Genomic DNA, 144,179 nt, shown 5'->3' with positions numbered 1-144,179 from the left:
TGAAAGAAGGCAGATCACAAAAGGCACCATGAAATGCAGGTGATAAAAAGATGTTCACATGTGATGTTTCAAGAGCCTACTTAAAACCTGACCATCCCTCTTGGAATTTTTAGATTATATAGTACATTATTTGTCAGGAAAGTATCACACTTTGCACTGGTATCATCCACTTTTTACTGGAGTAAAATGTGCTGCAAAGTATACTGCAAATTTTAATTGAATAATAATAATAATTAGCACTTGTAATTTACAGAGGTTTCAAAGCTGAGCCCTTTCTATGCAGTGCTGTTGCTGCACTGAAAACTTCTGGGTCGAACGTGTGGTGGGGAGGAATTTTAAAGTACAGGTTGTGTTTCCTGTGCTTTCAACAGAAATGCAAAATCCTGCAGCATTTTTCAAGTTGTAACATTTCTGAGCACAGGAAATTATAAAAAAAGCCTGGGATTAACATGATTTTGTTATATTTGTTTCAGACATTTTACTGGGCCTATGTGTTAGGAATGCTCTGAGTTTTTAACCTACTGCATAACTTGCTGCAGATAGCTGTGAGAGTAGTTAGAATATTGTTTGTATTTTGTTTCTTCACTACCAAAATCAGGTTTAGTGTGTAGTTTTAATAATTTAACATTATATTCTAAGGGAATTTTTTTGTAACTTCATTATTTTCCTGTCCAGATTTAGCAGGTTGATTGTTGACGTTCATATGACTAATTCAGTCACAAATGAGAGACAGTCTAGGCTATTTTCATCTGGTATTTGACACACCAGAACTGAAATTGGCTTTATTCTGCCTCAACACTGAGTGTTGCCTTAGAGCTGTTTTTTTTTGTCTAAACTTAGCATTAAGCTTGCTATTCCTAATTTGCTCTCTCCCTATTAAGAATGGCACCCGGAGAAGAACACCTGGGGGTGTTTATTTAAACCTGCTGAAGAACACACCGAGCATCAAAGAAGAAAAAATCAAGGTAAAAATGTCAGGAGTTCAAATGTACATTCTCATTTGGTTTTTTTCTTCCTACTAGAAATGTCATGACTGAGGCTCTCTAACTTCTAACAAATGTAACTGTGTATTCCATTGAAACCAGGCTTTCACATTCGAAAGACAGGCAAAAGATAAAAATCTACTCAAAAATTATTAAATTGCCATTAACTAAGCAGGGAGAACTCATTTTTGCGTGTTGTCAGTCTCAAAAGCCTGTTGAGGAAGATGAGGTTGTGGAGTCTGGCAGAGGTAAATATTAGATTTTCCTGGTTTGTAGATTTCTTTTCTTTACAGCAAAGCTGTCTACATTGTGTTTCTCCCCTTGGAGCTTTGTGTCATTGTGCATGGATTGAGTGCAGGTCTCCCAGCAGAATATTTTTGTCCTGTATACTGCCAACTGTGGCACCAGGCAGAATTTCTCATTAAACCAGTTGATGGTCTGAACCTAATCTGATTTGCTCACTGGGCTCATCTGTGGTGCTCTTTAAATCAGTTCTGTAAGCTTGTAAATACTATTTCTCTGAGATCTTTTAACTTAGCGTAGAAAATACCAACTTTTTTTTTTGTGGCGTATGCTACTTTATTAAAGGAGTTTTTGTTAGAGTTTTTATTTTGCTTATAGGTGGGTACAGGTAATTCTGTAAACCTTTCCAGAGTCTGGTACTGGAAATTGAGAAAAAAGTCAGCTTTGTGTCAACATTGAAATTGTTTGAAGAAAATAAAACTCCAGCATCCTTCCATAGCTTGCAGTGGTCAGAAAAAATTTTTAAAAGTTGCAAGGCTGATCACTTTACACTATTAGAAAGTAAATACTCTGTTTTACCCCTTTTCCTTAAATGCAGTTTTTTCTCACGCTTCTGCTCTCAATAACAAGTGGCTTAGTTAAATATCGACCAGTATCTTAAATATTTTCTTTTTATTACTTCACCTTTTTTTTTTTAGGAAATACCAGTAAAACGAATATGCAAATATATTTTGCTGTTTACTTCTTTTCTTTCAAGGAAATATTCTATCTGGAAAACCAGAAGGAGTATGAAAACAAGAAGGCTGCCAAGAAGAGGAGGATACAAGTTCTGGGGAAGAAGATGAAGAAGGCCATCAAGGGGCTTAACCTGCAGGAATATGATGATGCATCTCGTGAGACTTTTGCCAGTGACACAAACGAGGCTCTGGCTTCCCTGGAGGACCTGCAGGAAGGGCACCACGAGGCAAAGATGGAACCTGAGGATACTATTGAAATTGATAATGCCCACGATTTGGAGATCTTTTAGTTACTAGTAATATTCTTGATAGCAGTCTCTGTAAAAACATGTTAAATGAGGCTTTCTTGTAATCCCGTGGCTTCTTGTTTTCAGAGCATGGGGAATACTTGATGCTGAAGAGCAGGAGGTAATTCTTAGCTAAATTTAACAGCATGAAAGACTTTTAATTGTCCTGTTACTTGTTTGCTGAGTCCTCAGAAACTGTTAAGATTTTTCTAGATAAAAGCCTTGCGTCATACAAAGTGTTTTTAGTCACATGTTAGGTTTAGTAGGAGTTAAGGCTGTGTGTTTTAACCAAATACTTCTCATTTAATTTGCTGGAGTACACAAAGTCATCAGGTGAGTAATGCTCTTTACTACACATGAACAGAAAAAACGGAATAATTTTAGTCTTGATATAAATGATCATATATTCTTAATGTGGCAGTCCATTGACAAAAACAGTATTTATAGGATTAAGACCTGTAAAAACAGATTGGTTTGTGAAATAATTTTAGTGGTCAGTGACCTTTGAATAACAACTTTGTAAATAAGCAGTATTGAGCAATGTATGCTTCAGATTTCTGCAGTATTTTTAATCTTTTTATTCCAATGGTGATTTGAGCTTCCAGTCTGTTCTGTCTAAGCATTTTCCATGATTAGATACACACCTAAGTTCCATGGATCTTTTTGTTTGCAGACAGACACAACTGAAAGCCTTCAGAGTAGTGAGATTTTACTGAGCTGTGTTCCCTTCAAAGGTCTGTAGACTGTACATGGAGATATAAACCCTTTACTTTGCAGTTCTTGTTTCTGTCCTCCTCCTGTGTGCAGTGAGATGATGTTCAGCTTTCAGAAGATCTGGAGTTTTTCTGTGCTGACTCTTGCAGGGGATATTTTTTTTTTTATTATTTACTTGATGCAGGAGGCTGTTGTGTTGTTTGTTAGTTCGGCCGAAAACAATTTTTATGTTGATTGTTGTTTTTAATATAGCTGAAGAACATGTGCAACACTGATACCTATGTCTAAAGTATTGTGTCACTAATAAGTTGTGGCTTTTTTTGTGAGTAGACACTATTCAGCCCAACTTTTGCCCATAAATTTTGTTCACCTTTGAGCCCTTGAGTTTCAGAAGGAAAGTGTGTCACTAAAACACATCATCTGTTTATAAGACTGAACAATTCAGTACTGCCAAGAGCTGGCATTTAAAGTATTGCAGCATTTGAAGGAACATTTCTTACACATAACAGCACATTCCATTACCTGCCTTACTAAATCTGGGTTTTGACTTTTCTGCTTTTTATCTGTTCACATGTCAGAGCTCCTAATTGTTAAAAAGTTAATCAGATGTGCAGCATGCCTTTGCTGGTAGTAGTTGCTCGTGCTGAAATAACAAAAATTCTTATTTTTTCATTAATTTTCCTAACCAGTGATGGTCAGAGTAAAGTGGTAACTCCTGTGTGGGAAACAGAATTTTGTGCTGTTTAATTGCTTTGAGACTGTACCATTTCATCCTGGTTTTGGGAACTGCTTGGGGATATGTCTTATCTCTTTTCTGGATAGAATCATCAAATTGTAATGTTGGTTTAAGCAACTTTTTTATCGCTATGTAATTTGCACTGTGTATTTTTTTAATGTTAATATTTCTAACTTTGATTTCCCAGGCAAGGGGTACTGAAACGGTGTGTAAAGCGTTGTCTTTAACAAAAGGGTGATACGGGCATTAAGCAATTGGAGAGGGCAGTGAGGATGGGGAGGGGTCTGGAGAGGGGGCCTAGGGGCTGAGGGCACTTGGAGCTGCAGGAGACTTGAGGGGAAACTCCTTGGGGTCTTCTGAATCCTCAGGAGGGGAAGATGAGGGGCAGGCACTGATCTTTTCACTCTGCTTGACAGGACCTGAAACCTGAAGGTGGGTCAGGGTTTTCAGGTTTAGTTTGGGTATCAGGAAAAGGTTCTTGCCCCAGAGAGTGGTTGGGCACTAGGACAGGTTCCCCAGGGCAGTGGTGAGAGCACCAAACCTGACAGAGTTCAGGGAGGGTTTGGACAGGGTGGCATTGTTGGGGCAAGGAGCTGGACTGGGTGGTCCCTTCCAACTCGGCAGATTCCATGGTTCAGTTCCTGTTACCACTGCTACATCTGCAGTTTATTTTCATGAGAATGCTATATTTTTGTCAATAAGAGCTACTTTGCAAAAACATCAGGTTACAGGACAAATAGAGAGCAGGAGGTGTTTTCCATGTGCCTCCAAAGAAAAAAAAGACTTTTTTAACAACCTTTATTTAATCTTCTAGTTTTATGCTTATAAAGGTATGTCCAAGAGATATGTCCAAGAGACACATCCAAGATCAGATAAATCTGTACTGCAGGCATTTCTCAGGAGAGAGCCTCCAGCACAGCCATAAATTATATTCCTCAGATCCATGGCACTTTTTCATACCTGATTCCCACTCTTTCGCATGACTGTTAGAATCATTCCACAGTTCAGTTTCCTCACAGTGTCCAAGAGACCTTTTCTTACGTCATGGTTGTTCTCTGTTTTCCCTGTCTTTCAGTGGAGTCCTTCCAAAAGCCAAGCCAGTTCAAGATGATGAGTAGCCGAGTCTTCAGGCTTGGTCCACCAGCAATCTTGTGTTCGGTATCAAACAGGTTGCATTAAGCAGCACCAGTTTCTGTGTGGTGCTGCAGTTGAGATAGAATTTCTTTCTCAGCTCCTGATTTATCACCTTCAGTCTTCCTGGGCTGATCCCTGTACAGGGATCTTGTTTGTTTTTGTTTTTTTTTTCTGGGAGCAGATCTGTGTAGATTTTGGTAGCTGGTGTTCTGCAGACAAAAAATGCAAGCAATACAGGTTGGGGTTTGAGCTCTGCAGGTTTCTCTGATGAGCAGAGGTTGAGGCATTATTTTTTCTGGAAATAAAGACTGTACTGCTGGTACAAACACCACCCTCCATCCCATAAACTATACCAACATAATGAGCCATCTCTGGTATATCCAAAGGAGATGCTGAAAAAATGAGGGAAATGTGCTTTGGTCTGGAAACACAAAGCTTGTTTATAACCAAACACCTTTTGCTACCTTGCATCCAAAATTCCAGTGATTTTTGGTACAACTGGAAAAAGTAGTTAATAATGATTCAGTTTAACTGTGGGTCTTGAAAGCATCATTTGAAGTATAATTGCAATCTTACAGATTCTCCTTCCCCTTCCAAGTAGGTGATCTCATTAAGGTGTTCTTAGGCTCTCTGGGCTTATTAACTGCTGTTCACCAAAATTCTCAACCAAGCATGGAATGATGCAGTTCAGGGTATAAAGGTGATGGGAAAAGGAGATGATTGTATTAAATATGACATTTTGAATTCCTTGTATTTTTTCAGAGTAAAGGTGAAGGCATAGACTGAGTAATAAAGACAATTCCTGAGGGGTTTTTTTATATTCTGAATTTTATCAGTCATACTTTTATCCCCTTCACTCAGACCATCCTATGACTCAGGCAAGTCTGTCAAAGGCAATATTTAAAAAAAAAAAATACACTTATTTCAATGTATAGATGAGAATTCATGGCTCCAGTGCATAGAGGCTTACATGGTGCCCTGCTCCTGCTCCTCTTACTGGTCAGCAGCACCTCAGAGATTCAAGCCTTTTTCTGAGCCACTCTGGGGCTTCAGTGGATCTGGGAATATCCATCCAGTCTTGGAGCTTTGGCATCACAATTTCTTTAAGGGATTCCAGGAATGTGGCAGAGACAATTTCCTGGCACCACCTGCTGGATTCAGCAGGCAGCTGGAAAACAAGTGGCTGTGACCTCTTGGTGATTCTGCACCTCATCCTTCCCACCTTACTCGTGACCTGCCAGACCTAAGAATTCCTTGCAGAATTTCTTTTTTTATTTAAAAATTACATATTTTAAAGTTTCTTGTCCCCCCCATCTGCAATGTGGATAGATGCCACTTTTTCAGAGCTGTGGGAGGAACACTCAGCTTTAATTATTACCTTTAATATTGCCCAGCCAAACGCATTTCTAGAATCACAAACATCTGGACCTAAATACTGACAAAAATGAGGAATGTGTATCTGAAAGGAGACTACACAAAATTTACCTATTCTAGATGCCTTTCAGGCTGTTTGGCTTCTTGTTTCTTATTTTGCTTGACCAGAAAGATTTATTTAGTTATTTAAAGAAACAAAAAAAAAAAACCACTATCTTGAAAACTTTTCCCCAAATATAATTGAAAACTTTATTAATTGAATACATTTAATAAAAGCTTTATTAATTGAAAAATTACTAGTGACTCAGTATATCAGCATTGTTGTTTAAGACCTAATCCCTTTGATAGGTATTCTCATTTTTCTGTGGAAGTTGCACTTTTTTAGTTTTTGAATCTGAATTTTTCATTTGTTCTATTGCTGATTAATGGTGTTTGGGTTTTGGTTTTCTCCCCCAATGGATAGTACAGCTATTTACAGTCATTATTTTACATTTGATGTTTAGTTACCACTGATGAGTTTTGTACTGATATCATTTCAGCCACTAAAATATCTTTATTCAACAAGCAGAACTGGGGGAAATAGATCCTGGAAGACCATTCTGTCTTGGAGCACCAGGAGAGATCTTACCACAGAGATGAAAGAAATACCTCCAAAAAAGAAAAAAGCTTTGAGAAATTTTAATTGATATACTCACACATTCCCATTTCCAGATGTTGGGCAACTGTGATTGCTTTTCCATTTGGAAAACTCATGAGCTGCTTTTTCCTCTTAGAAAACAAACTGGTACAGAATAGTATGTAATATTTAAAAGGCATACAAAACTGCACCAAACTGTTGTGTGGAGTACTTTCTTGCTAAAGAAAAATAATTTTAAAACCCCACCAATTTGTTGTTATGCTGACATGCTTTCCTTGTTAAAGAATATGACAACCTAAAATATTTAGTACTCAGGGTTTTGGTGGAAAATCAGTGTCTTTGTAGATGTACAGGAGTTACGTAGCAGCCCAGTCTTCTTGTTTTTTCCTAAGTAGTGTCAAATCTAAAAAACAAATTGCATTTATATTTACTTAGGAAAATATATAAAATTTATCTTGCACTTGTTGCTGCTCCATTAGGAACTTCTGTCATGGTGGATAAAGATCTGTGGTTGACACAGCCTTCTTTTCTACAGAAGTTACTTCCAATACTATTTCCATGCTTTAAGAACAGGTAACACCTTCTGCTTCTGGCAAACCTTATTTAATATATCAGCATTATTTGGTTTTTATTTTTAATGTCATTCCTCTGAGCTGATTTCTGCAAACTGCCTGATTTCTTACCTTATACTCCCCAGTGAAAGGCACTGAGGATGAGTTTCTGTGCCAGAACATCCCCAGCACCTCTCAAAGGATTGGAGCTTTTTGCAGGCTTGGATGCCCCAGTTAAGCCAAAAGAGCGCAGAGCAGATGCATTCCTGAGCACCACAGCTGCAAAGTGCAATAATCTGCAATTTGAAGAATGATGGAATGAGAAGATCAGGGAGCAAAGCAGGTAAAGAAGGGTCTGGTTTTCAGGATTCTTTACCTTGAAGATTTATTTTCCTGGGTTCTGCCTGCCCTGACTGCCTGCCTGGGCTCTCAGGAAGGCTGTCAGCAGCCAGCTCTGGCAGTGACCTCCAGGAGTTTCCTTGATAGATAGGTCCAAAAGCATTTATGGGACAATGTCCATGCCAAGGGCCCTGGCCCCTCGGGACTCCATTTCCTCCCTTCCTCCCTCCCTTCCTCCCTGCTGCGGGTTAGTTTCCTCTCTTCACAAATTAAAAGAGGGAGTGAGATGTGAACCTGCTGCAATTTTCTCTCTGCAGCAACCCTGCAGAAACTGGAGGGGTGTGTGCATGCGAGACAAGACATAAGCTAGTTCTTGGAGCCATCTCAGCAGTTACATGAGGAGTTCAATAGATGAGATTAAAGCAAACATGAAAGAGGCTGCTATCTACAAAACCAAAGTCCCTGCCCAAGTGATAGCCAAGAGAGAAATCAATAGGTTCCTCCAGCAAGCCCTGAAAAAATGGGGAATTAGAATAGAAACAGAAATAGAAATAATAGAAATAGAAAGAAATAGAAATTAGAAATAGAAATATTTTTGTAAAAATCGTCTAGTTCAACTGCCTAACCATTCCAGAGCTGAGAAAATTTAAACCCTTTTATTCAGGCTGTTGTCCAAATAATTTGTTTTAAGGCAGGGGTCGGGCATGGGGTATCCATCACCTCTATAGGAACTCTGCTCGTGAACCTCCTCTGAAACAGCTTGGAGCCATTCCCACCCATCCTGACCCTGGATCCCAGGGAGTTCTGTAGCTCCCTCTCCACATCCCCTCCTCAGGAAGCTGTGGAAAATCACAAGGTCATCCCTCCAAACAGGACAAACCCAAATTCCTCAGTGTTCTTCATGGGACGTGGAACTCTGGGTGCTTTCCAGTGCCTTAATATGCTGCTTAAACTGTGCCCAACACTACACACAGAACACCCCATAATGCTCCTTTGGACTTCTGGGAGTGTTTAAGAGCTGCCAGTTTTATGTAAGGAAACTTAAGCCTCCCAGCAGTGAAAAGGAATTTATAACAATGCTAAACCACCTCTGAGAAATTACTTGATTTCAGTAATGAAGCAATAAAATAATTAGGATTATTTGATTTTTATGAGGGAATGAGTTTAAGTGGGAAAAGCAAAATTTTCTTCTCTGAGAATGTAATTACTTGCAATTTTCAGACCAGCACACTTTCACTGTAGTTCAGAAACTCCTAAAAAATACATAAAGTAGATACAAGAGCCTTGATACTTCAAGGTGAAGTAGGTAGATGTTAACAGCTCAATTTGTAAAACCTTTAGCCTCTAAATGGAGAACACCACACAGTAGGATTTAATAAGCCTCTTTCAAAAGCCTAAGAATTATCTACAGACTGCAGTCCAGAGTTGGTTGTGCTGCAGGAAACAAGGCTGTGCCACAGCTTTCTTTTTCTGCAGCTTTAATTTCCTTACAGGTCTGATTTGCACAGGGTAGAAAATAGAGGAAAAACATTTCCATTGAAACACAATCCAGTGATTCTTGGTGGGAGAAGTAATCTCACTTGAGATATTTCACTCCTACTCAGGGCACAGGAAGAAGGCTTTAAGAGCAACATGTGAGAAAGTGTCGCCTGTAGTTTCCCTACTCCTTGCATGGGAATTTCTGCATGCCCACAATTCCCTCCAAAATATTCCAATTTAGCTCTGTGATTGTCCATAATTCCTCTTCCCCACACAAGCACCACAGAGCATTTGCCCCATTTGTCTCCAAGGATGGTCAGACTTCACCAGCAGCATGCAGACCCCTGGCCTATCCTAAATGTTTCAAGGCAATCAGAGCAATGGTTTCTACCCTGTTTATTGTGCAGTGTTTTGGAGAAAGAGAGTTAGACCTTCCAGGAGGTAGAACTCAGCCTCACCTGGGGGTGAGCTTCCTTCCCATTAAAGGAAAAAAGGAAAAACTTTAAAGGTCTGTGGGCTGAGAGTATTGGAATTTTTTCAGAGATAGTTCAGGAGATCTGAGAGAAATTGGCTGGTTTTTCTTAAACTGAAAGACAAATAGGAAAGAGTTATGTTCAGTGACTGGTGGCTCAAGCTGAAGATGTGGGAATGGCACCAAACTGAACAGTTGCATCCCTGAAGGAAATCCTGTGCAAGTGCTGGATAATGTCTGTGAATCAGGAATGCAAGGGGAGGAAATCTGCATCTGGTGTGTGCTGGGAGGACAGGCTTCCCCAGAGGAAGAGTAAATGAAGGAAATAGCAATTTGATGTCTGAGAAGTTAAGGAGATGTTATCAGCAGGATCTGGAGCCAAACTCAGCAAGCCCTGTCATCTAAAGTCCTAAAATCACTAAAATCCAAAAGGAGGCACCCACCATATCCCTGCCTCAGCATGGGCAGGAAAAATTATTTTATTTATACGTATTTATTTAGTTACATCAAAAACTAATTTAAAAAAAATTCTGACAGAGTGTGCCCTCTCTGCCTTCCTCTAAGTGTTGCTCCTGCCCAAGCATTCCCTAGAGGAGGACAGGCACAAAAATAGCTTTTTGTCAAAAGGAGCTGGCTGTGGGGTTGTTTGTGCTGCTTGAACGTGCTTATCAGACACCAAAAGTAGTTACTCTCAAGAATAATGAAAATAAAAAAGGTAACACATTACCACTGCTTTCTGTTTCCAAGCAACTTCTTTGAAGTAGTTTTACAATGTTTGTCTGCAGAGCTACAGTTGTCACCTTTATAGCTCAGTCAGGTAATTACAAAGAGTTACCGGGGAGGAGGAAGGAATAATGAATTTTCTATCCTAAAGCATGCAAACACTACTTGCAAGTGAAAAAGTTTATAGTAAATAAATCAGCTGATAAATAAAGGGAGGTTTTTTTTAGATTTTTCAGGTATCTGTGAGCGGGATAGTCCTTTTCTACTTGGACTTAGCAGTTGATTCAGAGTGAGGCATGAAGTTTATCATGCAGGCTGGATAAAAAATAAATTACTTCCTTATTCTTTCTTGGTTGTTTCTATACCCTATATTTCTCCAGCAAAATATCCTTCCATATTGTTACACACGAGAGGAAGCGGTATTTTGCCAGGGGAAATCACAGGCAAGAAAAAATTAGCTACATCCTGAAAGGAAAGGCAGGGGAGAAATAAACAGATTTTGTTGCTTTAATTCTTTATCCCAGAACTTTGGAGATGATATCTTGCAAGTCCACTATTGCCTATCTGCACGCGTATTTTCAGAACTAAGTCATCTCTGCAAGATGTTCAAGCAATCTTCGGCACGAGGCCTGAAATAATTATTCAGATATCTTTAAACTTTTGGAACCAGCAGAGTACTGTTTGAGCCTTCGAGAAGTTTGGGAGATGATGGACAGATTCTCAGAGTTCTAGAAAGCACAGGAGGTTTCTTTTGTAGCCAGCACATCAGAACCTTGGCTATTACCTTGTTTGCATTACACTGCTTTCTTTGTAAGGAGATATAGGAAGTGCATTATCCTTTAAAAAGCTCCGTAGTCAAAAGTTGTTTTTCCCACTCACAGGCTACTACAAGGCAGAGCACCTTTCATTCATGAGATAAGGTTTCTGTCTGCTAATTCCAAAATGGTTTTTTATCAGTAAGAATATTAGCTCAAGCTCTTTTTGGTGCCCTTGGCAGCATTTAACATCGTTTGCCATTTCAACAGTGCCCAAGAGAAGCAGAAAGTACCCACTTTTGCAAATGGGTACAGAATCAAATAAGAGCCTTCTGTGAAATCCTGTCCTCTGCTGAGCAGAGCAGATCACATTAAAGTTGGCATGGATGAGCAGTCATTTATCCCTGGGTGGAATTTGGCCCTTTGTGAGATGCCATTTGGAATTAATACCTAAATCTCTTAAACCATGAGGAACTAAGGTTCAGGATTCCAAAAATTCTTCATGTGCAAGGCAGCCGATTATCAGTGTAAAATAATTTTATGTGTATTATTGTAAAATAGTTTTATAATTATGCAATTTTAAAAATATGGCCCTGTAGAAAATTACCAGAAGATCTGAAACCTACAAGGTGTCACTTAACAATATTGATTCTCTTCTTATCCTCCTTCAAGAAATTTCTAAAGGTAATAAGATTTTAAATGTAGTTTTTTGTAGTTTAAGCAAGAAGCACTGTATGACCAAGAAGCACGTGCCCTCAATGCAAAAATGAAGCTGATTTGGGGAAATTGCTGCAAACAGTGTCCATCTGGTGACAGCTAAGGCAAAAATTCACAGTGAGACACTCATAGATCATGGAAAGTCTTATATTTTGAGCCTCATCTGGCAGAAAAATAAAATGAAATAAAATACAGGACCATGAATTTACAAGTATACATATAGAGCTGAAAATAGTTGCAGGTAAAAAAATAATAAAATAACGAAATTTTCTATTCTTGTTATAGAAAAAATAATCCTATCTTTAGTCCGTGCTTTGTTAATTTAGTAGTTGAGGGGACTGCTGAAGTTTCTCCCTCCCATCTCCACCACAGGAATTGTGGTCCTCAAGCTGAAAGATCAGATTTTGTGCTGTTGGGTCTTGGCTTATCTCAGCTTTATTCCTTAATTCATGCTGGGGCAGCAAGCTGATCTTTCAGAGAACTTGCTAGCTGAATATTAGAGGCAAACACAACACATTACTTTAGCCACTGAAGCCAAGTGGAAATAAACAACTTTTAATTTTCTGTAGCTAATTCCAGGGTGCTCTTGCACCATTTGTAGCAGATGTAGGAGAACTTCAAGAAGTGTTGTTCTATAAGCAAATTTATTCTGTGAAAGGCAGTTATTAATGAAAATTACAGGGTGAGATCAGTTTTGCTGAAGTAGCCAGCATCTGTACAATAAAGCTCTGCACCCTGGTATAGATCTTTTTTTCTGAATAATTAGTCCTGTGCATACCTGTGCACTGAAAAAGGCTTATAATCATGTTAGTGGTAATTTAAAAGCTAAGAACCTGCCAGTAATGTGCATTTCCCTTCAGAAGCGAGAAGCAGCATGGCAAAATTAAATAGAGCCATAGTTAAAAAGTAGTAAAAAATAAAATAATAAAAAATAAAAAATAAAACTCCCTAAACTTTCAGAACTGAAATTCTCCTATACTTGTGGTTACAATGTTGTATTCATAAAGCCCAGAACTAGAAACCTATGACCAATTACACACTGAAACTTCCTTCTCAAGTTTTGGCAAATCTTTACATTTGTTCTCAAATAATTTTTTTTTCTGAAATGACTTCTTGAGTGCTTGTATAGTCTTCTGAGGATCCACAGTCCCACCTAACTTAGGACCACAAACAGCTGGGCTGTGAAAAAACACTGCTATGACAGCTTTGAAATTGCAATATTTTTCCTCTGCCAAAGGAGATTTTGGACAGTTTGACAGACACAGCTAAAGCAACACTTACAATGAAGAGTTTTCAACTATCAACTTCAGCAGCCTGAGCAAGCCTCCTTTATTGTGAATCTCCAGAGAACTCATAAAAAACACATACAGAATTTCCACTGCAGAGATACTGTAAGGCAGTCTTACATATCTAAGAAATGAAGTTTTCTTCTGGGCTTAGGAGGAAGACTCGCCTTAATTGCATTGAAATTGTTATGTGGCTTACAATATTTTCCTTATGTCAGTCCTCTGTATCAGAAATCCCTTGACAGGTTGAAATCATCAAAATTCCTAACTCTGAAACAATATTCACAAGGCTTCTCCACGAATGTGACTTTTAAAGAATAACTCTACAGCCAAGATGCCAAACTTTCAAATCATAATTAGTATGTTGCTAAACCATAAGGCTTTTGTACACCCATGTCCTCAAAGTATGAAAACTGGTATTTCCAAAGCCTGCAACACCCCTAGAACAAACACTGACACTCCTTATCTTTGCAGCCATGTAGAAGAGGCTATTGGAACAAAACTAAACATAAGGGCATGTCTGGACCAGAAGTCTGCTGCATGTTTATTGTATTTTATTAGCACTGCCACCCACAGCAACTCCTGTGGGAGAAGACAGACTGTTCCCATTCTAAGATTTTAGTGTTTTTATGGTCTCACAAAGCAGCCTAGCCTACCCCAACTCATTCCAACACTGCTGAGAGCAGCTCTGCAAGTGGGGTCTCACCTGAGCAGGGCAGAGTGGCAAAATCCCCCCTCCCCTGCTGCCCACAATGGGGTCTCAGCCCAAGGCACGTTTGGCCTTTTGGGGTGCCAAATGAATATTTTGTGTTACCTCTATGAATAGAGTCAGTTTGGCACCCTGAGTCCTGTAAGGCTCAATGACACCTGTGTGATGCTTTAGACATAAATTGCTGACCAGCCCTGGCGATGGGGTCGGACCTTCTCCTCTCTGAGAAGCACTTCAGGAAGCCTGGAGGTTATTTTTGCCACTCATGACATTGCGGGTGTGTCGCCCTGATTTTTTAAGATTTCAGCAAACTTTTTCACACACTTTCTGTAATTAACTTACTGTTTTGCATTCTTTTATGGAGGAGGAGAAATTTGATGGACTGCTGGTTTGTCCAGCGTCATTGGAGAGGTGACGCTTTCACCCTCCAATCCACTGTCTCTTTTAGAAAACTATAAATGTTAGAATCAGCCAATAAACTCCCCTTTTTCTTCACCTTGAGAGCAGCGGTGTGTGCGCTCGTGTTGTTTCATGTCCTGTAGTGACACAGGTGGGTGTCTGATAACGCCAAGGTTGTGGCTTGGATCCCTCTATGCGCCATTCACTTAAAAGCTGGACTCTGGCAATGCTTCTGCATCCCTTCCAGCTCAGAATTCTGTGCATGAGAAACGCCAACCACTTGTTTTTAAAATATTAAAAGTTTTATAGTAATAAAATGGCTATAAAAATAGTAATACAATTAGAGTAATAATAATTTGGACAAATTGAATTCGGACAATATGAGACAATAAAAGCAAAGAGTTAGGGACGTCCGGGTACCTTTTTCTGGGCAGCACGAGCCTGAAAAAGGACCCACGTTAACAGAGGATTAACCCTTAAAAGCAATACCCTATTGCATATTCATTTTGTCCTTCATTACTGCAGACAATACATGGCATGAGGTTTTTTCTGGAGTGAAGCAGCACTAGGGCAATTTGGAGCAGGCTGACAACGATTCTGGTGGTGAGCACCCACATCTGCACCAGAGGGGCTGGGAAACCTCGGTGCAGGCCAGATGTTCAGCCAGCACACGGGGGCTCCCCTCAACATCTGGGCTGCTGTTTCTCTGCCCAAATGAGGTGTGATGTCCAACAAACACACACAAAAGCACTCACCACGTAGTTCCCAGGAGAGGCTGAGGAATAAGGTATCTGTAACATCAACAGAAAAAACAGTGATTTTGGGTCCCTCTGTGCTGGGATGGGCTCCTGCAGCTGCAGGTGAGAGCTGATTCAATTAGAGTGACTAAGGACACAGCTAAAATCACGGGGAAATGCTTCTGCTGTCAAAATAAACACTTTTCAGCAATTTCAAAAAATTGGCTAAAAACCAATGAAGTATCAGAATGTTAAGGTATAAGATTACTAAGGCAATGTAGTTTACAAGGTGCATGGACTCAGGCAGCACATACTTGTATTTCAGTCAGCAGGACTTCCATCAGCCAAGCACAAACTGAATTTCAATGTTCTTGAGAGATACCTAATTTTCAATACAATCCTGACCATGAAAGGAAAAGAAGCTACCACGTCTTTCACCGTAGAAGATACTGGTATTTATTCCCATTTTTTATTTATGTTTCTTGAAGGACAGTGTCCTGGAGAAATCCTGTGAATAATCTTGTTTTCTTCTTTGTTTCTGCCTTTGCTGTTATTCTCCCCAAAGGAACACAGGCCAGTGCTGTTGTGGGAGCAACAAGTGCACTGACAAACACAAATTTCTCTACAGACAACTTGTCAGACAAATTACTGTTACAAATAAATCTATTACTGAACTTGCCAATTGACTTCAGGGACTGAAAAGACTTTAACTATTAGCTAAAAAATATAAATTTTAATTCAGTTTATGCAAAAGAAAATATAAGAATTTCACTAATATAATTAAAAAGCCAAAATTGAGAAAACCAGGAAGAACTGTTTAGCACGGCAAGCCAGAACCACCTTATCCATCTACAAGTGCCAAAAATGGACACTTTTAAACTAATGATATATGATCCCTGAATGAAAATTAAGAATTTCTGCCTTCTGGAGAAATACCAGAAATGTCCTGTTCGTGTAGGATGCCAGAACAACCTTTATGTTACAGCAGGGCTGGGCCTGGCATGAAGATACTTCCCTAAACACAAAAGATGTCAAATATCTTTGTAATATTTACTTACAGAATTGGCATTGGTTGGGTTTGGCCAAGGTCTACCACCCCCAGGGCCCCTGAAACAGAAGAAGAATGATGAGACACAGAACCACCCTCATCCTCTGACCAGCTCTGGGGTAAAACCTCTGAATAATCTGTTTCCAGAGGAAGGAAATGGCTTTTTTTCAAGCTAAAGTGTGTATACAAACTATAACTACACTAAGTTAAAATGCAAGAGCAGAATTTTTGTTGTGGCACTGCTATTCAGTCATTTGGTGAGTTGATTAATTTATTGGACTCGATGATCTTAAAGGTCTCTTCCAACCTAGAATTTCTGTTATTCTGTGATACACTTCATGCATGATGCAGAAATTCTATTTAAATACAGGATTCTGTCTGGTCAGTGTCAACTTCTTCCTCCGAATCCTAACAGCGCCTTTGAAGCGGGAAGAAGTTCGTTTCTCCTGATAAGGAGCAATAAATTCTTTTTCTCTGAAAGATTTAGGTGTCCTGTGGCTGCTATCTCGCTGCGAGTCCTTTCTTTAAAAAAAGTATCCTACATAGCATAGTTTCTATTTCAACATTTTTTTATAACCTAAAACTATATTTAACACACTACTTAAGAGAATTAATACAGCATTACTTTCTAACACAACACATATAATATCCATTTTAATATTTGCGAAAAGCTAATAATATATGCATTTTTCACACTGTGCTTTCTGTGAAACCTTGTCCGAAGCTGTCACCCAGGCTGCTGCTGTCACAGTGGCAGCAGCACAGCACCCAAGGGAGCGTCCTGGTCTGTGCTGCTTCCATGGGCTCCTCAGGATCCGGGCATGGTGGGATCGAGGTGCACCTGCAGGGGCTGGAGGGCTGTGACCCAAACAAACAGAGTCCAGATCAGCCCCCGTGTTCGCAGAGCTGCCCGTGGCCCTCGCTCTGCACTCAGCTGCAGATCGGAGCCGGCTTCTCCTCAGCCCGGCCCCTCGGTTCGGTGCGGCCATCCCGGGGCACGGAGCTCCGTCAGCTCCCGCAGCTGCCCCGGCCCTGCCCGCAGCTCCCCCGGCATTGCTCTCGCCCCTCAGCGGGGCTGGTCCCGCTGAGCCGCAGCAGCAGCAGCAGCAATAGCAGCAATTGCAGCAATTGCAGCAGCAGCAGCAATAGCAGCAGCAGCAATAGCAGCAATTGCAGCAGCGGCGCTGGCCGAGGTGCCCGCCGAGCCCGGCTGTGAGGGCAGGAGGGGCAGGGAGAGCCCGAGGCCCTGCCCGGGGCGTCCCCTGGGCTTGGGGGGACGGAGCCAAGCTGCCCAAGAGGGACTCCCGGAGCCCCTCGCCAGCGGGGGCAGAGGGGCTCCGGACAGTGCAGAGGGGCTCCGGACGGGGCACAGGGGCTCTGGACGGCGCAGAGGGGCTCCGCGGGGGTTGTGCTGTCGAGGGCAGAACCGAGGGCGCGGCTCTGCGGGGCCCGGCCGCAGGGCCGGAGGGAAGGAGCAGCCCCGGCCCAGCCTGGCCCTGGGGTTCATCCCCGCCGATTCCCCGCGGCTGCTGCAGGAGCTCCGTTTCCTTCCACCTGAGGAGCCCGGCAGCACCAAGGAGGGATTCCCTGGAGAGCTGCGGCACAGCTGGGAGACGGCAGCAGGGCCCAGCGAAGGAGAGCTCGGGGCTTTGCTGTGGGGCGATCCCGCCCTTACGGATCCCGGCTGGGCTGTGCTCCCACCCAAGTGTCTGGGGCTCTCTTGGGCACAGGGACTGAGGATCAAAGCCCCGACCTCCCACACCGGTGGGGACAGCGGGAAAGCCTCTGGGGACACCCGTGTGCAGCCTCTGTGGCCGGGGGCTGCTGCCAGGCCCTGCTGGAGCAGGCAGGGCAGGTGCTGGAAATGGCCATGCCAGCTTCTCTGCCCCTGCTCTATCTGCAGGGACCCTTCCCTCAGACTGGGCTGGGCCGGGGGAACGCTGCCAGCAGCCCTTGCCCCAACACCTGGGACCCTCTCCTGATCCCCTTCCCCGTGCCCCCATGCATCCTTCTTACATGTGTGAAAGGCAACTTCCATTCTGTGAGAAGCTCCAACACCAGCACGGCTTCCCAGAGCAGCACCATGTCCTGACTCCAGCTCAGGCCAAGCCAGCTCCCTTGCTCATCATCTCACAGCACTGTGAGGCCCCCAAGCAGCAGGGAGAGCAGACCACTGCTTCGGTGTGTCAGGAGCTTCAAGGCTTTGTACTGCAGAGTAGATGCCTCCTTCTCATGGTAGGAGCTGAGCAGCAGACAGGGCCCCCAGCAGTGAGATCCCGGCAGAGCAAGGCTGCCCGCACTGTGCAGCTCCTGGTTTCCGGCACCAGCTTGGAGGTCACTGAGGCTTTTCCTGCTGACTCACAGCCAAGGAAATGAGGTGTCCTCCTCCTCCTTAGTGCGGAAGAGCCCTTTGTGCCCAAGTTGGATGTGCAGGACCTTCTCCAGAGTCTGAGGTGTCCCATAGTCTGAAACTGTCCCTGCTAGAGAATGTCCTGCACCATTCCTCGGGTCTGGCAGCCAGAGAGCCTCAGGATCCCTCTGCCCAAGGGTGTCACTTTCCATGTTTCTCTTTGCTGATTTATGACCGGAGATAGCTCAGGGATGCCACTTGCTCGGTTTCTCGGCTGTTTAGGCTTGTAAGTTTTCTGTGAGCTGTTTAGGCTGTTTAGGTGTTCTGGAAAGGCCCAGGGATGGCCTTGAAGAGCCCGGCGCTTCAAAGGACGAGGAGAGACTTCTGATCTTGTCTCGGTCTCGGTGTTTATTAATTGTTTATCTAAAAGATTTTCTTTCAGCCCGACAGAGGTCTGCACAGCAAGTCAGCCATGGGCACACTCCGCAAGCCCCCGGGCGGTCACTTATCTTTATACCCGAAGTTACGTGTACAATATTTATCATTTTTCCCCAATACCTTCTACCCTTATTAACCGGTGCACTTCTAGTAATAACCAATCCCAAAGTGCCACCATCACCACAGAAGATGGAGGCCAAGAAGAAGAAGAAGAAGGACAGGACACGCCCCAATTCCTCCATCTTACTTCTTTAGACCCCCCTGTACCAAAATCCTAAACCCTGTGTTTTACACTCTAACTAACTTATCCCTTCACCATTCACCCAGTGAATTCCTCCCAGTCCTCATACAGGTGTCATCTCCTGTGTAGGATCAAAATTCTGCCACCAGACACTTCTGGCAACATTCCAGGACTCCCGAGCCCCCCAAGGGTGGTCTCGGCCACTCTGCACCTCAGTCCTGAGGTGCTGAGATCCCACACAAGGGAACATGATCTTGTGGCTGTTGGGGCTGATAGCTCTTGTTTTCTGCCTCCAAGGTCAACATGCTGGGGCTGATAGCTCTTGTTTTCTGCCTCCAAGGTCAACATGCTGTGGGCCAAATAACTGGCAGGGCAACCAGGCTCTCCCCAGCTGACACTGCGTTGGTGTGCTCCAGGTTTTCTTGGCTGCTGTCCACAATTTTTGGGACCTGGAAGGGCCACAGGTGAGGGTGGTGCAGCCTCTGGAGCACAGCCTTGTCCTCGGCTGCCCTTCCCATCCCTCTCTGCTGCTGAAAGGTGGTTTCAGGTGTACCTGGGCTTGGGAGGCAGGCTGGGCTCATGGGCCCTACAGACACCCAGGGCAGGCTGGTGGGTGTCTGTAGGGCCCATGAGCCCAGCCTGTCTCCCAAGCCCAGGTACTCTCCTGTCTCCCAGGAACTCTCCAGAGACAGCCCTGCCCTGTTTAGATTGTGCTGGGTGGGAGCCCTCCGTGGGGGTGACACAGGTGACACTGCAGCCCCATGTCCAGTGTATGTGAAATTTTAGGGTTCATTAAACCGTCTGTGCTCACCCCACAGCCATCTCCCCTGCACGACCTCCTGGAGAAGGTTGCCTTTCCACCCCTACTACTACTTTTGGGTGTGCAAACATAATAAACATAGTTGTACTTAGTAATTATTTAAGAGTTGATAATGACAATGTTCCAGATGTGGGTGAGTTGAAATGAGATATTTTCACTCCAGAAAGGACTAAATTATTTTCTAGATTATTTTTCTAAATTATAATTTTCTAAATTATTTTTTCTAGCAGCTGTGGAAGTTAAAACCCTCCAGAGCCCCAAACTCTCTAGATCTCTGTAAAAACAGAAGACAGGCTCCCTGGCTGGCAGGAGAGCAGCATATTTGAGAGACAAGCAGGCTGGCAAAATCTGGTTTTCTGAAATTCTGTGTGCTACACTTGCCCAGAGATGTGGAGCACATCAGCTTCACAAGCACTCACCTTAACTCAGAGAATCTGGGAAACTCACCATGCTTGCTGTTACCTGTCACATGCCAGATTAGACTTTGGGCAAGTGTTTAATTTTCTTTAAGATGTTTAATTTTGCACTGACTCACACAACAGGTTTGCTTTTCTCCCCTGCCTCTAAGGGGTCAAGGATCTGTTAACTAAGACTTTGAGTTGTGATTAATATGACAAGTTCACATAACTAGCCTTTGAAAACAAAGCTGACAGTTTCATAAAACTAATTACAAAGTCTCAGAAGATGGCAATAATTGATGTATTCCCTAACCATGCACTTACAATGTGAATTAAAGTTGTCCTGTCACAGGAGCAGCCACAGCAATGCACTCTCATGTACTAATAGGGTTAATACCTCTGTAACTTCATGGCAAAAACCTTTTTTTACCAAAAACTAGTACTTCTCTATAAGCATAAGCCCTCTGTGCTAACAACTGGGCTCATCAGCAAGGAGATTCTGTATTTACACTAGCCTGTTCTGGAGAAATGCAACTTTTCCAGTTTTGCATGGTGTTTTTTAAAGTGAGCCCAACCTGACCTTCATGTGGCACTGGGTAATTGCGAGTTTCTGCTTCTCCTTTACCTTGCACAGCTCCTCCTCCCCTCTCTCCGTTTCTCGGTGTTTTGCAATCACTGTGGGGAGTGATTCCAACCACAACCAACAGCCCTATCACTGCTTCTCCCCTGCGGGCAGCTCTGCAGTGCGGGTGGAAAGCTCCTTGGGCCATTCTCCAAACGCCTTACCCCCGTGTTTATCTTTTCAAACACATCTCCCTGCCTGGCTCAGCGTCTGCCTAGGCAAGGCAGGCTGGAGGGTGCTGGCTTAGGTTATCATTTCGATGATGGAAACCAGAGCAGGGCAGTTTTTGTGATGGTTCTCTCTTGCTTCTGTTTCTCCTGCTCTGCCTCCCCTGCCTCAGCGCTCCTTGATCTTCCAGACGGTCACAGGCAAACGTTGTGTGTCCGTGTCCCAAATGTGTTTATTCATCTTATTTTGGCTTCTCCTGGAGAAAGACACCCTGCAGAACACTGAACAAAGCTTTCTAAGGAAGTTTTCATCGTGAAAGGTTCAGCAGAAATGAAAAACAAGCTCTCCGTTCTACCTGAAACAACAGTTTTAAAAAATGCAGATTTTTTATGTCATTTGTTTGTTTTCCTTTCATATACTCATTTAGCTCAAACAAAATTGATAGCTCTCTCTGAATCCTGGTAAGACACAGTGCTAAATCAATATTTTTAAAGTACTTTTTCTAGGAAAGGCTTCAAGCTCTGCACAAGGGAACCTACAAAGTGCAGTGTAGTCATACTTAAGTTATTGCTATACAGAGCAGTAGCTGGAATTTGCACAGGGACCATGCAGCAGTCACAGTTATCATTTTCACATTGCTGAAGCCAAAAGCCAGGGAGGAGTATTACTATTACCCCATCTGCTCATGTGAGGAGTCTCCAGATTTTGTTCTCTTTCTAAACAGCTGCAGACACCCCTGTGCTCTCTCCTCCTACCGTGGCTGTTACAAAAAAAAACCCCATTTCTATTAATTTTTTGTTGTTTTGCTTGGTTTCTTGAAAGCTCAGACTGAAGCAAATTCTCTTTTTGATTCTTCTTTAGCAGACATTCCCAGGTGAAAACAAACAGTATTTTCTCATAAGTACTCAGGTTAGGTGATATAAATTAAAATATTTTTATCTTTTTCTTCTTTAGGAGAACAGTATCTGAATCATTGAGGTAACCCTCAGACTAAGGACACATATGCAGAATGTATTCACTGTGTCCACTTTAAAAGTAAATCTGGTATAAATACAAATTATTATATATACATAAAAAATCTGTTTAGCAATACAAAGTTGGCAACAGCAAAAATGGCTCATTTACTAGAAATTACAGGATCTATACAAATTTCCGAAAACTTAAATCAGTGCACAGAGAAAACCTTTGCTATTAAATGGTGCATGTTGGAAGGCTTTTGTTTAAAAATGTCTCAGTTATTGAAATGCTTTCCACATTTTGAGGAGATGAGTCCAAGAGGTGCAGTCTGTTGGGTCTGTAAGTTGTGTACAACCCCCTATACACAATTTATGCTGACTGCAAAAAAATTAGTAAATTAAAATGAATAAATTGCAGCTGCAGTGGCATTCTGAACCCGTGTGGAAAGTACTTGTGATGTATTTTAGAGGTGTGTTAGAGGCAGGGCTGAGTCACTCGGGTAAACACCACATTCCTTTTTTTTGTTTGTTTGTTTGTTTGTTTGGAGCTGCCCTGAGTAAAGAGGAACAGTGCTGATATTCAGTTTCATCAGCCCAGGTACAGTTTGAAGACCCATCATTTACTCACTTCTCTTTTCAGACTAATCCAGCAGGAAAAATTCAATCACACAAGCACCAGAAAGAAACCTCAGATATTAAGAAAATTGCAGGGAAATCTGAGAGCAGCAACAATTACTTATTTCTTTAGTCTTGTTGTTGAAACCAACACAAGTTTATTTTCTTTTTCTTTTTTTTTTTGACTAATGAGATATTAATGGATTCAACTATTATAATTTTATGTGCATAGGAAATGCTACATCTTTTTTTTTTTTTTTTATTAGGTGGAAGCAGCAATCTGAAAACACAAACTGGTGAAAAATAAGCATGGAATAGGCAAGATCAACATTTAGTCTTTCCACTGGGTAATTACAAGAAGAAGACTGATCTGGCCAGCTGCTTCCACTACAATATTTGTCTCCATTAATATTTTTTTACCGTATTAGCGAATCTGGTCTGCTAAATAAGCATAATTTAGTTCAATCTCATGTGGTAGACCAGGAAGCTAAAATGCAGTGGTTTCAATAACAAAAAGATGAATCTTGAAGCTTCTGAGGGGGAAAAGAAGGCCTCCTTACAAATAGTGTGGATTTTTTAATACATCCTTTTGATTTGGGAGGTGAAATAGAACACATCACACCCATACCTCTGTCGGGAGAGAAAAGTGCTTTGCTTCAGGCAGACAAATATAGTGAGGTGGGGAAGGGATGATACCACAATTTTTTATAACAAACTGAAAACTCCTTGATTTAAAACCAAGCACCAAACTAAACTCTGGAAGCAGACAGAACCAAAGCCAGCACTAAACACCTGCAAAGGGCTCAGTTTGTCCAACAATAAAACCTCCCAAACTTTGTCTCTTGTACTGCCTGTGAACACAGATCCTTTCACAGCAGTGCCAGCTGCAGTGTAAAATTACCCTGGGTTATAATCCTACTGTGCTGACAACTTTATGTTCCAGCAGGTGCTGTAGAATTTTTTACCAGCTGCTATCACTCTTGTAACCCAGCTTTTTTTTTTTTTTTTTTTTCCAGTGGAAAAGGAGCAAATTCTAGTAAAGGGCAGGGAAGGAAAAACCAGAGATAATGGTTTGTGTCAGCAAAGGCACCATGTGGGAAAAGCAGGAGCTCCCAGCTATGACTTAATTACTTTAGTTATGTACACCCCTGTGATTGGAATATATTCTTTTGGCAGTTTGAAGGGCTGTCACCTAGCAGGGAAAATTTGCAAAAGGATTCCCGTTCTTCCTGAAGAATTAATGTTCGGCCTGAAAGTGAGTGCCTCTCACTGGCAGCAAAACTTCAGGAGCCTCAATGACATCAGCCAAGGAATATGAAAATGTAGACTCCAAAGGTGGGCTGACTCCGCCTGAGGAATTGCACTCTGAGTCCTGAAACTCGCAGAATCGTGGAATCATGTCCCAGTTAGGTGGGAAATGAGCTCTGAGGTCATCAAGTCCGGCCTGTGACTGAACACCATCACATTGTCACCCAGACCATGGCACTGAGTGCCACTTCCAGCCTTTCCTTAAGTACCTCCAGGGACAGTGGCTCCACCACCTCCCTGGACAGCCCCTTCTGCCCTCTCATCCTGTACCCTCTCATCCAGGAGATCCCTGGACACCACATTCCTCCAAAGCAGCCCCACACTGCGTGCTCAGGCAGCAGCAGGAGCCAACGTTGTTTTCTAAAGCACAGCGAGCAGCCTGTGGGTGAGAAAGACGTAAATTCTGGGTAGGAAACGTGGCACAGCAAAATCCCTTATTTATGAGGGGTTTATAGCTGCAGCCGGACATAGCCCAAGGGTGCCCGGGGGCCCAGAGGCCGATGGCCCCGGGGCTGTGCCGGCCTGGGGCGGCAGCGGGAGCGGGGCAGGGCCCGTCCCTGGGCCGGCCCTGCTGAGGCCGCACCTCGAGGGCTGCGGCACCTCCGGGCCCTCACACGGGCAATGGAGGGGCTGCGGCGTGGCCGGGGCGGGGAACGGAGCTGGGAAGGGAATGGAGCCCCAGGAGAGGCTGAGGGAGCCGGGAAGGGGCTCAGCCTGGAGCAAAGGAGGCTCAGGGGGCCCTTGTGGCTCTGCACAGCTCCTGCCAGGAGGGCACAGCTGGGGGGGGCAGCGGGGGGGGACGGGGGCTCCGGGTCCCTTTGTCCGGAGCCATGGGCGGGAACGGGGGGCGGAATGAGGGGCGGGAACGCGCGCGCGCGGGGCGTGGGCGTGGCCCGGCGGGGCGTGGCCTCAGTGGCGCGCCCGCCGGCCGTGGGCGGGTTTTGAATTTAGCCCGCGGCAGAAGGCGGCTCGCGATTGGTTGGATTGCGGTTACGTGGGCGGGAGCGCCGCGAGGGCGGTCCGGCGGGGCGGGCGCGCGGCCATATTGGAGCGGTGCGGAGCCGGCGGAGGAGTTGGAGGCGGCGACGACGACGGTGGTCGGTCCGTCCGCCCGTCCGTCTGTCCGTCGCACCCCTCCTGTTTCCCCGCCCTGCCGGTGTCCTCCCCCCAAGCCCGCGCTCTATGGCCGAGCCCACGACGCCGCGGACCCGCGGCCCAGCCGTCGCCGCGATGCTGCAGAGCCCGACGCGCATCTCCCGCTTACGGGAGAAGGAGGAGCTGCGGCAGCTGAACGACCGGCTGGCCGTGTACATCGACAAGGTGCGGAGCCTGGAGACGGAGAACAGCGCGCTGCAGCGGCAGATGATCCAGCGGGAGGAGGTGCGGGGCCTCGAGGTCACCGAGCTCAAGGCGATCTACGAGAGGGAGCTGGCGGACGCGCGGCGGACGCTGGACGACACGGCGCGGGACCGCGCCAGGCTGCAGATCGAGCTGGGCAAGCTGCGCGCCGACCACGAGCAGCTGCTGGGCAGGTGGGCGACAAAAACGCCGGGAAGCATCGGTGGCACGGCGGGATGGAGATGGGGATGCGGGCGGAGCGGCGCGGGAGGCACCGGCGGAGCGCACCCCGCCCGTCCCGCCGGCGCTCGGCCGGGGCTCCGCGGCCGGCAATGAATGGGGGAATGAATGAGGAGCAATGAATGGGGGAATGAATGAGGAGCAACGGGCAGCGCTGCCGCCGCTCCGCCCCGGCGGGAAGAGCCGGCCCCGAGCGCCGCCCCTGCCGGGTGCGAGCGCCCCGGACCCCGCAGCATCCGCGGGGCGCTCCGGTGCGCACGGAAAAAGGGGAGAGTTTGGTCAGACAGGTTGGGTGTCAGGCAGGAGTTGCTTACTGTGCGCTGGAACAGGTTGTACAGGGAGGTGAAGTGCTCTGATTGCTGCCCGGAGTAAAGGAGTCCTTAGAGCACCTTCCTGTAACTAAGGGAGGCTGCGGAGAGATTTTTAACAAGGGCGCGGGGTGTTAGGATGAGATGGGAGCGGCTTTAAACTGAAGAAGGGCAGGTTTAGATGGGACATCGGGCAGAAATTCTTGGCTGTGAGAGAGGTGATGTCCTGGCACAGGTGGCCCAGGGAGGCTGTGCATGGTCCCATCCCTGGAACTGATCCAGGCCAGGCTTGATGGAGCTCAGGACGGTCTGCTTCAATGTGGGAACTGGGGACTGGACGGGCTTTAGAGTCCATCCCAGTCCCTTAGAATGTGATTCCATGAGTGTTCACCTCGCCCTGCACAGACTGAGGGCTGTCTTGAAGGCTCAGGCTGCTTCGGGACGAAAAATTGAGCCTTTCTCAAACAGATTAACTTCATAATGTGAAAATACTGACTAGGTAATACATGGATCATGCTTGAAACCAAAGGGGGCTGTAATTTCTGTGTGCCCTCCTCGATGTTCAGATGTTACCAAAGGTAGAATTTGTGTCCGCACATCCCCCAGATTGACAGCTTTAGGGTACATTGCCAAGATCCCTGTTTTTGTCGCGAACTGATTTTGAGGCACTAGATTTTGCTTCTTAAACACTCGGCTCGATTAATTTGTTTATTTGGTTCCTTATTTGTGTTTACCTTCAATCTGATTTTTGTGGCTGCTGCAGTTTTAGGCGTTTGCGCTTTAGCCTTGGAATCAGAAGGTGTGACAATATTGGGATGCGGGGTAAAAACCTCCGGAGTTGTTATTCTTCCTCTGCTACTGTGTCTTAAATGCCCTCTCAGCCCTGATGTTTCGTGATGAGGAAGATACTTCGTGTGTAACCCGCACATTGATGTTCTCCCGCGTCTGCAGACACCTCTGATATCTCTTGGACTCTGTTATTTATAAAAACCAAATCCGTGAGCTTTTAATTAGTGAGACCGGTTATTCTGGAGGTTCTCTCTTGGTGCCTCGTGAAAGTCTTAAATCAAAGCAGTCATTGACAGTGATAGGGGAAAGCCTGGTGTAGCTGCTGACAGGCACCAACATTTCTTGACTCCCGGGTCGAGCCACGAATTTCCATCTCTTAGTGATTTTATTGAGGAAGACACACTCTTGTGTCAGCTTCTCACATAGACGCCGTGCGTGGGGCTGGGATCTAAACGCAGTCTGTGGTGGATTCCCTTTTTGTGGCTGGAACCAAGGCTTTAATAACGTGGACACGGGCATCTGCATGTTCTGTCTTGCATTTGCCTGTGATGCTTGGCAAAAAACCTGTTTTGTTGGGGGCGGGTGTTGATTGCCAAGAACTCCTGGAGGGTTTGGTGAAACAAACACTCGGTGCTGTTTGGGGCTCCTGGGCTCCACTTGTTTGTGGCTCTTTGGTGTGGATGGGCATGCAGTTTCTTAGTCGTCTTTGAGTGCTAAGATGGATATCTTGGGGATATCTCAGCTTATCTGTAATTCCATTTGCAAAGCCTTAAAAAGGAGCAGAGGGGTTTTTCACTTGAACTGGAGCACACTCCTTCATGGCTTCTTAAAGCTGTTAAATCACATTGTAACCTGACAAAAAATGCTCTTAAAAGCACTTTGCACAAGGGTGCATAGGAGCACTGTGAGGGTTTGCAAGGTAAGATGAGGATGTGTGCTCTCAGCAGGATTTTCCTTGCCCTCTCTGGAAGCAGAACTGCAGTGAGCTGTATGCACTGGCTGTAGTTAAAATGTGAGTTTGTTGTAGTTTGGATCTAACAGAGCCAGTTGCGGGGGAGGAAAAAGGAAATCCAGAAAAACAACATCTACAGCCTTCCCTGCATCCACTAGCCGGGTTACCTGGTCATAAAAGGTGATCAGGTTAGTCAGACATGATCTACCCCTCCTAAATCCGTGCTGGCTGGGTCTGATACCCTGGCCATCCTGCAAATTTTGCATGATGGCGCGTAATATAAACTGTTCCATTATTTTGCCAGGTATAGAGGTCAGGCTGACTGGTCTATAATTACCAGGATCTTCCTTTGCACACTTTTTGTGAATGGGTATCACATTGGCCAGCTTCCAGTCATCCGGAACCTCACCAGTAAGCCATGACTGTTGGTAAATGATAGAGAGTGGCTTTGCAAGCTCATTTGCCAGCTCTCTCATTACCCTGGGGTGGATCCTGTCTGGTCCCATAGATTTATGAATATCCAAGCATTTCAATAGTTCTATAACAGCCTCCTCTTGGATAATGTGGGGACCATTCTGCTCCCTAAAACCATCAACCAGCCCAGACGGACGGGAGTCTTGAGGGCAAGTCATCTTCCCATTAAAAACCGAGGCAAAATAGGCATTAAACATTTCTGCCTTCTCCTCGTCTGCAAATACTAACTTCCCACCTTTGTCCAGTAAAGAACAAAGGCTGGTCCTACCTTTCTTCCTACCATTAATATATTTATAAAAACATTTTTTATTATCCTTAACAGTAGTCGCCATCCTGAGTTCAAACTGAGCTTTGGCCTCCCTAATTTTTTTCCTGCATACTCTAGCAGCCCTCTTGAATACTTCCTTGGAGACCTGACCCTTCTTCCAACTCTGATACGTCCTCTTTTTATTCTTAAGTTCCTCCAAGATCTCCTTTCCCAGCCAGGCTGGAAGTTTGCCCCGTTGACTGATCTTTCGGGATACAGGAATGGTTTGTTCCTGCGCCCTCAAGATCTCTGCCTTGAAGTAAGCCCACCCTTCCTTGGGCATGTCGTCCTTGGGCATGTCATAATGCCATCATTTAAGCAGCAGGTCCCAACTGCTCCATTGCATCCTACAAGACTGGACAAAGCTTCTGCTTTTGAGGGGAGACGTGTCATGGGTTCATCGTTTGCCACAAGTGCACACCAGGGAGAACTGCTGGGCCGGAAAGGTCTCGTGTGTCACTGGAAGCAATTAACTGAACAAGGGCACACATTGTGAATTTTGGCACAGCTGTGTCACCAGGTCCCGCTGAACAGGGGCCGTTCAGAAAGCCAGGGCTGGCTGGCTGCTGTGTTTGTGTGCCTCTGCTGATGGGTCAGGTTTCAGCATGGTTTTCCACTGGTGGAAGTGGTTTCCAAGATAAAGAAAATTTATTTCGAAGAATGTTTGTGATGGAGACTTAATGGCCAGAAATCCCTGGCTGGACTTGCCCAGTTCTGGTTGGTCGTGTGAGGAAATTGTGTTCTTTAGGAGGTGTGAGCTGGTGTTAACTCCAGTTAATTTAGGAAACCCGTTGTTTGCATTTGTCTTTGGCAGGCTGGGGTTTCACTGTGGCAGTTTGCCAGTGTTGAGGGACATCTGCCTCCTGGAAGAGGAGAGACAATGTGATTAGAGTAACTTTGAAGGAAAATGTGTGTTTTATTGAAGGTGTTGGCAAAGGACTTAATCTTCCTTTATTATCTTCAGGTGTTTTGTTGAGTGCATTAATAGTAAATGTGGCAAGAAACTAAACTTTAATTTTAAGTATCAAAGAGATGGTTTATCTGGCTGGCTGGCTTTGCATCTCCAGCTGGCCTTCCTTCCCATCTTCGCTCTGAAGTACATTTCTGCACTGAGATTAGACAGTAAAATAAATATCAGGAACAGCTTCCCATCGGCCTGTGGCTTGAATTACTGATCAAGGGTGCAGCTGGTGCCCCGAGCAGCGACACAGAACCATGTGGTGTTGGTGCAGGCAAAGATGTGACACCTGTTCCAGGCTTTGCCAGGGTGCACATGTGCTGCGAGGAGCTGGAAAGGAAGCTGGCTTGAGTTGTTTTCAGGCGTATTTTTGTTATTGTAGGTGATCTTGAAAAGTGAGGCAAAGATTGGAACTTCAGAGGTTTAATCTGAAATCTGTCGCCTCTTGGATGTGTACCATAGAGCACCCAGAGGGGGAAGGAGTGGGGTGGCTGACTTGCTGTGAAATCATTCGAGCCACTGAAATGTAAGAATTTATATTCTGAAGTCAGCGTGTCTTCTGTGCAGTGTGGGACATAAATATTTGGGCTCAGATACGTGGAAATGTAATGAAGACAGGGTAGTGGGCAGTGGCTTGATATGTGTTTGTGTGTGTAGTTTCTGCTTAAAATGGGGTTATGGGGTTCACACAGATGACCATGAGCTTCAGGTTGGATTTGACTTCAAGCAGGGTGTGACTAGAGATGATGTATTGTTGTTGGTTGCAAATATTTAAATAAAATGGGTAACATGAGATGAGGTTGAAACAACATTACATATATTTATTTACAGGAAAGCCATACTTGTCCAGTTACTTTTATGTGGGTCTCTAATCAAATACTTGAATGCTCTTAGGTGCTTCTTACGTTATTTAAGTCACTTCCTTGCAAAATACAGCCCTAGCATTTTGTCTGCCATGGGGGGAAAATGTGGGAAACTGACTGCTAGCTAAATAAAACATAGAAAATTAATGACTGTAGTTGGGTTTTTTTAATTATTATTTTCATATTTCTCTACAAGTGGACTAGAAAACCAACCCACTGTGCAGTAAATGTAATTTTATAGGGGTCTAAATATAGGTTGCATTATCAGGAATGGCAACACGTGTGTATCTATGTCACGACTTGGCTGAAAGCCCATGCTTTCCGAGGAGGGTTTGGTTAATGTTGGCAATGCTTAGCTTGGTGATCAGGCACTTCAGTAGCTGCAGAGAAGAGTGGGTGGGGTGCGGGAGGTGAGAAGAATCTGCTGTAGGCTGGTGGCATCCTGCACTTGGTCAGTTCCAAAGGAAATTTTGAATTACACCTCCCAAGGTCTGGCTGCTGACTGCTTGCCTCGCACTAGGTGTGTGGCTTGTCTGGCTCCAGATGGTCAGCTTAGCCAGAAAATTATTTCCTTGGGGTTTTTGTTTAGTGGAGGCTTTTTTGTGTGGCTTTTCTATTAACTTAGTGAGAAGTTTAAGGAGATGATGGGAAATTGTAGGTTGTTGTAAACATTTCCATGGATAAGAAGATCGACGCACTTTGAAGTCAAAAGAGAGAAAACCAAACTGCTTCTTTGGAAAAGATGCGAGTCAGCAATTACTTGTTTGCTTTTATTTTCCTTTCATGAGTCAAACTACTTGAAAAGGAGCACAGTTCTAGGTAATCTCTGAACACTGCAACAGGAAGGTGTTTGAGGTTTTTTCATTTGCTGTATTCACATGTAGCTTTGGCTCTCTGGGGAGGAAGAAGGCATCTATTGTCAAGAGGCTGAAGTTTTTCCTGGTCAAAATTAATGGATGTAAGGGTGAAGTATGTGCTGTATACATTGGTGTTTGTTTTTATAAATCACAGAGGCTTTTCTGATCTTCTCCTCCTTTCCTAAATTCCCTTCAGGGATGGGATGACACTGTTGAGTTGCTGAGATTTCATCTGGCTCCCAGCGTTTGAAGTGTGGAGCTCCAGTTTCTGTTTTCTCTCTAAGAATGTGTTCAGATGAGCTGTCTCACAGTTAGACAGCTCATGTCACTAACAACTAATAGTGCTTAATTTTAATTCTCCACCCACCCACCATCCCCTGCTGTGGCTTTTGTTGCATTAAATTATAGTGTGGCTGCACAGACAGTCTTGTTGCAAACAAACCAGAAAGGGCTGATCTAACTGGTAATACTTTTTGTGGTACAGGTACTACCCTGGGTTTTAATCTTGTTGTTGTTGTTGCTAGTCTATATTATTATAATACCCTTTTTTCTCTGCTGATGCATGGCAAGAACGGTCTTCTCAGCTGCCTCTTAGTCTGTAAATGCATTAAAAAGGTATTTGTATTAAAACAATTTAGGACTCAAGCAGTTTAAGGTATCCACCACCTTGGGTAGTGGCACATTTTGGGGACTCTCTCTGTTTCAGAGTCCAGGATAATTTGGGGAGCAGCGCACTGTTTACAGTTCTGCAATTTTCTCGTTTCAGGATCTGACTTGGTAGCCTTGGTTTCAGCTTAGGAGAAGCAGTTTCTTCACGTTTTGATTAAAGCTTTTTTTTCCAGAAGTGTGATCAAGCAAGAAATGTGTGCTGTGGACCCTCATACTTCCTAATAGGGGATGGAGGGATTGGGTTTTTCTACAGATGTTTTTTGTACAGATGCGTAACACACCTTCCCTTCCTTCTTTTTCCTCTTCTGCTGCACACTTTCCTTGCGTGCTGAAGTTCTAGCAGGGCTGGGTGCAAGAGGAAGTGCAAGAGGGAATAATGCAGAGAGCTGGAAGCAGGAATGCCCCAACCCCAAATCCTGTATTTTTGTCCAAGCCCATGGTCCGGCCGTGGGTCTGAGGAGTGAGATCCCGCTAAGGCAGTGGGGAGTGCTGGGCAGGAGGAAGCAGCTGAGTGCAGGAGAGTGTTTTTGTGTGTCTCAGGGGCTCCCAGCCTGGCCCTTGGATGCCGTGGGGGCAGCAGGTGCTAATCCCAGGGATCGGGATTAAGGAGTGCTAAGTCTGTTGCGTAAGGGCTGCCCTGTGGTGTGGCCGTGTGCTGAAACCTCCAGACAGGCACTCCATCCCTGCATCCCTCCGTGTGCATGCACCTCGCCTGTGAGCGTGACAAGTGCAGGGAATCTTGGGGGGAAAAAAGGATTTTTTAAAGCTGAGGGTGTCTGCTTTTAAAATTGTGTTGGTTTTGCCTTAGGTCTCATTTTGTCAAGATGCATTGCTGTTGAGTCTTATCAACCTTACAGTGACTAAAAAGAGTAGTGGATGTGTTCTGAATCTGTCTAATTTTATTTTGATTTCAATTTATCCAATTTTCTGCATATTATGCTGTTTACTCTGTGTTGGTTCTTTTGTGTTGTTTTGGGGTTTTTTTAACATCTGGAAAGAAAAGCGTAAAAGGTGAAGAAGGACATGCCAGCTCTCATTATTACTGAGCCTAAATCTGTCCATCCCTTTAAAAAGTTCACAGTTCAATTAAAACCATCTAGGACTTGTGCATGCTATTGCCCTTGATAGACAAGGGTGGATATCCCAGGCAGAAAAATAATGAACTCCAAGCTGAAGAACTTGTTACACATTTAATGGCTGCTTGTGCCATCTAAGGACAAGAGACACTTTGATTCATGAATATGGGTTTCCTTTCTTCTGTTTTTGATAGTAGCCTGTTACAGTGTTATTTGTGGATAATAAATTTGCATTTATGTGACATTACTTTTCCCCCCTGTTTGATTTCTCTGTTTGAATATGCTGGTTTAGGAGATAAACACCTAGAACATGCTTGACTGCTTGTCTAGACACAAAAGCTAATTTGAAGGTTATTTGAAAATCTTCTGTGCTTGCCTTCATAAAGAAATCACCTCTGCACCAGTGTAATTTCTATGATGGCAGATAGTGTATAGACAGGATTTGGGTCTGTGGAGCTTTGCCATTTCTGAAGGTTGCTGCCAAAGCCCAGTAAATTTAACTAAAACAAAATGTTTCTGACAGGTGTTTCTCAAGTTCAAGGTTCAGATTGCTTTATTAGCCAGCACTCTATTTTGAGGACATTTCTAGGTTTTCTTGCAACCTTTTCTAGGCATTTCTAGGTTTTCTTGCAATCACTTTCTCTGGTTTGTTCCAGATATGCAAAAAAGGAATCTGACCTTAGTAGAGCCCAGGTGAAACTTCATGAGCTTGATGCAGCCCTGAATTCTAAGGAAGCTTCACTGGCCACAGCCCTTGGTGATAAGAAGAGTCTGGAGGGAAAAATTAAAGAATTGAAAGATGAAATAAAAGAGGTGAGAAGAAATGAATATCTTAACCATCAGGTTCTCTTAGCGAGTGAGGTGGTTTTCTGTATTATGAGCTGCCAATCTGATGAAATATAACTTTGTAAACAAAAAGGATGAAAACCTGTCAAGAGCTCAGACAGCTCTTAAAATCGAAGATACTGAAATTGAGGGATGTTACTTAGGGCGAAGACAGCAGATCAAGACTCAAAGTACACTTGACACTTTTCAGAATTGTTTTGGGGGGCAGATTGGCTTGACAAGAACAGGTAATAAGTGACAAATAACAATTTCTCTCTGCCCCCCTTTTGTTTCTGCCTCCGGTTCTGCATGTTCTGCTGTAACAATGAGGAGGAAAACCTCTTCTCCTAGTTTTGTTAGCCTTTAGATTTGTAATCTTGAGCATCGCCACCTCAAAAAGACAAGTTGTGGAGAGAAGGCAACTGGTGTTTTCCATGTATTAAAAATTGATTTGTAAGGAAAATTATTAGGGAGCAATTTTAATGCCAGTTACTATTGTGAAATATATAAAACTCGCTTGTATAAGCAACTGCAAAAGTGTCCATGTGTGATATGTAATATTACTGGGATAAATACTGGGATTTGATTGTGAAGTTAAACCTTAATATGTAGTAGCTGTAGTTCTGTGAGGCTTGGGCCACTGTGTGAGTTCTACTGCATAATTTGTGTTGATTTTTTTTTTTTTTTTTTTTTAATTTCTTAAAGCTTGAAGCTTCTTTAGCTGCTGCCAAGAACCAGCTTATAAAAGAAACCTTGCAGAAAGTGGAACTTCAGAACCGTTGTCAGAGCCTCTCTGAGGACCTGGAATTTCGTAAAAATATGTATGAGGAGGTAAATTTAGCCTCAAGAATTAACATTTTTAAAGAGAAGGCGGCAACTGGTGTGGGAAATTCTAGAATAGGAAAATAGCTTAGGTTGTTGGGAGGTACCTCTGCAATTTGTCTGAACTCCTACTCAGAGTAGGGTTTACCTCTGTTCTGGCATGAAGAACTTCCTTTTTCTAGGAAAAATGATTTTAATTCTGAATTCTTGTGGTAAAATAACCTCATGTATCATGTTGTTTCATCTTAAATTCTGATCATGGTGTGCAATGCACGTCTTTTTCTGTTAATGAGAAATTAGGTTAATTTCCCACATAACCCCATTATAAGAAATGAAGTGGACAGAGACTCAAACAGGGGCTTTGGACCTGCAATGTTTTTAATTTCAAACCTTTCTAATAGGATGCTCTTGAATAATGGAAACAAAGGTGGAGGAATAGTTGTCTCTTAGAACTTTCTCTTGCCACCCACCCTTTCACCTGTGGCATTTGAGTCTTTCCAGGAGGAACCTTAGGGCAGTAACAAAGGTCTTTTGTTCCATGTGTGCTTTTTCTAGCTAGAAGTATTTTCAGCTTTGTTTCATATTGTTGGAATCCCTTTCTTTCCAGAGAAAGCACAGGCTAGCACACAAGTAAATAGGGAAAGTGAGTTGACTGTTATTTTCACAGCAGTTTGATTTTGTTGAAGCACACAAGGTACCTCAAGAAAGGAGGGATCTATTTCCAAAATCTGATGATTCTGAGGTGTATTTGTTGCAAGAGAACTCTCAGAAAAAAAAAAAAAACAAAAAAAACCTGATGGTATCCTAGCTCTTATTTTAACAACTAGCTTTTGCAAAATAAGGCTGGGGAGGCCATTTCTACCAAACGCTTCGTGCCAGAATAGTCCGACACTAGAACCTGCATTACTCCCCGCTCAGCAGGAAACTTTAGTCCCGTATTTCCCGGGCGTTAGCACGTTTCTGTGGCTCCCACAGGAGATCAAAGAGATGAGAAGGAAGCGTTCGGCGCACCTGGTGGAGGTGGGTTCTGGGTCCCAGCTTGAGTTCGAGCACAGGCTGACCGAGGCCCTCCGCACCATCCGAGAGCAGCACGAGGCACAAGTGAATCTCTACAAGGAACAGCTGGAAGCGACTTACCGTTCCAAGGTGAGAGCAGTGTTTTCACACAGCTGTTTGGTGTTGCTTCGGTTTTGTTTGGCGTAATAGCGCAATTTCTGGCGGCTTGGAGGGGCTTGGAATTAGCATGCGTTTGGGTGTGGGTTTGCACTTTGACATCTCGCTTTGGGAGCAGGTTTAATCCTCATCAGGTGCAGCAACAGAAGGGAAGGAAGCACTGTGTGAAGGTGGTATGGGGGGCAAAAGTGATTAATGCTGGGATTACCGTGAATTCAGGGAAAATTTTTTTAATCGTTAAGCATGGTACTGAGCAGTGATAAATATATATGTATAAAAATTCGTAGTGGGGCTGCTGAGAAGATAGAAAACAGAGTTTTCTGAGCCTGTACAAAACATGGGGAAGTTTTACAATGCCCAGTAACTTCTGTTTTTCACTCATCTAGGCAGAAATCTGAAATCAGTTAGACTTCATAATTTCCTTCCTCTGCTGTTACTCAGCATTTATGTCAGGAGGCACCCTGATGTCTCAACTGAACCTGGTTTCTGTGGCGGTGCTTGTTGCAGTTAGTATTGTTTAAAAGCAGGGTGAGATTTTACATCAGAAAAGTTTATATAAACGTAATTTATTAGCATCAGTTTTGGTCTTTTCAGCCAGCTTATCTCCAGGCCTTCAATCTGTCTTGGAAAAGATTATTTAAAATACAGTCTAGCCAAAAATGCAACCTCTCATTGCTTCCTTGGTCTTTGTCATCAGGTATAATTCTCTGTATTTTTGGAAACTTAGTTAAAAAAATAAATTGGATTGCTTTGCACCATCATCATCAAGTGCAATAAATCTGTGGTGCAGCTCAAGTGTGTGTGGTAGTGTTCAGCAGGAACGATTTAGTTACTCTATGAAAGTAAAACTGTTGAAGTTTGAAGTGATAGAATGAAACAATAGTGGTTTAGGACACTAGTACTGGTGCCAATTTGCTTTTATTGCCTGAAAGGTAACAAGTTTGCCTCATTTTAGAGAATGTAAACTCATTTCAGTTTAGACAATGTAAACTAATTTCACTAAGAGGGAGCTAAAGCGTGTTAAATAAACATTTAAGTGTATTAAACAAACTTTAGCCAGCATGAAAGCGGGGCTCAGTAGCTCAGTTTCAGTAATGTCTACAAGGGAAGGTTTTAATCCTAGAGTAACTATTCAGAGAATTGGAATTCCAGGCAGGGCAATCCAACGCGGTAACCACGTTTTAGCCCTAAAGAAAGAAAGGTTTCAGCGCGTTGGAGCTGCAGAGAGGAACTCGGGTGGCTTAGCGTGGCCTGTGGGTTTCTGGTGATTCATTCCTTCTTCTGGTGAAAGTTACTGTGAAACTGACGTGCTCGCCTGGGTGCCCTGCAGCTGGAGAGTGCCAGGCTGTCCTCGGAGATGAGCAGCTCTGCAGTCGACACCATCCGGGAGCAGCTGAACGAGAGCCGCATGCGCATCGAGAGCCTGTCGTCCCTCATCACCAGCCTCCAGAAAGAGGTACCCAGCTCTGCCTCCTCGCTCCCGCTGCTCACACCTGCTGGGCTTTGGGCTAAAGGGCTTTTCTTCCCATTACATGTGTTGGGTTTTGTATTAAAGGTGTGTTTTTAACACAAGTTTGTTCAGCGTCACAACCGGGGTTTTGTCTTCTCTCCTCCTGCTCTGTGCTGTTTCAAATTCATTTATATCTCCTCTTGACAAGCTTTATTTTATTTTTCTGTGTGTAGTAGTCTGCTATAGAGCCAGTGTTTGAAATGGGGTACTGTTAAACGGCTTTTGTGGAGAAATGAGGCAATTTTAGGCAAATGTGTATTAAATGTTCTTGACACACTGAGCAGTTTAGTACTGACTGGACCAGCCTAGTGTAGAATTCTACAAAGCAACATTCAAAGCCAGAAATGGAATTTGGAGGCTCTTTTCATTCTAGATCCAGTTTGCATCCAGACATCTAAAAAATCTTAAACTGTTGACAAGATCTTGCCCAGATTAGGAATGTGAGACTGAGCAAACAACATCAAAAAACTGTACTCAAGCATCTGTAGGGCAGGACCTCGAGCAGAAATTGGTTATTCCTAGATTACAGAGGGCATAGATCACACCCAGAGAAGTATGACGTAGTGTATGACAAGTGATATGTTCTGTACTGGCCTGTTTGTAACATTGTGTGCACTGCAGTGGGAAATCCACAGTGAAAATCAGAAGAGTCAGGAGTAGGTTCTGCAGTAAGCTTTTGTAACTCACTTGAAAATGCAACAAAACATCTAAACATTTTTATTAATATAAAGTACTAGTACTGTTCGCTCCTTTCTGTGATACACTTCGAATTTTACTCCTCCTGTACAGTAGACTCTAATAGGGCATCAAAATTCTGTGTATTTCCAGTGAGAAATATAAATGTGGGGGATATTATTTCCTAAATTTCCAAATAAATTGGCAAATACTTGTAAGAGTCTTCCTAGTGTTCCTTTTATCTAGGTTAGTCTCTGGAAAAGATCAGGTGGTATAATGAATGTGCATGAGGTTCCACAGAGTTGGATGGAAAATTTTGGCCACTTAGATCTTATTTCTGCCTTTAGATTACCATCATCTTTTGGTGGTTCAGTCAAGAGGTTTGTTAAGTTAATTGCCTCTGTTCTGTGACTCCAGGAGTGATAGCTTTGTTCAGAGGACTTGCTTCTGAACTGGCAGAAGTGTTTGTTGCTAATTTCAGGGCATTCAAGTTCAGAGAAACTCAACTTCTGTCATTTTGGCCATGATTTTTCCACCAAATAAACCATTTTGCTGTGGTTTTGGGGTTGTTTTTTGATGGTAGCATTAGTGAAGTCAGCCAGGACACTTTTGTTTTCCACTTTAGTAGCATTAAGTTAAGCTTTACTTTCTTGGAAATCTCTTATCCCTGGTGCTGGTCTGGTTTGAGTTGCCAGCACTGAGCTCTGTAGTAGACTCCGCTGTGATCTTCCATGTGACACAAAACTCCATTTATTAAATTCCTTATCTGGCTCTTAGCATTGACAACCAGTAATACTGGTCCCTTGTGTCAGACATGGAGACTCCCTCTCCTCTTCTCTGTCTCTGGAATATGTGGTGACTTCCTAAATTTGGATGCATGCGTAACAAACCTTGTGATTATGGGGCATCGGTTCGTCTGTCTGCTCCTTAATTAAAAAAAAAAATAAAATTGAATCTCAAGGGGCTGTGAAACAGAAGAAAGCATGCTTATGGAAACCCTAAAGCTGCCATCATTTTGGGCTTTCTTTGATAGGCATTCCATTCTGGGTGTGCACTTTTAAGATCTGCTGACCTGATGGAATTTTTGAAGCAGGAGACAAATCAGATTTCTTCAAGGAGTGCTTATCACCACACTCTGAGCAGGCCTTGGAGGCTTTGGGGATAGGCAGGCAGGTTTGCACTGACAACAACCCCTATTCCTTGAGGGGAGCTGCCTCCCAGGATTCAGGATTAGCAGCACCAAGCCAAAGCACCAAGCAGACACCTGGAAAACACAGAGCACTGAAACACCTCCAGGGGTGGTAATTCCTCCACCTGCCTCCCTGGGCAGCCCACTCCAATATCTAACCACCCTTTTGGTGAAGAAATCTGTCCTAATGTCCAGACTAAACCTCCCCTCGCGCAGCTCAGGACTGTGTTCCTGTGTCCTGTCTGGAATGTGTTAAACTCTTAAGCTCAGTTTTTCTTTCCTGAGTAAATTCAAGTGCTGTAGCATATTTTCAGATCTCAGAAAAACAGAGCAGAGTCATTGTTTCCCCAAAGATGTTGCAAGTTTCACTGGAATCTTATGTGTTTACATTTGTAGTAGGTGAGTTGGAAAGGAGGGAGTTGAACACACGGGTGAGTTTGAACTCATGGGAGAGTGTAACTTCTGTAATTTGAATTTGGTGTTGCCTGAACAGCAGAGGAGCAGCACGTGGAGGCTTGGCTGAGCGTTCTCTGCACCACCACTGATGTTTTCAATGCTTTTCCTCTAGTCCAGAGAGTGGCAGGACAAAGTACAGGAGCTGGAGACCACCTTGGCTGAGGAGCGGGAGAACAACCACAAAGCACTGGCAGAGAAGGAGAAGGAAATTGCAGAGATAAGAAGTCAGATGCAGGAGAATCTGAGTGGCTACCAGCAGCTCCTGGATATTAAACTGGCATTTGACATGGAGATCCACGCATACCGGAAATTGCTGGAGGGTGAAGAGGAGAGGTAGGGAAGACACGGCAAGGAGGTGGTGTCTCTGTTATCTCTGTGCTTTTCTTGTCTCCTTCTCTGTTAAAAAGCAGTTTTTAGTGGTGCTTGGCTGCTTTCCATGGCACTGTTTTTGCCTCCTCCTGTCTGACAGAGTTCTAAGTCATCAAGAGACCAAGGACACTGATTATCAGACCAGCTCTCAAGGCAGCAAACATCCTTTACTTTACCCTTTTCTTTTTTAATTTTTTTTTTCTCTTTTTCAAATCTTTTTTTATCTATCTTTTTAATATTTTTTAAATATTTCCCCTTTCCTTTTCCCCTTTCCTTTTCCCCTTTCCTTTTCCCCTTTCCTTTTCCCCTTTCCTTTTCCCCTTTCCTAAGGTCCAGCAGAGAAGAAGTAATGAGTTGTCATTTGTATGCCTGCTTGGTGTTGTGCTTAATGTTCTTCTGCAAAATTAGTTGCAGGGTTAATTATTTGTTACCCACATTCCCCCAAGTATAGAATAATTTTAATAAACTCATAGCCATTGTGATTGCCTAGCTCATCAGCCAGCTGCCTTTTCCACATCTGGCCTCAGAGTTCTTCCAGTACTGAGAATTTTCACCTCTGTCACAACTGTCATTTAAAGCAATTTTGGTCTTCACTGTGTTCTGGGCTACTCTCTGCTGATTCCTCTCAACTTTGGGGATGGAACAGACAAAGCTTTTATTCCACTGTGTTTTTGCATTAATTTCACACAGTGGCTTAAGTCTCCCTAGGGTTTTTGTTTCTTTGTAGTCTTCAACAAATGCACAGAAATGCTTTTATGCTCTTAATGTAGTAATCCATCAGTATTCTCTGCTCCATGAGCATTAATCAGCTGTTTGACAACATTTTATTCACCTCTTCAGTACTTCAGCCTTCACTTATTCATGTAACATGCTTTGTTTACTATGCTGCTGTATAAATCTATGGGAAGAAGAGGAGATGGAAGGAAGTTTATTTAAAAAAAAAAAGGTGGAAAAAGTGAAACTAAATCATGGAACCTTTAAGGCTGGGAAAGATGTGAATCCAGCTGTAGACCCAGCACTTCTGTGGTCAGCACTAAACCCAAGTGCCCCAGTGTCCCCAAGTGCCACATACACATGGATGTTTGGATGATGATTCCACCACGTCCCTGGGCAAAGCCTGACTGCCTTTTCAGTGAAGAAATTCCTCCTGACGCCCAGTGTGCACTATCCCTGTCCCACTTCAGCTCTTCCCTCTCGCTCTGTCCCGCATTCCCCGCAAGCGCACCCCGGCCTCCAGCTCTCGTCGCCCTCCTGCCAGCGGGTTGTGGAGGGCAGGGAGGGCCCTCCCTGAGCCCCCTGTTCTCTGATGTGCTCTGTGTGTGTGTGTGTGTGTGTGTTCTCTCCCTTGCCCACGCCAGGCTGAAGCTGTCCCCCGGCCCCTCCTCGCGGGTCACCGTCTCGCACGCCTCGTCCAGCCGCAGTGTGCGCACAGCCGGCGGCAAGAGGAGGAGGATTGACGTGGAGGAGTCCGAGGCCAGCAGCAGCGTGAGCATTTCCCACTCTGCCTCTGCCACGGGGAACGTGTCCATCGAGGAGATAGATGTGGACGGGAAGTTCATTCGCTTGAAGAACATCTCTGAGCAGGTTTGGAAGTGACCGCGCGTGTCCCGAGTAGAGGGAGTCCTCGGTGCCCTTGCCGCTCCCAAGGCTTCACTTTGATCCCAGAGCTTGTGGCATTAAGGAGCTGGTGTGTCCCAAAGAAAGCTTTCACACACTGATCTGGATTGGTGGTGGCTTTCCCCCAAGGATTTTTGGTGCTTTTGTTTTACTGCAAGGTGGCCCGTCCACCAAATCATTACCTCGCACTTCTGCGTTCTGCCTTGCAAGTAATGCACCTGTAAAACGGTACAGGTGACATTGTTCCTGATCAGAAATACTGCAAGCAGACACACCAGGCTGCTTTAGATGCCTTTTCAGCACTTTTTCTGCCTTAAAAAGGCTCAAAACAAATAAATACATATGCAGAATAGAGGTCTAGATGAAATTAACTGCCAATGTCCCTTGTATCTGCATAGAGCTTCCCTAAATTATGGTTTTTCTTCTTCCTTGGCTGCACACACAATTTTACGAGCCCTCAACTCCCATGCCAAAGCCACTGCTACAGTGACCACTGAGATTATATGGTTCTGTGAATAGATTAGAATTTGTGTTGGGAGGGTACACTCATCTACACAAATGAAGAACTCTTTGATAAATAATAACCACTTCCTTATTTTGCTGTTACATACATTTTGCTGTTACATACAGCACATTTCCCTCCTTTATCTTCACTAAAAGGCAGCCTGTTGTGATGAGCTGGCCTGGTTCCAAGTGTCCCAGTCCCCTCTAATCAGTGAGGATATGGACAGGCTCCTCCAGACAGCGATCATGTGGGTTTTAATTACCTGTAATTACCACACCTGGAGAGCAATGGTTTCATTTAGTGAATTCAAGAAACCTTGACATTTCTCTTGGTCTAGACACTTCATTGTGTAGATGACTCAATTCAGCCAGGTCAAAAACTATTTCTGGTGAGTCAGAATCTGCCCCTTTTTTGCTTTTTTGAGGGATTTTTTGAGTTTCCCCCCACACATATGCTTGTTTAACACATAGATTTTTCCCCCCACCTTTTATTTAATTACCCTGCACATCCCTTGTTTCATAAGGAAGGAGAAGCATCAGTTTTGTTCCCAGTAACCATGGGTGGTTCATGTTTTTAGCACTTTTCCAGAGGGTCTAGATATTTGAGCAACTCCCTGTAGTGCAGTGTAATAAACTGTACTTGGGGAATATTCATGAGTGTTTCGACAGTTTATGTAAATAAATAGATTTAAAAATTTTGAAAAACACTCTTCAGTATGGTATGTGTTGGTGCAATGACAAACTGAATGTCAGCATCCATTGAATTATATAAGATTGTTTATTTTAGATAATTTTAACTGACAGTGGGAGCTGTTGAATGATCAGAACCTGTGTTTGTGGGAGAGTTGAAAAAATCCTTGTTTTTAAAAAATTTTAAAAAATACCTACTCTTGTTTTCAAGGAGTCATTCTGTAAAGATGACCTGTATATGATTCGTTAATACTTATCAAGCAGTTGATAGGAAAAAAAATAATATAGGGAGTATGTGGTGGCAAATGCGCATATGTAAAAATATTTCAAGAATACTAACAGCAATATTTTGTTTTCTAGGAAGCCTGCTTGCTATTCTGTGGTTCAAAAAAACAATAAATATTTGTAAGGGGATTTTAATATTTAATACCTATTACTAATATGTATTTCTCTGTCCCAAGTGATAACAAAACTGATGCAAATCATAAACATTAGTTAAGTTAACATCAGAACTCAAAGGCAGAATGTATTAAGCTTTAACTTCAAATAAGAGGTAAGCTAAATTAACCTAAAATTATTCTAATTCCATGCCGAAGATCAAGTGATAATAAACCCATTCACTGAAAGTTTTATGCGTGTCACAGCCTTAAAGATAAAACACACTACATTGCATAGCAGAAAAAATTAATGCTAGTGGAAATACTAAATTTTTTTTTTCTTTTTCCTCTCCCTTTTTTTAGGATCAACCTATGGGAGGCTGGGAGATGATCCGAAAAATAGGAGACACTTCTGCAAGTTACAGATACGCCTCAAGATACGTACTAAAGGCAGGCCAGACTGTTACAGTAAGTGGTCAGGTTTCACTTGGAATGGCCAACTTCTGTGGGTGAAAAAGACAAAAGGGTTTTTAGTTTTGTCCTTCCTCTGTATGTTTTCAGGAAGTTATCACCTGTGTTTGTGCGGGGCATTTGTTGTGTTAATTGCTGGGATAATTAATACAGAGATGTTTTTCAGAATTTTCTGAGTGAAGCGCTAATTTTCTCCATGTGCAGGTGAAAATTTTACATCACATTACATATTCTGAAGTCCCTGCATTAAAAAAAAAAAAAGATGTGTTTTATTGTACAAAACTTTAGGATTTGCTTGGTTTTCCTCACTGGAAGGGATTCACAGCGTCACTTAAATGAAATAACATTAACTGGGTTTGGAAATGTGGTAAGCCTGGCAAAAAATGTTCCTGTGTGATTTATGTTGTCAGATCTGGGCTGCGAATGCCGGAGTAACTGCGAACCCTCCCACTGACCTCATGTGGAAGAACCAGCTTTCCTGGGGCACCGGGGAAGATGTGAAAGTTGTGCTGAAGAATTCTCAGGGAGAGGTAAAGCACCCCAGATCTGTGTGAGATATTTTCTCTCTCTAGGTGGCATCACCTACGAGGATTCAGATCAGGGCATCCATACAGGAATGCACTTGCAGGGGTTTTTTTGGTAAAGTTTTCTCCTTTTGGAGAACCAGCTGCAGTTTAGAAATGCCTCTACTGAAGCCCGTGATTTTTTTTTTACTCTGTATTGAGTCTAAATAGTGAAAAAATTACATATTCAGGCACCTTCCTCATGGCAGGAGCTGGGCAGTGCCTTAGAACACACCTTGAAAAGAAATTTTTGGTAAATTCTTGATCAGTCTTCTAAATCAGTTTTTTTTAAACCTGTGTGCTTATGAGGAATAGGGAATCACACAGAGAAATCCACATGAAACAATGAGGGGTTACTAAAAATTGGGATGGGATAGTTGCTGTGACATGCTGCAAGTGAAAGAAAATATTTAAATATATATGAAAAAATCATATTTTGGAAGGACTTGATGACTGTTGTCAGAAACAGTCCTTTTAATCTTTAAGATATTTAAAACTAAGCTGCTTATGATTAATGCTTGAGAAGTTTACAAATAAAATGAGTACAAGGAGTTCTCCCAGCAGCTGGAGCTTTCATTTCTCAGAAGTCCTGAGCAGGTGAGAAACAGGAGATTTTGTAATTGTTGTTTTTTTGAAGAGTTCAAGTCTTAAAACTGTCTTGCAGGAGGTTGCTCAAAGAATTACTGTGTTCGAAACAACAGCACGTAAAGGGGAAAATGAAGAAGTTGAGGAAGAAGTAGCTGAAGCTCTGGAGGAGGAAGACATTCACCGTCAGCAGGTATTTTCTTTTAGGACTAACAAGGTTATTTATGTTGAAAAATTTGAGATTTAAGTCATGAATTCTTAAAACAAAAAATTAAAAATTGAGTGCAGATGTTCTTTTATTTTTTAAAATCAGTAATTAAGGAAAGCATGGAGCTGTCTTTTTGAAAATATTGCCTAACATATCCTCTTGCAGAGAAGTACATTTTTTAAAAAGTTTAAGATATGGGGAGTTTTTTTTCCTCCCCTTAAACTCTGTTCCTCTTAAGATTCCCCCCCATGCCAATTTATAGTAGAGCTTGGCTTAAGCAGCTAAATTTACTGAAAGTTTTCAGAATTTAAATCTCTCTTCATCTCTCATAGAGAAAGCCATGTTAGTGTCTTATATTCAAATATTTTCTCTGATAAAGAGAGATACATACATATTTTCTCTGATTGAGATAATTTGAGATTTGAAAACTCTTTGAGAGAAAATGTGCCTGGCATGCTGAAAAAAATGAAGTTCTGAAGATCAAAAAAAAAAACAACCAAGGACTGTGTTGGAAATCAGCAATGTTAGATTTATTATATAGAACCTCACAAGGTTCTTCTTTATGCTCCCTGATTCAAATACAGAAATTATTTGTATTTTTCTGATGCCTGTTGTCTTATTACTCCTCCATAGGAAAGGACATGTAACATTGTTTTAATTCCAGGATAAAACAGGTTGTACAGCTTTGCTGTCTCTTGTTTGTACCCTGCCAGGGCAATAATTTCATGTATGTGTGTATATATGTATATGTGTGTATATATATATATATCTGTGTGTATATGTATGTATATACGAATATATACGTATATGTATATATGAATTTAATTACATATTAAATATAATAATATCTAATTTAAATATATAGTTTAAATATAATTAAATGTTTAAAAATTAAATTGACTGTATAAAAATATATAATTAATGTATGTTTGAGAGATAATGAATATATAGTCAATATATAGTCAATATATAGTCAATATATAGTCAATATATGTTATAATTAATATATAATTAATATAAAATTAATATATACTTGTTTAATACTATATATTAAAAAGCACAATAGATTCTTTTGAGTAGAAAAGCAGTTTGAGCATTTTGCTGCTGGGTGGTTTGTTGGTTGTTGGTTTTTTGGGGGGTTTTTCTGGGTGATTTTTTTGTTGTTGTTGGTTTTAAATGTTCTCAACAGGCAGAGCAAAGGGCATCCAACAGAAGCTGTGCGGTCATGTGAAATTCCAGCCACTCCAGGCTCCTCCAGCCGTGGTAATCCCTGCCTGCAGAACTGAGCCTTCTGAGAAGCACAACGTTATTTTCCTGTCTGTGAATTTTTAAATTCTGCGAGTCTGATGGCCTTAAACTTCCTCTGCCACTGGAAAACAAAAACAAAAACAAAAACAAAAAAAAAAAAAAAAAAAAGGAAAAAAAAACCAACAAAAGAATAAAAAAACCAACAAAAGAAAAAGGAAGGTTTGTCACAAGCATCTCGACTTCCTCGCAGAATGTGAGCTGTTGGCTCCTGACAAGGAGCGTTCAGCAGATGCTCCTCTCTCCCTCTCTCAGATTTATACACCAGTCTCTCTTGATTGAAACCTTGCTGGAGTAGGAATATTCCAGTGTGTTTTGGGGATCGAATTTTTTGTAGATTATACCACTCTAGACTAGTTGCTACGACCTCTTTGTAATTTAGGTGCTGCTGGTTTAGAGTTCTTAAATCTGGAGGAGAATTCATGTTACACCTTGTGGTTGTGTTGTTAAGATAGTGTTACCATCTTGAATTTTTATGTGTTTTTTTCTAACAAATCAGAAAGCTGTTTTAATATGGATTCCCTTATTTGTTTACAATTTTTAGTAACAAAACAAAGTCTCTAGAGGTCTAGTCTACATTTGTATGGGAAACAGTTGTAATTTTGCTAATGTTGAAAGTTTTTCTGTCCTTTTCACATTATTCTAATGTCTGAGAAACATTTTAATAAAGTATGTCTGTGCTGCAGAGTAAAGTTTTTGGAATTTGTTTCTTCCTAGAGCTGAGCTCAAAGTTGAATGAGCATTGAATCCTTAACATTTGATGGGCTTTGAAGCTGAAGAAACATCCATTAAATGGAACACTGGCATTTGAGGTGCAAAGATTTCTTCTGAATAATGACTGATACTGCTTCACATTTGGGAAATCAGTTCTTTAGAGCTTTATTCACACTCTGTTGCATTTGTGCTCATCTTGGCTGATGGTTCTGTTCTTCCTGGACTGGCTTTTACTGCATCCTGCAAGTACCAGGCCTAAGCAATGTGAGCGAACACAGTAATATAAAGAGAAATTTAAAAGTGCTGTAAAATAGTTATCTCTGACTTAGCCTGAATGTATTGTTTTAAATGCATAGCCAGAATTATGGAAGTTTATTGGAATTTTTTTTTAATTGACTGGACTGGTTTTTTTCATGGCAAAATTAAGGTTTTTTTAGCATGTCTTTCACCTTGGATGAGCCCTTTTCTGGTGGAATTTCAACCATGTGCCAGCAGAAGGTAGAAAGGGAGGGGTTGATGGACAATTCTTAAGTTATGGTAGGCACCTTCTTGCATGATCAAATTCTTGGTTATAGCTTTTGTAGACCCTGTTCTTTGACGACAATGGGAGAAATGCAGATTTTAGAATAATTCTTCCTTTTTTCATTGCTGTGGCTGGAATTACTGTAAATTGGAAGAAGGGAGTGTTGGGAAACACAACTGTGAAACATGCTGCCACAAGGTGGAGGTCTTGTTTTGCTTGTTCTCTTTTAATACTTGTACAGCAACAGCCCAACACTCCCTGCACTTCCCTGCAATTTCCATAACTTGATTATCCTTGGTTCTGGCATTAGAAAGTTGCATCCTCTACAGGTGAAAACTCCTTGGCAATTTACTGCTTGCAGCTGGATAAACATTTTACCAGAAATGGTTTTGCTCAAATACACTCACTCATGTAAGAAACAGATTAGGAATTTAGGAAACAAGTGGTTTGACCTGTGCAGCAAACCTGTGAACTGCATTCTTTTTTTCCAGTGTTCATTATAAAAACTCCAGTGTAGTCAAAACGGGTCCAAATTAGTTAATGGTGCTGTTGACAGCAGTTTTGTGCTGAAAATTGGCTTTTGCTTTGTTTTTCCTTGTTCATGATTTTGCATCACATTGGTCCAAGCAGACAGCAAAATATGGGCAGAGAAATTAATCAGTAAATTCTGTTCAACAGATGCTAATTATTCATTTCCTTCTATAAATTATGCAATTTTAAATGCTAGTCTTAGTTAAATTTTTTTCCCATGAAAATTTATCTTATCAGTGTATCATTTTGATACTAATTTAGGGGTTTCTGGATTGAAGAGGATGGTTTTTATCTGTGAAACACTGCATTTCATATTCATATTGCGCTGTAAGCTGTATCTGTACTTCAGGTTAAATGCAGCTGCTTTTACGGAAATGGCCATGAGATAACTATGAAGGATTTTTCTCCAGGCAAAGAAATCAAGTAGTTGATGGAGAATAAAAGCTCTTAAAGCCCCTATCCCAAAGAGGACAAGTGGTAATAGCTGGTGGTTTTTAGAAAGGGAGTGGAGGCTGAGTGTGATGGATGTGAATGCTTATTTAGCCTTTCCTGGACATCGAGGAAAGGCTGGGACACTTAATTATTTATAATACTCAACTAGCTCCATCACAGGATTATGGCAGAAGTTTGCTATTTTATCTCAGGTTTTGCTTGGTGTGCATTTATTCCTCAGAGCCTTTTGCTGATCTCCTGGTTTCTTTTTAGGAGGTTTGCGTAAATACAGGATTCCTGTGTGATGAAAACGCTGTGATTAACCCCAAAGAAAAGCTGCGTTTGGGGCATCAGTAAGGCACATTACAGCTTAAGATGATTGACTGATAGAATTTTCCTACAATTAAAAATTAACTCTTGGATGTGTGTTTTTGTAGCGGTTCTGCACTTTTAGAACAAAAAATATTATTTTTGGCAAGCGAGTCTTACTTTCTGCATAATAATAGAAGCTATGGGATTAAACTGTGACATTGATTTCCCCTGCAACTGCAGCATCTTGTTTTTGAGGTTGGTTTGTTTTGTTGTTGCTCCTAAGGGCATTTTGTACATAGGATATCAACATTTGGTCTCTATTTTGACAAGTTTTATTGGGAAAGTATTTGGTACACCTAGAATAAAGAAAATTCCCTTTGGTTTTGTAATCTTTCAACACCAAAGGGAGGACAGAAGTAGCCTTGCCAGAAGTAAGTGTGGAGGAGAGGTTGTCAGCAAAAGATTCAATACCTGAACGAAGGTTAAGGAATGTAACCTGCTTTAAGATGTAACCCTTGATTTTTTTAAAAAAGCTGTCTCATTTGGAAATGCACATGAAACTTAAATTTGAAATGTGGAATAACACAGTGGATCAGTGAGATGTCACCATCAGTGTTGGGACGACCTCTGGTTATTATTTATCTCTATTGATCTGGGGTGTTCCAGATCAATAGAGATAAATAATAAATTTAAATTAAGTAAATTTAATTTTGTAAGTAAATGTGGAGATAACACTAAATTGGATGTGCTGGAGGGCAGGAGAGCTCTGCAGAGGGGTCTGGACAGGCCAGATCCATGGCTGAGGGACAGCCAGGGGCAGTGCTGGGTCCTGCCCTGGGCTCACAACAACCACATGGAGCTCCAAGAAAGGTTTAAACTGGATATTAGGAAAAGTTTCTTCACTGAAGGGGTGGAATGGGATGCCTGGGGAGCTGATGGAAATATCCCCTGTGAGTTTTCCAACCAAACCTATGGGTGTGGCACCTGGGGACATGGTTTGTGGTCAACGTGGCGGTGCTGGACTCGATGCATCATCTTTTCCTACCTTAAAAATTGTGTGATTCTATGAGTTTGCCTTGTAGTTTTAAAGATACTTTTGAATTCCCAATAAATGGCAGTAAAGAGGAAGGGTTCAGTTCTGCTTGCAAGGAAAATGCTTCATTAATTCTTTAATTAACCAGTTCTGTGTTAAGTCGAGTGCCATCTCACAAAAAGTAGCAAATAAAGATGTTTAATTATTAACAGGCTTTTTTTTTTTGTTTTGGTTTTTTTTCTTTTTTTTTTTTATTTCAAAGGGAGAGCTTTTTTGACTCTCTTAGTGCCTGAGTCTGTGCCAGTACCTGTTCTCAAACCTCTTTCCGCTGGTACCCATTGCATCAAAGGCCAGTTGCATTTATTGGCTCCAGGTCCCTTTTTGCAGAGTTGTCACTTTGCTCTGTGTGACTTTGTCCTGGTGCAAAGCTGGTTTAAATAAATGAAATGTAAAGCGCATTTTGAGGTCTCAGCCTGGCAGAACTGTTCAGTTGAGTAACGAAAAAAAAAACCCAAACAACACCAAAAACTGAATTATCTTTAATAACTGCTTCTGTTGTGACTTCCTTCCAGCTGAACAGAAAGCTGGGGTATTTCTCAATCTTCCTGTAATGTGATAGGCAAGTCCTGCAGGGGAAAGACTATATAAAAAAGTAAAACTTCCTCATTGTGCATTATATTCATCACACTGAATCAGAACAGGCTGCTTTTATCATTTGCAACTGAAAATATTGGCTCAAATATTGTTGAATACTGTTCCTTCCATGTAACTTCTTACCTAGAAAAGGAATGTAAATGACAAGGTCAGCTGCATGAGAAGAAAGCATAACGTTGCTGAGAGAGAAGTTGAATGACATTTTTAAAATACAAAAAGGTGGTCACTTACCCTGTCTTTAAATATGTTCTTTAATTAATTTTGTTTTTTAAGGAGAGCATAACAAAAATGTCATTGTACTACCAAGAGCTTTGCTGGCTGCAGCTTCTGCTGTGGCTAATTTTGTCTTTCATTTCTATTCAGACAGAAATGGGTGTTGTTGCTGTTGTAGAAAATATTCTGCAATCATTTTTTTTACTAATCTGCTGTAATCAGTTTTTTATGGAAATTTGGGCTTGGTGTGGCATCTACAGCATCAAATCCTGGAAGAAAAATCAGCTCCCATCTGGGAGATCCTTCTGTCTGTAAATCTTTAGAGCAGGAGTGGGATTAAGAGGTAACATCTCTCACCTCCCAGTTCTTCTATTTTAGGGGAAAAAAGGAAGAATACAAGGATTTTTTTTTTTTTCATGAGTTTAATGCAATGTTAAGTGTCTGACTGGATTTTTCCAGCCACTTTTTTTTCCTCAAGAAAATCCATGGGACACTACTGTGACTTCACCAGACAGTTCTGCTGTGCTGCTGCATCAAGCACAGAAACTGGGTTAGTGATGTGTGTGCTGAACTGGACCATGCATTTTCCTCTCTATCTGCTTCAATATGCCTTCTTCAGGTAAGTAAAGATGTCTTTACACCGAAAAATAACAAACCAACCCAAACAAAAAACCAAAACCAAAAAACTAATTTAAAAAAATTGAAATAACACAGATGATCTGGGCCAAGCCACTGTGCTGATCTCTGTGCACAGACCTTGCAGCTTCACTTGAACAAATGTTTCCCTGAATGTTTTGCCCCTTAATTCCCTATCCACCCTGGTTTGTGGTTTCATGAGGCAAAGCCAACAATAGCACTCATTAAGAATAACAATTCTTTCAAAGAATTTGAGAGCGGTAATAGCGTTCAGAACAAAGCTTACCTAAAGTCTGTGTTGTAGGCATTAAAACACTGACAGCATCCTGACCCAGCTAGATTTGCTTTATTTCTTTACCCCTGGCCAGCAGATATTTATTTAAAATCTGGAATTCTGCATAAGTGAGTGTTCAGTCTTCATTCCAAATAATTATTTACCATTAGGAAGAAGTATTAAAATAAAAATAAAGCATTACAGGTTTTAGGCTATCACAGAGACTCTGATCTTATCTTCAGAGCCTTGTTTAGTTTTCTCAGGAAGAGAAGCATTTATTCACAGCCAAACATGAGCAACTCCAGCCTTGTCAGACTGATGAGTACAGATCTGCAGGTTCATGGCTTTCCTACACACCTTGGCTCGTTGTGTAAGTGCCTTTCTATTGGAATGAGGCTGTTATTGCTTTATATCCCCATGATTCTCCTATCCCCATGACTGACAGTCACAAAGAACATTGTTAAATAACATGCTCACAGCTAGACTGGTCCACAGACAGAATAAAGAAATTTAACAGATTTGGCTTTGTGTACAAAGTTTTTTCACCCCCACAGAGCACACACAAAACATCAGATAATTTCTTGTCTGATGGTAAATACCCATAATACCTTGAACTTTATGAATAACAAATTATTAGCCTTCCTGCTATGTCTTCCTTTTGATTTTCAGTTCCTGCAGTTTTTGGAAAACAAAGCGCATGGTGGTACTGCCATCTATGCACAATTCTAAGAAATTCATCTGCTCAGAAGGGCTCTGTATCAATTTCTAATTCTAGCAGCATTTGGCAATGAGGTTTTGCTAGTTATTTAAAATAAGTATGTCTCTTCTGGGAGTGAAGGATTGCTGAATGAATTAGGCATAAAACCAAGGGGAAGCAGATAAAGTCACCCAGGAATAAGGTCTGATTTTACACTCCAAATTCCATTTGGTCTCCATAGAAGACTGTGTTATTTAATATTTTTAATTTTTTTTTTTTTGTCTCAGTGCTACCATGAGAGGTCAGGGTTTGCACACTCTCCCAAATCCTACCTGTCAAGCTGGAGTTTCTGCTGCTTTAAAATAATGCTGTTCTTCATGCAAGATGTGTCCCTGCTTCCTAAAACTTATCCGATGATCTCATTCATTATGCATGCAGAGCTTTCCCTACACAAAAGTAAGCTGTAGAGTTAAATTCAGCCTGGTATAAATGCAGGATATGTTGGCTAAGTTTGAATTCACACCAGCAGAATGTGCACTTCACTGAAGAATGTGGTGCTTCTTTGTGGAAAAGTAGAATATCTTTTTTTTTTTTTTTCCTGAGTGCTATGTACTATAATACTTTTGACAGGAAGATTATTGCAATTTGTGTAATTTTTCTCTTGCGCATGCTAGAGTCATAACTGAAGAATCTTCCTGTCAGACCTTCCCTGCCAAATAGGAAACGGGTAATACAATTTTCCAATCACTTTGTAGCATTTAAATAATGTGCCAATTTGTAGAGCTCATTGCACACAGATTTTAATAATCAAAACATTGGTATAATGGACCTGCAGATAAAATCAAATGAGGAAATGCCATTGCTGCACTTTAGGAAGCAGAAATAAATATTTGTTACTGTCCAGCTGCCTAAAGAAACAGTACTGTAGGAGCAAGAAATCATGAAAACAAAGTACTTTTTAAACCTGTTTTGCATTGTTAATTACCATAGTTTAATACTTTAAACAATAAAAATGTTTGCATCACTCGATGATGCAACAATTAACATATTTGCAGAATCCATAGGGTCCCTGTTCACTAAACACGTTTGGCAGCTCAGCAAATGCCACAGATGCCTGCATCATCCACGACTTGAATTCTGACTGTGGTTTATCCCTCTGCACTCAGTCTGTAAATCCAAATTGCACATTCCTGGGTGCTGGGTGCCCGACCCCTATGGGTCTGAGGAAAAACAAACCTCCTTTAGTGTGCAGCTGCAGCCCAAATCACACGATTGTCTCCTTGGAGCTCCTTTTGAGGGGCTGCAGGCCCAGCAGGGACTGCTGGGTGGAGGGGCCGTGGGCAGATTTTGGGATGAGGAGCATCACCCGCTGATTGTTCCGACGCCACTCGTGGTACAGCCGGCAGTGGTACCTGAAGGACACCTGGGGACACAAGGGACACGAGCTGCCTTCAGTCACTGACACCCTGCGGGGGCCCTGACGGGGCTCCAGGTGCCTCCCAGTGGGACAGAATGGGTGAGAACTGCTGAAAAGAGAGAGCCACCATGCCCAAGCTACCAAAGCACAGGAGACAAGCAGCCTGTGACTGTTTTACCTCTCATTCCCCTTTTTTACCGCCTGAAAAATCAGACATCCCACCTCTGCCTTTCCCAGGAGCTGTTGGCATTGATGGAACAAGAATTTGGGACATCCTCTCTTGCCTCAGGTTGTTAAATTGACTAAGAATGTAATTGTTTGCAGGCAGATGAACACAGGTGTGTTTTACCTTGTAATACTTTACTGCTGAATGCACCAAAGTTGGGCTTGCACAGAGGCAATGAGCTGACAACGTGTGTGCCTCAATTTAGATTGTCTCTGGAAATTATTTTTTGTTCTGGTTGTTATCAGGTGTTTCAGCCTTTATGCGGAAATATGTGGTTGCTGTGGAGATGCAAGGTAGCTTGGCCTCATGTTTTAAAAAATAGTTTACGACTTGTTTTAGTGGCAGCCAAGCATTGTGAGAGTTGTAGCTGGGTAAGAGGACGTGTATGTGCAGTTAAAAGAAAACAAACAAAAAACCAAAAAAAACCCCCACAAAAATACTAAGAACAAACTGTAAATTTTGAGAGAAATGTGCCAAGTGATGATTGTTTTCTTCTTGAGCTGTGGGCAGGAGTTGACCCATGCACTGTATCCTTTCCATACTGCAAAAAGAACTAAAGAAATGTACCTTTTAACTAAAGAAATGTACCTTTCAATTATGTCCTACAATGGCTAAAAAATACTTATTTTTTTTAATTAGATCTTTTTGCAGTTGTCTGAGGGAAACATATAAATCTTTGGTTTACTGAGCAGTTTTTTGTAAAGACATCTCTTCAGACTGATCCCCACAACTTTCAACCTCCTCTCCTCCCCCTGAAGGAAAGCATCCTGCATCTTTCTCTTTCTGTGGAGCAGTGTGTGTGAAGGAATATGAGAAATCTTTTCTCAAAATACACTGCAGGAGGAGCAGAAATCACTTGGAGTTGTGAGGAGGGTGAAAACACCCCAACACCTGCAAAGGGATGCCCTGTAAAATGCAGTGACAGCTTCAGGAGAGTGAACTGGAGCTCAGGTTGGGTTTTCAAGCAGCACAACATGAGGTTCTTTGAGTAATAGCTGCAGTGTTAAACTAGGTATGTATGTTATACAAGAGAAAGCAAAGTTTAAAAATTTAAATTAAAATTAAATTACTTTTAAAAGTAAAATTTAAATATAAAATCTTAGTCTAAGTAAGAATCCCCTTTTGGTGTCTGGAGTTTTCTTCTTGGGAGGACCAGGTGCCTTTTTCGGTGGGTGTTAAAAATACAGAGTAAAAAGCAACAGTGTTTTATGGATAACTTGTCTGTTTTAGAGGGAGGGATAAAACACCTTCTGGGATGCTAAAAATAACAGCCCTGCTGCTGCTGCTCACTGCTCACTGGGACAAACATGCTGTGTAAATAATCTGTATGCCAGCTTTTGCCTCCACAGAAAGAAGGCTGATTTACTGGAAGTAAAACAAAGTTTTAGTTCTCTTCATTTCCCCAGGACCTAAAGGAATATTGTGTCATCTTGTGTGTAATTTACCCCGCAGCTCTGAACCTATTCCCTGCACAGCCATAGCTGCGTAACAGGATTCTCCCACTCCTGAAAGTGACAGGGCATGTGCTGCTGAAGAATTCGATGAAATTAACACTTCTCTGTGTGTGGGACCATTCCTTCCTGCACACAAGGGGAGCCTGGAGCCCTCCCCGAGGCAAACCCAGGCTGGGGCTTTCCTGCCTCACTGAAAGGAAAGTTATTTTGCCTCCCAGCTCCAATTATTTGGTGATTCACTCCCATAAAGGCCTTCCTTGCCTTGTCCTTCTCAAGTGAATACAGTGCTCCCTTAGCCCATCCATCTCCTACTGCCTCAAATAACAATTTTAAATGGAATTACAGCTGTCCACAAGTGAGTGAGCATCAAAGATACTGAATTTTTATTAAATCAACCAAGGTATGTATTTATATAAGGCTCAGTATCACTAGCATGTTCTCAAAGAGCTAATAGCACATTTTCCTGTGTGCTTTAGAAGGGGTAAAATTTTTAAAGTGAATGTAAGGGATTTTTGCCTCTTAGTCTGCAAATGCAACACCCAGGGATAGGGACCAAAGTTGGGATGCTGCATTAGTCTTAATAAACAAGATTGTGTCATGGCTGAATTAAATCCACCTGAAAAAATGCCTTTTACCACTTCCAACAATTTGGTGATGGTGAATTAAGTGTGCTAGGTAAATTGTTCAGCATTTTGGTTTCCAAGACAGCCACACACAAAGCAAATTTGAACAATATTTGCTTGCATACCAGGCACATCTACACCCAGCACTTCAGGAAAAACAAGTGTGGCCTCACTGCTGGAGTATGTGGCCTGTCTCAGGAGAGTGCTGCTGCCTCACAGAAAAGCAGAAAACAGCAAAAAAGATGAACTGCACGAGGCTGAGACAAAGCTATGAGCTTCCCCTCCTGCCTGCATTCCTCCGTGGGTGAGACAGTGTTCACAAATGTGCAAATGAGATTTCCCTTTCACAGCTTTCTTGGAGATACTCGTGAGGAGGTGTGGGGTTTTTGTGCTCCCCTCACACCCCTTTCTCCTCGGGGATCAGCACAGGGAGCGTTTCTTTCTCCACCAATAGAGTTTTTTTTTTTAAGGTGGCTCCTCCTCAGCAGCTTACACAGGTCCAAATCTGCTGGAAGGGATCTGGGTATTTATGGACGTAGCCAGTGAGGGGCAGAGCTCTGTGCTGGCCCTGCGAGATGTGGCCATGCCACGGTGTCCTGGCTTGACTATATGATGCTTTTATCCCCAGTTGTCATGTTCTGTTTGTGCAGAATAATGAGTTTTGCACCTTTAAGACTTGTTCCAAGAGTAAAGGAGGGGAGAGAAGACGCAGCAGTTTGTTTTCAGACACTGCACTCACTCCTCCACATTCCTGCTCCTGGACTGTGATGTCTGCAGATGGACAGACAGCAGGACAGAGCTCTCCTTTGCTTTTAGTTAGTTTTAGCCAACTGAGGCAAAGAAGTTCTCTGGACCGTGGGGTTTTTTTCCATTTTCTTTGGCCCTGTTCAGACCTGCTCTGGCCTGAACACCAGAAGAGCACCGGCAGCTCGCACCTGAGGCCCACCAGGCCGGGCCTGGGCCGCGGCATTTCCAGCACCCCTGGGACTGACAGCAGACTGAGTGAGCTGAGCCACAGCCCAAGGAGGGGACTTTGTGAGTTTGTCTGTCTTTTGGAGCAGCAAGGGGTTTTATTGATTGCTTAATAAACAGTTTTTTCTACTTTTCTCCAAGGAGGTATTTTCTCCTGGCCCGGTTGGTAGACAGGCCGCTTGAATCTGCTTTCCTAGAGGAACCCCTTTGGGGGTTCTCTCCCAAATTTGCTCTGAATCAGGACACATATATGGGCAGGTTGGGCTTTTCCTCCCCAGCAGCACAGCCTGGCACCATCTGAGTGCATTGCTGCGTGCGCTCCCCGTCTGCACCCACCCTGCTCTTCCCACTGCACAAAAAGAGGTGTGAAATGTCAAACACAGCATTAACCTGGGGTTCTCAGGGAGCTGCTACACCATGACTTGATAAACACCCATTTTGGCAGCTGTCCCCTGTGTTCCCCTCATTTCTGCTGGGCCAGCTGCCTGTCAGTGCACTGGGGCCAGTAAATTATCTCAATTCAACACCTTGACAGAACAAGTGGCTCTCAGGATGGATTGGCATTAGAGTGACTCATGCTGGGGTGCAGGATGCAATTTAACGTGCACTGGAAAAGCAGCTCTGTTTTTACAGACCTGGGCAAGTGTGTGTTCTGACTTCCCCCACATCCAACACTTCTGAATTGTAAAATTGGCAAGATGTTGCATTAGAATTAAATCTGAATTCTCTGTGACAGCCAAGTTGTTCACCTAAATCTATTTTTTGTGTGTGTGTGCTGTGTCTTCATTCTTTGCACATCACTTTTGATGAAACTCCCTCCTGTAGTGTGGATTCTTTGGGGTTTTAATGTTAAGGTTGGCATTAAACATGTGATATGGTATTTTTTGTTTGGACTCAGATGGTTTTTAGTTTTTATCTGTATTACAGTCCCACAAACTGAGAGTTCTATAGTACTTCACTCTAACTAAAAATGGAGCTGTATCTCTCCCTTTACAAGGCTTCTAAGGATAAACTGTCTAATTAAGGAATTACATCTATATTATTTTTACTTTTAACTTAATAACTGACTACTTGTGGCCTGCAATGTGGACTTTTTTATCTAATTACAAAATACTACCTAAACTCATGAAGAAGAAGGTGAAGAAGAAGGACAAGTCTTCACCCTAAAATCTCCATCTGGTTTTATATATATTACTATATTCTAAAACTTTAAGTTCTCTGCTATGAGATATTACACACTTTTATTCATACTATACTTTCATAATCCCAGTTCTATCGTTCCATTTTGGAAGCCTTCTCCATGGCTTCAGGTGAAATGCAGTGTTCTCTGCGGGTCAGTGCCTGTCAGCACAGAAAGTCCAAAATTCTCAGCATCCAGGGCCCCAACACTGCAGCATCTGTCTTGAACTCCCCCGTGCTGCTTCCCTGCCTCCCTCCTTGCTGTCCCCACTGGTATTTGGCATTTGAGAATCCTTACCCCAAAACAAACTGTCTTTCTGGTGTCCCAGGGAGCCTGAATGGTGTGGAAACAAGAGGTTTCTTGCAGGTGCAGTCCGCACTCAGCAGCACAGGGGGCAAACAGAAGCAAAGCTCTACGCCATCGCGCTCTGTGCGCCTCATTTTCCTGTTTTTGCCCTTTTCCCCTGTGATTTACACAAACCCCCTGACACTTACCAGGGTCCAAAAGAGGTAAATAGTGAAGAGTGCCACAGTGAGTGCAATGAGGCCAACAGCTTCCAGCCTACTGCTAAAGTGCAGGTGGTCCACGGCTCCTCGCAGGCACAGCCAGCCGGAGACGGTGGCCAGCGGGGTGATGAACAAGAAGCACACCATGTCCCCAAAGAGAGTCCTCTTCTCGTGCTGGGGGCCCGGGTTCCTCAGCCACTGCACAGGCACAACACAGCCAAGGCACGTGTCAGCACAGGGAGGATTTATTTTACCCCCAGCTCAAGCACAAACCCAACCCTTGCAGGACTGAAGGCAGACGTGGCTTTCGGCGTCCCCCAGGGATGCCTCTCATGGATCTGTAGGTTTCTAATGTATAGCTCTATAGTACTTTTCTATAGTTCCTCCAGAACTCTACAAATATTTACACTAAAAATGTTGAAAGCAAATCTAATTGCATCAAATCTGATCCCTTGCCCTTCTGAAACACCCTTGGAACCCCAAGAAGTAGAGTTCCTGCGTTCTCTGGAATTGGATTTTTATGTTAATTTTAAATACACGGGGAGAAATCAGTCTAGAACTTTTAAAATGTATTTTTTATGTTAACTTTAAATACATGGGAAGAAATCAGTCTAAAACATTTTAAACATTTCTCCCTGTCACCCTGTGTATAAGAATCAAATCTTTTGGTGCAATTACACTTCTGGCAGCCTTTCTAAATCCAGTAATGCAGCTGCCATCAGGAATGTTTTTAGTTTATAAAGATTGAGCCTGAGCCTTTTAGTGGCTGGAGGTTTTTAACTAAAAGATTCTTTTTAGGAAAGGTATGTATGTGATTATTGTATTAATCATGATACCTTTAAATCTGTGCATAGATTAATTAATAAGGCAATTAAAGGAGTGGTCTTGGTTGAAAGGAAAGGGAGAAATGTTGGAATGTTGGGGGGCACAAGAGAGATGATGGACTTTGGACCTGGTTAACCTAAGAGATTTGATAACATCATGCCTTGGCAAAAGCAAACAGAGCTTTGAGGATTGTGAGAAGATTCAATCAGACCAGTTTGCCAGAAAAAGAAAATTACACCATCTCTGCAAGCAAGAGATGTTTAAAATGCATAAGTTTTTTTTATGTGATCTTTAACCCGATCATTATAGTGAAACATTATTAGCCTCCCTAAAATAGTATATAAATGTTTGTATCCCGGAATACATCAGGTTCTGATCACCAAATCAGACTTCCCTGTCTCTCTCCATCACCGACAGTTTCCCTGCCCTCTCTCACATTTCAGAATAAGAAGCCAACCCTTTCTAACAGGTTCTTGGAATTCTCTTTAGCCTCACTCTCAAGAAGAGAACTTTTAACCAGGAAACCTTGTTTGTCACCAGAATTTGAGGGGCATAACAAAATGTAGGGCAAACAACCCCCTGGACCAACTCCAAGGGACAGACCCCAGGGCAACAGGTCTCTTATTGCATTCACCTGCTAAATATACGAATTAATTAACCTTATTATTAGTAATACTAATTAATTTTTAAAATTGTAGAAATCCTGTATCACTCACTTGCATAAGTACACTTTGTGCACCTGAAAGTTTTCATTAAAGAACTGCTTTTTATCTTACTACTCTTAATATTGTTTTCCTTTGTATTTTAGGCAACACTAGAGACCTGAATTTATCCCCCTTGCTTCCTGCTGATGTCCACATTTATCTGTACCCACCATGTCATTTATTCAGCTGTGGTAAAGGCTGCCTTGAGAAATGTTTTATGTAGTGCAGCCCCTAGCATTTGCCCACTGGCTTCTTTGAAAAACTCCCTTCTTAATATGTAAACGTGCAGAAAATATTTTAACATTTCCCATGCTATTTTAGGAATTTTTTTTAACATTCTGCTCATAACATTTGCAAAGCCATTTTCAAGTTGTTTTCAGATACCCCCACATTTGAGCAGAGTTCAATGCACACAAGGTTATTTTTATTAAGAGGGCATTAATCTTGAGAAACAAAGTGCCTGAAAGTCAGCTGCTGAAGCAAAGGTTAGGGTTGAACAGCTATCAAGCCCACACACCCACATTTCTATAAACAGGATTTGAGATAGCAGAGGTGAAAGAAGTTCCTACAACAGTACATTGAGGTCTTCTAATTAAAAAAAAATAAAATAAACCAAGCCAAACCTCATCACACAAGTCAATATTTGAACAGGAAAACTATCCAGCCCTGTACTTTTTGCCAATGTGAGGTGTAGGGTTGGGTCAAACCTGTTCTGCAGCATCCTTTTATGGGTTTTTGGGGCCAGCAGAACCAGATGAGGCTCATGCATCCCTAAACACTTTGGTTCTCTTATTTCTGCAAGTGGGTTACACATTGGCAGCAGAAGTCCTGTCTCATGTACAACTCAGGAATTTACAACACAAAAAATACGTTCATAAATTTTTTTTTCCTTTTTTTCTTTTTATTCAGGATGTAGGCTTTTAATTTGCTTGAACACTTCTGAAGTGCTAAGGAAGCGCAAAGCACTTTAAACCAGCTACGTATTACTGTGAGCAAGAAGTTTTAAGAGAAGATGCCAATTAAAGAGGGAGGCTCAAAACTGGTTTTTCCCTCTCCTTAAGGAGGAAAGATAGTAACCAGCTGTGGTCAGTTGACCCCAAGAAGCAGCTAAGCCCCAGCACAGCCATTTCCTCCATCCCATCAGTATGAGGAGGAGAACAGCGATAGGCTACAAGCAGAGTTTTCTTCAGCAGAGCTGAAAATAAATGGACACACATTTACATTTGAACAGCTTTTTATTTTACTGTTGCTTTAAAGGGAATGCTAAAAAGTGAGTAAAAGTCTCACACTACTTTCCTTGGAGCTTTGTATCCATTTACTTAAAAACAGCACCAAGGGTTTATGCACAACAGCTCCAGGTTATATCTGGTTGCTTCTGAGAAGACTGATTGCAGCCTTCCCCTTGTTTTCCATTTCCAGGAGTCCCTGCAATGTGAAACCACCAAAAAACCAAGAGGAGCTGAAAGCACTTGATAGCAGAGATTGTGCTTTTAAAGGCTTTAAAGACTGCAAAAAAAAAAAAAAAAAAAAAAAAATTTTGTGAAAAGCAATTGTTTGAAAGGTGGCCTGAAAGAGAAATGCTGGGCATTTGTTCACTTCTCCTTGACCTCAACAGGAATTGGAGGTGTTCACCTCTTTCCCAGGACAGACTTCAAAATTTTGGCACCTGTGCCACTGAGGTAGTGCAAGAAATAGTTCCCAGTTCAGAGCAAGGAGGAAGAACATCAGGAATGCAGGGAGGGAGCACAAATGTCAAGGCATGTGCTGCTATCCCCACCCTGTGACTGTCACTACACACAGTGCAGTGCACCTGAATTAAGGCAGCATTTCTCACTGTGCTATCAAACCTGATTGAAAGTTTGAAAGATTAAAATGGTGTGGAGCTGCTTCACAGGCTGAAGGCTGCCTGCTCCTGATGCCCTGTGGCACACGAACAAAGAGTCAAACCCAAGCAATTCAAATATTAGATGAGGCTGTGACAGGCAAGAGCAGTATTAAATAATAAATAAAGCCATCACAATTCTGCATTCCAACCTCAAAAAGCCGGAAGGATTTCATTAGCTAGCTCTGAAGTATGAGTCAAAAGCAAGATTAGGCAATTTCAGTGGTTGTACAGATTTCAGTCACAGCATTTATTTTTCTCCTGAAGCAGTGCACACCTTCTTCTAAATCTGCTTCTTTTTCTAGGTCTCAGTCATTTGTTTTGGGAATGGAATGGGCACTGTCAAGTTACTTTATAGCTAAAAAGCCAAGTCAGCAGATCCTTTTGTGCAACTCATACCCACACAGGGATCCTAACAAAGCCCTGAGCTGATTAATTGCTGTGGCAGTATGGTATGGACTACCCTGCTGGCCAAGAATGAGATGCAAGGCCAGATGAAGCTGTCAGATCTGCACTGTGACACCCTGAAATCTGTCCTATTAAAATGTGTCAATGTGCCCAATTATTTCTGCAATAAATCCAGACTCAGACTGATAATTTCCATTTAGGGGAGCGGGAAAGATATAAAAAGGGTCATGTTTGAATTAAAATGCTGGCCTGCCTGGATTTTTGTGAAGTGAAATCTTAAAGTGATCAGTGTTCCCTGTTCCTGATCCACTGGTAACTGCAGCTGGAGTAGCAAGACATGAAATGACTTCAGCTATGGCAGCAAAAATTATTTCAAGAAATTTAAGCACAGCACGTGATGCAAAACCCAATCTTGGCTCATGACTGAGACAAGCTAAGAAATCCTTTGAGGATCCAGAACTTCAGAGAGATGGGGGTTAACATTTATCTCCACAAAGTCACTCTCTAAATGCATCTTGGAGAAAGCCAGAAGGGAGAACTGAAGTTAAAGTGCTGCTTAAGGTGAGGGACAAGGTTGGCTTAAGAATAGATGGATAACTGCTGTCCCCAAATAAATTTAAGATAATAATCAGAAAAAACATCCTCATCTTTCAGAGGATCCTGCTCTGGAGCAGCCTCCAAAGAGCAGCTTAGGCTAAAACCCTTAAAAGCTGACACAGTTCTGAGAAGGAGGTTGCTCACATACTGAAAGAGATCTTTTATATACTGCATTTGACTTGACAAAACACTGTGAACACACCTGGGGCTCCTCCACCCCACACATAAAGATTTGCTGCAGTCACTTCGCAAAGCAGGGTTGAAATTGGAGGAGGAAATCATTGGAGTAAGCAGCAGCCAAGGACCAGAACACCTGGAGAGGCTCAGGCTCCCTGAATTTATCTATCCTAACCAAAATGAGCTGCCAGCAGAGTGCTGCTGTAAAACACCTCCACCATTCTGAGCTGCCTCACCACTGCCAAAGGCCAAACCCTGGAAGTACTCATCTCTGCAGGTCTAACTTCAATTAGATGACTCACAAATGTAAAAGTAAAGTGTGTGCACAGTGTTTTTCCTGATCAGGTCCTAAGGCTACCATCTGTTTCTGCTGGCGAGCCCCTTTTGGTTCAGTTAATTTTCCTTGGAGAAGTTATTTTAAACATTTCTGGAGTTTCTGGGCATACAGGAAGGAATTATCTCCCCTAAATGCATTGTCCTTTGAGCCAAAAATAGCTCATTGCACATCAAAACTTATCAGTTCATTTTGTCGTTTTCATGCTGATGGCTCAGCAGTGAGTTCTGGTGGAAGCAGGCTGTACACAAGCTGAAATGATGGAAATTACTGTGTTTTCTGGTTTCTGACACCAATGGGAGCATTTTGCCTTGGGCTATAAGCAGAGAAAGGCTGATATTTCCTCTGTTTTCCAAAGAATAGTTCTCTGGAATGAAAAACATTTTTAAAGATCAGGAGGACCATTGCTCCTCCATTTATTGCTCCTCCTCCTCCCATTTACTGCCCATCCCTAAATACTGCATCCGAGCAAATTTTTTTTTGACACAATTTTTACTTGAAATATCCATTTTAAGATTTTTCAGTGAAATGTTTTGATACCTGGCTTAACTACATCTAACTAAAAAATAAAATATTCCAGACTAGAATGGAATATATGCTTGTTTTCAGGGTCATGAAAGATTTTGGGTGACTTGAAAATTTCCCAGGTTAATGTTTTGCCAAGGAAAGCACACATTTGACAATTACATTTTTGGCAGAAAAAAAATATTTATGCTCCAGTTTTTGGGTCTCCTCCTTATATCAAACATTCTGTTACTGACACATTGATATTGTCTTTAGTAGGTGCCTTTAGAAAGGCCATGGTGACAGCTCACAGAGATGTTTCTTTGGTCTCAAAGAGTGGAATCAAAATTATTTGATCTCTGTAATGCTATTGTGCCAATATCGTGGACTCTTTGTAAATGAGTGTGCTCTTATTTAAGTTTGACCCCTATTTTAACTCAAATTGCAGGAAATGTGGATTTTAAATGGATGTCTCAGTGAGGCAAGGCTTCTTTTTGAGCTAGTAAATAATTTTTTTATTATTCTGCCTCTGAAAGGGGGAAAGGGGGAAGATTACATTTTCCATTGTAAGGACGGTGTATGATAAAACTTTGATTTTTGTTTAGTTTTGTTTTCTGGAAAGGGCAAATCACAGCACAGACAGCTACACCTAGGGCTGGTTCCTCAGTGTGAGGAGATCACCACAGGCTGTTGTTGCTGTCACACCACAACTCAATTTTCAATTTAGACCTTGGGTCACTTGCCAGCTGAAAAACAGGAGCAAGAAATTGGGCAGGGAAGGCAAGAGACCAGCATGGGACAGTGGGGACCTGCTGGCCAAAGGAAAGAAGCAAATAAATGCACAGGCAATGAAAGCAAGGACAGGTGACCTGGGAAGAGTCCAAAGGTGAAATTCTCTGAGAGGTTGTGGAGAGTTGGGGTCAGGAGGGCCAAGGTGAAGCTGGAACTGAACCTGGAAAGGGAGAAAGAGCACCAGGACATTCTAGAGCCTCATTAAACACAGCAGGAAGGCCACAGGAGGTGTTTCCCCACTCAAACAGCACTGGCAGACAGGGGACGGGCACGGGGAGAAGCCTGAGGTACCCAAGAGCTTTTTCACCCCAGCCTCCAAAGGGAGCCTCTCCTCCCAGCCCTCCAGTGACGGAGAGCAGGATGGGCCTGGGGAGCAAAGGCTCTGCCCTGGGAGGGAAGATCCTGCTCAGGGCCAGTGAGGAGCCTGGAAATGCTCAGCTCCGAGGGACCTGGTGGGATGGAGTCCAGGGTCCCCAGGGAATTGGCTGGGGGAGCTGCCAAGCCACTGTCCCTGGCACTGGAAATGTCCTGGCAGTCAGGAGAGAGCTGAAAAAAGGGAAATATTGCACCTGCCTTCAAAAAGGGTGGGAGGGAAGAGCCTGGGAACACCCAGCTGAATTCCCCTCTGTGCCTGGGGAGCTGATGGGACAGACCCTCTGGAAGCTCTGCTGAGGGTCCTGGAGCTCAGGGAGGGGATTTGGGGCAGCCAGCACAGGGACAATTCCTGCCTGACCAGCCCAGTGGCCTTGTCTTGATGAGGTGACCACACCAGTGCACAAGGGAAGGGCTACAGATGTCATTTATCTGGATTTCTGCAAAAAGAGTCTCCCAGAACAGCCTTCTGTCCAAACTGGGGAGGATGGATTTGATCATGGACTGCTGGCAGTGCCCAAGGCCAGGTTGGACATTGGGGCTTGGAGCAGCCTGGGACAGTGGGAGGTGACCCTGCCATGGCTTTAAGGTCCCTTCCAGCCCAAACCATTCAGTGATTCTCATACAAAAAGCCCCACCAGGCAGCATTAAATACACTGGTTCATAGATGTGGTTTCATGTTTCTGGGTTACACACACTCAGCTTCTAAAAAAGGATTAGTAATTCTCTGGCAGTGAAAACAAAGAGCACAGCTTGCTAAATGGCACTATAAAAATCTATGAAATGTCTAGCAGGTCAAATTACACAATAGTATAGTTTTTTAACATTAGTGTGGCTCACTGCTGTTCTGTTTTCCTACTAGCCACTTTTAATTTACAGTTCTGGAGATGGTTGTATCAGTTAAAAGATTTCAGGATGTATCAAGAAAAAAAAGATTTTGTGGAACTATGGGAAAAGCTATGTGTCTTTCTATCTGTATTTGCAGTGCTCTCATTCTGTTTTGGATAACTGTATTCTCAGTTAGGCAGACAAATATATATGCATTCAAGACAATCAACAAAAACCACATATCGCATTTTAAAACAAAAGCAAAGCAGATTTGCTACTGGCAAAACTTATTTCAAGACATTGTAAATGTCCTGATCTACAATTTCAAATTTATGGGAAGCAAAGACATGATAGATAATAAATTCTTGATAGGTCTACAAATACAGATGCAATAAATCTTACCACTTCTATTTTCCTAGGAAATGTAAACTTTGACTGGCTCCTGTCAGTGCTAGGAAATGCTGCCAGCAGGAAGGACAGAGATAGATGACAACTGGGCAGTTCAGGACAATTTTATAGGACCATGATGTCCAAAGAAAAGTCACCAAACCCATTATCTGAAACAGAAGAAGCTGTGCCTTTGGAAACTCCAGCATCTTTCCCCCATCTTGCTCATTATAGAACCAAATCTGATTGTTCAGTTCCTTTCTCCTGGGAACTTTCCTCGAGTATTTCTTGCCCTTGATTGTTATAAATTTAGGGATGAGCAGTTACAGATGTGATGGTTTGAACTCCTCTGTTCACTGACAAGTAATTTAAATTTTTATTTTTTTACGGGGAGTGGGTTGCTGTTGTTTGCACTCTTGCTGCCAGTACTATAAGAAAGATTTGTGCATTGTAGCAAATCCTTGCTGCAGGGAACATAAAACAGCTACCTAATTTCTCTTTAAAGGAGAAAGAGCATTCTCATTTGGTCCCTGGATTTCACTCCATTAGGAATATAAATAGATCAAAAAAAATGGATCTTGGAGAGTTTATGGTTTTAAATCTGTGCTGGGGAGTTGTTTTTGTTTTTTTGGGTTTTTTTTTTTGTTTTGTTTTGGGTTTGTTTTGTTTTGTTTTGTTTTGTTTTGTTTTAATACCAGCTTTAACTCATACATACTTATACTGAAAATCTACGTCTGCTTCCAATTCTCCCTGTGTGAGTTGGTCTTAGGGGGATTATTTTCATAGCCAAAGATAACTATGTACAAAAATGTCTCTATCACCTTGCCCTTTTAATCTGCCCTTTTTGGGTCAAGAAAGGAAGGAGGACAGATGCCTTAATTATCTGCTCCCAGCCCTAATATGCTTATGGACAACTGCAGTTCCTCCAAACTTTGATTTATGAAAGTTTTCCTGGTAGGTGACTGTGCTGAGGAACCATTTATTTTCCTTCTGACTTGAGGTGTGATCCTTTTATAAACTACCTGCAGCAAATCTGGTGTCTGTTCATTACAGTAATTTAATGCTAATGACTTGCTTCACTGAACAGCAGAGAGGAAAAATAAGTAAAAATAATCCCAACAGATGAAAACGTCGTGACTCAAAGTCTTGCACAGGAAATGAAGTGTAAGGCTTCATGAGGTTTTAATTTATAATGTAAGCTCATCTTAAATACTTCATGCATAGGTGTACATTTTAGACGGTTTTTTAAATTTATTTTACCTTACTCATAAAGGCTCTATAGCCAGCAACACAGCAGGGAAAAACTGAAGTTAATTTCTGCCCAATATTACTGTAATTATCCTGACTTTATTTTTTCTCCTAGTCATGCTGTTTTGCTTATGAGCTTTGTATTGTTAATTAAGTGCTTTCTGTTTGTTTGCAGGAAAAAAAAAAAAAAAGTGAACCAACAGATACCAAATCCTGGCTGGTTTAAAACATGTAAGTAACTTACAAGCAATACAAGAATACAAGCCTGACTTATATGGTCACATAGTACTCTTATACCATTTTTATTTTGTAGCTGGCTGTTCCCTAACATTTTATTATTGCACATAAATATATTTGTACAGCTGCATTTCGAGCCTGCTTCTGCACTGAGCCGAGTGGAAGCAACACAGATGCAATGTGGAAATTGAAAATGAAGATGATACATAATACTTACATAAAGCTTGACTAATCTTTATGCTGAAACTCAGCAAAAGCAGCCACATGAATAATACCACACATTCCTAATGCAGATTTTTTTTTTTCCTGTGGATTGGCTGCAGTTGATGACAGCTTATATAGAACTAGAAGGTCCATAAAAGTCAGTAATGGAATTACTGCAGTTTGAGATTTCACTGTGCTGGTTTTGAGGTCCTTGGCTGGCTTGTCACAAGGAATATCAGCTCTGTGCATATCAGCCACCATATTATAGATTTCTCTTTGTCGCAGGGGGAAGGGCTGGGTTCAGACCTTGACTCCTTTCACTGAATTCTGCACCATTGTGAACACTGAAGGAGGGTTTTAATCACCACCATAGTGCCTGACTCACATTCCCAATGTGGAAACACAATTTTTTGGGAAGAATAATGTGAGTTCAAAAAAAGAAATGAACCAAGAAGCATCACAAATTCATTGTTGAGGAGCTGGATCTGCCTGACAGGCTGCACCACCTTTACCTGCTGCTCTGGTTGGGTTTTGGCCATCAAAGAGTCAGCAAATTGTGCATTTCCAGGGAGAAGATTCTCCCTCAGAAAAAATACACATCCTGTGGCAGAGACAAAGCAGAAGCACAGAGTTGTGTCTGGTCAACTAAGGAATTTGGCTGAGCCACCAGCCACACCACTTGTTCCATTTCAATCTCACTGCTGCTGCAGCCTCTCCTGCTAACAGCAGGAATAAATCCACATTTGATATTTCTAGAGAAAACTAGGAAAGTGCCTCAATTTGTTCCCACTGAAACAGATTTCTTCCACACCCTTGCCTAAGCCACCAGGAGACAGTGATCAATCTAGTGAAGGGATGAGGAGAAAACACAATAGCATGGTTATTTTTTGTTTTGTTGGGGTTGTTTTGTTCTGTTGGCTTTTTTGGGGGCTATTTTGGTGGGGGTTTTAGTGTCTGTTTTGTTTTGTTTTAGTTTGGTTTTGTGGATTTGTTGGTTTTGTGTCTTTGGGTTGGTTTTTTGGGTTTGGTTATTTTGAGAATTTTTTGGTTGGTTGGTTGTTTGTTTGGGTGGGTTTTTGTTTGTTTATTTGGTTGGTTGGTTTGGGTTTTTTGTTTTGTTTTTCTTGGTGTGGTTTTTTTTTTGGCCCTTTCAAAAAGAGTATAAGACATTTTGGAATAGTCAGAAATACATTTTTCCCCCCTCCTGTGGGAAGATCTCTCAGAGAAAAGATCAATATGGTGACTGATTGCTTTGAGCATCTCTTCACTACCTGTCACTGACCCCTGCATGGGATGCATTCACTCCGTGAGACAGGGCCTGTTGAGGAGTTACTGGGTAGGTTTTTAGAGTCTGTGCTCTATAAATCACTTTATGAGCACAATAGCCCCTCTTGACCTACTAAAATGCATTGGTAAAACTCATAACTCATCTACAGTGAGAGGAGGACCATTTACTCTTCCCATTATCTAGGTCAGGGGAATCTTTGGAGAACTAATCACCTCACTGCTAAATGAAGAGAACTTTGACACCCCACCCCTAAACCTACACAATCTGGGCTGTTAAAAGCAGGTGGCCACTTTGGCTTGTCCTTCATCCAAATGTTACAGCAGCGTTTTTGTGAGGAAAGGTCCTGCTACACCGGATAAACCTCCTGCCATGTCCTCACACCCTAGGTAAGAGAGAGACAGACAGGAAGGTGCTTTTAGGACACAGAAGATGAGGGAATCTGGCAACTTGTATCTGCTTTAGTCCTGCTTTGGGAAGTTTCAGATTTTTGCTGCAATTTGTTTTTATTTATTTATTATTTGCATGGGGAGGTCTCTGCGTTTCAAAGCTCTGTGTATTAAATAAGCAGAAATGTCCAGGACAAACTTAAATTACACTGACAGAAATCAAGGAGTTTGATTATCTTTCTGCCTAATTTTCCTCCTGGTATATAGTTCATTTTAGTTACTCTTTTTCTCTGCTGCTCTCAGCTTTGAAAGTACACCTTCATTTTCCTTCTAAACTGAAAACATATTCCCTTTATAAGATCACAAAGGATTGGAGGTTTTTATGACCTTTCCTGCAACTGCACCCAACTGTTGGTTTCTGCACTAAAATACTGTGGGTGTAAGCTGAGAAGTCAGGAAATAATGAGTAAAGATAAAAACATCTCAATATGTTTCAAAAATGTTCTTGTTCAGGGTTTTCATTTGTCCTCAGCAAACAGGAAACAACTGGCAGATTTACTCTTATTACTCTAAATATCATTGCTGCTGTTTCTACTACTTATTATTGCTTTTGCCAAAAAGAAGCCTCATTTCATCAGGGAACAACCAAGCAAGCACAGTGCCCCATCCTGGGCAGGGTCAGCTTTGCTTTCAGCTCCTTCCATCCTCAGCAGCTCTGGCCAGCACCACATCCAATTTGTGCAGCACGAGCCTCACCAGGAGCCACCACAAAGGGAACAATTTCCAGAAGCTGGGCTCTAAAATCAAACTGCGATGCCTCAGCATCACTTGTCTTTCCTCTCAGAGGGTGGATTCAGAATGGTATCATTTTTATATCGTCTATATTCTTGCACCAAAGATTGAGAGGAGATCCAGACAGCAACCCAGAGGGAGCCAATTTCAGCTGGCCAGGGCCTGCTCTGGGCGCAGGACTTGTGCTACATGCCATGTCATGTACCTTTTGTGGGGGATCTTGAGGAGGAAGGAAGATATCCTCAGGCTCAGACACAAAATGTGCATGCCTATCTCAATTAGAGCAATTTTGGTACTGTTGAACTGCTCATCCCCTGACCCACCTCCCAGCAGTCAATTCTGTCCTGTGTCCTCTTCTCTGTGAGCAGGAGGAGGAGAATAAAATGCTGCTTCCCCCTACCCATTTTTAATATTGTACCTCCCTCCAGAGGCTCTGACACAGTTTAAAGGAACAGATAAGATGCACAGGAAAGACATTTTGTCCTGAAGCCAAGCTCTGCATGTAGGTGCCTGTGTCACCAACAGGTACAAAATGCTTCTTCTCATTCATTTTGCCAAAGTGTTACTTGTATTTCACTTTTAATAACAAAAGAATTCCTAATTTTGTTTCATCTTTTCCCAAAATAAAATAAAGGAGGGAAAAGGTCATTAACAGTGTCAAGAGAGTGAACTTGTTTTGGTTTCTTTTCTTTTCCTGAGGGCCAAAAACACCCTAAAACCAGGAAAACTTCATGAAGCTGCTATCTATAGTTGGCAAAAACTGAATTTTCATTGATAAGGGAGAAACAATTGTCCAGTTCACTTTTGAGTCTGGCACATAGGCAAGAATAGGGCAAAAGGTGACTCACAAATGTCTAAACACACCAGATGCTCAACAAGAACCATTCCTTCTTGTGGGCTTGAGAGGTAAACTGGGTTTTCAAGGCTCCTAAGATTGTTACCTCTCAAAAGCAAGAAGAAATAAATAAATTTCTGACCTATGTTTAATACGTTGAGTCCAGAGACTTGCCCCACATTCCAGAGAATCTTCAACTTACCTCTCTTCCACCCTCAGCCAAGCTGGCTGGCATCCCAGGAATTTGCTGCAAAAAACCCACCACTCAGGTTTGCAGTGAAGCAAACCCACTGATCCTTAAAATCTGGTTTTGATTCCCTCCAAAACGAGGGGTTCTGCCCCATCCCACCCTTTCCCTGAGCTCCCACCCTCACATCGCCAACCCCCTATTGCAACCACAGAGCCTTTGTGATGCCTGCATGGAAGCAGGCAGGAACTTTCCCAGCCACAAGTGAGATTTCAGGGTTGCACTGACCTCCAGCAGCGGCCTGGGCTTGCGCTCCACTGCAAAGCTGAAGTGGCAGAGCTCACAGTAGCTGGTGTTGGAGGAGGACAGCCAGCGCTCCAGGCAGCTGCGGTGAATGGTGCCCAGGGTCCCCGTGCACTCACAGGGGGACAGCAGCTCCTCGTGGCTGCTGCCCTCGTGGCAGATCCTGCACATGGGCCGCTCGTTGAAGGGGCTGCTGCGGGACAGGGAGAGAAAAGTGATGGTCACTGCTGGAGGGTTGTGGTGGTGGGTTGGGTGGAGGGGACAATTGAATCTGCTTCCCTAGAGGAGCCCCTTTTTGGGGTTCTCTCCAAAATCTGCCCTGAACCAGGACAAATACACAGTGGCACTCAATGGGGGGCTCCTCTGTTGTGAACTGCTTTCCTAGAGGAGCCCCTTTGGGGATTTCTTTCCAAAATCTGCCCTGAACTAGGACAAATACATCCAGTGGCTTCTCTGTTGTTTGCTGCTTTCCTAGAGGAGCCCCTTTGGGGGATTCTCTCCAAAATCTGCCCTGAACTAGGACAAATACATCCAGTGGTGCCCAACATGTGGCTTCTCTGTTGTGAGCTAGAAATATTTGCATTGCTTTGACCCCTAATTAGTAATCCAAGCTGGTGGGCTAGTGGTTTAAGGTGTTTTGGTGTTCTTGCTTAAAATATATCTTTTATTAAGGGAGAGAAAAGTGTAGAGTGAAAAACATCAGAGAGGCAGATGAGAGGTGGAAGACCAAGTCCTTTTGTATTTTGTATTTCCCAGCTCTTCACAAAGCAGTAGTGCAGCCACCTCAGGAAATCCCAAAGTGCATCAGGGAGGTTGTAAATCTGCCTCAGCTGGGCACTTCTTGATGATCCTCTGACATAAATGTAGCCACATTTCTCCCCACAGAGAAAAGCAAGGCACAATTCTTCCCCAGAATATTTCTGGGTTTCACATTTTCTGAACCTCAGAGAAAGGAAAAGCAATTCTTACCTTATTTGCTGTGCCTGTGTTTGTGCAGAAGTCGAATGCAATATGGAGATTGTTTACCCAAAGTGACGGTGTTTTGTTTCCTTGGCCTATTGGGGCCAAGTGTGTGTGTGTGTGTGTGTTGGGTGACAGCCATGAAATTTTGTGGAGTTAGAGTGTAGTTGTGTGCAGAGTTGAGTGCTTGGCAGATTCAGTTTAGATATTATAGATATATAATGTAATGTAATATAATGTAATATAATGTAATATAATGTAATATAATGTAATGTAATATAATATAATATAATATAATATAATATAATATAATATAATATAATATAATATAATATAATATAATATAATATAATATAATATAATATAATATAATATAATATAATATAATATAATATAATATAATATAATATAATATAATATAATATAATATAATATAATATAATATAATATAAATTAATTAGCCTTCTGATAAGCTGGAAGTGTCCTCATCATTCCTCCCTGCCACAGGGATTGTCCTGTTTCGATACATAAATGTTTTTTTCACTGGCCAACAGTGAAGGACTGCTGAAGGAGCAGCACCTTGCCCTGCAGCGCCCCGAAGGCAGGGCAATAACTTCAGAAAAGCACATGAAGGCAGAAGCCTCCTCTCCCTGGAAAGGGTTTCCCTCTCTTTGGGACATCCCACAGACAGGTCAAGGAGGGATACAAGCAGATGTGTGCCAAACACAGCCCTGCTGTGGGGCTGCAGGTGGGTATTTCTTCTGCACTGCTTTGAGATCCATGAAGTCTTTCCAGCTCACCACCACCAGCAAAAACAAATTTAATTTTGACCCAAGCATCAAGTCTGGATAAGGCCAAGCACATCAGAATACCCTTCTTGCTTCTAATGAGAACAAAGCCAGCCCAAGCATGCTTCAAAGGCGTAGATTAACAGTGTATTTCACCACTAATCTGCCTCTCTAAACCAGCAGCAAAAAGAAAGGTCAATCCCTCGGACATCGACAGAAGCTGCAGCACTGGTGTAGAAGCAGCTTGTGCTGCTGCTCAGCTGTTTAGGAAGCATGATGCACCCTGCAGCAAGGACGATGGAATGGGGGTTTAGCTACACACCCCATGGGAAGGGCCGGTCCCTCCCTGTGCCCCTCACTCACCTCTGCACGGCCAGGCTCCGCACCACGGAGGAGAGCAGCTGCCCATCCTTGGAGGACACCTGCATGACATACTGGGGACAGCTGGTGGCCGGGCCCCCGCTGCTGCCAGGCAGGCTCTTCCCATCGGGGGCTGCAGGCTGGGGATGGTCTGGAGGCACTCCAGGCAGGTGGCTGCAGCGGTTGCTCCTCATGGCGCTGGGCAGCGGGTCCCCATCTAGGCAGGAATGGGGACACGGAGGTGCTGTGGGGCACATCCCTCCCTCGCTGACCAACAGCAGCCGTGAGCAGGAGCCTCCCTCAGTGCCCGCCCCCGGTTCCTGAAGCATCTCAGCAGGGAAAGGGGGTTTGCAGTATTGGGTGTGGTGACGGTCTGTCCAAATTTTCCCTCATCTGCCCTACGATCGTCACTGGGGACCACTGAAGAGAAGAACCCACTGTCTTGAATCTCTGGCTTTGTAGGAGAAAGTTACACATACCAAAGGCCCTGAGACCTGAAAGCATAGTGCTAAGTTACTGTTTTCACAGGTGTTGTTTGCTGTATGCTACACTGAGCTCAGAGGGCATCCTGCCCTTTTGCACAATAGCTCTGGAATCCTCCCCACCTCTCAGCCTGACTGGATTGCTCCTCAGCTTTAGGGTGGTCCCCCTCGAAAGGAAGAGCCCTCTCACCTGTTCATAACCACCGTGACAGACAAGGAGAGATGTAAGAAGCCTCTTCATCAAGGGACCGAGGCATGAAATCCCTGTGTGAGAAGGCCCCTCTCACCTTCCTCCAGAGACTGGGACTGAAACCCCCAAACCCCGGGAAGGTGTGCAGGGGGGGAGGAAAGCTGCCCAAAGCAAGGTGGATGTTGCAGGTGTAGGCAGTGGACCACGAAAACAATGGTTCTCGCCTGCTGCCAAACTCAGACTGTGTGTACCCTTATTTTCCTCCCTGAAGATACAGTAAACTACACTTGTTTCAATTGCAAAATGCACCCCCCTTCCCCCCATCAAAAAGAGTATAATTGGGGTTCAGATGAACTGTGCCTCTAAGATCTCCCCGACGTAACAGGCAGATCCTCAACTGGACTGGACCAAAGGACTTCGTCTCTACGTCAGTAGCTATATCCCTCTCTCTCTCTTTTCTCTCTCTTTCTCTATCTTTTTCTCTCCCTTAATCCCTCTATCACATTTTGCTGTGGTCATTCAATAAAGGTGCATTTGTTTTGATTGTCACTGCAAACCCCCTGTGCCGTGCTGGTTCTTTCTGCACCCTGAGATCACCCCTACGAACCATCACAAAACCCGTTTGTGATCGTGACAGGTGTCACAGAAAAACACAGCCTGCACATCCCACAAGCAGCGAGGCAGCAACCTTGCCTTCTCCTCTCTGCACACTCCTGAAGTCATGAGTGATAAACAGAGAGGCTGAACCTTTTGTCACTCCCCCTCCAAATGTTTCAAAGGTATATACAGTCTGTGCACTTCCAAATTTAAAGGCTGCCACTCTCTGCCGAGGGGGAAAGTTATGTGCTGGAGGAGAAAATGTCTGATTGGCTTCAAATCCCCTTTGAAAACACTTCTGTGCTGCTTAGTGTCTTCTATCACCAACCCACAGCAGAGCACAGACCTGGCAATTAATCCTGTACAGGGTTTTAGTCACACAAACCTGCTTAATCACAGCCTGCACAGCAGTAATTTATGCCACAAGGTGAGGCAGAAATCACAGCCTGCCCGTGCCTCTCTCCTCTGCTTTGCTCTCTCTCACATCACTCTGAGTGTGTTTTGCACAGTGCTTTCACACATGGCAATTGGGAAGGAAGGGCTGTGCTGGGAACAAGTGTGATTATCCAATTGTGGGGAATTTTGGATGGAATTTGAGACAGGACTTCTGAGTTGTTTTTGATGATGTGGTTTATTTTTCTTATCTTCTGCATAGGTAGGAAGGGTGAATTTGGCTCACATCTTCACCCCATGGCTCAGAAGGTTACAAGACCCCTAATTACAAGACCTTTTAAGGATTTATAGACCAACAAAACACTGCCAACAAGGATATTTATGTTTTTGACCCTATCCTTAAATATTTTGTCATATGGACCCATGCTACAGTGTAAGCTTCCTTAGCCAATCATGTTATGACACTCAAACCTACAGTGCTGCATCCTAAACTCCTTGTTTACCTCTGGAACTATTTTAATTTTTATATCCTAAACTCTAAAACTCTAAACTTTCTTCCACTTCACGTGTGTCTGCTCTAAACTATAAATCCACATTCTCACCTCTAGCATCTAGTTTGGAAGCCTTTTCCAAGGTCTCTTTTGCAGACATCTTCTCATTAAAAATCCTTCCTTAGGATTTTTCCTCCTGAGAAGCTGAGAGGGCTCAGGAACAAAATGTAAACAGTGGTTATCTGCTGCTATGGAATGCAACAGGTGGATCTGTGATTGGGCTCAGGTGGTTGTTTCTAATTAATGGCCAATCACAGTCAGCTGGCTCGGACAGAGTCTGAGGCAGCTGCCTGTGTTATCATTCTTTTCTATTCTTAGCTAGCCTTCTGATGTGAACTTTTCCTTCTATTCTTTTAGTGTAGTTTTAATGTAATATATATATCATAAAATAACAAATCAAGCCTTCTGAACATGAAGTCAACATTCTCGTCCCTCACCTGAAAACCTCTGTGAACATCGTCACAGGTCTCAGATCAAATTTTTGTTTAATTGTAAGCTTTGGCTTACAGGCTAAAGTTCTGAGATTTCCCTGCATTTCAGATTCCAACCAGAAGGAGCCTGAGTGTGTAAATTGCTGATATCATGGTGGGATGGATGCTCCTGGCTGGGTGTGCCTGTCCTGGAGGGTTCCACCAGGCTGTGTCCCTGCCGTACTCCCTTTTGGGTCAGGCCCCACAAACACACACACAGGGTGGGTTAATCCCTCTGCAAAAGGTTCCCTAGCACGCCCTGGCACACTTGGCTGCAGTCCCGTGTAAACCTTGCAGGTTGCAAGGATGATATTCCCATGTTAAAATCAGGAGTTTTCTCCTCAAAAAAAGTGTTCTGCATCACTCACCACGGCTGTATGGTGTCAGCACTGCAGCTGAGAAGAACCTTTAAAAGCCAAACATGAACAAAACCCTGCAAACAGGGGTGTTTCTCCAAGGATTTAGGTAAAACCCTGTGTTTTGGCTCTGTTGGATTTGAGGAAGAGCAGCACCAACTTTGGGAAGCCCCCTGAAGGGACAGCCTTGGCAGAAAGATTTTGGGGCACGTGGGGACTGGTGTGGATGCTGGACCATTTGCACCACACAAGTTTTCACACAGGGACCCATGTTCTTAGAAAGGCATCTAAAAGAGGAAAATAGGTTTGTTTTGCAGGACGACTTCAGCTGTTTTCAGACCACACATCCCCCAGGGAAGGAGCTGGAGGCTGATGAGACAGCTTACAGGGCAGAGAGCGTCCAGGGAATGGGGCAGGGAATTGGACTCTGGGCCTCATTTACAATGAAAATGAAGCAAATGGCTGATGTCAAAACCATTAACATATAAAAGATGCAGACATTTCAAGAGAATAAGAGCCACAGACTCTCCAAGGAGACCATGGTGTTCAGTTTTAGTTTTAAAATCCATGCTGAGACTGTTTAACAAGAACGTTCAGCTGCTGAGTAGCTGCTTCATTAAACTTAAAAAGCCTAAGAAGTATCATGCTTACAGACTCACGCTGCAGAATTATGTATTTTTATCCTGATTGCTTCACTGACCCCATTAAGTACAACAGTGGTTTTATAATTTCATGTATAATGGCCATCCAGGCCTTTACAAACACATCCCTCAGTCACTTGATGAGTTGGAGCATCAGAAGATGCAACTAAATGCAAAGCTTTAAAGCACACAGAAAATTATCTGGCTTTATCTCAGGAATGTTAATTCAAATTTCTGCCTACAGCACTGCATTGATATCCCACTTTGGCAGAGCAGATACAGGTAATCCCTTTCTACTTTTTTTAAAAAAAAAGAAGGAAGGTTCAGGTAATCACTTTCTGCTTTTTTTAAAAGGAAGCTGAAAGTTACAACACATTTTTCTGAATTCAGACGAATCATTTTCACACAAAATCAGTGCATGTGCCTGAAAAGTGATACAATTATAGAATTAAATTATGTGTGCTTTAATACTGAAACCCATGGTAAATAATGGAGATTAGTTGTCCCGAGAAGAACAGAGATCCTAAGCAAATCCCAAATTAAAGCTGGCATTAGGGAATTGTAAATTTTAACAGCCACAAACTCCCAAAGTCAATATTTACCATATGTATGCATTATGTCAAGAAGTTTTTCACCTGAAATAAGCGGAAATCTGTCAAAAATGCCTCAATAAAAGAGAAAATAAAGAACAAAACCAGGGAGATGTGTTTAGCTGGTATTTCTGAAGAGAAGCAAGATTACATTGGGTGAGACAGAATATCAATATTTGTTCCAGACACCAGAAAATTCTGAGAAAAAGTGGCTGAATTTGGCATGATGAATGTATGGTAGTATTTAGCTCTTTTTTTTTTTCTTTTCTGTGTTTCACTCTCGTAGTTTTTCATATATGTATATATATATATATATATGTATGTATGTATGTATATATATACACGCACATATATGTATGTATGTATATGGGTTTATGGCTATCAGAGTAAAAATAAAGGTGTTGCAGGTATTTTCTTTATGCAGTAGGTGTAAAAACAATGACAAAGTAACCAACAAACTCCACCAAGCACCTGAGGGCTTGATGAAGCTATGTAGAAGATTCAAGTGCAGAAGACATCCTTTGCCCCATAAGACTTACAGGATGGTATATTCTTATTTAAGAGATCTATAAATTCTGAAGCAAAAGACCTACAAGGCTCAACAAGTGAGCAAGCCACTGCCATTCCAATTGAGTTGCACCCAACTAAGAAGTAGAAAACCAGAGTTACTGCCCTGAAATGGAATTAAAAGGCAAAGCCACCTGGAGCACAGCTGGAATCCTTGTTGCACTCTCTCTGGCTGTGCCTGAGCTCACCCCGGTTCTGAGACCCACAGAGCATCATCAGGGTTAATGATGAGTTAAATTATCACAGCAGAGCTTTTTAAAGCAGGGCTCTTTCCCCACTGGAGCTGCGAGTGGCTGGGACTGACACAAGCCAAAATGATCTTTACACTTCAAGCAGTGCGTTGCAAATGTTGAACAAATACTCGTGGAGTTGCTCCCTTTTCCTTTTATTTTTCCAACACCTCTGCTAAGAATAGCATTTTTCCCCACCTCTCAGTCATGGTTTGAAACTTTGAAACCCTTTCACCTTTCTTATTCCATGTTCCCACAAGTTCACCCCATTAGTTTCAAGAAATGTGACATGAGCTTGCATCAATCAGCTTCAACACTTAAAAATATGCATGAAAAACCACCAGCATCCCATCTGGAGACATTTTCCCAAGAAATACTGGGTTATTTTAAAAAGACAACCAAAATAATAATGCTAATATTAATAATAATTATAAAAACAACAACAGTAAACCAAATCAAAACCAAACTTTCCCTCACACCAGCAGAAAAATCCCAAATACATACCCACACAGAGAAATTATTAAAAAAAAAATCTTAAAGTGCCCTCCAGTTTTCAGAAGCTTTCAGAGATGTGTTTTTGTTTATTTATTATTTATTTATATTTATATTAATAATATTATAATATTATACTAATATTATAATATTAGAATTATGTATGCATCTATAAAATTATATAAGAATATATCATTATAGTATAATAGTATAATATATATTTATATACTATAATATATACTATGCTATAATATATATTATTATATCATATATTATATAGTACTATTATTAGTATTGGTATATTATGATATTTTATATATATAATATATATTATACATATTATATATAGTGTATACTATAATATATATATTATATAGTATAGTATAGTATATACTATAATATATTATATTATAGTATATACTATACTATAATACATATTATTATATTAAATAATATAATTTGTTTATGTGTGTGCTGATTGTTATCGTTTGTTTGTTTATACTATTTATGCAATTTCACATAATTTTGCGCAGTTCACTCCAGATTTTTGGATCCCAGGGGAGTGTGGACAGTTTTTCACCTGGGACAAGTCAGCAGATTGAATCACACAAAGAATTCTCCACCTCACTGCGAGCTGGAAGAAATGGTGCAAATCATGGAGGAGCATCTCCCACCTCCTTTTCTGCTATCAATCCTGGCTGGCTGCTCAGAATGCAAATTGCTGCATTCTAGGTAATAAGTAAACGCTTCAAATAAATGTTTCGAAATCTCAGAATGTTTGTGCCAGCAATGCAGCTGCCAGAGGCTGGGTGCAAAAGGTGTTCCATGCTCTCCACTGGCTCAAGTGTTGCCTTTGTTTCTGCAAAAGGGGAACAGAAACTCAGCTGTCCCTCACTGACAATAATTAGACAATAATTATTGTTTAGACAATAATTGTATGCCACCCTTCAGGATGGCCCAGGGACCAAAACAGGCATTGCACTCACTGGATCACACACAGCTGCTGGATGATCCCTGTTTCCCCTTCCCACAACAAAAATACAGAACAAGAACCAAAATCCTCCACTCCAGAGCACTCTGGAACCTCCTGGATTTTCACTGCTAAGGACAAGGCAGGGTACTGTGAAGGTGGAATGCACAGGTGGAATTATTTCTTAAAAAGTGAAAACCCCTGGGACACCTGAAAATCCTATTTTAGCATTAAAAAATCGAGTTTTATGCATGTCCTTTCTAGGATGTTCACATCTGGAATAGTTTGAAGTGTTTCTTGGCTCCACCACAGAGCTTCAAGGCTGCCCCCCTGGTTTCAAACACACAAATATTGAGTGAAGAAATTGGTGGAGTAACTGGCAATTGCAGTTGAAACACCACAACACACCCCAAGCCCCCAGAGTAAAAAATTAATCTCTCTAAATTGAGAAGATTGATTCCTATATTTGATAATGACATGTGGCTCAGCACAAGGAGAGAGGAAAAAAAAACCAAAAATGCTGCCTGACCTGTTCATTTTGGAGCTCTAAAGGCATCGGTGAGAGAGGACACTGCAGTTCTAGGACACGGGGACAGGAGAAGGAGGATGGAGAAAATTTCATTTTGGTCACCAGCATCCAGCTTGCTGCATCACACACCACCTTTTAAGGAGCTCTGAGAGACCACTGCAAGGTGCAAGAGGAAGATGTGGCAATTGTTCCCCAGAGGAGGAGGGCAGGTTTCAAGTTAAGGTGTTTAACTTAACACAGAAAGCAGCACAGCACAAAATGCCCAGATGTCATTGGGCAATTTTACTCTTTTTCAGCCCTCTTAGTTTTACTAATTTTTAAATTTTTTTAAATTAGTTTTACTAATTTATCCAAAGCTGTAAACAGCATTTCCCATTCATCTGGTCTGACTGCAGAGAGCTGCAGGGGCTTTTAAAAGCCGCCACACCGTAGGCTGCATTCAAAGTGCAATTTTATGAACAAGCACGTCAGAAAGACTGAGAGCTCATTTGAGGCAGCAGCACAAGCAGTTCAGCAAAAGCAGACCTTAAGAGTCTGACCACGCCTTGAAAACTTCAGTGCCCACCCATAAATCATTGTTATTTTGTTAGGTACTGAACCTTGAAGCACTTTCCATGACAGCAACAGACTCCCTTCTTGGCACTGTGAACTTTTTAATAAATTGCTTTATATGCCTGCACAGCCACTAACTTGGGTCATTTGCTTAGATTTGCATCCTTTTATTGGTTGTTGAAATGAAAGTTTTCAGATGACAATAAATACCAGAAGTACTTGTGGTGGCGTCATTTTAGCCTTGCATAAATAAATAAAAAAAAACCAGAAGAAACAAATTCAGTTTACAACTGATCTGGAAATAGATTTTTTTTCCCCCCAAGGTATAGGGAAATATGTATGTTTTCTTTCCTTCTATTAGTTTTTTTTTTCCTAGCAGAAATGCCTTTCCTCACAGGTTACAAAGGTACCTACATGTGTTCCTAAATTCCCTTTTCTTCATTGCCACATCTGCTTCAGATCCCCACTCCAGTATTTAGTCTCCACAAAATTCCTGCTTATACCCCAGAAAATTACTTAAATCACAATTGTTTATACACTTAGGCACCAAAATGCAGTGAAAGAATTTGCATCAGCTACGTATAAGCAGATATATAATTATCTTTATAATAAAGACTGCATATTAAAAGGCCCAGAAGTTTGGGGGTTTTTGCACTGGAAAGCTCTGGATTCTCTTTCCCCTCCCAAATTAGGTCACCTTATACAAATGAGTCAAGCATTTCTTGGCCTAAAACGTGAAAAATGAGAATTTAATTTGCTCTCAAAGCTGTCAAAGGACAAAGAACTCCATGTCAGTCCTTGAAGCCAGGGTTCATCTCTAAAAATCACTTTGTCCTGGAGAGTGACAGCATTTTTTTGCACTCTGTGTTTCACTGATGAGGCACTTCCTTCATCATGGGAACTGCAAAACTTTCAGCCAAATTCTCTGCAAGCACCTCAGATTCCATCAGAAAACCTTACTTTTTCAATTTCCAATTTTTTTTTTTTTTTTTTTTTTTGCCGTTTTAATGCAGAGGACCTTCATTAGCCAGTGCCTCTGCACTCTGACCTCTTCTCCATTTAGGTGCCTCATTCCTGCTGCTTGTTTTGTCAGAAATGGCAAAATCTGAGAGTGCAGGGTGCTCACCCCACCCCCTGAGAATCACACAGCACCAAAAACTGAGCAGAAATTACACCTGGATGTTTTCAACTATTCCTTCAGCAGATGGGGAGGATGGAGACAGTGTGAGGACCAGTGTTTCTGTCAAATATAGGGTCTTGAAGTCTTTCTTAAACACAAGGTCTTTGGAGGGCAAATTCAGTCAGATCTGATCCAGATGTGCTGCATTTGCTGGAGCTGTCACTGTTGACCTTCCCCACATTTAGTCTGGACTCAGTGCCACAGTTCTGGGATGGAGCTCAGGGGAAAACAGCTCAAAAGTTAAATGTTTATGTACTCCCAAGGCCACGTTTTCACGTTGAAAATAGCTCTCCCCATTTCCACTGCAAGGCTGAAAGGAGGGCTGCCAGCATCACACAGATCATTGCCCTGACCCACGTGAAAAATCCATAATTTGGCTCCTCTGTTTTTGCTCACACAGGTAAATATCAGCTGAATCCAACCTGATTCCTCCTGCAAGGCAAGGCCAAGCTGAAAATTACTCATTTAAACTGCAAATGGTGTAAATAGTTAATACCTGAGGGTTTGGTAATGAACTCCAGTTCATGTAAATCTTGTGTAAATTAACTCTTTGACAAATAACTCTTTAATTATGGGTTTACCTGGCTCACAGTGGTGAAAGCCACACAGATTCTGGAGCTGTGACCAAGAAATTTGTTTGCAGAAGAATTTGAGCAACAGAGAGCACAGAGGGTGCTGGCAGATAATGGAGGCAAGAGTTTGATAACTGAGGGGCAAAAAGAGCCAGCAAAAAAAGCAAAATGTTTTTAACTGCTTATGGGGGATACTTGGAGAAATGTGGTCATGGTAATTCTGCAGACAGCTTAAGAAAAATGCTAATTCTTCTGTTCATCATTGCTAAGTTAATTATTTGACTGTTTTTAGCACATTTCATTCTCCCAGCTCCTGCAGTCAATACTGCGCATGAATATGATCCTATTACAATTATTGCATTTATTCTTCCCACTATTGATGGCAAAACAGCTCAATGAATGAGACTTGGAAAAGATACTAAACCCACTTTCAAATTAAAGTAAGTAGAAAATTGAAAACATTTCTCTTTTTAATAGCTTTATATTTTAATTCCAGAGTCGGGCAATATTGGCTGCATCAGTCTTGCATTTGAGAAAAGCTTCATTAGAAGCTCAATGAGCACAACTTGTCTTTAAGACTCCAGTTTTGAAACGAAGATTATTATCACACCCTGCATACCTCAGTTGTGATGCATTGTAATTTAACCTGAAATCGTTCTGGTACCTTCATATTAATTTCTTTTCTTCCTTAGTCTTCACCTGCGTAAAAATTTAATATTTAGTTCCTCCACAGAGGACTTCTTTCCATGTGATGCATCTCCCTGTCTGCAAGGTACCTGCATTACTAAAAACCTTGTCTGGTGCTCTGCACTGAAGCCTGCATGCACCAAGTACATTCAGAAGATCTTTTTCTTCTTCCCCAGGCACTGTGTCTGTCACTCCTATAGCAAGACTGAAAACCCCACGGGGTGGATTGAATTCTCATGTTTTATTCAGCAATGAACCACCTGCGTGGCAGTCTGCAAATACACGAAACTTGGCTTCTGTGTGAGGCTTTGCAAAGCATGTCCCAAACTAATATATTTACATGTGGAATCTGTGCTTTCACTTGTTCTCTGGCTGTGGGATCACCCCGGGTGTTTCTGGAGGTGCCATCCAGCAAGCCACTTTCCTTCCCCGCAGAGAACTCACTCTGCATGATTTTATCTTGTTGTGTTTCAGCTGGCAGCAGCAGCTGAGTGTTTGATGTTTAGCAATGGGGGAAGTTAGTCTTCCAAACATCTTGTTTGGAAAAAGGGGAAAACACTTTAAAAAGCAAAATGCCTCCAAATGCAGGTCTGTTCCTCTCCCTTTTCCCTTTTTACCCTTCAGCCAAAAGCAGCTAAAAATATTCTTGCTTCATTTTCCTTCACATGGGAAGATAAGCCCTCCCTGTTCCCACATCAGTCTGTTTCTCTCAGCAGGAGCAAAGTGTGGACTCCACGGGTTCCTGCAATATTTACATAAAGATTTCCCTCTGAACTTCAGTTTGCGGGAGGGGAAAGAGTTTTTCATCAAACTCCAAGACTTGCACTGCAGTCCAGAATGAGACAAACACATGGGGATTTTGTGAGTTAATTAAAATCACTGATAATTCCCTACAGTAGCTGGTTTTACATGGGTTTGTGGTGTGTTGTATAAAACTATATGCTGTGGGGACTGAACAGCTCCATTTCTTTTCCAGTAAGAAGCACAGCAAGAATGCTTTTAGTCATTGTCACATGAAGTTGGCATCGGTCAAACAAATCAGATCTGACGTGCAGACCTGGAAAGGAAAAGTTATTGCTGCAAAATAAAGCACATAAAATTCAATTTCTCTTCAGTAATCTTCAGGAAAATTACCAAAATGCTGCACCAGTGAATCAAAACTACAAGACAGAACTAAATCAAAATGGCAGAGGTAAAATTTTACTGGACAACATTATTGTCCTTATCAAATCCAAGAGAAATATCAACAAGAGAAATAACAAGAGTTAGAACTAGGTATTAGCCTTATTTCTATGACAAATAAAGTCAGTGGAAGCCTGGAGTGGGTTTGAGCTGATATCAGCTGGGATTTTACTCTGTGTGTTATTGTGACTTCTTATGAAATCAACCCTGACATGCAGCTTTGCTTGCATAGCAAGACAAGCTTGGTATAGGACTATTAGAACTTTGCAGAGCAGCAGTGAGCCACAGTGATGCTAAAAATATATACTATTGTGTAATTGGACCTGCAAGACATTTCATAGATTTCTATACTGTGATTTAGCAAGCTCTGCTCTTTGTTTTCACTGCCAGAGAATTAGTAATCCTTCCTAAGAAGCTGAGTGTGTGTAACCCAGAAACATGAAACCACATCTATGAACCAGGGTATTTATATTTATAATGCTGCCTGGTGGGGCTTTGTGTATCAGAATCACTGAATGGTTTGGGCTGGAAGGGACCTTAAAGATCATTTTGTTCCACCCCCAGCCATGGCAGGGACCCCTCCCGCTGTCCCAGTGTCCAGCCTGGCCTTGGGCACTGCCAGGGATGCAGGGGCAGCCCCAGCTGCTCTGGGAATTCTATTCCAGGGCCTGCCCACCATGCCAGGGAACAATTTCTCCCTAATATCTGATTTAAACCTACTCCCTGTTAGTCTGAAGCCATTAACCCTTGTCCTGTCACTGCAGACCCTTACAAACAGTCTCCATCCTTCCTGCAGCCTCCTTTCCTCATCAAATATTCACAATTAGGTCCTGAAACCTTCCCTTCCCCAGGCTGATATCCCCTGGAGCTGCCCCAAACTCAGGGCCTGAGAATACGATGGTTGTGATTTTCCTTCCACCACACTTTTAAAGCAGAATCTTATTAAAGATTCACTTGTACCTCATCAAAACATTTGCATGTCTTTGTGCCGCCTTGCACATCATAAGACATCACTGATAGCACAAAAAACATCCAGAAGGGTGGACATTCTAAAAGTTGGCTGAGCACTTTGGCTCTGTTGCAGAAGAATCTGTGTGAAGTTAACTGTTGCCAAAGGGCAAAGTAATTAAACATCTCCGAGTGTTACCCTGGGGGCTGCAAAATTCCGGAGTTTCTGGAGATGTTGTGAACAGCCAGAAGTCAAGAGTAAGATGAAATACTTATTTGCTTTCAGCAATGTGTTTTACCAGCCTCCTTCATCCTCCAAAAAATATTTTTTCTTAGCAAACAAGCAACTGAAAGATTTCTCCCCCAAGACGTGCCTTCCTGCTGCTGAGACAGGTGAAAAGGAAAACCCTGCTGGAAGTTTAGGATGCAGGTTTTGCACAAACTCTTGATTGATTTATACCTAACACACAGCAGGGTTTTGTGGGCCTCTGTCCTCTCCACCACTTTAAACTTTTAGGGTCAGACAGCTTTATCTCACTGCAGGGCTGTGGAAATTTCTGGAATCTACTCACTCACCCTCCTTCTTGACACTTGTGGTGCAATGGCTGCAACAGCAATTGAGGAGAATTTAGGTAAAAACAATCACTAGTGAAACCTAAAAATGGAAACCTTAACAGCCCTAAAAACCAGCCCTAGCTATGTGCTCCAGCTGCACCTCTTAATCAAGAGCAATTTATATTTACACAGCCCATGAAACATACAGTTTGAGGATCCCCTGCTATTTAACAGAATAACCCAGCACGCCCCATTTTCCACGAGGAGCCCTTCCCTTGCTTCAGCTGCTGCTCAGGACTGTCAAAGCACACTCCAGGACAATCCTGGAGAGCAAACCCACAGGACCAGACGCCAGCTCCCAGCCCTGCCTGCCCGTTTGGCCCCCGATGGGCACAGCGCCCAGCACTGTGTGACAGAGGGAAGGTGACACTCCTCCTCCCCGGAGGCCTCCACGCAGAGGTGTCTCACACACGGTGGCAAATGGAGTATACAGGTGATTCTGCTGGCTCTGGCAACCAAAAGGAGAGCAGAAATACTATTTTTAGCATGGCGCTTCATTACCAGTTTAATGGCATCCCAAGGTTTAGCAGCCAGTCAGGTCAGGAAGAAACTACACCTTGTTAGAGAAAAGCACTGAAACAAATTTCCTTATTAAGTACCATGTCTCCCAGCTTTTGCCCGTTGCTGGAAACATAATTTTTCACCCTGTAAATTGGATAAGTAAGATTCAATCATTTTTTTGTTTTATGTTAGGCTATCTCCATCACTTTTATCTTCCTTGCCATTGACTAGTGAGATTTTAAGTGCGTGTTTCTGGCTCTTTAATTAAAAATTATTAGAATACCTCCAAAAGTATTTTATAATAACATTGATGCTGAAGTTGAAAAACTGATCCCTTTATGTGCAAACATCTTAATAAACTAGTGAATCTTAGTGAATTTCTGTATCATCACTTTGAGAGCTGCTGCATTTGCCAAAGGTTAATTACATTTCCCATGCCATCTGGGCATTGTTCTCAGGTAGTCATACTAGTCCTAAAATTTGTTCAATTTTTCCATCAAATGAATCCCCAGTGTTTTTCTGAGGAAGATGACATCCTCCAAAGGCTCCTCTTCCTTTCTAACTCCTGGTTTATCTCCTACCACAGCTGCAGTGGAAGCAGAGTGAATCCCTGATATCCCATCATTCTATAAAATACATCTTAATACTCTTGGCATACTTGCTTATGTAATATCTTCCAGGCACACGATGAATTTGTGGCCCTAATGAAGAACAGTGAGTTAAAAGAATGACAAAAAATTAGTTTGAAGTGAGCCAAAGCCTTGTTCAAACCCCTCCTCAGTGCAGCTCATCTCCAAAGCAGAACAGTCCATATAATAACTGCAATTATTTGCTTCCAATATTTGTGACATCTGTCCTTTCTGGCAGTCACTACCTGTTTCAAGCACATTACACTCCTGGCTGCTGATACAGATAGAGGATAAATTAATTATGGATAGGAATTTGTGACCAAGTGTTTCCAGAAGCTCGGACTATCTGTCTCACCGCACACAGCCATCAGCTCTCAGCTGCCAAGCAGGACTGAAATAAGCAAAACACAGAGGGGAAATTCACTGCCTCAGCCCCAAAATACTCAACAACATTTGCCCAGGCCAGAGCACACTTGTCTTCTGTCAAAAGCAAAACCACAGAAGCCTAATGATCAACAAAGGCAATTAATTGCAGCAGGCCAGCACTGGAGGAGATGAGGGAGTCCAGGGGGCAGAAAAATTCACTTGGACTTTGGGGGTGGATTTTTTTTGTGTGTCCAAACGGGAGATGGCAACAGATTCCTTGCCTTTAGAGCCTTGAGGGACGAGAGACATGTTTGCACACCCTGAGCAGGCTGTGCTCCTAAACAAAGTGTGAACAGGCAAAGGGTGAAGGTCTGGCAGCCACAACCCAGGTGAGCAGGGATGGAACTGCCCTTGTGGCTTTAACACAGATTTATACAAAATGCAGGGGAAACTTAGCCACAGTTGCTCTCATTTCTTCATTTTTCCATCTGACATTTCATTATTTAATATGATGTAGTTGATAGAAGCTTTTAAATCAAACTCTGTCTGGAATCTGTTCGAGTGGATTGGGAGCCAGCAAGCAGAAGCAACCTGTATAAAATATATGTATATGTTTGAAATATTTTATACATATGTATATACATATAAAATATTTCAAACTGAGAGACTTGTCTCTAATTTCTAAACCTCAGTGGCAGCAGAGCCTGATTACACCAGCAATGTCCAGTGAAGTACTCTCAGTTGCTCTTCTCCACTGCAGTTTTTTCAGTCTTTATAAACCCCTGGCAGTGTCAAACAGCACAAACGGAATGGCAGGCAGTCCAACAGCAGCTAGAAATTAACTGTGAGTTGTGTGTCGCAGCTGAGAGCCCACACCAATCTGGCAGCTGCCAATTCCTGCCAGCCCAAGACATGTTCTTAAGAGCAGGATTGTCACAGAGCTGTGAAGTCACAGAAACTGAGCCAGCAACCACTGCTGCACAATGAAATCAGCCTACAGGCAAGGAGCTGGCTTTAAGGGCTCCATCAGGGATGAGCTCTTCTCATGCTGGTGAGGATACTTGGATCTCCTGGGTTTCAGAACATGTCTAAATGTAAAATAAGCTGCTGCACAGGGAAACTATGCTTTTTATGCTGCATGGATTGGAAGGTTATGGGCGCAAGCAGGAGGGCAGGAATGGGCAGGTTACAGCGCCCACATTCATCTCCCTGCCTGTCCTGGCACTAAGTCAGAGAAACCACGACCTCTAGCCAGCTGTGAAACAGTGGAGCTGCAATTTGAGAGGAGGAGAAAAGAGAGGTGGGATTCAGTTTCCAGCTCCTGATGGTCTTTGGGGGCTGGTCCCTGAAAACAAAGGTTAAACAAGGTGTGTTATTGGCACTCCCGTGTGAATGAATCACTCCTCCCTCTGCTGCACCAGGCCCCTCAGACACGGTCAGGAAGGAGCAGCCTGAGGATTTCTGAAACATAAAGTTCATAACTTTATGTTACAGAACATAAAGTGGAATCCAGTGGCATCCACCAGAGGTATTTCATTCTGTTTCATAGAGATCTTAAGGACTAAAATGGGGGGCAAAAATCCCAGAAGATGAAGGTGTAAACCTGTCCTCATGTGGAGATGAGGCCCTACCAAGGCCCTAAACAAGGCCTTTATGTTCCATCTACAGCCATGAAATGCTACATGGTTTTATTTCCAAGCATTTTAGAGATAAATGCATTTGATGCCTCTCATAAACAGCCTAGAGCAGATAAGCAGAGAACCAACACTGACCTCGTGTCAGATTTACAATTTTTATTTTTTAAGCCCTCGGAAAACCAATTACCTCAGCCATAAGCTAGTTTTGGAGAAAAATAATCTCCCCAGTGCTCAGCCTAGCGAGGCCTGTAAAGCACCCAGCTCACACCGAGGTAGGAAAGAACAAACAGGAGGATGAGAAAGGGCTGCACATTCTGACCCTGCCTGATGCTTCTCATGCTGTCTCTCTTTGAGGTAAAGTAGTGATTACAATGAGACCTGGGGCAGCAGAGCCCAGACTTGATGACAAAAAACAAACAAAAAACAAAAAACAAACAAACCAACCAACCAAACCCCCCCCCCCCAAAAATAAAAAAACTAAAAAAACAAACAAACAAAAAAAAAAAACCCAAAAACCTAAAACAAACAACAACAAAAAAACCAAAACGAACAGAAGAACACAAAAAAAAACCAAACCAAAACCAACCAAACAAAACTCCCCCCAAAAAAACAAAAACAAAAAAAAAAAACAAAACCCCCCCCCAAAAACAAAACAAAACCGAACCAAACCAACAAAAAATTTAAAAAAAAAAAAAAAAAACTCACAAAAACAACAACAACAACAAAAAATTGCACTTCACCCACAATCTAAACATCTTGGATTATTTCTTCTTCTATTTGAGACTTCATGGAAGGGTCAATCCCCAGTAAAACACCAGGTTACGGGTCAGAACCTCACCCCCAGAGCAGCAGCCACCATTCTGAGTGCGCAGCTTTAAACCTCTCTGGATTCCACACCACCTGCAGGAATGCCAGGCCTACAGAAATGATGAAATGCAGCAATAAATGCACAACTGCAGCTCTGCAGCAGCATCAGCCCCCTGACCTCACCCCCAGAAGGGACCAGGGTGATCCTGAGCTTTCACTCAGCAGTTTAACAGGGGAAACACAAAGCTCACCTGGAGCAGGGGATTCAGAGAGAAGAGAAAGGAATGATGGAATTATGCAGCCACTGTCACTGTGCCATAACCTGATCATTGGATAAAAGTTAAAATGTTGGATGAAATCCCACTGCGGGGGTGAAATATGGCCAATTTCTTTCCACACCAGCTTTTTATAAAGCACCAATTCTAAAAAGCTTCACACTGCCTGGGTTGTAACAGCTTCACAACAGTATTTATTCATTTGTGTTTACTGCCACATCCCAATAAATATCACAGTCAATAAAAGCTTTATGCCAGTTGCCTTTATCCTTTGGTTAACCTTCTGCAAAATTTTGCCTATTCATCATGACTGTCATCATCAAGACAGAAAGAGAGCTTCCTTTTGCTAGTGTTGTTTTGGCTTTTTTCTTTCCTGTGTATTTTAACACAGAAATGCCTTTGCAAATTTTATGTGTTAATTTTTTAATACTTGCTTAGCACAACGATATACTTACAACACTTGCTGTAATGTTTAGGCAGCCTAATATAAGTGTGACAGAATAATAAAAACCCATACAACAACAACAAAAACAACAACAACAATAACAATAATAATAAGTATTTATTATATATTATATATCAATAATGTATTATATATTACTATATATATTATATATTATGTATATTTATTATACTTATTAAATATAATAAATATGCATAATATATAATAGATATATTATAAATAGTAATATTTATAATATATTATATTATAATAAATATATTCTATTATATTAAATATAAATATATTATATTTATTATATTGTAAAAATATAATAGATTATATATAATATTATTACTATAATATTAGATATCATATATAATATATTATATATAGTATCATTGTATCTATTTATATATAATATTTATTATATTTATTATTTTTATTTAATAATACAATACATAAACAAACTAACAAATAAATAAATAAATAAATAAATAAATAAATAAATAATTTTAAAAACCCATCTCTATCTAGCAGAGTTTTACTCTAAATTTCAAGTGGCTATCCCCACTGCTGCTTTATACCAGAAAGAAAAGCATGGCTTCCAGCTTTTTAAAATTATTCCTTCTAAAATGACACCCAACATTTGAGCAGCAGTTTGTCAAGGTCCTCTGGCAAGCTTCATGAGCCACAGATTTATTTCATGGCTTTGACTATTTCCCCTCTTTCTAGCAATCCCCAGTCTTGCAGAGACTGCCCTGAGGGCATTACATGTCTCCACATCCCCCACAGAACACCCAACATTTAAAAAATCAGTAAAACTGAATGGAAGTTACAGAGTTTGTCACAGTCAGTGTGCTCTATCCAAGCCAATGTGCTTCTCTATGTGAAGCCATAACAGTTAGAAAAGGAAATTTTGTCCTCAAAATTCAACACTTTCAAGTTACAAGTAGAACCAGATTCATTCAATATTAAAAAAAAAAAATAAAAATAAATCAGGTTTAAAAAGGTTAAAAAAGGTTAAAAAAATATCTTCTCACTCCATTTTCACTTAGTCCAAACTGCAGCAGGGCAGGTTGAGGTGGGACTAGAGGAGGAATTTCTTCACACAAGTGAAGAAATTGATTGACGATTGGCAAAATTGATTGGAAATTGATTGGTGATTGGCGAAATTGATTGGAAGTTGATTGGGGATTGGTCATTGGAAGGTGGTGGAGTCTCAGTCCCTGGAGGTGTTTAAGGAATGTCTTGGCACCAATGCTCTGCTCTGACTGACAGGTTGGACTCAGAGCTCTTCTCCAGCCTAATTGATTCTGTGGTTCTGCACGATTTCCACAAAACAAAACTCAGTAAAGATCTGCACAAATCAAAGGAAAAGCATCCAAGATCTGTCTCGAGCATTTAGAGGTTTTTTTTTTTACAGTGTTAGACTAAATATTTTGTCTCTGCTTTAGCAGTGCCAGCAATGATTCATCCCTACAAAATACTGTTGAATAATTAAAAGTAGACGATATCTCTGTTCTCTCTTAATAACATTTTTCCCCCTACTCCTAATTTTTTTTCCTTTGAAACGAATGTCTACCAGTCAGTTAATTAACATTCTTTTTTTTCTAGGATCTGCTCAGCACAGGAATACACTAACTCTTCAGGTGAAAGTAATTTATAGACTACATTATCCAAAGTTATTTGCCATTCCTTTGTCCTTGGCAGAGCAGCGTTGCAAAGACAACCAGCATCTTAGAGCAGAACACATTAACAAGATTGTTAATTTCCTGATTCTGCTAATGAAAAAAAAAAAAAACCCTCCCACTCCATTAAATAAAAATGAATGGCAACAATTACCAATTTTATTATTTTTCCACAAAGAACAGAGGATGAAATCCTCAGTCCAGCGAGCTGGACTAAGTTAATTACTCCAAAGGATAAATCCCAGATCCATGAAACTTCTTGTTCTCTGTATTGTGGGGATTTTTTTTAGATAATGCTGTGAAAAAAAGAAAAGAAAACAAGAACAAAACAAAACAAAACAAAACCACAAAAAACCCCAAAAAAACTCTATTCTGAAGGAGATTAAGAGGGCATCTCAGCCACTCATCATTATTATCAGGGAGCTCCTTGGCCATGCAACCACAGAGGAAAACATTTACAGGTGGAAAAGGTTGGATCCCTCGCACAGAATTTAACATTTTCTCACCAGCCGACACAATCTTTTACTCATTTCTGGGCACCAGCATACACTGCCCAAGCTGTCCAGGCTGATTATCCCATTGTTTTTAGGGCTGCTGAGTGCAATGAGCTCCAGGTGGGACTGCACCAGAGCCAGGGGGATTTTCTGGACCTCTCTGTACAGCACAGCCACCCCCAGTGCCTTGTGCCTCATTTGGTGGAAATTAACCCTGTGCTCCAGCTAAAGGAGAAAGGCAGCGTTCTCCAAGCTGGGTTTTTTTCCAAGTTTTCCCAAACTGAGTGTCACGCTTCACTTTCAGTACTTCTTAAAGGCACTCACAGTTAAATTGTGAGGAAAAACGTGATGCAAAACTATGAGTTTTGGTCACGTTGAAGTGATGCCCATGTTAATGCTATTTTTTTTTTTTAGAAGGTAGGCTTTTCTGGAAAAATTGGGGTAATCTGGAGAGCTGTAGATGTGACTGTTGTACCAAGTTTCTAATTGATTTTAACTTTAGAAGACTTTCCTGGAATCACTTTGTGCTAGGTTTTATGAAACCATGAAGCATTTTGGGTTTGCATGCCTAAAAAGCAGAAAAAGCAGTTGTGGGGGCACATCTCTGGCTCAGCTGGCCACCCTTTGCCTGTTAAATCTTTAATGCAAGATGTGAAAAGTGCGTGTTTTATGATATTTTCGCAAATATTAAAATGGATATTATATGTGTTATGTTAGAAAGTGATGCTGTGGTAATTTTCTTAAGTAGCGTGTTAAATACAGTTTTAGGTTATAACATAATGTTAAAATAGAAACTATGCTGTGTAAAATACTTTTTTTTAAAAAAGAAAGGACTCGCACTGAGATAGCAGCCACAGGGCACCTGAATCTTTCAGAGAAAGAGAATTTATTGCCCCATTATCAGAAGAAATGAACTTCTTCCCACCTCGCTCAGCCCTGAATATACCCTAGGATCCGGAGGAAGAAGTTGACACTGACCAGACAGAATCCTGTGTTTGAATGGAATTTATCCATCATGTATGATGTGTATGAATATGCAACAGGTTATTGTTTTTAAGGGTTAATCCTCTGTTAATGTGAGTCCTTTTTTGGGCTTATTTTGCTCAGAAAAAGGTACCTGGATGTCCGTTAACTCTTTGTTTCTATTGTCTCGTATTGTCCTAATGCAAATTGTCCAAATTATTATTACTGTAATTATATTGCTATTTTTATAAAAATTTCATTACTATTAAACTTTTAAAATGTTAAAAAACAAATGATTGGCATTTTTCACACAAGAAAAGCTGGCATGCAGTTCCATTACACCCAGGCTGGGTTGGGAACCATAACCCAGCTGCAGAACAGCACCAGCATCTATGGGCAGCACGGTTTTCTGAGCCACAGCTCAGGGAAAAGGCAGAGATGACTTTAAACGTTTCGGTGTCCCTCTCTGGGAATGTTTTGCTTTACCAGGACTCAGTTCTGCAGAAGCAGGAGGGGCGTTCAGGTGTGTGATGCAAAAGAAAGCCCCAGGTGCTCACAGCCCATTTGACTGCTCCTTGCCCTGATAAGCAGCTTCCCTATAAACTCACAGCAGTAAAAACCAAAAGATTATTTGTAAAGGGAATAATATTTGCTGGCTAAACATAGCCAATCTGCTTGAGAAATCCCTGTGGACAGGGGCTGCCTTCCAAGGGCTGCTGCTCCCGCCAGCTGAGTTCCAAGCACTCACACTGAGCTTTTAGTGCTGCAGTCCCACAACATGCGTTTAATTATTTACCAAAACCGAGTACAATGCATTTGTGAGACTTCTTTGGCCATCCCAAACATATTCAGAAGCACTGAGTTTGTATCTTTAGCCAGTCATTCACACTATCACTGCACAAACACTGACAATTCATTTCGTTTTCTACTACTTTGAAGACACCCCACATGCCCCCAGTCTTGTTTTCTTGAGATTTTAGGGACAAATAAAGAGTTCTATTTCTGTCATAAATACATAAATAACTGTTCACTGTAGAAAGCTCAAACCCATCTGCTCCTAACTTTTCTCCCAGTTTCTTATGGGAGAAAAGCTTCAGGAACCTTTAAAACACAATAATTAGATTATATATCTTCAAAACTTAGATGATATATCCAAACGTACTCCAGGTTATCCATCCCTATGATTTGTGTACCTGGTCTTCAACTTTCAGTTCCAAAATCACATCTCAAATGTTGCACAGTTATCAGTAACTGTGATTTCTGACTTTTAAATCTACTATAGTTACTTTCACGTTATTCTGTCACACCGGGCATGAAAACTTCCCAAGAAGATTTCAAAGCTTAGCATTCCTAAAAAAGGAGCATTTCCCACTCCCAGAAACATATTCCTGTTCTCCCCCACGTATCTTAGTAGAGTGTGTGAAAGCAATTTTCTTTGATATGGGGAAGTTTTAAAAGAACAAAAATACAAATCCTGTGTACGAATCCTTTTCTCTCCAAACCACAAATATCAACATGTACAACACATATCATATCATAATATCACAAGTATCAACATCTGAAAACCAAGGTGTGCAGAGCAAAATGAAGGAGCAGGCTTCATTTCCCTACATATATTTTCCTTTCTCTCCTCCAAACCCAGAATGAGAATTCCAGTGCTCCAGCTCCCTGTGCACCTTTGGATGGCACTTCCAAAGCAAACAAATAACCTTTTTTTTTTTTTTTTTTTTTTTTTTTAATTTCCCCAAACTGCTTTGTAAAATTAAGTACTTTAAAAACTTGGGGAAACGTACCCATGAAATCTGTGCAATGCCTAATTTACATGCATCATCCAAACTTATTCCCACAGGAGTATTCCATTGGAGAAAAACTAATTAATTGTTAAATGCATCACTCTTCAAAAAAACTCGGGATTTTGAAAGAGCTGACTGCTATGTAACTTTTTTCTACCACTTCTAGCTCACAGATACATTAACAGCTCAGTGGTTAAAAGTGGTTAAAAATGGTTTAAAAGGTGACCATGGAAGGACAGAACTGATAGAGCTGAGCATTCCCACTCCTCTTTATTCTACTTTGTGCTTGCATTAAAAAAAAAAAATCAAATAAGAACCCACACATATGGCAAAATGAGCACTAGTTCCTTTTATATGACACAATCTTGTTATATTTAATTAAATTCTGTAAAACTTAGTGTTTCTTTTGCACTCTTACAGACCTCTCATCCTTTCAGCAGAACCAAGACCACCTGGGCATGTACAGCTGCCTCCCCCAGTGTTCCTGAGGTCCTCTCCTCCTCTCCCTAACTCCTTTCTTAGTCTTTAATGCTGAAACGTTTCTTCCAGCTAAAAGGGTCAGGCATGTGGCTCCATTAAGGAAACTGCATGGTCAGAAGGAGTGCTATAAAAAGGCCAAAGGCAAATGCAGCATTCTGTGTCCTGGAGAGTAAGCGCATCTCTGACAGCACTTTCTGCAGAGATGGGCTATTTCCCTTCCTACCAAGAAACAAAATGACAAGAGAGAAAAAAAAACCCCACAATTTAAAATTAAAAATATAAAAGCAAAAAAATAATGTCCTTCCACCGCTGGGTGTTTTGCACAGTCATCCCACACTCAAAAGGTGACACCAGAACTGTGCATGTCACACCACCTGAACAAGAGCAGGCCAGGCTAAACAATCCAAAAACAAATTAAAACTGGTCCCGTCTGCTTTCTCTTGCCGTGTTTTGGGGTGTTTCACCTGTCCATAATTCACCCCCAAACACTCACAACCTGTGATACCCTCCTGTTCACGGTTACCTTCTCTGTTTCTGAAGCAGCAAGCAATGCTATGTGCATGCCACACAAAGGGCTGCATGTCAGCTCCAAGATACTAAATTAAAAGAAATGTGATGTTATTTCACTCTTCTATTATAATTATCACTATAATAATAATAATAATAATAATAATAATAATAATAATAATAATAATAATAATAATAATAATAATAATTTTTTTTTTTTTTTTTTTTTTTTTTTTTTTTTTAACTGAGGCCACAGAACATGCATTCCAGCAGACAGAGAGACTTCCCGGGGCGTGGAGTTCACCTGAACATGCATGGCAGCATAACATCCAGAGAATTATGTTTTTAAACACACAGGATATGGTGAATGGTGACAGGAATTACAGCAGTCTTACCAGAAAAAAGCCACTTAACAAAACAAACCCAAATAAACCACACAAAACAGTGAGTGGTTACTGCTATGGGATAAAGACTTTTTCCTAATGGCAGTTTTTAAATTTTCATATTATTTTTAATTTGTAATTTAGACAGAAATGTTTACATGCCACAGTCTAACTTCAGAACTACAGCAGGTACAGCACAACTATAAATTTCCTACCCACTGCCAAGAATTGCAAAAGCTACTCACCAGCAAGTAGCGGTGGCTTTCTCTGAGTTGGCTCTTTAATTTTAAAAAATGTTCAGAAGATAAGTGAACAGGATGCTATTCCTTCTTATGAGAAGGCTGTGCCATAAAACAAGATATAATCCTCATTTCTGTCTCTCTGTTCTTTCTCCTTCTTTAAAAAGGAGAGAAGAATCCCAGCTATGAAGTAAAAAAAGGTTTGTGGTTTTATTTTTAAGTGTGCTAAGCAGGCACAGCTTTATCTTCCCTGATTTTGACAGGCCAGCATCTGGTAAGGGGAAAGGATTTAGAACCAACCAAAATTGTGGTCAACAGTAAAATATTCAGGATTAGCTGGCACTGGGGCCAGGGAATGATGCCTGTTCCAACCTGCTGTAAAATCACCTCAGCTGGAGCAGCCCCTGCTGCCCTTCCTATCTGCACCTGCCCTGCTCTGCATTCAGCAGCCAAAAACCTGTGAAAGGATTTCAGGTTTAAAGCCTCCTTTGGAAGCATGCAGATCAAATCACCTCTTCCTTGAGATAAGAAAGAGATAAGTCATTTATACTGTGACTCCTGGGTTGTTGTTTTTTTTTTTCTGTTTTTTTTTTTTTTTTCTTTTTTTTATTATAAATTTTGTTTGAGTTTGCACTGCCTTTTCCTCAGCGGAATTCATTGTGTTTAATCTTTTCCTTTCAGATATACACACTTTTCTGCCTTCAACTCCTGCATCTCAGCCTTAAGCTTTGTTTCCCTGTGCTAAAACTCCTTTTTGCTGGGTAAATTCTCTTTCCCCTCTTCACCCAGCTGCTCTCTCCTCCTACACCTGTACAAGATGTACACAGAAGGCCTGCAGCTAGTGGCATCTAAAAATCAGGGAGGTTAATGGACAAAACTAATGAGAAAACAGATTTGCAAATGTTTGTGAAGCTAAGTCTCTTTCCCAACCCTCTGGGAAAAGAGCAGGACTTTCTGGATTTTCACTGTATGCGTTATTTTTTTTTTTCTTTGTTATTCTGCAGAAACCTCTTTCACATGAACCTCCTAGCTAGGAGGAAACATTTCCTAGGGTGAAAAAAAATAAAATAAATTAAAGTTCTTCATTCGTTCTTGCTAACGTCTTACAGAGGGGCTGGGGAGGAATGAGCTGGGCTGCCTGACCTTATCACCCGAGAGGAGGAGCCTCTGCAATCTCAAAAAGCAAATATTCTGGCAAATATTTGTACGTTGGAAGGCTAAATCACAAACACAACCTCTGCTTTCCTCTTTCAGAAGCTGCCTGGGAAAGTCAGAAAATTTTTTAACAGCACTGAAAGACTCTGTTCCTTTTCACAGATGAGAAATGGTAATTCTTCCAAGGAAAACAGAGTTTAGGCAAGATTGAAATTACACAGGCTTAGGGCTGACACACAAGGCTACCAATATGGATTTTTGCCCATTAAAAAGATCCACAAATGACAGGAAAATGTGTTGATGCTCTCAGTCTCACTTTTCACATAAAGACACAGCTTTATCACCCTGAAAGTATTTCTCTCTGCTTTCAGGAATATAATAGATATAATATTTAGGAATATAGGAGATTTGACTTCTCTGTTTCTGAAGCAGGAGACCTTATCAGACTAAAAAAAAACCCCTCTATTTTGACTGTAATATTTTAAAGCAAGAGATGAAACAAGTAAGAGATGAAATATTTAAAACACTGGGTGTGGGTTTGTTAAATCTAACTGGCTTTTAGTAAGAAATAAAGGACAGAGAGAACTCTGTGAAAGACTCTGCTCTTTTACTGCAAGCAGAGCCTGACCAAACTCCCACTCCAATTTATGTATATTCCAATGAACCCTCAAGCAAGAAGAAAAGGCAGAAGAGGAGATTGAAAAGAAACACCCCATCTACACCCCAAAGGTTTAGTCAAAATATTTCCAGGCAGAGAACTTGAGGAGACACAAAATGCATGGGTTTGTTTCTCTTTTAAGCACTGTGTCTCTGTGTAAGGAAAATACTAATTTATTTTTGGCGGCATGTAGTAAAAAGCTGCTGCTATCTCCCACCCTCCACCCCTACCCCCAGAGGAGGCTGAATGTTTTTTCAATACTCTAAAAATGTGGGGTTTTTAATGCCTTTTTTTCCAATACTCTGAAGACATGCTGTAAATCAGCTTCAAGTGTTTTAATGTCTGTCTTAAATATAAATATTTGTGGGTGTGTGTGTGTATCCATATGTGTACACACAGAGTTTGTGGTGACATCCTAGAGCACTGGGAGGAAATTGCGCTACTGATTCTTCCCAAACACAAGAAATCTGAGCTGTTAAAAGGTAACCAGTTTAAAAAAAAAAAATTAAAAAAAATCAAAGTTTTCCCTTAAAAAAGCAGGAAAGAACCTGAATTAACAGAGTAGATTCCAGCTTAGATCGTATCTAGGTTATGTGCAGTACTAAGTCCCAAGATCCTGCTTTAGGTTTTTCATGACCTTTTATGACTAATATAATTATTTTTTATTTAATAATAAGACACTGAGAAACCAGACACTACTGCAAATGTCAGGGAATGAGTGCTTGCTAAATACTGTAATTTGTGCAAAAAAGAACAAATCAACAGCACAGTAGCTGTGGTTTGGCATAGCTTAATTTTGGCTGCTTCTCCTGGATGGAGCCCAGAGCTTAAGGACCTGCCAGGAGCCCTTAAAAAGTGAACCAAGCTATAAAATGTGACACACTGGGGAAGAAAAAACATTGTTTTTTCTTCCAGGAAAATGCTGTTGGCAAGAGCACAACATCCCTGTGTTCGCTTTAAAACACCCCAGTACTGTTGCATGACACTTTGAGAATCTTTAATGTGGTGTAAAAATGTCTTTCAGAAATAACAGGATTAAACTCCCAGCCAGAGATCCACAATCAGGTGTAACCATCCCATAAATGCTCCTGGTTATCCCCAAAGCCCAGGAATTTGTGGATTTTATTCTTGGTCCTGCAAATAACTTGCAGAAATTCAAGAGTGTTCTTACCTCCCCTTTTTGGTCATCTGCAAAATACTTCCATAATTTGTGCTGAGTGGCCACAAATCATAAATCCAGAGGAAAGTAGGAGCCCAAAGGCTTCTGGCCACACCTGCTTGGGCAGGAAAGTGAGGGCAGAGGGTTCTGCACTGGAGTCAGCACCACCACAGCGGCACGAGACAAGGGGCACACAAAGGTTGAAATCCAGGGCTTGGTTCAGCGCCTAAAAAGTCATCTTTCCACTGACCCGTGCCCAAAACGCAGTGAGGGAGTTCTGCCCTTGACAAGGGGATAAATAATAAACCAGGATTTCCATGTGCTGTTTGCAGTTGGGTGATGAATTTAATAGAACCAACCTACTGCGGGTGGCTGGAGTTTTACGTGGAATAGGAAATTCTCTGTGGATCCAGGACCACATCAAATGAAGCAGACAATGTGTTTTATCTTCCTACTGGAAAGGATCTCCAAATCCATAAATGGAGTTTATTAGCAGCAGATATCTGCAGAGGAAAATTATTTCTCCCAGTGGTTAATGAAATAGATTTTGCTGTTTGTGATAGGACGAGGCACTAACACACGCAGCAAAAAAGGTTTGGTCATCAGCTTTGAAACGTCCCAGTGGGTGAGTGTCACAGACATCTTTTATGGAAAATCCTTTCCTTAGGATTGTTCCTCATGAGAAGCTGAGAGGCCTCAGGAACAAAATGTAAACAATGGTTATCTGCTGCTGTGGAATGCAACAGGTGCATCTGTGATTGGGCTCCCGTGGTTGTTTCTAATTAAATGCCAATCACAGCTGGCTCGGACTCTCTGTCCAAGCCACAACTCTTTGTTATCCATTCTTTCTTTTTCTATTCTTAGCCAGCCTTCTGATGAAATCCTTTCTTCTATTCTTTTAGTATAGTTTTAATGTAATCTATATCATAAAATAATAAATCAGCCTTCTGAAACATGGAGTCAGATCCTCGTCTCTTCCCTCATCCTCAGACCCCTGTGAACACCGTCACAGGTGAGTGCCATGATCACCTGGAAAATATCATTGTGAGCATGGAAAATGCAGTGAAAAGGGCCTTTTTTCCCAGAAATTGTGCAGCCAACACAAATTACAACAGGAATACAGGAGTTGGAACTGAGAGGTGCTGGTGGCTCCTGCTGCTGGGAAGCCCTGAGGGGTAGGGGGACCACCAAGGATGAGAGAGAAGAAAGAGATAAGGGGAAGCAGAAGAGAAAGGTGACAAACCAAGGCAGAGGGAAAATGAAGGCAGGGAAATGGTAATGAACCAGCAGAAACTCATCAATGGCACAATACAACACAAAATTCAGGCAAAAAAAAAAAACAAAAACCAAACTATAAAAACTCCAACCACAACAAAACCAAAGCAACCAATAAACAATATTAAAAGCTTTTCCTGGAAGGGGAAATACATTTGTGCAGCTACAAAAATGAACTGAGGACTGGTTTAAAAGCCAAAAAATTGCTATTCTGTCCTTTTAAAATGACCTCTTCAAGCTCCTTTCTGAAGTGAAGCTTTGATCACAATTATGTCGCGCAGAAGGCTGAGCCAACCTTGGAGCAGAATGAACTATGTAACTTCTTCAGCACAGGGAAGTGAAATGCAAAGCTAAGGAAAGACAAATCACTCCTGCCTTTGGCTATCACTCATTCCCTACCATTAAGGGAAACCCAGTGATTGATGAGCACTGCTGAAAGGGGTAATAATCCACAAACAGAAGGAAGACAGCATGTCAGGCTGGTGCTGCTTTAGAAGATGTCCTGAAGGGTTTGACCACCACAGATAAACAAATTCTGCTACTGTCATTTTACTGAAGTTATGGGTAGCATGCAAGGCTGCTATACCCTTTCTAAGGCAAGTGGACCCATATTGAAATGTGAAACCATCACTTTCAGGAAGTCATATTCACCCTACAAACAATAAAACCGAGGTGGAAGGAAGCATTGCCTGGCTTTCTCCCACTTGCAGTGGCAGGAGCAGGCTGGCAAATTTCCCTTTTCTCTCTCCAGAGACCACAGCAGCAATATTCAGTACACATGGAGTGTAAAAGTTGGTGAGTTTACAGAATAGCAGGGTTCTGCAGTGTGACTGTGTTCACAGGGGTTTTCAGATTGAGGAAGAAATGAGGATCTGACTCCATGTTTCAGAAGGCTGATTCATTATTTTATGATATAGATTACATTAAAACTATACTAAAATAATAGAAGAAAGGATTTCATCAGAAGGCTAGCTAGGAATAGAAAAAGAAGGAATGATAACAAAGGTTTGTGTCTTGGACAGAGAGTCCAAGCCAGCTGACTGTGATTGGCCATTAATTAGAAACAACCACATGAGCCCAATCACAGATGCACCTGTTGCATTCCACAGCAGCAGATAACCATTGTTTACATTTTGTTCCTGAGCCCTCTCAGCTTCTCATGAGCAACAACCCTAAGGAAAGGATTTTCCATAAAAGATGTCTGCGACTCTAGGACAATTTTCCATCACTTTCTCAAAGCACCACGCAGCCTGAGGTGTGCTCTGAGCAGCACAGCCAAAAGTGAGCACCTTAAGGTCAGCTGTGGAGCAAATGCACACAAACCCAAAGCTCCTCCAGGCCCAGCTTTGTTTCCACCTTGCACTGAGCACAGCCCGTGTTCCCATTCCAGCCTGCCCGTACTCACTCCCTCAGACGCCTTTTTGGGGATGAAACTATTGGTTTGGCCTGAAAAGTGCCAGATTTTCATTCTGAGAAGGTCTGTGTGACCACACAGAGATTCATTCACATATGAGAAACGCCAGAAAATATCAGAAGCCACCCAAAGCTCTCGTCTACAAGGAAGGTGCAGTTTCAGAGCTGAGAGAGGAACAGAAAGGGAAAAACACCTCTGTGAAGGAGGAGATTTGCAAAGATTTATATTCCGTCCTGTTAAATTCATTTGCCACTGAGAGAGGAAGGGAGAGAGGTTGAGAATATTTATATTTACCACAAGTTGGTGGAGAAACACTAAGCTTTGTTGATTCCCAAAAAACATTCATACAGCCACAACAAATCGTGAGCCAGAGTGAGCCAGAATTTAACTTTCCCTAAAGAAGACAGCAGTTTGTTCACAGCATCTCTTCCTGTACTAATTTACCGTTTTCTGAAAGACTGTTTCCATTCAAGATTTTGTCTCCTGCTTTAATCCCCCACATTTTATCTGGTGCTTCACTCTCTGCTGGCTGCTCCAGCAGGATGTAGAGAAACCAAAAAACATGAAAAGGGAGGAATTCCAGCTTTGCTTAACAGAACAACCGGATCACACAACACACAAAAATGCTTTTTTTTAATGAGGTAGGACACACGTCTGTTCGCATTGCAATTTGTGGCTGCTGTGTCCATAAATCAAATTTATCTGTAACTCTGGGCTTAAACTGGTCCTTCCACAGATGCAAGGGTGCTGCTGAAAAGGTTTGTTTTTTTTCCCTGAAGTTCTTATATATGTCTCCACTGCAAACTGCCTGAGCGAGATGAAAGATCCCTCTCCTCTGCCCAATGTACAAACGCCCAGAAAACCCTTGAACTCTCTTTCGCAGCGCTGATTGCACTCTGGCAAAGGTGAAGCTCCACAAGTTGTCTGGGATTCACTGTTCGAACAAGAGCCAGAGGATAATTCAAGTTTTCTTTAGCATTATGCCTGCAACTGAGAAATGTGTTAAATCCTAGCACCACTACTAAAATTTTATTAAGGATTCACTTAAAAAAATCAGTTTAGTCACAAGCAGCACCCAGACAGAATTGGTTTTACTTGTTAAGTTCAGAAGGGAAGGAAAATAGATTTTCAAAGAAAGTTGTGTTCACATGATTACAGATTAATATGTAATTATTACACAGGATATGCACAGGATAGAGAATATTCACATTACAGCTGATCACCTACACACACCATGAGTCTATAAACCCTCAGTGAACAAATTTAAAGTATCCCCACTCTTTTGAAGTGCAGTTGTTGAACACAGGCTCCTGGGAAGGTCAACAGCACAGCCTTCAAACCTGTATTTCTAAGCACTGTTGTGCTTCTATTTTGTTGTTCTATGTTGCTTACATACCTTGAATACTACAGGGACTAGTTAACAATTCAGAGATAGAAAAATAATTCCTTTCTTTTCTTAGGTTAAATGAGACCCCGCCATTTTTGCTACCAAAACCTTTAAGGTTTATATCTAATATATGACATAGCTGTCTATCTAATACATATGTCATATGTGTTGCTGAAAACTGCAGGGTGAGGGGTCAAGGACAGCTTTTCCAAGTGGAATCACAGAAAGACTGAGGTTGGAAGGGACCTCCAGAATCCACCTGGTCCATCTCCACTCCATCAGCAAGAACATTCCGGTGACAACACCACAAACAGCTTCCCACATGTGGCAGCACAAATGGAAACACAGAGACGGTGAAAAGAGGCTCAAGGGATAAAGTGAGGCAGGCCTGAGTGGTCAGAGAGACGATTCAAGGGGACACAACACGCTGCAGAGGGAGCTGTCAAGCAGGCAGAGTTATGTGGGACTTTGAAGGGGATTTTAATTCGGTTCCATGGAGGAATCCAGGGAAAGGGAACAAATCAGTGCCAAGGTGCAGCGGCGTGTATTTAGCCTTCCAGAGCAGAGAAGGCCAGAGTCCGGCTAGCTGAGGTTAAGGCCGACACCTCGCTGCAGAACCTGCCAGCGCCCTCGGCGTCGTAAGGCCTCGGGCTGTGCTGGCTGCGGCCTGTATCGCTGCTAAACGACGAGAAGGAAGGAGCTGGACACTCGCCGGGGGGGCTAAACTTGGTTTATTGGAAAGCCCACGATGTCCCAGCGAATGACCAAGAACAACGGGTGCTTAGGGGTTATAAAGGGAAGGAGTGGACCCGGGAGGGGTTTACAGAAGACCAATAGGGGGAGAAGAGGGGATGAACTTAACACAAATGACATAGTGCAGAGCCCAATAGGTACCAGGTATGGGAGGGGCCCCGGGACCACAGCCAACCACAACCCCCAAAGAGGAGAAGCTTCTGGAATGCTAGGTGGAGTGGGGGGTGATTGACTTGGCCCAGGGAGGAGGAAAAGCATACATATAAGGGAAAATGGGGAGGAGGAATTATATAACCTAACAGATTGACAGTAGAACTGGCAGGGCTGTGGCGGGAAAACTGAGGAGGGCAGAACCATTTTACACAACATGGGGGGGAGCGGATACATAAAATGGGGGAGGAATTAAATGAACTTAACGAACACACTACAACACCAAGGAAAAACAAGGTTGGAGCAATCTGCAGTTAATTGCCTGCAGGGCAGTGTTCAAATTCACTGCTGGTTATCCATTACCTCACTGAACAGAACAGCAACAGGTTCCAGCTTTATTGGTGGCACTCACAGCAAAGAAAAAACAAAGGTTTGTTTTGCCACTGCATTCCCAGGGTGACCCTCAGCTGTGTGGACATGGCTCAGCAGTTTAATGGGTGAAACATGAAGCTAATCTGGAGCAGGGGCTTCAGACAGGAGCAAAAGGAATGATGGAGATGGTCCCAGTGGAGACTGGCAGCAAACGCATGGTGCCATAACCTGATCACTAAACAAAAGGTAAAATGTTGGATGAAACATGGTACAGCTCTTTTTCTGTGCTAGCTTTTTACAAATTTTCAATTCTAAAATGCTTCAGACTACCTCGCTTGTAACAGCTTCACAACAGCATTTATTTATTCATTTGTGTTTATAAATATCACAGTCAATGAAAGCTTTATGCCAGCTGGGGGGCAGACCCTCAATCCACCTCCCCCTGCCCAAGGTTTCATTGCTGGGCATGACAACACATTCTGTGGAAAACCCTTTGGTCAGCACGGGTCACCCCCAAAACCCCACAGCCCGCTCTCTGTGGGGCAGGGGAGGCACAGAGAGCGAAAACCGTGACAATACAGTCCAGGAAAACCCAAAATCTCAGCAATCTATGGGCTTCCACTCAAGGGAATCATCTCCACCCCAGCCAGACCCAGCAAACCTTGCTGGGCAGCCTCAGGTGTGTTTGGAGCTGCCTCTCTGAGAATACCTGCTTTTATTACTGATTATTGCTGATCTTGGACAGCCAGACCTCAAATTCCTTCCAACATGCAGAACACAAACTCATGGCTTGCAAATCCACTCCTTCCCTTGAGAAGGGAGGGAATCCAGGTCGTGCCCACAAGACCTCATGATCAGATACACAACAAAATGAAGATTATGGGTCTGAAACTTTACTGAAACCTTCCACGGCACTGGAAGTCCCCTGGCAAGAAAAATGCCCCCCGAATGCTCCTTCCAGGAGAGCTCGAGAGGCTGACTAAAAGTGGAATTGAAAAGTGCTCAATCCAGAGCATTTTAAGCGGAAATGTGAGCCCAGGAGTTTCCACAGCTGCTGCCGCAGTCACCTGCATGCTGTACCCAGACCCTGCAAAGGACTTCCAGCAAGTGAAGGACGAGTCTCTCTCATAACAGATTCAGTTTCAAAAATCTACTATAAACCTGATTTTAGCTAAATAACCCCAGGCTTCTGGGCATCTATTCAACCAGCTAAATCAGCATGAGGAGATGGTTCCCATCAGTAACCAGAGCCAGTCTCAGTCTGGCATTAGTAGATGTATTCCTGTAAGCAGCTGGGATGCAGAAAAGATTTCTGTTTAGCTCGAAAATTCTGCTTAAATTAATATCAAGTTTATTTTCCACCTCTTTTCTTTTTTCTTTTCTTTTTTTTTTATTTATAACTGCAATTTTCTGAGATCAACTGAGTCAGTTTCTTTTTCCACTTCCAACAAAGTCTTGAAGGTTCTCATACAGAATGCTGAGGATCTCACAGATCTGAGAAAGCACCTCTGCCTCTCCCCTTCTGGCTCACAGGTCGGTTTGTAAAAATCCTTTATTGATACTAACTAAAAAGATATATTTTAGCAAAGATTTCCATTTAAAATATTCATATAAAATATTCATTTAAAATTTTCATCTTAGAGAAAAAAAAAAAGTCTGAATAGCCACTGGTGTGTTCTCTGACTACAATGAGAGCAAACAAAACACTGGTAAATTACTTGAAGTATTCAGTTTAAACAGGAGCCAAATATTTGGGTTGGGCAACAGACACCTAACAGCCAAGATTAACTAAGTAAAACAGAATGTGAGGTAACACAGGAATTTAAGTACAAGTAGCTACCTACGTTTCAAATATTTACATGTGTTTTTCCCCTTGACACTGTATTTCTCCCTTTCCATTATGAGTAGATTAAATTAAAAACTGTTCCTAACAGGAGCACGGAATTGTTTCAGATCATAATGCATTTCAAAAGTGTCCTGGCTCCCATGCCTCAGCTAATCCCCCCTAAATGTATTTTCAGATGACAATACCAAGACTCAGCCCCTGCATGAGGAAACAGAGGCAGAGATGAGAGGACTCAAAAATCAGAGAAGGTCCAGTGAAGATCCTGCTGCAAAGATTTGGTCAGCAGCAGAGAAACCCATTCTCAGTTTTCCTCACTGTGGGAATAACCCTCTGCAGACAATGGGGAATGACTGAAGAAAAGGTTCTTCCTAAGCAGGGAAATCCACGGTGGATTTCAGATGAGCGCCAGAGGACAACAGCAAAGGTCACAAAATGCACTGGTTTGGCTTCTAAAGCCTGTGACATTTCCTGTCCCATTTTATACCACTAAATCACCTCCTCATTCCATTTTCTGGTGGGATTTTCAAAGATTAAATATCAGGTATTAAATACGAAAACTGCATTTTTCATCTTTCTAGCCAGAAACTCACCATGACTAATATGAGCAGAATACAATAAATGAGATACTGGAAGTTCTCCTGTAATTTGCTTTTGCATTACTGAAACTTTGGGGATATAAATTGTGCTCAATGACCACATTGATTCTTATTTCTTACTGTTTACAGTTTTCTTTTAAGACATATAATGAATGATTCTTTGCCATTAGTAAAAGTTTTACAGGATGGGAGAGGAAAATAACTCTTTAGTGATAAAATTTTTCAACAGCAGGAAAAAAAAAAAACTTTCAAAAAGACAATTTCCTCAACTTATTATTCAAGTTTTTACAGTGGCTTAGAAACATAGAAACCAATTAGTTTTAATCTCCATTTAATTTTATGGAATGCCTCCAGAAGAGCTCTTAACACAAAGCTAAGACTCCAGTAAGGACAGTGCAAAGATGATGAGAACTCTGCTAATATTATCCTCACAGAGATAGCAGAACTGCAGTTCTTATGTGTTTCTGATAAAAAGAATTATGGGCACAATGTTCAAAACTCTCCAGAAATTACCCTTTGAATTTACATTGGCAGCAGCTTCACGAGAGAAAATATCTTCACTGAGGAGCAGACAGCAGAATTTAATCCAAAAAGGGGCAGAAGTACAAGGAAAAGTCACTTGCAATGCTGGAAGGCAAAAGGAAAATATAAAACCTCATTTTGAATAATCACTGAGACTAAAATACTGTGTTAAGTGTCATTGCTTTTAAACCACAGGTGCTCTAATTTAGAAATATCTCTCTCCTCTTTTTAAATACCTGTTTGAATGAAAATTACCTGTCTGAAGACTGGCTGGAGTTATACTGATTATTTATCTTATTATTTATAATATTATTTATAATATTTATAATCTTATATATATAATATATATTATATATAATACTTATTATATATTATATATAATACTTATAAGTATTATATATCTACATATCTATTTATCTATCTATCTATATCTTATATATATAAGTTATACTTATTGTTTATCATTATCAAAGAGCACTCGAAATCTGTGGTGTTTTTTGCTACCTTTGACCTGAAAGTGACCTGAGAAAGGAAATTTTCTGTGAATCAGTAACAGCCCTGCACCTCCCCTGCCACTGCTGCCCAAAACCACCAAAATGGGGTGAAAGCAGCTTTACACCTGCTTAAAGGTGGCTCAGGAACTCTCAGGAAATTGCATTTTAAAAACTCTTTACGTAATACATTTAAGAAGTGGAGATTGTTAAAAATTGATGGAGGTAATCTTTAAAGTTTAATACAGATACCTTCCACTGGTAGCTTCAATGCTGGGGACCAAACGCTAATTAAAAAAAAAAAAAAAACAAAACCAGAAGAGCATTTCAAATGAGACCAAAGATTAGCAGATAATATTCATGCATATCGCCACACTGTAGTATCAGGGACAAATTTGTTCATAACTTCAATTTAATACTGAATTCAAGGACAGGTAATTTGTAGGCTCTTTTGCCATCCCTTCTTTCAAGTAGTGCCTCGTTTTCTCCATCCCTTCATACAGGCTACAAGCTTTTTGCCTGTTTTATAAATAGCCCCCTCATCCTTTCCGTGTGTTTCCAGGTACCAGGGTGTCAAGCACTGGGTTCCACCAGCAGGAATTAGTCTGATATTGCTAATCTGTGGCATAAAAATCAAACTGAGCGACAGCTGCAAGAGGAAGCTGGTTGTTAGGACAGAAGTGCGCCAGTAATCATCATTTCTCAGAACAGAGCATAACAAATGCACTGCTGTTAGATGGGAATTCCTTACAACACCCATGAACCAAGAAAAGTAAGGATGGGAAGGGTGCAGCTCTCAGTTCAGGGAGGGCCCAAAGATCAGGCGTGATGTATGAGGTGATATTCAGCCCATATTTGTCAAATTTCATCAGTGTCACTGCCACACTCCCTTTGTAGCCCTGGTGCTGATCCTTGTTCCCTCCTTTCCACTGGTAACTCCCAGATCTGGGTGCTGAATTGTCCCATATAAATCCATATAAACCCACATAAATCCACATAAACTGGTCCCATGTAAATCCACACAAACCCAACACGCAGTTTTCCACTAGCACACCTCTCTGAGACACAACCAAAGAAGCACCACTGTGGTCACCACACTGGCGTCCAAGCATGAGGGCAAACACAGAAGGGAAAATCTGGCTGAAATCCTTGTCCTGAGCTGCTCAGGGCGTCCACAATGAACACAGAAAACGCAAAATGCAGAGCGAAGGTGCTGGCAAATCCACTGGTTCTGCCAGCTGCATTCCAGCAGGGGAAAGGTTGCCAAGGAAAGAAAAACTGTGAGGTAAATACTGGCAAATTGTGGGGGGGGGAAAGGGAAAGTGCAAGAGCTTAATGCAGAAAAAAGGTGAAGACAAGAAAGAGTGGAAGGATGGTAAAGTGCCAAGGCATGGACTCACTCCAGGTCAGAAACAGACATGTCTGAGGCAGATCTATCAGGAGTTTTATTATAATTAATAAAATATATAATTAATATATTATATATTTTAATATATCACTATTAATAATATATTAATTAATATAATTATATTAATTAATATAATTATATTAATTAATATATAATATAATTAATAGGTGTTGTGAGAATGAAAAAGGCCTTTTAAAACTGTCCAGAATGAGTGTCACACAAAACCCAGAGGTTTTTTTTCAGGGTGAAAGCAAGTACCAAGACACCAGAATTTTTATCACACGAGAATCCCCATTTTGAGCGTTTACCCAGAAAAGCTTGGCCAAGTTGTGTAAGGAAGTATCTGTATCTTCAGGAATAAGCAACTTCTTCCCTTCTGTCCTCTGTCCTCTTCTTCCCTCAAAACCATGAAAAAAACCACAACAACTTCAACTGCCATCAGGAAAGAGAGAATTTTATACCAAACAATTGCCCTGGGCCACTCAGCTGAATTAAGTCAAAGGGACTGCTGGCAGGCTTAAAATAGGCATCTGTGTTTAAGAGCTTTCCTGGCTTTGTTGCTGCAGTGAAAAATAAAAAAAAAAAAAATGAAGCTGCAGATGCATAAATTTGAAATTGAAAATATCATCAATATCTCCAAGACACAAAGTATAATTAGAATTAGTAATTAATTCTGGTCTACATTGCCTTGCACAAAGCTTAAATGAGAGCAAAGTGAGAGAGATGCCAGATACTCTCTTTCCCTCCCTATTGCTTTGAGTTGCTCTGAAAACAGGCTCTGTGATCACCAGAAAGAGAAACGTGGGGTTCTCTGCTGTGTGGAGGGGTGCACCACAGCCAGGACACCAAAATCACCTTTAGCACATCACCAAGGGGGCTGGCACAGCGAGGGTGGCACAGGAGCAGTGCAGGAACCCCTGGATAGGTGTTCACATTATCCCTGTGGTGGCTCCCAGCAGTTTGATTTTGTGCCAAGCCTTCCTGCCCTGTGTCACAAATAACTTCCCTCCCTTGCAGGCTGTGGTTTTTAGGCAGCAGCAGCAGCATTTCTTCCTGCCAGGTCCCATAAGGAAAGCAGGACACCCTTCTGGCAGCAGAAATCTGCTGTGGTCACGTTTGTGATGCTCACAGATACTTTTCATTGGTTTATAATCTGTTTTATCTTAAGGGAAGGATGCCCACAATGGCTCTTCTGGGCCTGCTCCAACTGGCTGGAGTCATCTTCAGGATAATATTGTTATCTGGTCAATGGTGTTCTGAGGATGAATCTGTTCAGAACATCATTCAGAAGCAGCCCCCCTAAAACTGGTGTCGAGAGGCCCTGCAGGACTGCAAAGAACAAGCTAGGTAGGTGTGTTTCCAAATGTAGGTGAAGTTTCTGCTGCTACAGGAACTGCACACATCCCTTTGCATCTGCTGAGGAGGAGAACACGCACAAATTCAAAGTGGCTCTGCCAACACCAGTGCCACCACAACCACAGCCACCCTGGCGTGCTTTAACGGGCATTATTTGCAAAACCACGCATTTTGACAGATCAGAGCAGCTCTCAGCCCAATCACAGCCATGTCAAATGGAAGATATCACTCACCCTTTCAGAGCTGAAGCCTGTGGCTCAGACGTGCCTGGAGCCCTGCCATGGATGGAGCCCGTCCACAGGGGCAAGAGGAGACCTCACAGAAGCCGTGGGCTCGATGCACAACTTATCTGTGAAATCCCGTGCGGCCTGTGATAAGCAAGAAATCACGAAAGGTGTCAGAAAAGTCCTTTCTGAGGGGGAAACCCATCATCCAGCTGCCCTGCGTGCTCCCAGGTGGGTCCCACACGAGCCCCCCACACCTGGAGCTTCCAGGGCTGCACACCCCGAGGTGGCACCACAAGTAAATAATTACTGCAGAAGGACAGGCTGCAATTTGCCTCACGAGCCGCGCAAACAGCAGCAGGCTCAGCCATTAGCAATTAATTAAAGATCAATGGCATGTAAAACCCCAGGGAGCACACGTGCAATTAGCAAATGTATTTAAAGCAAGCCACAAACCCGCAAGTTTTTTTGTCTGACACTACTCCCCAAGACCATTCTCGACTTTTTTTTTTTTTTTTTTGTTAAAAACCTCATCCCACTCCCTTTTACAAGCCAAAGGGGCTGTGGGAGGGTTACCCACAGAGTTCCACTCGGCAAAGAACATTTCCAACATCCTGCACGGGGTCCAAAGCCCGTGGACATGAGTCATCCTCAGTGAGAGTTTTCCTGTTTATTCCAGTGGACCTTGGATGGCCTGTAAACATCCTTGCCAAAACAAGTGTTTTCTGATAGACATATTAATTAATTTACATGCTCTGCTTTCACCGGTTTGATGGCTCGGGGATGCCAAAGTTGAGACAGTAGTTGGTAAAACATCCTGCACGCACCACCAGCAGCCCCAGAGGGGGCAACACAGGGTTAAATTTAAGTTTAAACAATTGCTTTGAAATTTAAACTTTGCTTTGAATTGCGTCGAAAGGTAAACTCCTCTGACCCGGGCAGGTACATTACTGGGGAGTTTCATAACCCCTTATATATCTGCAAAGAGCCCTATGAGACCCGGTGTTTAAAAGGAAAAAAATAATTTAAAAAAAAATAAATAAAAGGCAAAAGGATTTATGGCTGAATAAATAAATTCAGCCTGAATCCCAGAAATGGCTACAGTTTGTCACAGCCTCTGGAACAGACAGAAACTGAATTTCTTTCCTCCCCGAAGTGCCGAAGGTAATTCTGCCTGAAAGAGCCTCCTGCCGGATCGCTCCACGCTGGGCATTACCACTCTCCACATGGATTTCCTTCCTTGTCTTTAACGAAAGAGTCAAACCCCAAACCCCAGCTGGGCACCGGAGAGCCCTGGCGACGATGACCATAACATTAGGAAGGAGAAGAAGGAGAACGAGAAGAAAGAAGCAGCGATTTCCCGCCGCGCCGACAACGCGAGGAGCGCGGATTCCCGTCCCGGTGCCGCACTCACCTCCCGCTCCCGGACCCTCCGCTGCCCTTCCAAACACGGGGATGGAGCGGACAAACCCACGGCACAGAGCCAGGAGCAGCAGCTGCGGCCGCAGGACCTCTCTCCATCAACCCCTCCTCCTCCTCCTCTTCCTCCTCCTCCTCCTCCTCCTCCTCCCCGGCGGTGCCCGCGGAGCAGCAGCGACACAAAGGAGCGCCCGGGTAGCGACAGCGCCGTGCCAGCCGCGAACAGCGCTGGGAACCAAGGAATTCCATCTTGGCGTCTTGTTCTCTCGTCTTTTTTCCTCGTCAAAAGCCTCACAAGCGCCCTGTGTCCGGGCTCCGAGAGGGGGAGAAGCTTTCCCGAAGCTGCCTCAGCGCTGGAAGCTCCAGAGCTGCTGAGACTCCGTTGAAGATGCGTCCAAAAATGATGCAGCCCCAAGTTCCGAAGAAAAGCCCCCCAGGCTAATGTTTCTCCTTGCCCAACCACGGTTCTCCTCTGTCACACTTGCTTTGTTCGGAAATAAAAGGACTGTTGCAGGGCTGAGACGCTAGTTCATGAAATTGCTGCGTTTCTTGAATGCAGCTGTTAAGGCAGCAAGATGCACTAAAATTTTACCAGAAGGCAAACCACAGGGGCAGGAAGGAGCTGCCCTCGGCTGGCTTTCCAAAAACATGCCCACCAATATTTGCACCTGCATGTTCACCCCCAGCAACACAGCCGCACCTGCAGGTGGAGATGGAAACAGCACACAGGTGATACCTGTGCGTATTACAATAAAAAAGGGGAGCCTGGCATGCTCAAGTTACTCAGCCCATCTTAGCAGGAAAGGTAAATTTAGCAGGAATTTAGGTTTTAAGGCAGTGGGGACATCAGTGAGGTCTCTTGGATGCCAGCCTTGTGAACAGATGTGCAGCCTCAGCTCCGGGCACCTCGGGGATCCTGGAGCAGTGGATGTCTCACCTCCTGGAGAAGCAGCTCAAGTTGGGGCTGGTGTACAAATCAGGCCCGAGTGCAGTTTGGTGGTTTGGTTCACTGGCTGGAGAGGAAGATGCCACTTTTCTGGGGGCAGATCTCCAGGGAATGTTCAGGGAATGTCATACTGAAGAAAGAAGCACCAACCCAATTCAAAACTAAACAAAAACCAAAAATCAAAACAACAAAACCAAACATTAAAAAACCAAGAAAAAAAAAACCACAAAAAAACAAAAAAACCCAAACAAACAACCCCCCCAAAAACCACAAACAAACACACAAAAAACCCCCAAAAAAACCAAAACCAACCAACCAAAAAAATGCAGCACCAAAACCCTCAAGAAAAAACCCCATCTGTATCACGTTGTATGGTTCCAGGGTTAAATATTCCTGGGAAGGACTCAGGAAGGGGAGAAAAGAAGGGAGAGGATTGGACTGACTCAGGATTATGTGGTGTCTCATTTCTTTATGTGGCAGGCTAAAACTACCTGGGCTGTAGCAAGACCCTGAATTTTGCACACCCTGGCCTTGTGTCTAGGTGCATTCCAGCAATCCATATCACACATTCCACATCTTCTGCCTTCCCTCCAGGAGAAGGGAGTGGATGCAGGGAGCGTCTCATTTCAGTGAGATCTGTGCATGACTGGCAGGGATTTAATTTTTATCCTTGTAATCAACCATATGTGCCCCAGAAGGCAGCACTGAGGGAAAATGAGGAAGGTCTGGAGTGCCCTCAGTCCCTGCAGCTCATTCCATGGACAAGCAAAGAGTGTTTTTCTCCTGCAGGAACTCCTTCTACCCTTTGGATGGCCTGTTCATATGTCATTTATCTATGGAAGATCCAGACCAAGAACCAGAATTTGATCTCAAATGCTACAAGAGGTGAGGACAGAGGACAGAGAATAAATGTTGTTGTTCTTACCATGATTTTTTTGCCTAAGCAGCTCAAGCTATTATTCAGATGGAGTTCCCTAACTGGAGGAAACTCTTCTGTTCTCACAGTTGTGGTCATGACTTTCAAAAAACTCAGGTTTGGGTCTACAAGGCAAAGCAGTTTCACAGGAATGGGATGGAGCCTTCCAGGGTATGATGGAAAAGAAGAGAGATGTTTCTGGTAGACTATATAAAGAAAAACTGCCTGGAAAGTGATATTGCCATTGAAATTAAAAAAAAAAAAGAAAAAAGAAAAAAGAAAAAAAGATCTTGTAAACACTTGCACACTGGTCTTTGTTTACTTCCACATGTAGTTAATCCAGATGGGCATGTGATTACAGCTAAATATGAGATTATGTAGCGCAGGGCACTTTGGACAGGGAGATGCTGTGCCTGGAGTGCTGTGCCTAAAAGAAAATGAGACATTTTCTTCCATGTCTTGTGTACAATTTAAAGACACAAAGAGACAGTCAGAGAAGCAGAACACAGAAGAAAGTAAGCCCAGTGGGTGTTTGGCTTTTTATAGTTACTGGAAGAAACGGGACACTGTCTGTGTGCTTTTTAATTGGCCAGAAATAGGAAATAAATCCATCTTGTACTCATTCTCCTTTACTACAGAGACACTGCATTACAAGGGTTTGCACTCCTGCCAATACTCACTGCCAAAAGAGTAAATTGCCAGTTTTCACAAAGTTGCACATTGCTCCATAAATATATATTCAGCAGGGGCAAATACCTTCTTCTTTTAATATCTGTGTTATACTTCAACACATTTGATTAGAGAGATGCATGCGCTGGGAGACAGCTCCATTTCTTACATTCAAGAAGGAGAAAAAAATATCTCAAATTTATATAGGATGCATCCTTTCCTGGTTTTGGAAAATGAAGGTGAGCCTGTGCCACCCACACTCCATGTTGACACATTCCCACCTCCTATCCCTGTGTCCAAGCTGATGAAAAGAGGGTTTCCACTCTCCTAAAAGTGCAGAACAGTAAAGACACTGGAAGGTCTTTGGCAGCACAGCCCTAATGGAAAAGCTCAATCTCACTCATAAAAGCTATGCAATGGACAAAAGCTATTATGGAAATCCTGTTATCATTCACTTCACAAAATAAATGGGGGGAAAAGTATCTGGCAGTGGCTACAGATGAAACTCTCCACAGTCTGACACAAAAAGGAACAAGGGATTCACCAACTCTAAAATGATTAAGAAGTTTGGTTTCAGCTTCCTCTTTTTTTTTATTTTTTCCTTCCCAAAACAGACCTTACTAAAATAAAACAAAGGCAAAGAGCTCTCTGAGAGCCCTGCCAGTCCCTGTCAGTTATGTATTTTGGGAAGTGGGGTGAGTCCACATGAATTCTGTTGTCCCTATCTTTGAGATAATGCTGTTGCATTTCAGGAGAGCACTTGAGGTATGGTTGACAAGTGCTCCATGCAGTTCTCTTATCACAAAAACCTCAGTAAGGAAAAAACCTGGGCCCTCAGAAAGCATCTCAAATCACAGAAGAGAGGCAAGTGGCACTTGCTGATACAGAGATAATTCAGATCTTTTATTTAACAGTAACTCATGAAACAGTCAGAATTTTGACTGTAGCATCACGAACTGCAGAAAGTATAGAAGTTTTTGTCTCTAGAGCCCTGTTCTGCTAATGGTGATGAAAAACTCTGTAGATCCATGATCTGGCTGAACTTACCTCAAGTTCTCTGCTATAAAAATGGCACAGTTCTCCCTCCTGGGAAACCTTGGATAGTTTCAGACCCCAGCCTGAATGGACTGAAGCTGCTAAGCTGGAGAAAAGTTTTAATTTCTTACTCACTACTCCCCAGAAATTTTTAATCTTGAGGATTACATCAAAACTAGATTGCAAATAATTGTCAAATGCTAAAGACACTGCAGGATGAGGCCATGAAGCCCATTTTCCCATCAGCTGACTTTTCATTAAACCATACTCCAAAACTTAGAGCCCTTCTTGAATCCTGCTGTATTTCAGTTTGCTGTTCCAGCCAGGCATTGCATCTGGATTCTTCCCTCTGTGAAGACACATCTGTCAAGTGAACCTGCTTAAATTCCTAGTGAGAAGAAAAGACTGAGTATCACCATAAGAAGCACAAAAATGCAGCAGGTAGGGATTAGTTTCTGTGTTAAAGAATCTATTGAGTACATCAAAAATACCAGCAACTTTCTGTAGTCTGTTACAGATTATTTAACCTAAAATGGTTGTCTTTTCCTGAATCTGTCATTCTCTACTTCCTGAAAATATGTTTAACTTGGGCATTCTGTCTCCTTCACAGGCCTGCATTGCCTATGTAACTAATGTAACTGCAGCAATCCTTGGAAAAAATGGCTTTCTTGCCACATGATAAATGGATTTGCAGCTGTGTGGCAGACAGAACTGAAATGTGAAAAATAAACAATTCAGTGCGAGGTGTTAGCAATAACTGTATCAAATTGTGATGATCATTTTACAGATACAATTCCAGTGAGAGTGTGTGGTCTTTAATCAAGTGCCCTTTTAACTTAACAGTAAATGCCCTATTTTCTAATTTGAATTATCATTTAGGATGGGCTCCTTCTTCAAGGAATTCTCCTACACATCTAATCTCCATCTACACGTGCTAATCATCTTTTAAACACTGATCCTGGCTGGATGCCACACAACCACAAAAGTCACCCCATCAGTCCCTTCACAAGCTGGGCAGAGGAGGGAAAATACAATAAAAGGCTCCTGGGTTGAGATGAGAACACAGAGAGAAGAGACTTAGGGAAATTAGTTTATTACCAATCAAATCACAGTAGGATGAAGACAAAGAAACTAAATCTTTAAAACTCCTTTATCCCACCCTTCCCTTCTTCCAAAGCTTAACTCCACTCTCAATTTTCTCTTCCTCCTTCCCCTCAGTGGTTCAGGGAGATGGAGAACAGGGTTTATCGTCGTTTTATTAAACATTCTCTCCTTCCTCCTCCTCACCACTGATGGTCTCAGATGTGGCCAGAGGATCCACCCTGGAGCTGGTTGGCTCAGTGGGACACAGGGGAAGCTTCCAGCAGCTTCTCAGAGAAACCACCCCTGTACCACCACCCAAACATGGCCATGCCAGCCCCACACAAACAGAGTTCACTTCATCTGCTGTTGTGGAGCTGCTTTTATTCTGTCAGAGAACAAAAAGCAGCCCAGGAGAGCAGCAAATGAACAGCATAGGAAAAGTGACTCCTGGTGCAGCTGGGCTGGGTGATCAATACAAAACAGAACACGAGCCACTCAAGCTTTTCACACTCATATGTCCTAATAAATTTAAGGCCAGATAATGAATATGTTTTGGTTTTTGTTCACAAAGTTCTTTTCACCTTTCAGATCTGCCTCAGAGCAGCTGCCTTTTCTTCACTGGTTTCCCTCACTTCGCAGCTCCAGCTTCCTAAGCCGGTCCTCAAACTTCGGAACGTCGACTCGGTGCTTCATGAGGAACTTCCCATTTAAGTGAAAAACAGGTATGTCATATTTGTATTTATCATACCAGGCTGTGTTCTCTGGAAGGGTGATATCCACCTCCTGCAGAATGAACTGTGGCAGAGAAGAGACATGGCAGTTCCTACTGGACACTGTAAAACAAAACCTGCTTGTCTTCTGATCAGTGCTTTCCTCAGAAATGCAAGGCTGCTTTCCTGAAGCTTGTGGGTTCATTCTTTGTGCTGTAGCCTGTTTGTTTTTGAGTACAAAATATATGTAGCCTTGGCTGCCTCTCCACAAGGGACTCCCTCCCTATCCCAGAGTATTATTGTTCCACTCTCCTGTGGGCAGCAACATCAACAACAAACACACAGCTGGGAACAAAACAGGCAGCAGAGTGCAACAGCTCTCAATGCTGCCATTAAAAGTTTCATCCTTCAACAGAGACATCAAAAACCTGGCTGAGAAACGGCAAAAACTGCAGCCACATAGTTCAAATATTCAAAGCCCCACTTAGTTACATCCTTCCCAAAACACATCCTGGCTCATAGAAGTTGCAAACTCCTCCTTCAGACAAGGCAACAGTATTTGCAAAAGGAGTATTTTCAAGAACTTCTGTAACATAGTTTATATTGGTTTAGTTTGCCAATACTTATTTGAGTAGCATTATCACAAAATGCTTTTGGATAATGAGTTTTATGTAAATCAGTGCTGAAATTGTCTTGAAGAGGTCATCCATGAAAGAATAACACATGCAAATAAATCCAAGCAATTTTCTTTTTACAAATAATGAATCATGATTAACTGTTCTTTCCATATAGAAAATATATACAGAATTTCCATACATTACCCTTCTCTTGTATGGCTCAAGAACTTCTTTTGCTTCATCACACAGAGGGCATGGTTTCTAAATGAAAACATTCAGAGTAGCTTAAAGCATGCACGAAAACACAAAAGTTGTTTGTACTGTGAAATAACACACACAGGCATTACATTCATTACTGTAAATTCAGGTTCCCTTCCCTGCACCAAGGACCCTGCCTTAGGGCTTTCCAAAACTTTACTTATCAGTGCAATATGAAGAAAAAAAAGCCCCAACAAACTATCCAGCCACTGAATTTAATTATTTTACATTTGCTATTGCATTTCTCATGGAGCAAATTTGACAGTTTTCTAAAAGCAGATGATCTGAAAGCACTGTCATCACCAAATGAAGACAGCTGCAGGTACCACTCCTGCTAAAAGAGGAATGAGAAAGCCACGCAAGGAACTTCCAGCCTGTCTCAGATCAGGACACTTGCCTCAACTCAAATGGGAAAAGAAGGCAATTTAACACTGGGTGGCTTTGCCTGGAAGAAATTAAGCAGGATCCTCTCCAAACTGCAGAGCTGGAAGGAAAGTAACCTCCAGAAAAGAGAACTAGCAAACACCTTCAGTGTCTTAACCTGTGATGAGGTAAAAAAAACCCTCACATTTCTGAAAACTGCCCCATCTGAGTTCTGCTGACCACCCAGGCTGTAGCTGAAAACGTAATTCATATGAAGGCATGCTGCTCCAATGTTTGCAACAGCAAAATTTGGCCCATAAAATTCACACGGCAAAGTACATGGAGGTGAACATGACTGCTCTGTTCCTCTGCCCCAAAACACCTCCCACGGCTGGAAAAGATCTTCTTCTCATTCTCCCACTGAAAAGTCTTCCTTGAGCTTGTTTAAATGTGAAGTTAATCTGAAACAGCTACTTTTTATTTCCTGCAATGTGAAATTTCCAGTAATGTGAATTACTTCGGGTGAAACACTCTGCTTTTATTTAGATCCAACCTAAACTGCCTTTCCCACATGGACAAGCCCTTGTGCTCTGAAAACCTATGCAGGACACTGAAGTGCTGTGTTCTTCATAGTCTTGGCTGCTTTTGGTTTAACAGATACTAGTGACTGAAAGGATGGACCCAGAACCCTGCACATCAGTTTTGTAACACACAAAAAAAACCCCAAAAACTCCACCCAGTTAAACCAGGACACACTTGGTTCCTCTAGGCCTGTGGAGAGCTTCCCAACATACCAGGCACATAAATGCATTTGGTAAAGATGGCTAACTTTCAGGAAAAAATATCGTTTTTACTCTCATGGCAAGCTTAAGCACTAGGTGGTACTGGCTTAAAATCAGAAGTGAATTATTTTAACAAAGAGTGAAATCTTTTCTAGAAGTAGATTTGTATAAGGAAATGTTGCTGGGGTGGTCAGAAAAGGGGACTGCAAGGGGAAACCCATTTGGTAAGTTTCCATCAGTTTGATCCAGAAGTCGTAACTCCCTTCTGCTTTCTCCTCTTTTCACCTTATTAAAAATAAGGAGACAAACAAGGGGTCAATTAGCATAAACTAACAATGTAGATTAGATTTTTTTAATAGACTGCACTTTTCTTTGCCATTGCCAGTGAACATTTAAAGTTAGCAGTAAACATTTAGAGTCAAAAAACACCTCCAACAAAAGGCCATTTTAGAGAAGTGCTGGAAATCTGCTACTAGAAAATTTGATTTCATACAGTGCCTTACTAATTAGGAATTTTATGACACAAAGAGAATTTTTTTTCCAATTTTTAACCCAAAGGTAAGAGCATTATTCCCTACCTTACCCCATTTGAATTATGAATTAGTTGAGGCTGAACTGGGCACGAGGAGAGAAAGCTGCAACTTTAAAGTATAGTTCTGATTATTAAATGGATGCTGACCTATTATTTTTAACCTATTCATTTGTCACACAGTTTCCACACTCCTGTATGGTTATGGATGGAATGAAAAAACACTGTGCAGGATGAGGAAATTATTTTAATCATATCTAAAACCACCACACTGATGTCAGCACTCTCAGTGCTTTGCATTTGTAGTTATTCTCCTCTTAAAAGCTGCAACAACCACATAAATTCAGCATAACCCACCCTGTGCCATAAAGTGCAGAACTATGCAGGTAATAATTGAAAACAATTCATGGAATGTGACACACCACAAATGACCCTTCCTGCTCATCTCATCTGTTTTCTAAATATGCCTAGGAATTCTGTGTTGGAGAATTTTGCTCAGACATGGCTTGAAGGAAAAAAAGGCCATGAAAATATACAGCTGATTAAAAAGTAAAAGGCAGCTGTAAGCAGCAAGTTCTCAGGCCATTCCTGTAAACAGCAAAGTTCTCAGGCTTGTTTTTTAATAACAAGTAAATACCTTGTCCTTGGATAGTGATTGGAAAGCAGAGTGACAAACATGGAGGCCTTGAGAACAGTCAATAACAGGATGAGAAAAACAAGTTTTGGTCTCAATAAGAAACCACAGGTATTGAAAACAAAAGGAGGGGTTGGTATGTAATCTGTAGCCAATAACGAGCTCAGGTTTTGCAATATGTATGAACTTAATTAACACGATATAAAAGTGTGCATACTGGATCAATAAATCGGAGTTCGATGCTGATCAATAAGGGTGAGTTGGCTCCCTTCGCTTCCTCAATTCTACACCTATTTTTCCACTGCCAATAAAGCAAAAAAGAGGGTAAAAGAAAATCTACTTTTCCCTCATGTGCTCCCAACACTAATTGAATACATTTTACAGTCTCACAGGTGGTGCTGAAATCAAACATGAGCACTTTGAAGAGCCTGCTTTGACTGCTGATGCTTGTGGTTGGCAGATTGTGTGTAACATTTCATCTCTGCTCTCCATTTTCAGGGTGAAACTCTGGCAGCCAGGCCAAATCTTCAACTAGTAAATGAACCACAGAGTCACAGAGGCAAAACTGTCCTGAAATATTTGTTGATTGCTAAGTCTTACAATGAGAGCAGGACTGTGCAGCAAAGCCTGGTGTGCAGAAACCCACTAAGTAAAACAACCATCACTACTTTGAATGGGGGGGAAAAAAAGGGAAGGACAAGCCATTTAACCTGTAATTCCTGTGTTTCAGAGCTGACAAACACAGAGTCTTGCCCAGCTCCATTGTGTGAACAGCTCTTACCTTGGTGAATAAAGTCAAGATTGGTTTATTCATGCTGGCTGAGCAGAGTTGCCTCCCCAGTGGGCTGGGTGAATGCCTGGCTCGTGGCAGGGCTCTGCTCAGGAAACAGAGCACCATCATCCTGTTTCAGGCAGAAAAAAAAAAAAAACAACTCTGAGTTGTTCCAAGTTATAGCTCATGAAATTTAATGCCAGGACAAACGCGACGCTTCTGTGGTGGCTCTAAATCACACACAGCCAAAACATTCATCCCAGGGTTTTTATGCCCACACTATCAACACATTCATCAGGGAGGTGGGTTTACTGTGTGGCAGGCCAGAAACATTGTGCAGCTTGAAAAGCAGCAGTTCCATTAAAAAAAAAGAAGAAAAGAACAACAAAACACCTACGTTATCTTGTCGAAATGCCTCTTTTAAATTCCCTAACACAAATGCTGACATAAATGCACTATGCTGTTCCAGCTCCACAGATGCCAGCTGGAATTACATATTTAAAAATGCAAAGTGCTGTGCTTTGAACCTCTGTAATCTTGCTGCAGCGTTTGACATAGTCTACTTACCCAAATTATTCCATCAAAAAAAACCTAATCTGTGCCTAATCAGAATATTAATACAATGTGTTCTGCAGTGAGTAAAAAGCTCAAGTTGATTTAACTTGGTAATATTAAAAGTATTTGTACTGCCTCAAGTCCTTCCAGCAACAGCAAATTAATTGATGGGTTTGTGATTCCTTTGAGAAAGTCTGAATAAGTGTTATTGAAGGGTGCCACCCTGGAGTCTTAAAGTCTTCTGCTCATAATGTCATTAACAGCAACACTGCTTCCTCCAAACTTTTGTCTTAACGTGACCTCTACAAGAATGAGGGACAAAGAAGGAAGCCAAAGGGAGTCTGCATCATCATTATCTGCAGACATGACACCTGATATCAGAATTTACACTGGGAAAACCAAACTGAATCCCTTTTACCCAAAGCCAAACTGCTTCTGCTCAGTTTCAGGCCTGACTTACCTGTAGCTCTATTATCTAAAGCTAAACACACAACCTGATGTCACAATTTCCAGCAGCTAAAGAGTGAGGAGGATCTCATTGCAACTGCTAGGCCCAATTTAGGATGTTTAGTTAAAAAGAACCCAGTGCTCTTCTTCTTAACTGGATCTCTCAGAACTGATGCCACAAAGCCTTTTTCTAAGAGGAGAGTTTATCCAGAATAACCGCTAAGGAAGAACACTGCAGTGGACTCTGAACTTTAAATACTGTATTTCTAAGCCACAACCACAAGGAAAAAAATCAAATGGGTGACAGGGCACTGCTCCACCAATCTTCCTGCACAGCCAAAAGACAGCAGCTATTAGTAAGAGTCAGCTGCAAGGGGCAGAGCAGTAAAATTCCTGTCACTGAGCAGCGACTGGCACAGCACACACTGCCAAAGGTCACAGTCCTTGGCAGCTACTGCATTTGTTTCACTTAGCAAGGTGGAAATACAACTGCCTGGGATTCTGCATGTTAAATGTACAAGCAAGCTTGGCACCTTTTGGAAACATGCAGATCTGGATGGCAGGAAGAGCCTCAGTCAGACGCGGAAAATTTTTAAACTCACAGCACATGCAAGAACAGAACAGATGCAGTTTTGGCATGAGGTATTTACAGCATGTTGGCCTGCTCACATGCAAGATAAAAAACGGGGGCAAAAAAAAGGGTCTGCTTGCTGACAAGTTTTTTAACAACACTTTTGTTGCCAGCCTAGCAAGCCTTCCAAATGAGGAAGATGGTCTCAAATTGGTTTTTTTGGATAGTAGAATGAAAAAAGCAAAGATTTCCATAGATCACATTCTCCTTTCCACATATATGTGCTTAAAACAGCTCCAGTTTAGTCCTATATAGCTGCTTTTTGATCCCTCCATGCTCTGCTGTCCTGAGGACAACAACAACCAAAACATCAGCTGAAGAGGAATGAACAAAACAGTTTCAGTACCTAAGCTATGAGATTCCACCAAAAAAAAAAAAAAAAAAATCAGCCAGCAGTGCCTTAACTTTTTCTTCAATTTTATGTAATTACAAGAAATTCCACCATCAGAATCCAGCAGCAAATTTTCACTGACCAGAAGAATCTGCTGTTTCCATGGCTAATATGACTCTGGCTGGATGTTTTTACAAATAACCTAGAGAAAACAGAGTCCTGTCTTTCTACTTATTCACCTAAGAAAAATTATACCAAAGACACTAAAATGCACAAAACTTCCCATATCATTATTCTGGATCTCTCTCTAGACTACCCCCAATTATAAAGATTTGCTTGAGGGAAAAAAATGAACACATAAATGCAAAGAAGGATGCTTGCAAACTTGAGAATTTACCTTCCCCTAAACCACAATGCTACAGATTTAACAAATTATTCTTTTGAGTCTGGGCTTGGCCCATGCTCTATTTTGCAAAGCCAAGTTGGACTCAATTCCCATTAACTGAATTTACAACACCCAATAAATCCTCATCTGCAGGAAAATTAAGTTGTGACACTAAAACCACCCATTATTTAGATAAGTATCTGTATAAACTTAATCTCAGCATCAATCAAGGAAAGACAAGCATGGATATTTTTTCCCTTGAAGTATTTACCTTTCAAGTAACAGCTGAAAGAGAATGGGGGGAGAAAGTAGGTGCAACTATCAGAATGCATGTTGATGGCATTCAAAACACCTGTCTCCTCTTGTCCCTCATTCAAAATCAGCTTGGGGCCATCAAGGAAACTAAATTTTCTGGCAGTCTGCATTTGATTACCTACCAAGGAAATGCTGAATAGGAAAACAGGTGACAGAGACCAGGGAGCCCACGTAAGTGGGGACAGCAAACCCTGCAGCTGTGGAGATCCCCAAGCAGCTTTTACCCCACCAGAAACTCAGAGGAGGCCTGCAAAACACAAGGAAAACTGTTTGCACGTGCTCATAACTCTAGACGTCCTTCAGGGAGAATCAGGTTCTTGCAGCAGCTCAAAATTCAAAGGTATCATCGGCAATACCAGCTATGTCTGTGGGGTGATGCTATGCATCAATCAGTGCATGTTTCCATGCATTTTCTCCTACAGTAACCGGGGGAAAATGCCACAAAGACATTGCATTCCATCCCAGAAAAGATGGAAGTGTCACATTTGTCAACACATTTTGCTCAGTAATCCCTCCAAATTAGAGGGATGAGCCATGGAAGTGCATCCCAGAATCTGGTCCAGGGCCACACTCCAAATCCCAGATAATTTAAATTACACCCAACAGGTTGCTGTAATGGCCTGTGCTCAATACTGTACAGAACTTGCACAAAACAACACACTACTACCATAATTTAAGTTACTAATTTTAAAAATAGCTAAGCTTAAAAATAATTAATTTAATAATTAATAATAATTTAAGCTAAGCTTAAAAGCTTATTATTAATTAATAATAATTTAAGCTAAGCTTAAAAATAATTATTAAAAATAGCATAATAGAGGATAATATATACATATATATTATAGAACATAGCATACAATATTTTATATGTAACCATGTATCTCATGAAATTATATTATCTTACATGCTACAGAGCCTATAATGTTATCATATCAACAAACACAGCAATAACATTAAAATATAGGATATTGCTGATATAATACATATTAATATTTATGTAGGTCATATTAAGGTAATATTAATATGCCATTAATACACAATATTGCTTAGGTGTATTGTATGAATAATTATATTAATGCTACTGTATTTAAATATATATTATGTATATAATGATACAGTATATTATGTATATAATGACATTGTATATTATATTGATACATATCAATATATTGATATGTATATATTTTATTTACATGTACAGCTTGTACATTTTAAGTATACACATATATACATGTATATATATACATACCTATACATATATATATTCATACCAATATTTGCATGAGTATATATATGTATATGGACATATATATATGTATACAAATTTATGTTAATATATGTGTATATACAAATACACACATATATTAACATAAATTGCATATACATATAATCCCTATGCTATACATATATGCATTATGTATACATTATACATTATACATTATATATACACATATATGCATACATACATATACACATATACCTACAAATATGCATATAAATAGATGATATGAAATATATTACAAATAATGTTTACATACAATATACACATTTGTGTGCCTATACATATAACCATACACAAAATATGATACATATTTTTCTGTGTGTACATGTGAAAGATAAATCTGAAAATATATTATAGATATAAATAAGTATAAAAATTATAATAGCAATTATAATTTTTATATGTATATATATATATATACACACATATATATACATATATATAGACATATATATATATATATATATATATAGACATATATATATATATATATATATATATATATATATATATATATATATATATATATATATATATATATACACAAGCTGGCAGGGCTTGGGTGGTTTCACTCAAAAGTTTCCAAATATAAATGTTTAAAACTATTTATTATGTTACATATCTACAATGTTTATAATGCCTACATATACATGCAGATGTATATATCTACACATGTATGTATGTGTATATATATACATATATACACATATACATAGATACATATATGTATATGTACACATATATAAATACACATTTACATACATACATATATGCATACATACACACATATATATTCATATATACATATACATACATACATATATACGTATATATATACATATATATACATATATATTTACATACATACGTGTATGTATATACACACATATATACACATACATATATACGTATATATACACATATATACATTTACATACATACATATATGTACACACATATATACATATATACATGTACATACATACATATATGTATCTATACACACATACATATACATATACACATGCACATACATATATATGCGTGTGTGCGTGTGTGTACGTATGTTTATGCAGGCATTATATACATTATAGCCATACCACATAACAAGAGTTTTAAACATTTCCATTTGGAAACTTGCGAGCGAAACCCCCCGCCCAGCAGGGTACAGCGTATCCAGAGGCCTCCTCCCTCTCCCCAGCAAGCAGCCGGCCCGCCAGGTGACGGCGATATCCGCAAACCTGTACCCGGACCCTCCGCGGCGACACGGAGCCAGGGTACCGCATCCCGGGGGAGCAGAGCCGCATCCCGGGGGCTGCTGCGTGCCGAGGGAGCCGCATCCCGGCGGAGCAGCGCGCCGAGGAGCCAAGCCCCGCGGAGCCCAGGCGGTCCCGCACGCACCTGCGGAGCTCGGCCGGGCCGCGGGCGGGGCCGGCTGTGACGTGCCCGCGCCACGGGAAGGAAGCGGCGCCGGCCCGGGAAGCGCTCCCGGGGCACGAAGGGAGCGGCCGAGGGATGGTAAAATGCGAGTAGGTAATAAGGATGGGAATAATAGCAGCGCGAAAAAGGGCAAATCGCTTGGGTTTGGAATTTAAAAGTTTAATAGTGATAAAGTGGTTATAAAAATAGTAGTGTATTTAGAGTAATTAAAATTTGGATAATTAGGATTTAGGACAATAGGAGACAATGAAAACAAAGAGTTACGGACGGTCCGGGTACCTTTTTCTGGGTAGCATAAGCCCGGAAAAGGACACACGTTAACAGAGAATTAACCATTTAAAACCATAATCTGTTGCATATTCATACAGCTCATACATGATGCACAAATTCCATTCAAACACAGGATTCTGTCTGGTCTGCGTCAACTTCTTTCTCCTAATCCTGACGGCGTCTTCAGGGCTGAGCGAGGCGAAAAGAGCTCGAAAAGAGAGCAATAAATTCTCTTTTTGTGAAAGACTTAGATGTCCTGTGGCTGCTATCTCAGTGCGAGTTCTCTCTTTAAAAAGGTATCTTACATAGCATAGTTTCTATTTCAACCTTATGTTATAACCTAAAACTATGTTTAACACACTACTTCAGAAAATTAACACAGCACAACTTTCTAACAAAACACATGTAATATTCATTTTAATATTTGCAAAAAACCAATCATAAAATATGCATTTTCCACAACAGTAATGCAATAGCAATAACAACAGTGCAATAGAAATAATGTTAATGTAATAGTAATAACAGAAATAGCAAGAGTAATAGTAGTAATGAAACAAATCAACCTTTGGCCATCACTTCACACCCACTTCCGTGCTGATGCTGCCTTTTATTTGTTGTGTCCTAGAACAAGGATTTTTGTCCCCGAAAATGCTGCCTTGCCTCCATGGCCCCTTTTCCATTCACATCTTGCTTTTTCTCAGTGTGTTGGCAACAACAAGCCTTGGTTGGCTCCACAGCCACCAGGCTGCCCATGGCCAGCACTTGTTCCAGTTCTGCCCCCAGAGCACAATCCTGGCTGGCAGCTCCTGCATTCCCCTCACTCCAGTTTGTTATGTACCAGAAGGTGGGCAGCAGCCTCAAAATCTTCTCTTCCATCCCCCTGAAATTTGGGCACTCACTCAGGTAGGCATACTGTATAATGGGAAAAATCCACATTATTGGAGGGCATCACTGGAGCACAAAGGGTCACAACAACGAAAGCACTCAGGGAAAGAGATGGGTCTGTTCAGTCTAGAGGTGACTGAGATGGGATCTCATTAGTGCATATAAATATCTCCAAGACAGGTGCTAGGAGGATGCCCTTGATGCTCCATTTGACTACTCTGAGGTGTTTCAGTCGTCAGGTCTGTTCATTTTCCTTTCCCCAGAAAAGTTTTAAGTAAAAAATTGCAAATGTCCACTGCTGGGAAACTAAAGCTGCAGGTTCATGTTTACATACTGTAAATGCATACTGTACTTCTGTCAGAATTTTGGTTTTGCCATAGTAGCTTGTTGGGAAGGATGAAAGTTTGACAAGAAAGTCTCACAGATATGTGTGCTTGGCAGAAAGATTTTTAAATGTAGAGTCTGATGAAGGAATAGAGATGGAAACAAGTTTTGATATAGAAGAAAAGAATTGCTCAGCCAGTCTTACTGCATAACCAAGGAGGCAAAGGGTGTGTTAGTTAGAAGGGGTTTTATGGCTTAGAGCAAAGGATAAACCCACCTCAAACAAGAAGATGTTTTTACCAAGCAGAAAGAGAGCACAGGCAAACAAGCCAGCAAAGGTGCAAGTAGAAAAAAGGTCCCAGAATTTTCCACTTCAAGAAAACTAAAAACACAACTTTAGCTTAAACTGTAATGTACTAACTTTTAGTGACTGGAGAACAGTAACATGAATATGGTAATTATAGTAGTTATGATAGGCTATAGGTAATAGTTAAGGTATAGATTGGTTCTACTGTATTAAGATGCTCAGCAATGAAAAGTATATAATGCATTGTAACCAAAAGAAAAGTTTGGTTACAAAATAATTGTTTGGTTACAAAATAATGCAGTGTAACCAAAAGAAAAGTATATAATGCAATGTAACCAAAACCAAAGGGTGTCCAGGCCTGCCTGCAGCTGGAGCTGACAGCTGTGGGCCCAGCTCTGTCACCCACAGCCCTGGGCTGCTGTGACACCTTGGATGGAATAAACTGCATTTCGGAGAGCCCCTGGAGTCCTGCACCCCTCATTTAGACTCTTACAGTAGCTCGCAGTCCCTAGGCCTAGAGTAGGAGACAAATCTTTAGGGTAGAGGCTCAAGTCAGCTTCTCCTCTTCATCTGTGCTCTGAGAAGCACAACAGCACTCAGGGGAAAGGCCCTCCAGGGGTGTGATCGTACCCTGCTGGTGTGACACGTGTAATTAACCAGCATTTAAATTAACACAAGGGAGAGGGGAGAGTCAGCTTGGGATCTCAGTGACTCCTTTTCAGACACTCTCTTAATCCCTGCTGCTGAACAGAGATGTAATGCTGGCAAGCTCACACTGGCTGCTGGCTGCTCTTTCTTTTTTTTCTGGGTTTTTTGTTTTGTTTTGTTTTGTTTTGTTTTTTTTTGTTTTTTTTTTTTTTTGGTTGGTTTGGTTTGGTTTTTTGGGTTTTTTTTGTGTGTTTTTTGTTTGTTTTCATTTTTGTTTTTTGTTTTTGTTTGGTTTGGGGTGTGGTTTTTTTGTTTTGTTTTTTTGTTGCTGTTGTTTTTTTTGTTTTGTTTTGGGGTTTTTTGTTTTGTTTTTTTTGGGGTTTTTGGGGGTTTTTTTGGGTTTTTTTTGTTTGTTTGTGGGGTTTTTTTTGTTTGGTTTTTTTTTTTTTTTTTGTTTTGTTTTTTTTTTGTTTTGTTTTGTTTCCCAGCATCAGAAAATCCAGTGTCAGGCTTTGGTGTTTGGCTGTGCTGCAGGACAGACCTGATGAGCCCCACACAAGGGAAATGCTGAGCTGGCTCTCACCTGGATTTTACTTTCTCAGAAATAGTGGGAGGACATCCGGAGAGAAAGGGCAGAGGCAGGTTGGGAAGCAAGTTTAGATAAAGAGACCAGCATGCTCTTGACATCTCAGGTCTCAGTTTTATCCCTCTTGCTCCCAAAGCAACTCTGTCCTTCTCTGGGACATGTGTCTAAAATTCCAAGAGGAACTTGGAGGACGGAGCTCTCAAAACTGGTCAGTTTATTTAAATAAAATTGCTGCTGAAGGCAAGAAGTGATCTGGCTGTGTTCCTTTCCTGGTTTCAGCAGGATTGTCATTCTGTTGCCTAACAAAGTTCAATTAACCAAACCACTGACTGGTCCTGCCAAATCAGAATTTTCTTACACTGCCACATGTGTTTATTGTTGTGCAGTCAGGTATAGACAGGTTTTACCCTCAAATCAGATTGTTTATAATACAGTATATAAGTAAGGAAAAAAAAAAGGTTGAAAAAAGATGGAGAAAAGAATTGCTTTTTAAAAAAGTTTTCTTATGCTACTAACATCTCCTTTGCAATTAACCAGTTTTGCTTTGGCAGGTTTTTGATACACCACTGTAGATATCTCAGCACAAAATTAGCTTTGGTTTTAATCCAGTATTTATGAGATGAATCTTCTTAATCTTCATAGTGACAGATGCAGAAAGAATTATTACTTAGAGCATGTCTCACTATCACTGTGCTTAGGAATGAGATGGATTGCTGTAAAGTTTGGTATTTAAAAATGTGTTCTGACATCTGAAAGAAGTGCAACTCCATGCTATTTTTCATTATGGCACAAAGAACATCTTTAAATTTCAAGGGCAGTTAGGACTCAATGGTTAAATTTGCTGCATAGGTACCAGGACATAATGTGCAAGTCTTCCTATTTTTTCTTTATAAATATATGTCTTAAATAAAGTGTGGACATAGTTTCACAATGTGAACTAGAAAGGACTCATGCTCTGATGGATTGCATTCAATTTGGTTCTACTCCAGATTTCTATTTTATTTCCCTATGTTATTTTGAGTTAGAATCACAGAAGGGAAGGGAAGGGAACTTAAACCCCATCCAGTGCCACCTCTGCCATGTCAGGGACACCTCCCACTGTCCCAGTGTCCAGCCTGGCCTCGGGCACTGCCAGGGGTGCAGGGGCAGCCCCAGCTGCTCTGGGCACCCTGTGCCGGGGCCTGCCCACCCTGCCAGGGAAAGATTTGTTCTTAATAGCTAGGCTAAATCTACCTTTTTTCAGCTTAAAGCCATTCCACACCTCAAATCCTGGGGTCAGTTTCGAGCACCTCACTCCAAGTAGTCTCATGGCGGCTGCTTAGCTCCAATCACAGTCCCGCTGTCTCTGAGGCCTGCCTTTTGCAGCTTTCCCCAAACCCTCTGGTTTTGTGGGTTCCCACAGGAAAAGGCCCCGGGGGCGCTGTGCCAGCAGCCGGACACAGCCCAGGGGTGCCCGGGGGCCCAGAGGCCGATGGCCCCGGGGCTGTGCCGGCCTGGGGCGGCAGCGGGAGCGGGGCAGGGCCCGTCCCTGGGCCGGCCCTGCTGAGGCCGCACCTCGAGGGCTGCGGCACCTCCGGGCCCTCACACGGGCAATGGAGGGGCTGCGGCGTGGCCGGGGCGGGGAACGGAGCTGGGAAGGGAATGGAGCCCCAGGAGAGGCTGAGGGAGCCGGGAAGGGGCTGAGCCTGGAGCAAAGGAGGCTCAGGGGGCCCTTGTGGCTCTGCACAGCTCCTGCCAGGAGGGCACCGCCGGGGGGTGTCACCGTGATATTCTCTGAAAAATCCCCTCACCGGGATCTTTTCTCCTGAGAAGCTGGGAAGCTTCAGCCTCTATATGTTGTGCTTCTCTGGAATGTGATTTAGAGAATTGTTTATCCAGCATGTGAACTTTTTTTAATTAATGGCCAATCACAGTCAACTGTGTCAGACTCTTGAATCTGTCACAGGTTTTTATTATTAATTCTTTTCTAGCTTTCTGATGTCTCCTTTCTCTTTCTTCAGTATAGTTTTAGTATATAATTTTCTTTTGACATAATATAACATCAGTATATAATTAATCAGCCTTCTGAGAACGTGGAGTCAATTCTCATCCCTCACCTCGTCCTGGGGCCCTCACAACAGCACAAAGGGGGGGTCGGGCTGTGCTCCAGGGAACAGGGACAGCAGCAGAGTTTGGAACGGCCTCAGGCTGGGACAGGGCAGGTTTAGGATATTAAGTTTAAAAAAACTCTTCACTGAAAGGATTATCAAGCATTGGAACAGGCTGCCCAAGGGAAGGAATCATTTTGTGAAAAGTGAAATTCTTAATGATCAAATAACTTGAGTACGGAAAAGGTGACAAATTGAAAAAATAACCACAGCATCCAGAGGAACACCAGAAAAAAATGTATTAGAGAATTTGATTCTAATATAAGAGATTTTTTTTTTTTTTTTTTTTTTTTTTTGCTGTAAAAGAACAGCTTTTAGAGATCCTAGCCTGAGGAAAAGCACCTTGAGGAATATGCTTTAAAAATCCCCATAATGTGTTCCTTAAATCAGGAATGCCAGTGGAGGAACATTTTCATTTGCCTAAATGACCTGCAGAAGGGAGGGGACTGCCTGTCCATGAACTTTTCACTGTCTGCTAGCCCAAGGATCATCTGAGCACTGAACACGGTGACACGTTAATTGACACTGTGTAACAGCAGTGTGAGCAGCATTTTGAATTTATTCTTGTATCTCATGTTTTCCATTGGACCATTGCCATGGTGACACACGGCATCCAAAAATTAATTTACTGAGCACCAAGACAGCACTGGGTTCCAGGCTATTGGAAATCAATGCTGTTCTTTCTCTTCCCTTTAAAAAGCCTTGGGTTGGGTCATTCTTCTGCATGCAGCACAGAGAATAATTTGTGGTATGTTTGCTCTGAGTGCTAAGACCAAGTTGTGTTTAGCAGCTTTTGTAATGGTGAAATTTACTTTACATAAATTCCACCTCAGTGGAGAGTATTTGAGGGAGAAGATGGAGGTTTTTATGGAATCTAGGATAAACACTTATTTTTAAATAAGTTAAGGCTGCTCTGGTGGATGGTATCAGCAATGCCCTACTCCCCTCATCTCTGAGATTATACAGTTGAAGAATAACAGGACAGTGAAATAATGTGTATAATTTTGGGCCATGTAAATTATGTGAGGGTTGCAGCAGCCCCTTTGCTGACCAAAATTCTCCCATCACATGCTCACTTTCCCTTTGACTGCTCCTAAGTGACACGTGAACAAACAGCATTTGTTTGGCATTACAAAGCCAACAGCAGAAATTTCATTTCACTCCTATATATTCATACCTTCCTGCTAGAAATATCTTTCTGTGCTTTGTCTCTCAAGAGCTTCCCCTTGTAACATCCTGCAAGCTTCATCACTTGAAAAAAAACATTTACAAGCAGTTCAAACATTTAGTTTGAAAGAAAATGAGGGGAAAAACTGAGTGTGAGGCTCTGCTATGGTCTTCAAATGAAGAACCTTTTCTTTTTCAGGCTAACAATGCAATGAAGATTAAGTAATGAAGTACTAACTTCATTAACTAACTAATATAAAATGTAGGGGTTTTTATTTTCCCTCACATAATACGAGTTTTTAAAGGAAATGGATCTTATTCTAACACCTTACACTCTTAACACTTCTTTCAAAATTAATGTGAAGTATGGTTACTACCATGCAAAAGTTGTTTTTTGCTGTTATTCCTGATTACTCTACAGTGAAATACGAGTCACATTCTGCCCCTTTGCTAGAAAGCTAACAAGAAGTGTTAGAGTGTTAAAACCCTGTATTTTGAAGTCCACCTGAATAAAAAAGCTGTGTCTTTACATTTGAAATTATAATTGTTTTAAACTTAGCTATCTGATTAAAGTCAGCACATGGCAGAAAAATTCTATTCACATGAATTTTCTTTTTTTTTTCCTTTTTTGGGGGGGGGGAGGGATATTTTGTTTCTTTCTGCTGTTTCCCCATTTGCTACCTAGTAAATAATTGACTGACTAAGAGCGTAATCTGTTATAACCCATTCCCTTTAATGCCATGGACATTTTTTGCTAAGTGTTTTGTGTTTTGCTTTGATTTAAAATCAATTATAAAATTATTTCAAAGTCAAACCTGAGAGGTGCATTTGACTCTGATATTTAAAAAATGCTCACAGTGGTTCAGCTGCAGAGGATTTTCCAGGCCTAGGGATGTGGCAAGTGATTTGCACTTTAAATTTTTTTCTTTTATCAGTGAGATGGAAGATGAACAAAGGCAAATGGGTGCAGCTTCAAAATTCATACAGAGCCTGTTCCCTGAAGAGAACTTTTCCAAAGCATGGGAATGATCTCCTTGTGGATTTACTGTTCTTTTCTTAAACAAGAACCTAAAGTCATGAAAAAAGACCTTCATTTGCTGCCAGGCCTTTACCTGGGTTGTTTTTCTGCCCAGAATGAGATATAGCACAATGTGATGTTAACAGGATTTTTTTTTCCCACAGATGAGCTCTGATTTTCTGTGTAAAACCTTTTATTACAAAAAAAAAAAAAAAAAAAAAAAAAAAGTATTCAGTTATAGATTATCCTTGCCTAAACATCTCAAGAACTTAACTTGACAGCAGTAAAAATCAATTGTGGGCTGTTGTGTGGATCTCTGAGTGGGGCTGATCTCAGACCCTATTCAGAGCTAAGTTTCCAGCAATGTGGGTTTTTTTACTGCAGAGGGACACATGATGGGCAAACTTCTGCCTGGGGTGCTGCTGTAATTACGATCCCACAGCAGAAAAGTTGTAACAGACAATGATATAAAGTGTCCCATCATACTGTATCGACTGCTCCGAGATCTACATGAAAAAAACAGCCGGAAAGGATGGCAACTTTATTCCAGCAGCATTTCCAATTAAAGCAATCCTGTTGTAACTTGTGCACAGGTGCTATAAACTATGAACTCTTCATTTTATTCCTAATCAATGCAGCTACATCATCCTACTCACCCCCTCTGTTCCTTCTGTTTGATTTAATTCCAGGGTATTTCATCCAGTACTTCACTGGAGATTCAACACTTTCCTGGACAGGTTACGCTGGAGTTCCCACAATTTAAATAAGCAACGTGCAGGCATTTTGTTCTTTCTACACAAAAGTCAATTTTTAATCCGGAAGTAACATTTAACAATACTGTGTAGCTTTCAGCAGGCATACATCAGAAAGAATTTATTGTTTTCTAATGACTCCTTTATTTCCTAATCAGCTCTCTGTTTGTGCAGGTGTGTGTGGGTTGAAAACAGCTAAAAGGAGGGAGGAGTCCAGAATATTCACCTCTTTTCTTTCTCAGCACTTCCTCTGTCAGTGAATGAATCCTCAAATATAACCTGAAAATTCCTGAATATTCTACACATTTCTTCTGCCCAAATGAAAATGTAGTTAAGTACATTTTTCCTTCTTCTTTTCTTTTTCCCAACTGTTTGTTTAGTTTCCAGTTCTGCCTCCCTCTGGGTTCTCCATTGCCGCCTTGTTTTATTCTGTCACCACAGAATAAATATAAGAATATCACCACAGTGTGTCTTGTCATGCTCACAACTGGGCAAACCCTTAAACTCATCCCCCTCTTTCACTGGTTTCTTCTTTGGTCCACTTAGATCTTGTCATACAACATTTTAAAACAATTTTTAATGTTTTTTAATCACTTATTTATTTATAAATAAATTTATTACTATATACTTAGGTGCATAAGATTCTTGTCTGAAATGCTTCAGCTCATTAGAAAGACTTTCTGTTACTTTCTGTTTGTGTTGGAGAGAGCTATTTTCATCATTTCAGAAACTCAAATGAGACACAAAAAGTAGTCAGTTGGTACCTTTACTGTTTACCGTATATATTCACCTGATTTTCTGTGATTTTCTTCTACTTCCACTGTTGTTTCATATTCAAGAAAAGAAAAAAGGACCCTGCTGTCTGGCAGCCTGTAGCTTCAAGGAAAGCTCTCGTACATGAAGCGTATGTGGAATGTGACTGCATGCTGCCCAGGCATTGAAATAATACAGTAGATACTCAGCAAAATGGATTTTTGACAACACCTGCAGAGGCTTTTTTGCAGTTACATTTCAACATTTTGTGTCAGTGTCGTGTGATGGCACAAATTTATTTCTTTGATGGGATAAAGACACTGAGACAGCTGTTCTGAACTAGGCAAAAAGGTATCTAAGTGGGCAAGAATATTTACTGGACTCTGGGTTAGTATTGCTGTGCAAAGGATGAGGTAACTTTTATCTGAGAAGTACAAGAAGAAAGTTGTAGAAGAAAATGCAGAACTCATATTTTGGGTTCTCTAGGGCTGTGCAGACAGGAGTTTGGTGAGTCAGCCTACGTGGAAAAAAGGAGCCCCATCATAGCTTCTTTGAAAAAATTATTTTCCTGATTTATCTGATTTATTAATACCTCAGTCATGCTGCAAAACTTATTCCTTAGGGTGCAATCTTGGGCAAAAGCTGAAGAACAACAGTCCTATATTTTACTGCCTTTCTGTTTACTAGTAGAAAACTATTATTTTTGGGAAAACACAGTGTTGAGTTCATGCTGCTTTACAGATTTTTAATTCAGAGCTGGGTGCTAAGAAAAGTGCATAAGCACTTCATCAATGCAATATTACTGTAAACAAAATAACAGATAAGGTAATAAATCTGCATTGATGCTGCTGATGATGATAAAGTGCAGTGTTAGCAGTAATTTATTTATTTTAACTGGAGAACAAAATTTAAGTGACATGACTGAGATACAGCATTTGGGGTCTCCTTTTACAAGTTTTTCCTTAGATTTCAGGGAAGTCCAGTTTTGATGCTGTGATGTCCCTTTGGTTTGAGCTAAGTGGGATCTTGTCAGGACCCAAAATTGAGGCTCAAAAATTGTGTGTAATTATCTGTTCAAGGACTTAGGGTTTGTCAGAACAGAACAATAATCACAATTCAAAGTTTATATCCAGTACAGGTCTAATTCTTTAAAAATTGCCTAGCATTCTTCAGTCAAACAGTATAAATCCATCAAGGAATCACACTCTGTAGTTGTAATATGTAATTTTAATTAGCATATCTTCAGTCTAATGAGCTTCCAAATGTTCCTTGCATTTGCTGAGTTTTCATATAACTTTGTGAAGTTTTAAGCACCTTAAATCTTAGGTTTAACCCTAACCATGATGCTCTAAGCAGGGGTACAGAATGACATCAGGCTTGCAGACATTTTCTTCGGTTGTAAATTAACATTGTCTGAAAAACTGCTTAATTAAATAATTGGAATAACACTTTTCTTGTTGTCTTTGTATCTCTGATTACTTTCAGTGGCTGAAATTGTGTGCCCATAGAATCTATAATGGGTTGTTACCGCTACATTTGTTATTTTAAGTAGTGCTGCTCTAACATTTCCCTAATAATTTTGGAGGGGTGGGGAATTCTGCAGAATATTATGGAATTATACTAGAAATACTGTATGTTACTGAATACAAACAAAATCTTTCTTAATGATATTTATGTTTAATTGTGCAGACAGGTGGGAAGATCATCAAGAAGATATTTATGTATTTAAATAGGAATAAGTGCAAAATTTAAGTAACTTTATCTGTTTATACTTCAATTCTTATTCTAGTGTTTGCCACCCCTCATGTTTTAACTTCCAAATACCACATAGGTGGTTCTGGTATATTTTCACCCAGCTAATCCCACTCTCTTGCACTCTATGACTTCTTCCTAGCAGCTGTTTTGGAAGTAAATGTGGCAGTGTTATACCCAGAGTAAAGTTACTTGAAATGTGATTTTTTAAAATTTAAAAATAAAAAAAAAAATGCCATGAGGAGGTGCTGAGGCCTGGTTTCTATTCCTATTTTAGAGCCTATTTAAAATTTAGATAAATTTACTTTTATCAGTAAAAGGTATGGGAGGCGGGTTCCAGTTCTTAGCTGAGAAGTGTAAACAACAGAAATTAATAAATCAAAAAAATTTAGGTGAACTGCAGTGAGCTGAGGTAGGAGAATCTTCTATTTGTCATATTTTCTACAGCAGGTTATGGAAAAGTAATTAGACTCTCCTCAGCAAGGTAGCTATTAAAAAGCAGGAGAATCTGCTGTCCCTGAAAATTATCACTGCAAGGCATTACAGAATCAGTATAAAGATGAGGAAGCACTTCATCCCTTCAGGGTTACTACAAGAAGCAACTGCAAGGCACCACAATTTCCCTAACAGGTACTTGCAACTTTGATTTTAAAGCAATAGAATAAATAATTTCTGTTGATCAAGGAGAGTCAATCTCTGCCAAGGCCATTTCAATACAGATTTACTCAGTCAGTGCAGACCAGTTTTTCTTGAAGCAACGCTGGGAAAAGCCATTTACTACTTAACCTCATCTCTGTCCCAGGTACAGAAGGACAAGGGTGCCAGAAAAGGCATTTGCAGCTCAGGAATTAGGCAGATTTTAAATTAGGAACTCTGCATAACACCACAACAGGTGGAGCTCCAAGATCTTGGGGGGAATCAACTTGAAAATGTGAGGAGCCTGTCTAAATACAGCACACACTAATTAAACCTCAGAGTAAAGCATCTGATCAGAATTTTGCGTGGTGTTAAGAGTGGAAAGGAGGAGTTGTTTGGCGCTTGTCTGGCTCTGCCTCTGCGTTTGACTCCCTTCTGCCGTTCTGCTCGTGCCGAATTTCACTCCTCGTTTTAATCGTGTCACTGACTGCAGCACTGAAGCAGCCGCACTACACCCTGTAATTACTCGAGGGCAGTCACGGGGATGCAAAAACCATTCATCAGCTCTTCCGAGGTTCTCACCGCGACTTTTCCCGTTGCCCCAAATTCACCGGGCGAGTAAAATGCAGGAAATGTTCCTTATTTGGCAGAATAGCGGCACCCTGTGGCTCCTGCTCGACTTTACTTTGAAATATTTAAAATCCCTCCAACTTCTTCTCTTGCATGCTGTTTATGATTATAACACAAGCTAAGAGTTATTTTAGCCCACAAAAGGTAACAGATTTCTTTTTAGAGACCGTGATGCTCTGCATACGAGGTAAGAAAGAGTGCATTGGGGGCAAGAATAGGATTCTATCTTCAAAATGCTATCAAAGCCAAATTTTGTGCACATTTATTTTCATTATTCACAGAACACCACAAAGCCATCTCTGTGGTATTTACAGGTAATTACACGTCCTGCAGTATGGAGTAAAACTAGTCAAACTGACCTGGACCTCAAGCAGTGCCTTGGGTAGGCATTTGTGAACTCGATATCTTAATGTTTAGAAACCTAATGTATTATTTCAATTTATTTCTCAAATAAGAAGCTTGCTGCTAATTTATGCTGAAATCAGTGTTCTGCTGGTGCAAAGGGCTCTCAAAAATGAGGCAGTGATCTGACCACCTTCGAGTATCACACCTCCTGTGCCCCCTGTGGCACCCCTGAGTGTCACTGCCACTCACAGCATCTTCAAAAAATCCTGCCACACCTGCCAAAAAAAGTGAGGCAGTCACACAAAATAAGCCACAAAAGAAGTCTGAACTCTCATTGCTCTATGGTTTAATCAATTCTTTGTTAAGCAACCCTAATATCATTGCCATTTCTTCCACAGCCTCTGTGATGATATTTTTTTAATAATAAATCTCTGCAGAGGTTAGTGCTCTGCTTGGAAAGAAGTGAAAATAATGTTGATGTGCTTCTGTTTTTTGCTGGCCACCTAATTTTCAGCACTCAGCAGGGCTCAGCAGAAGTCCCAGGTGATGGGTTTTGCTCCAGCAGCACAGACAGGTGCCTTGACCATGCAATAAATACAATAATCAGCATTTCTAGAAGAGTAAATTACAACTAAAACACACAGAGAAGTATAAAGCATTTCTACTCTTTTTGGGTGGAATTTCATTTGTGTAGGTCAAAACAGGGTTTTACTAAGGTCAGGTCATGCTGCCCAGAACCAGACCAGCCTGTGAATCTCTTCTACCTGCAGGTTGTTACATAACTTACACATGCTTATTTCATGTGCCCCATCCTGATTTTGCACCCAAATTTCAGAGTTTTGTCTCAGACACTGAAGCAGCAGCTGAACAGCCCCTGCTAGCTGACATTTTTTATGAGATATATTGAAATGAGAATCACAATTACAGAACAGCAATTGCCCCTTCACTTGGTGGAGGCAACACTACTAAGGCAAGAAATCCCAGAGCAACCAGGTAACAAACACAAGAAAACAAGGAGGAAGAGTGCAGGGAGAGTGGCTGGTGGGTGTACAACTGTGTAAGGGAGAAGAAAGAAAATCCTTTTATTTTGTTTTCGGGTTTTGACTGTTTTTCTTTTTTTTGAATCCGAAGTAATCAGATTATGCAGAAAAATGAGAGCAAACTGTGAAGATACCTGACTTGCTTTAAAATTACCACACTGGATCTGTAGCAGGTGAGATACAACATTGCAGAGCTCAGGGGGTAATTTTCCGTAATGACAAGTTAATTGGCATGTTTAAATACTAACAGCTGCTGGTGTTGTTAGCAGTATTTACTCACGGGTTCATATTTTCAATAATCAATGATGCTTAATAAACACCTTTCAGGTTTGAGCTGTTGGATATTCCATCAGAGGCTTAGGAAACAACTCCATGACAGGAAATCTACTGCAGAAATCCTGAGAAATTAATTTCATTCTCTTGAATTTTCAAGTGGGGTTGTGAAAGAAAGACGGGATTTTTAAATAAACATCAGGTTCCATACATCTGCAACCATTTATCCCCTTACGGTTCTAATGCAGAACAGAAATAATGATTTTTACACATCAGAAGAAAGCACAGTGGAAGCTGAAAACTGAAATCTGTCAGTATGACATTTCAGTAACTGTGCTCCATCCTGTTTGAAGATAATGTGGGATCATTAGCAGTTCAAAATTCTCTATATTTAGGTCCTCTGAATGTATACCAAAAGTCTGAAAAGGGTGTAGAAGATTTTTTAGTCAAATCTGCTTGCATTTAATGTAAAATGTACAAAGGTGATAATGAAGTTACAATCAAAAAGAACTCCAAATATTCAAAATACCATACATAGTATATATATTTTGGGGTTTTTTTTTCAAAATTAAAAGCTATATTTCATGTTAAAATACATTTTACCATTAGCAACCATGCAGAGTTTCCTGTGTTGTGCAACATGTAAGGGGTAACTGGAAGACAGGCTGGCTAGGTTATTATAAATTTGTTAGAAACTTAAATGTTACAAAATTTGTTAGAAACTTAAATGAAGATTCCTCCAGTGTCTAACACATAAACATTCTTTTTGGGGGGAGGGGTGGAGAAAGAAAAAAAAAAAAAAAGAAAAAAAGAAAAAATTTAATTACAAACTGATTTATATATGTAGAGGAATTTGTACTAATCTCATAGACCTTATAGCTGCTTTGTAACCATCAAGTACTTAATAAAAGAAAAACCTAACTTTAAATTTACTCTGATTTATATGTTCTCTCTGAAAACTTCCTGATTAGTAAGACTGAAGAAGTGTTGCTGTTTCTTCCTTCATAATCTGTTTTATGGGGGTTTTTTTTTAACATGTTATTCCATGGAAAAATATTGAGGTATGTAAAGTATCACAACTTCACCAGTTCAGTTGTAGTAAAAATATGTACTGCTATTGGAGTTGTATGTATTATAATTGGAAGAAACCTAATTATAATCTGTGGGAAGTAGCTCACATTCAAGCCTGGACATTCAGTTTAAGGAAAGCTAATAATGAGAGATTAGAAAACTCAGGTCAGGTAAAGCACAAAAACATCTTAGGCAAAAGCACTTTTTATTTTTAGAAACTAAAAAATCCCCCTTTTTTCCCCTCCTTTTCTGAAGAAGGGGAATAAAACTCCTTAAACTCTGGCAGCTTGGAAAATTCTTGTCCTAATTTGAAAAATGACTCCTCAAGAATTTCACTCGGTAGAAGTCTGCACTTCCTTAATAAATACATAAATAAGTGTAAATAGCTGCTTAACATAATTTTATCTACAGGTATCTCTGCTTCACTATAACAGTGGTTATTATATTTATCTAATAAAAAATTAGTATCTAATAATTAATAATATATAATCTAATTAATATATTTAACAATAGTAATATTCTGTTCATAGTCTTTTGCAGAGAACAAAGACTAAAGCAGTAAAAGAATCCTTTTGCTGTAGATGAAAAACCACTAAGAAATGTCTTTCAAAACAAGAACTCTTCCTCTTAAATATCTTTTTTTTTTTTTTTTTTTTTCCCTAGACTTCTCCATGAGACAGGAATGTCTGCTTTGGAGTGTATTTTGGAAGCCATCCTCTTGCTTTAATCCAGAGCCCTCTGAACTGTGCAC

The 144,179-nt window shown here is 41.5% G+C and overlaps 4 protein-coding genes across 4 annotated transcripts in view; 2 read left to right on the top strand and 2 right to left on the bottom strand.

The window, feature by feature from the left end:
- The window catches only part of PHAX (phosphorylated adaptor for RNA export), a 9,441-nt gene extending 5,538 nt beyond the window's left edge, over positions 1 to 3,903 (top strand). Inside the window, exons 4-5 of the mRNA XM_059492633.1 lie at positions 882 to 965; positions 1,984 to 3,903. Coding sequence (XP_059348616.1) covers positions 882 to 965; positions 1,984 to 2,253 — 354 coding nt within the window. The 3' untranslated portion in view covers positions 2,254 to 3,903. The remainder of the gene's footprint in view (positions 1 to 881; positions 966 to 1,983) is intronic.
- A 21,152-nt stretch (positions 3,904 to 25,055) lies between these two features.
- Positions 25,056 to 46,303, top strand: LMNB1 (lamin B1). Its single transcript, XM_059491963.1, has 11 exons — positions 25,056 to 25,508; positions 33,464 to 33,620; positions 34,338 to 34,463; positions 35,430 to 35,600; positions 36,958 to 37,083; positions 39,570 to 39,790; positions 41,185 to 41,410; positions 43,378 to 43,482; positions 43,896 to 44,015; positions 44,713 to 44,826; positions 46,031 to 46,303. The coding sequence occupies exons 1-11, from the start codon at positions 25,159 to 25,161 to the stop codon at positions 46,070 to 46,072; spliced, it is 1,758 nt and encodes a 585-aa protein (XP_059347946.1). The 5' UTR covers positions 25,056 to 25,158; the 3' UTR covers positions 46,073 to 46,303.
- A 6,112-nt stretch (positions 46,304 to 52,415) lies between these two features.
- MARCHF3 (membrane associated ring-CH-type finger 3) lies at positions 52,416 to 114,189 on the bottom strand. Its single transcript, XM_059492167.1, has 6 exons — positions 114,120 to 114,189; positions 112,715 to 112,849; positions 73,945 to 74,158; positions 71,819 to 72,026; positions 58,532 to 58,741; positions 52,416 to 53,588 (listed from the first exon to the last, which is right to left on the bottom strand). Exons 3-6 carry the CDS (start codon positions 74,133 to 74,135, stop codon positions 53,430 to 53,432), a joined length of 768 nt encoding a protein of 255 aa, XP_059348150.1. The 5' UTR covers positions 74,136 to 74,158; positions 112,715 to 112,849; positions 114,120 to 114,189; the 3' UTR covers positions 52,416 to 53,429.
- A 4,578-nt stretch (positions 114,190 to 118,767) lies between these two features.
- On the bottom strand, positions 118,768 to 128,751 carry CZH5orf63 (chromosome Z C5orf63 homolog). Its single transcript, XM_059493173.1, has 5 exons — positions 128,626 to 128,751; positions 126,225 to 126,349; positions 123,448 to 123,568; positions 120,305 to 120,361; positions 118,768 to 119,568 (listed from the first exon to the last, which is right to left on the bottom strand). Exons 3-5 carry the CDS (start codon positions 123,565 to 123,567, stop codon positions 119,389 to 119,391), a joined length of 357 nt encoding a protein of 118 aa, XP_059349156.1. The 5' UTR covers position 123,568; positions 126,225 to 126,349; positions 128,626 to 128,751; the 3' UTR covers positions 118,768 to 119,388.
- Positions 128,752 to 144,179: the final 15,428 nt, after the last annotated feature.

This window comes from Ammospiza nelsoni, chromosome Z, assembly GCF_027579445.1.
Source record: "Ammospiza nelsoni isolate bAmmNel1 chromosome Z, bAmmNel1.pri, whole genome shotgun sequence".
NCBI classification, from domain to species: Eukaryota; Metazoa; Chordata; class Aves; order Passeriformes; family Passerellidae; genus Ammospiza; species Ammospiza nelsoni.
This window is presented reverse-complemented; position numbering and strand designations above follow the sequence as displayed.

Excerpts from the sequence above, each read along its gene's own strand:
- CZH5orf63 (XM_059493173.1), bottom strand. The coding sequence starts at position 123,567 with ATGATGGTGCTCTGTTTCCTGAGCAGAGCCCTGCCACGAGCCAGGCAT. Across the intron at positions 120,362-123,447 it reads TCTTGACTTTATTCACCAAG|AAACCATGCCCTCTGTGTGA; the intron begins GTAAGAGCTGTT and ends GTTTTCATTTAG. Across the intron at positions 119,569-120,304 it reads TTGAGCCATACAAGAGAAGG|TTCATTCTGCAGGAGGTGGA; the intron begins GTAATGTATGGA and ends TCTCTGCCACAG.
- LMNB1 (XM_059491963.1), top strand. The coding sequence starts at position 25,159 with ATGGCCGAGCCCACGACGCCGCGGACCCGCGGCCCAGCCGTCGCCGCG. Across the intron at positions 35,601-36,957 it reads AAGCGACTTACCGTTCCAAG|CTGGAGAGTGCCAGGCTGTC; the intron begins GTGAGAGCAGTG and ends GGTGCCCTGCAG. Across the intron at positions 39,791-41,184 it reads CTGGAGGGTGAAGAGGAGAG|GCTGAAGCTGTCCCCCGGCC; the intron begins GTAGGGAAGACA and ends TGCCCACGCCAG.
- MARCHF3 (XM_059492167.1), bottom strand. The coding sequence starts at position 74,135 with ATGAGGAGCAACCGCTGCAGCCACCTGCCTGGAGTGCCTCCAGACCAT. Across the intron at positions 72,027-73,944 it reads CGGAGCCTGGCCGTGCAGAG|CAGCCCCTTCAACGAGCGGC; the intron begins GTGAGTGAGGGG and ends CCTGTCCCGCAG. Across the intron at positions 58,742-71,818 it reads AGCCCAGGCCGCTGCTGGAG|TGGCTGAGGAACCCGGGCCC; the intron begins GTCAGTGCAACC and ends GTGCCTGTGCAG.